At 41.4% G+C, this 132,804-nt stretch overlaps 12 protein-coding genes, 3 long non-coding RNA genes, 2 other non-coding genes and 1 pseudogene across 21 annotated transcripts in view; 10 read left to right on the top strand and 8 right to left on the bottom strand.

Annotated features, from left to right (window-relative positions):
• The first annotated feature begins 14,393 nt into the window (after positions 1-14,393).
• On the top strand, positions 14,394-19,740 carry LOC116609569. Its single transcript, XM_032370361.2, has 6 exons — positions 14,394-15,011; positions 15,457-15,700; positions 16,093-16,317; positions 17,095-17,469; positions 17,678-17,857; positions 18,620-19,740. The coding sequence occupies exons 1-6, from the start codon at positions 14,547-14,549 to the stop codon at positions 19,696-19,698; spliced, it is 2,568 nt and encodes an 855-aa protein (XP_032226252.2). The 5' UTR covers positions 14,394-14,546; the 3' UTR covers positions 19,699-19,740.
• Positions 19,741-20,182: 442 nt separating this feature from the next.
• Positions 20,183-20,403, top strand: LOC116614493. The gene has a single exon (XR_004294563.2). It is a non-coding gene; the product is annotated as a small nucleolar RNA U3 (small nucleolar RNA).
• A 16-nt stretch (positions 20,404-20,419) lies between these two features.
• On the top strand, positions 20,420-23,455 carry LOC116609568. Its single transcript, XM_048730142.1, has 3 exons — positions 20,420-21,224; positions 21,837-22,096; positions 22,597-23,455. Exons 1-3 carry the CDS (start codon positions 21,128-21,130, stop codon positions 23,041-23,043), a joined length of 804 nt encoding a protein of 267 aa, XP_048586099.1. The 5' UTR covers positions 20,420-21,127; the 3' UTR covers positions 23,044-23,455.
• Positions 23,274-35,641, bottom strand: LOC5502093 (4-hydroxybutyrate coenzyme A transferase). Its single transcript, XM_048730141.1, has 9 exons — positions 35,411-35,641; positions 35,158-35,262; positions 31,237-31,389; positions 27,347-27,586; positions 25,976-26,164; positions 25,299-25,514; positions 24,904-25,041; positions 23,875-24,003; positions 23,274-23,747 (listed from the first exon to the last, which is right to left on the bottom strand). The coding sequence occupies exons 1-9, from the start codon at positions 35,517-35,519 to the stop codon at positions 23,560-23,562; spliced, it is 1,467 nt and encodes a 488-aa protein (XP_048586098.1). The 5' UTR covers positions 35,520-35,641; the 3' UTR covers positions 23,274-23,559.
• On the bottom strand, positions 29,861-31,230 carry LOC125568271. Its single transcript, XR_007312219.1, has 2 exons — positions 30,669-31,230; positions 29,861-30,148 (listed from the first exon to the last, which is right to left on the bottom strand). It is a non-coding gene; the product is annotated as an uncharacterized LOC125568271 (long non-coding RNA).
• A 589-nt stretch (positions 35,642-36,230) lies between the features above and the next one.
• Positions 36,231-39,000, top strand: LOC116609573 (annotated as a pseudogene).
• On the top strand, positions 38,827-46,057 carry LOC116609575 (5-hydroxytryptamine receptor 7-like). Its single transcript, XM_048730583.1, has 4 exons — positions 38,827-38,968; positions 39,046-39,216; positions 40,696-40,812; positions 40,958-46,057. The coding sequence occupies exon 4, from the start codon at positions 44,136-44,138 to the stop codon at positions 45,804-45,806; it is 1,671 nt and encodes a 556-aa protein (XP_048586540.1). The 5' UTR covers positions 38,827-38,968; positions 39,046-39,216; positions 40,696-40,812; positions 40,958-44,135; the 3' UTR covers positions 45,807-46,057.
• Positions 46,058-47,494: 1,437 nt separating this feature from the next.
• On the top strand, positions 47,495-58,057 carry LOC5502092 (thymus-specific serine protease). The gene is made up of 10 exons (XM_001623270.3): positions 47,495-47,932; positions 48,169-48,298; positions 49,811-49,934; positions 50,515-50,592; positions 51,224-51,271; positions 51,778-52,044; positions 56,097-56,238; positions 56,645-56,827; positions 57,207-57,352; positions 57,695-58,057. Exons 1-10 carry the CDS (start codon positions 47,596-47,598, stop codon positions 57,746-57,748), a joined length of 1,509 nt encoding a protein of 502 aa, XP_001623320.2. The 5' UTR covers positions 47,495-47,595; the 3' UTR covers positions 57,749-58,057.
• On the bottom strand, positions 52,908-53,128 carry LOC116609582. The gene has a single exon (XR_004292990.2). It is a non-coding gene; the product is annotated as a small nucleolar RNA U3 (small nucleolar RNA).
• Positions 58,058-58,433: 376 nt separating the features above from the next.
• Positions 58,434-68,394, bottom strand: LOC5502098 (28S ribosomal protein S10, mitochondrial). Its single transcript, XM_032370371.2, has 5 exons — positions 68,222-68,394; positions 68,032-68,124; positions 67,366-67,493; positions 59,583-59,691; positions 58,434-59,104 (listed from the first exon to the last, which is right to left on the bottom strand). The coding sequence occupies exons 1-5, from the start codon at positions 68,315-68,317 to the stop codon at positions 58,907-58,909; spliced, it is 624 nt and encodes a 207-aa protein (XP_032226262.1). The 5' UTR covers positions 68,318-68,394; the 3' UTR covers positions 58,434-58,906.
• LOC116609578 lies at positions 63,842-67,359 on the bottom strand. The gene is made up of 2 exons (XR_007312356.1): positions 66,080-67,359; positions 63,842-65,832 (listed from the first exon to the last, which is right to left on the bottom strand). It is a non-coding gene; the product is annotated as an uncharacterized LOC116609578 (long non-coding RNA).
• A 78-nt stretch (positions 68,395-68,472) lies between the features above and the next one.
• On the top strand, positions 68,473-71,723 carry LOC5502091 (DPH4 homolog). Its single transcript, XM_032370373.2, has 4 exons — positions 68,473-68,668; positions 69,730-69,862; positions 70,144-70,212; positions 70,577-71,723. Exons 1-4 carry the CDS (start codon positions 68,534-68,536, stop codon positions 70,726-70,728), a joined length of 489 nt encoding a protein of 162 aa, XP_032226264.2. The 5' UTR covers positions 68,473-68,533; the 3' UTR covers positions 70,729-71,723.
• On the bottom strand, positions 71,671-85,120 carry LOC5502097 (fumarate hydratase, mitochondrial). Its single transcript, XM_048730731.1, has 9 exons — positions 84,931-85,120; positions 84,252-84,374; positions 83,732-83,842; positions 83,051-83,227; positions 82,518-82,673; positions 77,177-77,385; positions 76,915-77,102; positions 76,202-76,363; positions 71,671-72,121 (listed from the first exon to the last, which is right to left on the bottom strand). Exons 1-9 carry the CDS (start codon positions 85,036-85,038, stop codon positions 71,859-71,861), a joined length of 1,497 nt encoding a protein of 498 aa, XP_048586688.1. The 5' UTR covers positions 85,039-85,120; the 3' UTR covers positions 71,671-71,858.
• LOC125568425 lies at positions 78,343-81,989 on the top strand. The gene is made up of 2 exons (XR_007312357.1): positions 78,343-78,394; positions 81,936-81,989. It is a non-coding gene; the product is annotated as an uncharacterized LOC125568425 (long non-coding RNA).
• Positions 85,121-85,232: 112 nt separating the features above from the next.
• Positions 85,233-118,884, top strand: LOC5502096 (adenylate cyclase type 10-like). 2 transcript variants are annotated; one of them, XM_048730729.1, is made up of 36 exons: positions 85,233-85,369; positions 85,501-85,551; positions 86,417-86,548; positions 92,828-92,932; positions 93,001-93,039; positions 93,462-93,584; positions 94,754-94,989; positions 95,273-95,576; positions 95,974-96,059; positions 96,302-96,455; positions 96,999-97,030; positions 97,724-97,842; positions 98,878-98,954; positions 99,278-99,467; positions 99,617-99,657; positions 100,210-100,378; positions 100,817-101,009; positions 101,238-101,324; positions 101,703-101,904; positions 102,337-102,630; positions 102,750-103,066; positions 103,593-103,976; positions 105,179-105,455; positions 105,951-106,403; positions 106,874-107,048; positions 108,714-108,873; positions 109,216-109,391; positions 111,527-111,674; positions 112,735-112,826; positions 114,559-114,677; positions 115,745-115,841; positions 115,968-116,083; positions 117,124-117,241; positions 117,476-117,531; positions 117,619-117,743; positions 118,364-118,884. In XM_048730729.1, the coding sequence occupies exons 2-36, from the start codon at positions 85,530-85,532 to the stop codon at positions 118,682-118,684; spliced, it is 5,739 nt and encodes a 1,912-aa protein (XP_048586686.1). In that variant the 5' UTR covers positions 85,233-85,369; positions 85,501-85,529; the 3' UTR covers positions 118,685-118,884. The 2 variants fall into 2 exon arrangements, with proteins under 2 accessions (XP_048586686.1, XP_048586687.1); XM_048730730.1 differs by lacking the exons at positions 85,233-85,369; positions 85,501-85,551; positions 86,417-86,548; ... (4 more) ...; positions 95,273-95,576; positions 95,974-96,059 and adding an exon at positions 96,157-96,200.
• LOC116609577 (uromodulin) lies at positions 88,155-92,333 on the bottom strand. Its single transcript, XM_032370370.2, has 3 exons — positions 91,720-92,333; positions 89,808-89,919; positions 88,155-89,238 (listed from the first exon to the last, which is right to left on the bottom strand). The coding sequence occupies exons 1-3, from the start codon at positions 92,215-92,217 to the stop codon at positions 88,865-88,867; spliced, it is 984 nt and encodes a 327-aa protein (XP_032226261.2). The 5' UTR covers positions 92,218-92,333; the 3' UTR covers positions 88,155-88,864.
• An 899-nt stretch (positions 118,885-119,783) lies between the features above and the next one.
• LOC5508030 (spidroin-2) lies at positions 119,784-121,668 on the bottom strand. Its single transcript, XM_001628563.3, has 2 exons — positions 120,761-121,668; positions 119,784-120,069 (listed from the first exon to the last, which is right to left on the bottom strand). The coding sequence occupies exons 1-2, from the start codon at positions 121,666-121,668 to the stop codon at positions 119,784-119,786; spliced, it is 1,194 nt and encodes a 397-aa protein (XP_001628613.3).
• A 3,160-nt stretch (positions 121,669-124,828) lies between these two features.
• LOC5508014 (intracellular protein transport protein USO1) overlaps positions 124,829-132,804 on the top strand; it is a 55,074-nt gene continuing 47,098 nt past the window's right edge. For 2 of the 4 annotated variants that reach the window (XM_048729945.1, XM_048729948.1), the window contains exons 1-7: positions 124,831-125,176; positions 130,348-130,367; positions 130,481-130,497; positions 130,681-130,745; positions 131,557-132,392; positions 132,565-132,599; positions 132,704-132,740. In XM_048729945.1, the coding sequence (XP_048585902.1) occupies positions 125,155-125,176; positions 130,348-130,367; positions 130,481-130,497; positions 130,681-130,745; positions 131,557-132,392; positions 132,565-132,599; positions 132,704-132,740 (1,032 nt within the window). In that variant the 5' untranslated portion in view covers positions 124,831-125,154. Of the gene's footprint in view, positions 125,177-130,347; positions 130,368-130,480; positions 130,498-130,680; positions 130,746-131,556; positions 132,393-132,564; positions 132,600-132,703; positions 132,741-132,804 lie in introns of all 4 variants that reach the window. The other 2 variants (XM_048729947.1, XM_048729946.1) reach the window with 2 other exon arrangements.

The raw sequence follows: 132,804 nt of genomic DNA on the forward strand, positions 1-132,804 counted from the left end.
CAATAATAGGTAACAACTGCAATATTGTACTGTATGAAAAGAGTGCCCCTCCCCCTTCTAATGTTGACATCAGTAAATCTAGCAAGCTCATTTTGCTAGATGTATGATGTATACCAGGCTTGTATCCTCCAGGTCCATTTCCATACTCCGTGAAGACTTCTGAAACCATCTTGGATGCCATTACGGAATTGACCCGGAGACCCGGAGAAAAATTCACGAGGGGGAGGGCCAGTCAACACTCCTCTCCCCAAAGTCAGACGGTTGTTTGGATGGTCTGTTTTTTTTTTTTTTTTTTTTCTTATTTTTCCGAAAACTACGCAGGAGTGAGAGGGGTTAAGCACTACGAAAAAAAAAATTGAATAGAAAAAAAAAAAAAAAAAAGAAAAAGAAAAAAGGCCATTGGCATAGGATCGAACCCGACCTGAAAAACAAAACGGAAACCATACATACGGATTACCCAATCGGTATGGCAGCACAAGGCTTTTACGGAAGGCTGTAAAGAACCCGAAGGCCCCAAGCACCGATATTTCCGGCGAATATGCTGTACAACACTCTTGCAAGGTATTCCGACCCGCGCATTAATGGGGAGGACAATAACCAGGATCCCAGGCCTGTAATACGGTTACGCCACGCACAGCTCGCTGAGATAGAGGATGAAAAAAATACAGGTCTATTTGGGCGTCTTGAGTCCCTTGGGGGCTCGCTATGTCGGCGCGTGGCATCGTAACGCACGGGCGCATTGTCTTTTATCGTGTACAGGACATCAAACAAGCGAAGAAAGAAAAACGTTTTTTTTTTTTGGGAACCGTTTTTTTATATCATGCAAAAAGCGAAAATAAATAGAAATAAATAAAGTGCGATTTGGCGATTCTGTTTTTCTTTGTAGAGCTTATTAAGCTATTCACCGGCCTAAATATTCATAAAAGAAAATAAAAAATGCAATGAAGGACGTAAGGGGGAGAGGTTTGTAAAATCGCATAGAATATCGACAAAATCCGCAATACTGTCTACGCTGACTAAGTATAGCTGTATTTCACTTTAACCCTTTCACTCCTGGGTACTTTTGAGCAACATTGTAAGAAAAACAGACTGAAAACAGAAACCTCCCCCCCTATTTCAAGTCCAACACTACCAGTTAAGCTAAGCTACCGCTGACCCAAGACGGTATGCCTTGAAGTTTCCAACAATGTACTGCGGTGCCTTTTCTTTGTAGCGACGGCACTGCTACAGCCTGTTGCTTACAACAGTTTTGCTTGTAATTTGCTTAAAAATTACAGCTTTTTCACATCTGGAGAGTGCCTTAGGACATCATGAAGTTTTTTTGGGCATAATTAATGCTGTGCTTATGGATGTTTGCACGCTGAGGTTGATTCAATGGGATAATTCCTTGTCTGGGCTTCACCAAGTGAGGAAGGAATTTTCTGGTGAATGGCCTCATAACTCTCCAATGTGGGCCATCTTTGCTACCCAACCTTATTCAAAAATTGTTTTCAGGCTTATTCTGGGTTCCTTGGACCTGGAAATGTTTTGTTTGGCTTCGGGGCAAAGAGACTTAAAAAAAAAACTGTTATGATTCTGGGGGAGGAGATTGCCCGCCTGTCTGTCAAGGTGTTTCCAAGACTCCCATGATGCAGTGCAGGCATGCAAAATAGGCTAACAATGGTGACTCGCTTCTAATGGAGGTTCTAGCATTGATTATTGTGACTGATTGCTGTAAAATGGGACCTGACGGAGCGCAATAAAGGTATCCATTGGTGACTTGATCTGTGTTTGCTTGTCTCTATTTGTAGTTCGGAATTTTGTGTCTTTTTTGGTAAGGAATGTTTCTAAGTTTAAGCATTTTATTACGAATTGGTCAGCAATTAAGGTTGATATTTTGACAAAAGAGTCGATTCTATTACATTGCTAAGATGGGCTTTTGAAGGTCGTCTATGCCTTGGATGAATCTATGAGTATCCGGGTCTGGTGATGTTTAGTTTGCATTTTTGACGTTTTGGAGTTGGGCCTATATTTTACAGGCGTCTCAGGGTGTTATGGCAATGAAAGACTTAAAGGGACAGCGTCATGGTACTGCGCATGTCAGTGTTTATTGTAGGCTTTTAATCGCCTACAAATAGTTGAACTTTTTAAAAGCTGTCAATACCTTGTTAAAATAATATGCAATATTTTATTGAATGCAATATTTTATAGAAACTACGTTTATTGACAGTTTGTGGTCATTTTCTTTGAATTTAAGTCCCCCACATGTACCAAAAGCTCATAAGTCAGTATTAGAGTTTACTAAATTTCATTGTGTCAGGGTCAGAGAGCTATTGAAAGCACTTACCATGGCACTGCCCCTTTGAATAGCTGTAAAAAAAAAAAAAAGGGAAGAGAAAATAGCTGGATGGGGTCTCTGTTGGTTTTGTTTTAGTTTTAGTTTTCTTTTATTATAATTTTTTCTGGGGTGGGGGAAGGGGGAATTCAGCTTAAAATTGCCTGTGGTCAATTCAACCAACTAAGCAACTAGTACAAAAGATGTTGGTTTTGCAGTCTTTTATTCAATACTTTCAAGGTTATCATGCAATTCTGTAGTTTGACTGGAAATATATACTTTTTTTCTATTCATTTACAGTTCTATATGTACAGTGTGACCATAGTCATGATTACAATTATTTATAATAATTTTTACCCACTAACAGAAACCAACTTGACTGCAAAAAACTCACTGTAAAGCATAAGATATTAGGCATTTCTTTCATGTGGCTGTGAGGTTGACCTGTCAACATCTACAGGGGCCACACTCAACTCGGAATCATAGGGGTCCATAAAAGCAAGGTGTCGCAGAACCTTTTCCTGCCTTCCTTACTCTCCTTCACCAGGAACACCTGTGCAGCCGACACCCTTAGGTGGATGGGGTGCACAGGTGCTTTGGGTGTGGCCCTGAAGATGGCACAGTGACCACAAGATGTACCAGAATGAAATTGTATATACTGTAAAAACATGTGAGTAGAAAACAGTCAATAGCCATGGAGTTTTCAGTGTGTTGTACATGTTATACATGTTTTAGGATTTACCTAATTACTTACAGTATTTTTTTAAATAGAATTTTTTACTTGTATAATTTAGATGAGTAATACATACTTTTTATAGTATGTTGTAGAACTCGTCTCGTTCCTCCTAAATAACAATCAAAATTATGTTTGTTATTATCTTCGTGCAAAGGAACCTACAGTAGTTTTTTAATCAGATAATTGTTTTTCCTTCAACACTCCCCTGTTATTTCAACAGCTCTCCCTTGAGTTTGCTTGTCTTAGAAATAGACCTTGTTTGATAAACAAAGACATGTTACCCACTTATTCAATAATAGGTAACAACTGCAATATTGTACTGTATGAAAAGAGTGCCCCTCCCCCTTCTAATGTTGACATCAGTAAATCTAGCAAGCTCATTTTGCTAGATGTATGATGTATACCAGGCTTGTATCCTCCAGGTCCATTTCCATACTCCGTGAAGACTTCTGAAACCATCTTGGATGCCATTACGGAATTGACCCGGAGACCCGGAGAAAAATTCACGAGGGGGAGGGCCAGTCAACACTCCTCTCCCCAAAGTCAGACGGTTGTTTGGATGGTCTGTTTTTTTTTTTTTTTTTTTTTCTTATTTTTCCGAAAACTACGCAGGAGTGAGAGGGGTTAAGCACTACGAAAAAAAAAATTGAATAGAAAAAAAAAAAAAAAAAGAAAAAGAAAAAAGGCCATTGGCATAGGATCGAACCCGACCTGAAAAACAAAACGGAAACCATACATACGGATTACCCAATCGGTATGGCAGCACAAGGCTTTTACGGAAGGCTGTAAAGAACCCGAAGGCCCCAAGCACCGATATTTCCGGCGAATATGCTGTACAACACTCTTGCAAGGTATTCCGACCCGCGCATTAATGGGGAGGACAATAACCAGGATCCCAGGCCTGTAATACGGTTACGCCACGCACAGCTCGCTGAGATAGAGGATGAAAAAAATACAGGTCTATTTGGGCGTCTTGAGTCCCTTGGGGGCTCGCTATGTCGGCGCGTGGCATCGTAACGCACGGGCGCATTGTCTTTTATCGTGTACAGGACATCAAACAAGCGAAGAAAGAAAAACGTTTTTTTTTTTGGGAACCGTTTTTTTATATCATGCAAAAAGCGAAAATAAATAGAAATAAATAAAGTGCGATTTGGCGATTCTGTTTTTCTTTGTAGAGCTTATTAAGCTATTCACCGGCCTAAATATTCATAAAAGAAAATAAAAAATGCAATGAAGGACGTAAGGGGGAGAGGTTTGTAAAATCGCATAGAATATCGACAAAATCCGCAATACTGTCTACGCTGACTAAGTATAGCTGTATTTCACTTTAACCCTTTCACTCCTGGGTACTTTTGAGCAACATTGTAAGAAAAACAGACTGAAAACAGAAACCTCCCCCCCTATTTCAAGTCCAACACTACCAGTTAAGCTAAGCTACCGCTGACCCAAGACGGTATGCCTTGAAGTTTCCAACAATGTACTGCGGTGCCTTTTCTTTGTAGCGACGGCACTGCTACAGCCTGTTGCTTACAACAGTTTTGCTTGTAATTTGCTTAAAAATTACAGCTTTTTCACATCTGGAGAGTGCCTTAGGACATCATGAAGTTTTTTTGGGCATAATTAATGCTGTGCTTATGGATGTTTGCACGCTGAGGTTGATTCAATGGGATAATTCCTTGTCTGGGCTTCACCAAGTGAGGAAGGAATTTTCTGGTGAATGGCCTCATAACTCTCCAATGTGGGCCATCTTTGCTACCCAACCTTATTCAAAAATTGTTTTCAGGCTTATTCTGGGTTCCTTGGACCTGGAAATGTTTTGTTTGGCTTCGGGGCAAAGAGACTTAAAAAAAAAACTGTTATGATTCTGGGGGAGGAGATTGCCCGCCTGTCTGTCAAGGTGTTTCCAAGACTCCCATGATGCAGTGCAGGCATGCAAAATAGGCTAACAATGGTGACTCGCTTCTAATGGAGGTTCTAGCATTGATTATTGTGACTGATTGCTGTAAAATGGGACCTGACGGAGCGCAATAAAGGTATCCATTGGTGACTTGATCTGTGTTTGCTTGTCTCTATTTGTAGTTCGGAATTTTGTGTCTTTTTTGGTAAGGAATGTTTCTAAGTTTAAGCATTTTATTACGAATTGGTCAGCAATTAAGGTTGATATTTTGACAAAAGAGTCGATTCTATTACATTGCTAAGATGGGCTTTTGAAGGTCGTCTATGCCTTGGATGAATCTATGAGTATCCGGGTCTGGTGATGTTTAGTTTGCATTTTTGACGTTTTGGAGTTGGGCCTATATTTTACAGCGTCTCAGGGTGTTATGGCAATGAAAGACTTAAAGGGACAGCGTCATGGTACTGCGCATGTCAGTGTTTATTGTAGGCTTTTAATCGCCTACAAATAGTTGAACTTTTTAAAAGCTGTCAATACCTTGTTAAAATAATATGCAATATTTTATTGAATGCAATATTTTATAGAAACTACGTTTATTGACAGTTTGTGGTCATTTTCTTTGAATTTAAGTCCCCCACATGTACCAAAAGCTCATAAGTCAGTATTAGAGTTTACTAAATTTCATTGTATCAGGGTCAGAGAGCTATTGAAAGCACTTACCATGGCACTGCCCCTTTGAATAGCTGTAAAAAAAAAAAAAAAGGGAAGAGAAAATAGCTGGATGGGGTCTCTGTTGGTTTTGTTTTAGTTTTAGTTTTCTTTTATTATAATTTTTTCTGGGGTGGGGGAAGGGGGAATTCAGCTTAAAATTGCCTGTGGTCAATTCAACCAACTAAGCAACTAGTACAAAAGATGTTGGTTTTGCAGTCTTTTATTCAATACTTTCAAGGTTATCATGCAATTCTGTAGTTTGACTGGAAATATATACTTTTTTTCTATTCATTTACAGTTCTATATGTACAGTGTGACCATAGTCATGATTACAATTATTTATAATAATTTTTACCCACTAACAGAAACCAACTTGACTGCAAAAAACTCACTGTAAAGCATAAGATATTAGGCATTTCTTTCATGTGGCTGTGAGGTTGACCTGTCAACATCTACAGGGGCCACACTCAACTCGGAATCATAGGGGTCCATAAAAGCAAGGTGTCGCAGAACCTTTTCCTGCCTTCCTTACTCTCCTTCACCAGGAACACCTGTGCAGCCGACACCCTTAGGTGGATGGGGTGCACAGGTGCTTTGGGTGTGGCCCTGAAGATGGCACAGTGACCACAAGATGTACCAGAATGAAATTGTATATACTGTAAAAACATGTGAGTAGAAAACAGTCAATAGCCATGGAGTTTTCAGTGTGTTGTACATGTTATACATGTTTTAGGATTTACCTAATTACTTACAGTATTTTTTTAAATAGAATTTTTTACTTGTATAATTTAGATGAGTAATACATACTTTTTATAGTATGTTGTAGAACTCGTCTCGTTCCTCCTAAATAACAATCAAAATTATGTTTGTTATTATCTTCGTGCAAAGGAACCTACAGTAGTTTTTTAATCAGATAATTGTTTTTCCTTCAACACTCCCCTGTTATTTCAACAGCTCTCCCTTGAGTTTGCTTGTCTTAGAAATAGACCTTGTTTGATAAACAAAGACATGTTACCCACTTATTCAATAATAGGTAACAACTGCAATATTGTACTGTATGAAAAGAGTGCCCCTCCCCCTTCTAATGTTGACATCAGTAAATCTAGCAAGCTCATTTTGCTAGATGTATGATGTATACCAGGCTTGTATCCTCCAGGTCCATTTCCATACTCCGTGAAGACTTCTGAAACCATCTTGGATGCCATTACGGAATTGACCCGGAGACCCGGAGAAAAATTCACGAGGGGGAGGGCCAGTCAACACTCCTCTCCCCAAAGTCAGACGGTTGTTTGGATGGTCTGTTTTTTTTTTTTTTTTTCTTATTTTTCCGAAAACTACGCAGGAGTGAGAGGGGTTAAGCACTACGAAAAAAAAAATTGAATAGAAAAAAAAAAAAAAAAAGAAAAAGAAAAAAGGCCATTGGCATAGGATCGAACCCGACCTGAAAAACAAAACGGAAACCATACATACGGATTACCCAATCGGTATGGCAGCACAAGGCTTTTACGGAAGGCTGTAAAGAACCCGAAGGCCCCAAGCACCGATATTTCCGGCGAATATGCTGTACAACACTCTTGCAAGGTATTCCGACCCGCGCATTAATGGGGAGGACAATAACCAGGATCCCAGGCCTGTAATACGGTTACGCCACGCACAGCTCGCTGAGATAGAGGATGAAAAAAATACAGGTCTATTTGGGCGTCTTGAGTCCCTTGGGGGCTCGCTATGTCGGCGCGTGGCATCGTAACGCACGGGCGCATTGTCTTTTATCGTGTACAGGACATCAAACAAGCGAAGAAAGAAAAACGTTTTTTTTTTTGGGAACCGTTTTTTTATATCATGCAAAAAGCGAAAATAAATAGAAATAAATAAAGTGCGATTTGGCGATTCTGTTTTTCTTTGTAGAGCTTATTAAGCTATTCACCGGCCTAAATATTCATAAAAGAAAATAAAAAATGCAATGAAGGACGTAAGGGGGAGAGGTTTGTAAAATCGCATAGAATATCGACAAAATCCGCAATACTGTCTACGCTGACTAAGTATAGCTGTATTTCACTTTAACCCTTTCACTCCTGGGTACTTTTGAGCAACATTGTAAGAAAAACAGACTGAAAACAGAAACCTTCCCCCCCCCCCCCCGTATTTCAAGTCCAACACTACCAGTTAAGCTAAGCTACCGCTGACTGAAAATTGTTTTCAGGCTTATTCTGGGTTCCTTGGACCTGAAAATGTTTTGTTTGCCTTCGGGGCAAAGAGACTTATATAAAAATTGTTATGATTCTGGAGGAAGAGTTTGCCTGCCTGTCTGTCAAAATGTTTCCAAGACTCCCATGATGCAGTGCAGGCATGCAAAATAGGCTAAGAATGGTGACTCGCTTCTAATGGAGGTTCTAGCATTGATTATTGTGACTGATTGCTGTAAAATGGGACCTGTCGGAGCGCAATAAAGGTATCTATTTGTGACTTGATCTGTGTTTGCTTGTCTCTATTTGTAGTTCGGAATTTTGTGTCTTTTTTGGTAAGAAATGTTTCTAAGTTTAAGCATTTTATTACGAATTGGTCAGCAATTAAGATTGATATTTTGACAAAAGAGTCAATTCTATTACATTGCTTGGATGCGCTTTTGAAGGTCGTCTATGCCTTGGATGAATCTATGAGTATCCGGGTCTGGTGATGTTTAGTTTGCATTTTTGACGTTCTGGAGTTGGGCCTATATTTTACAGGCGTCTCAGGGCGTTATGTCAATGAAAGACTTAAAGGGACAGAGTCATGGTACTGCGCATGTCAGTGTTTATTGTAGGCTTTTAATCGCCTACAAATAGTTGAACTTTTTAAAAGCTGTCAATACCTTGTTAAAATAATATGCAATATTTTATTGAAAGCAATATTTTATAGAAACTATGTTTATTGACAGTTTGTGGTCATTTTCTTTGAATTTAAGTCCCCCACATGTACCAAAAGCTCATAAGTCAATATTAGAGTTTACTAAATTTTATTGTGACAGGGTCAGAGAGCTATTGAAAGCACTTACCATGGCACTGCCCCTTTAAATAGCTGTAAAAAAAAAAAAGAAAAGAAAATACCTGGAGGGGGTCTCTGTTGGTTTTGTTTTAGTTTTAGTTTTCTTTTATTATTATTTTTTTCTGGGGTGGGGGGTGGGGGAAAGAGGAATTCAGCTTAAAATTGCCCGTGGTCAATTCAACCAACTAAGCAACCAGTACAAAAGATGTTAGTTTTGCAGTCTTTTATTCAATACTTTCAATGTTATCATGCAATTCTGTAGTTTGACTGGAAATATATATATATTTTTTCTATTCATTTACAGTTCTATATGTACAGTGTGACCATAGTCATGATTACAATTATTTATATTAATTTTTACCTACTAGCAGAAACCAACTTGACTGCAAAACACTCACTGTAAAGCATTAGATATTAGGCATTTCTTTCATGTGGCTTTGAGGTTGACCTGTCAACATCTACAGGGCCCACACTCAACTCGGAATCATAGGGGTCCATAAAAGCAAGGTGTCGCAGAACCTTTTCCTGCCTTCCTTACCCTCCTTCATCAGGAACACCTGTGCGGCGACACCCTTAGGTGGATGGGGTGCACAGGTGCTTTGGGTGTGGCCCTGAAGATGGCACAGTGACCACAAGATGTACCAGAATGAAATTGTATATACTTTTAAAACATGTGAGTAGAAAACATTCAATAGCCATGGAGTTTTTAGTGTGTTGTACATGTTATACATGTTTTAGGATTTACCTAATTACTAACAGTATTTTTTTTTAAATATAATTTTTTACTTGTATAATTTAGATGAGTAATACATACTTTTCATAGTATGTTGTAGAACTCGTCTCGTTCCTCCTAAATAACAATCAAAATTATGTTTGTTTCTATCTTGGTGCAATGGAATCCACAGTAGTTTTTTAATCAGATAATTGTTTTTCCTTCAACACTCATCTGTTATTTCAACAGCTCTCCCTTGAGTTTGGTTGTCTCAGAAATAGACCTTGTTTGATAAACAAAGACATATTAATAGGGTGCTTTTTAACAGTAAATCCTTTGTTTTTTTCATTCCCATTCACATAAATACAACGCGAAGAATGAGGAAATATAGAAAGTATCCAAAGATAGCTCGGACTTACTTGACCTTTCCTATAAAGTATAAGAAAAGATAACTTAATTTAATGTTGAAGGTGGAGCGACTTTAATAAAATTTCAATAATAAAATACCTCATATATTTTGAAATGGTTAGAGCTAAAGAAATATATAACATCGCATCACTGCCTACCTCAATTTGCGCATACCCTTGAAGGAGGCCTTCGTGTTTTGTACCAAAACTCATCTAAAAATACATCATCCTCATAAAAATGCACGCTTACTAAATTTGCATAACTTTTTTCTTTGGAAAAAAGGAAGTAAAATTACAATTCAACACAAAACCCGACACAGTTTAATGAAATTTAACTTTAAAAATGTATGGAGGTCTTGCATTAAAACCGAGCGCGTTAAACAGCAGTCTCTGGTAAAAAAATACTGCGCAGTATACAACACGAAAAAATATAAAATAAACAATATCTCGAGGGTGTGTTCATTATTTATTGCCGAGGGGGGAGGGGGGGTCGTCAAAAAAGTTTCATCCCTTAAAAGTAGGAAACTTTTTTATTTATTGTTATTGAAATGAGTAATCAAAACGCAAGAAGCTGTTTCCTAGCGTTGCTAATTACATATTTAGGCTACATTTACTGCTGTTGAGCCGTGAAAGCTTTCCCACAAATGACAAATTCAACAATATTTATTACTCGGTAGCAGTTCATTTAAGCTTGACCTATAGGATCAATAAAAATTAAAAAAACTGAAATATATGCATTTGTTAAATATACTAGGATACAATACACCAAAAACTGGAAATCGACTATGCAGAGTCGATTTCCAGTTTTTGGTGTATTGTATACATTGTTCTGGTACTAAATCGCGACAGTTTGGGCTTTTTGATTTTATAAAATATACTAGGAATATAGTAAGGCAGGTTATTAGATAATGTCAATATGTAACAAGTCTGACACGGATACCTTTGCTTTGAACACCCCCGCGAGTACCAGATCTGGGAGGTCTATCAGATATGGACTAGTGATATGGCATGCAAAGATGCAGAGTCTGCCCTGAAGAAGTCTTCTTAAAGACGAAAATTTGGCAGAGTCGATTTCCAGTTTTTGGTGTATTGTATTCATTGTTCTGGTACGAGATCGCGACAGTTTGGGCTTTTTGACTCTATTCAAAAATGGATATAGGTATAGATACATACTCATCACTGTTTCAAAACGCCACAGGGCCACATTTGACTTATTACAGTAAGAAATACTATTTCTTGGTTGTTTTTTAATTAATGCATGATTTGTTTATATGTATCTATATTTCGTGTTATAAATGCAGTTTTGTGGATTTTTAAAGAGAAGGAGGGGGGTGGGGTCCAAAAAGTTTTTGGGTTTCTCCTGTGGGAGTCAACAAAATTTTGATGTTTGAAAAGGGGGGGGGGGGGTTGTACAGAAAACTCAAGTGGAGTGGTGCTGAATACCGACCCCATCCCCCCTCGGCCATAAATAATGCACACTCCCTAACTTCAGTCAATAGTCACTGAAGGCAGAAATATATCTAATTTCAATTTCTTCGTTGTGATTAATTCATTGTCTTTCCATTCGACATTACATCTGTTTTCTTTGCATCTGTTTCCTTTTGGCTTCTCATTAGGACTCCCAGATTTATCGTTACTGCTATGTAATTCGCTTTCCACTAGGATTTCATTTCCCTCTTGGTTTAATCTTGTTCTGTTTATTGAGGACTTTGTTTCTTTGTCATTAAGCTCCCTGGTGATATCATATTGGCAAATTGGCGAAGGAAATGTTGGGATAGTTGATTTATTCGCCTTCGAAAGAGAATCTCTCTCTTCGACACTGCCTTGTCGATTTTGTCGGTTGTTATCAATGAACAGAATACTTTCCCTTAGCTCGTTTAGAGGAGTACTCTTTCTTGTTTTTATCTTTGAGCAAACGGGCCGTCTTTCTTCTATCAATAGGCTACTACTAGGCAAAACCGTGATTGTTTTCGGGCCCTTGTGAGTTTTCGAGATTTTTTTCCTTTCTCCTTTAATTTCCAGAGCTGCTTTAAATTGCGTTGCAGGTGTTGCAAGGCGATGCTTTCTCAACATATTCACAATTTGTTCAAGGTTATGCGTCCCTGAAGATTCGTGAATTCTCCTGTTTGTAGCAGAACATGCAGCATGCCGCGATTCATAGCCCATTTGTGTTCCTTGTAACAATACAGAGCTGCCGCGAGTTGTCGTTTCCTTTGACCCTTTGCTATTAACCAATGTTCTATTTTGTAAACCGTACTTCACACGAAATTTAGCCGGCGGGAAAAAACACAGAGTATCATGTGTTGATATGTGTGGCAGAGACTTGGCATCTTCCTTTTTTCCATGGCCCCTATCCCGCACGATATCGTAGTGTAAATGCGAGTCAATCCCATTCATATATGTTTTAAGTTTTTGCTTTCCGAGGCGAAACATGTTCGCCGCCTCTTCCTTGTTCAGAGTGCTCGCTTGCTTTTAATACACAACGCAGCGAGGGATAAAAAGAACTACACATCCGACTCATCTGGAAAGAATACCAAATTAAAAGCTTTTGCCAAATTCAACATAGCCTACTCTGCCCGCGAAATCGCCACATATCAACGCAAAGTATTACCCTGACAACGTAGTGAAATGCACAGTTAAGGAAGCTCTGTCACTTTAAATTAGGTAAAATTCACACTTTTGTCATTACACGGAACTTTGCGAGACAGAAAAATACATTAAACAGACGGAAAGATTACACATGGAGTTAGCATTCGTCATCCCTAAATTGATGCAAATTTTACTGCAGTTTTGTTGACATTGACTCAGAGTGATTGGCAGACACCGGTCTGAGCTTTTCAGCTGCGGCGTAGCCGAGACAAAAATCAATTATTTTCCTTGGTGAATTACCGGTTAGAAATAAATTCTCTACGTGATTAGAAGATTAGGACGAAATCTATTGATCCTGGTTTTTGCGAAGGAATTCAGGCGTACATAGATGAGAAATCGCTTGTAACAAAAAAGAAAAAGATTAAAGCTTAAAAAAAGAACATACAACTTTTTTTATCCATAACAAACACTCTCTTTTAAATAAAATATCTTTATGAATTTTTATGGTTGAGAACATGCAAAACGTACCTCACCACTTACATAGCTCAAATGGGACTGACTGGGGGGGGGGGGGGGGGGTACGCAAGGTGAAAACTCATAGTCTTTGAAGAATCCTACTTTTTGGCCACTAAGAACCGCTGTGTACGCGCCTGTATATTGTAGATACCTAAACAGGGATATATAAAAGGGCCCAAGGGGAATAACTTTAATACCATCATAAAATACGCCTATTTTGAAATCGTAATACAGCATCGATGCCGCTTTAGTATGTGCTTGGATCTTTTTCAGCTGTTTTTTTTTATGATATCTTCTGAAAATCACCTCGTGCGTGATGCGTTTTCGTGAGTTTTCAATTCACATTTTATTGGGTTTCAAATTCTTAAATTAGATTAATGAGAGAAAATCTAATTGATGAGAGAAAAATAGTACCTTTCCATTGACGACTCTTCCCATGGTCCTTTGGGCAAACCACGATCCATTCCATGGTACACAGCGCTCGCTTTGCTCCACGGATAATTGAGGGGTCGTCCACACGAACACGGATTTAAAAGTATCCGGATTCGTTTCGCAGAAAACGCATAACTTGATTCGTGTACACGCTATCGTTTACGCATCGTGTTCGCCTGGATCCAGCCGTCCACACTAACATGGATATAAACGTTTGAAAACGATAAAATGTACAGGGTGACGTCATTTTTATGATATGTGCATGCTCAAAGCAGCGCGCGCCTGCTATATGACGCCCTTGTTTTTCATTTTGATACGGATTCGACCGTCCACACTAAAGTATACGGATTCATTTTGATTCACTTTCGTCAGCGTTTTTAAAAGTATCCGGATTCGCTGGATCCAGCGACGTGTTATTGTGGAAGGAAGGCCTAAACGTATCAAAAAGTATGCGGATTCAAACGAATCCGTGTTAGTGTGGACGGAAGGCCTAAACGTATCAAAAAGTATACGAATCCGTGTTAGTGTGGACGGAAGGCCTAAAGGTATCAAAAAGTATGCGGATTCAAACGAATCCGTTTTAGTGTGGACGGAAGGCCTAAACGTTTCAAAAAGTATACGAATCCGTGTTAGTGTGGACGGAAGGCCTAAACGTATCAAAAAGTATACGGATTCAAACGAATCCGTGTTAGTGTGGACGGAAGGCCTAAACGTATCAAAAAGTATACGGATCCGTGTTAGTGTGGACGGCCCCTGACAGAAGGTGGTGATATCTCCTTCCGATGGTAGACAGCGCGCGCTTTGCTCCACCGCTCATTGACATAATAAATACAAAAAAAAAAACAAATAGTCGTGTCGTGAACCAGAGGAATGAATACAATACACCAAAAACTGGAATTCGACTCTGCCTCTGTCTCATTGACAGAAGGTGGTGTTATCTCTTTCCCATGGTACACAGCGCGCGCTTTGCTTCACCTGTGTTTGTTCAGCAGACTCAAGTCTCGCATAAGACATCAGGTCAACTAAATAAAAGCATTGATTCTATTTATCCATTTTGTAAAATGTGTGCCCGAGGAATGGCGGCCTCTTTTCCAGAATTTCTCGGGAAATTTTAATCTTTCTGCCATCTTAGTACACGGTCTACAATGTTTATAAGATGCTTTCTTAAATATCAGGTAACAGATTGATCCAAACAAAAGTGCAGAGCCCCCAATATGTCAGGCCTGTTTCTAATGCGCCTCAAGCAGTGCTTTGCTTTAGGGACTTGTGTGTTTTTATTCATCTTTGGCATCCTCTTCGATCGTCACTTAAGACTTAGGCCGTCTCAAGGAATGTCCCTAGACTCAAACAAGCTGCAAGTCCCAGCCATTAGAACCAAAAAAGTCATTGCGAGAACTTTAAAAGAGGGCTCGTCCCGTAACAAAACAACATTGGAATTATTGCATAACAAGCGACTATCTGAATATGTGAAAGATGAAAAGATTGACTCGCTAGAGGCAAATCATCTGGCAAAAATTGGGATAACTTTGGAGAAAGCTTTGAAGAAAAGGTCTGACAACTATATACTTGGGATTATAAAGAACAAAGGAAAAGTAAATGGAGCTACCAATGAAAATTTGAAAAATCAGTCACGTCAAAGCGAGGGGAAGAAAAGGGTTTTTCAAATCCCTTACATAAAGGTAAGAGGCATTTTATAAATAGACAATTGTAATGAGAGGAAATTTTCAATCCATTTCCATTCGCTCGATGTGAGATATTCAAATAACCATAGCAGGGGCGTATCTAGAGAAAAACGCAGTGCGGGGGCCAGAGTAGTAATAAACTAACCACAGATCAAACAATTTTAAATCCTAAACTCTAAAATACACACATAAGATCAACCGTCTTCTTAACTACCAAAAGAAGATCAAATAATTTGGAAAGATCAAATAATGTAATAAACATACATGCAAATTTTTTACCGCATGGTTTTGTCTTTGTATAATCCCTCTTTATCCACGTGAGTTCCCAAATGAGTTTATAATTATGGAAAGTGATGTATAGTGCTCATGTCCCCATGGGGGAGGGGGTGGATTGATCATCGATGCTAGGTCTAACTATAACAACTATTGTTATTTCGTCCAGTTGTATGGAGTGCAATACGTCCTTGATAAGTCAACTGATTACACGCCAAATTCTCACAAGCCTCCCCAACATGTTTACCATGACTACGCGCATGCGCGCGTCGTGTGTGATGACCGGGGAGCAGAATGCCAGGGTCTCTTCCAGTGGTACCGGGGCAGTCATTTCATTCTGTTATCTACGGTGACGATGGTGCAGAGAGGAAGAGGTGTGCTATACATCAAGGCCGATAACGCTGCGAATTTAAGTAAGTCAAGCCTGTGCGGGCGCTAAGTCAGGATTTGCAGGGGGGGGGGGGGGGGGGGAGATGTGTGTGCAATCATATGCGAAAAAATCTATGACGAAGGCATCTTCTACATAAAGATGTCTGTTTGGAGCCATGGTCTCCTTTGTAGTTCACTTTCTCGCAGAGCTGTATTGGGAGAAATGAATCGGGGCTTTGGAAAATTTTCTTTTATAATGAGGGTTTAAGCTTTCTAGAACTACATCTTGGGAAACCAGAGTGAACCTTCGAATTGAAAATCCAGCTGCATGCAGTTGAGAATTATACTTTATTTACTCTTCTAGTTTTAAAATCATCTCTCGTTATCATTTAAGGTAAGCACGGCCACTTGTCAAGATATCGCTTACCTTTTGCAGCTTTTGTAACCGCTGACCGGGCGTGTGTTGTCCCAGTGAGCGCACGTTCCCTCCCCCCCTCCCTCAGCGTAGCAAATTCGTCGGGTTGCACTCTTCCCCGTCTGGACCCGTTCGACCCGAGCGTCACGGCATTCTTCCAGCGACGGCAGCCTCTACAGTGTGAGGGGGTGGCGTTTACTAGTTATCATGGAAACACGCTGAAGGTTGTACGCAAGGATGACAGAGGTATGGTGTGGTGTTTACTAGTTAGCATAGAAACACGCTGAAGGTTGTACGCAAGGATGACAGAGGTATGGTGTGGTGTTTACTAGTTAGCATAGAAACACGCTGAAGGTGGTACGCAAGGATGACAGAGGTATGGTGTGGTGTTTACTAGTTAGCATAGAAACACGCTGAAGGTGGTACGCAAGGATGATAGAGGTATGGTGTGGTGTTTACTAGTTACCATGGAAACACGCTGAAGGTGGTACGCAGGGATGATAGAGGTATGGTGTGGTGTTGTCGGTGCTGCAGTAGTTGTTGGTTGTGGTGGTGATGCAATGATTATGATGCTGACGATAATGGGTTTTGTTGTTGGTAATGATGCTGATGTTATTGATGATAGAAGATGGTGTTGTCGACGTTGGTTATGGCAATAATTCGTGAGGATAATGATGGCTTGTGATGGCGAGGATAATTTTGATGTTGTTGATGACGATGTTCATGATAAGGATGATGGTGTTGATGATAGTATTGATCATGTTGATGATAGTATTGATGATGTTGATTATAGTATTGATCATGTTGATGATAGTATTGATGATGTTGATAATAAGGATGATGATAATAGTGTAATGTTGTTGTTGCTTATAATGATTGTGAGACTCATTATGGGAGAAACACGGTGTTGGTCGCGATATCTGCCCGCATAGTATGGTCATAATGCTAAATAATTTTGATGATTTTTGTGGTGGTAAAAGTCCTTCACAGATAATTGCAGTATGTATATTTCTCCTCACCGAGGTGCCCCATTAAGACGCATTACGTACCGCGAGATCCACAGAGAGAACGCCACCGATAATGGCTATACTCTTGGCTTCTCCCATGAACTACCACTGAACTTAACCAACGGCATTCGCCTTACGCATGACTTCATCCAAGTAACCGCTGAATTTACAAACGGCGCAACGCAAGTCGACTATCACTGTCACGTGACGCCAAAACCCGAGGTCTCCAATATAAACCGCGGGTTTAGGGGGATACCGCTGAATATAATTATATTGGGACTTGATAGGAATTCTGCTGGCACGTTTCAGCGGCTGCTGCCTGATGCGTATGAAGTACTGAAAAAGGAGCTCAATGCGCATATGTTTGAGGGTTTCTCCTTACTAGGGGAGGGTGAGTAAGACGGTGCTTGAGGGTTTCTTCTTACTAGGGGAGGGTAAGTAGGTGCTTGGGGGTTTCTCCTTACTAGGGGAGGTTAAGTTGATATTTGAGAGTTTCTTCCTACTAGGGGAGGGTGCGTAAGTCGGCGAATGATGGTTTCTCCTTCCTAAGTAATATCATTATTCATCACGTAAGACATATTTTCTTTCTAAACTTTCAGGAACAACGCCCCAATTAACTGGCCTCTTGACAGGAAAAACAGTGGAGTCTAATTGTGCCAAGCATGAGGCTCGAAGAGGCGTCGATGGAGCACAAACTGTAGACGAATGGCCATTTATTTTTAAGACTTTAAAGGATAAAGGCTATGTTACTATGTTCAGCGAGGACGCTCCATCTATCGGTAAGAATAAAAAAGTGTCCTCTGTTAGCCGGCATTTTGTCACCCCAACAAGATACCAAGTGCGACAAAGCATCCATCGGCTACCTAAAATAAGCTTTTGAAATATTTTTGTCTGAATTTGGTAACTAAAATATAAAAGCTTGTTTTTAGATGGCTATTTGAAGGGTCCATCACATAGTTTGTTTTCAAATATGGAATAAAATGAAATGAGTGTCTGACAGGGGCAGTGCTAGAACAACAAATCTTTATGCATTTGCGGGGGGACAGGGATAGGATACAGAGCGTCATCCCCCTCCATAAGTTCTTTGTTAAGTCTTCGTAAAGTTTTTCGTCTGGTGTTACTAAGCTAACACATGGTGTCGTCTGGTGTTACTAGCTAACACATGGTGTCGTCTGGTGTTACTAGCTAACACATGGTGTCGTCTGGTGTTACTAGCTAACACATGGTGTCGTCTGGTGTTACTAGCTAACACATTGTGTCGTCTGTTATTACTAGCTAACACATTGTGTCGTTTGGTGCTACTAGCTAACACATTGGGTCATCTGGTGTTACTAGCTAACACATTGTGTCGTCTGGTGTTATTAGCTAACACATTGTGTCGTCCTGGTGTTACTGGCTATCACATGGTGTCGTCCGGTGTTACTAGCTAACACATTGGGTCATCTGGTGTTACTAGCTAACACAGTGTCGTCTGGTGTTACTAGCTTACACATTGTGTCGTCTGGTGTTACTATTTAACATATTGTGTCGTTTTTCTATAGGTGCATTTGCCATGCGTCTAAAAGGCTTTGCTAACCAACCCACCGATCATTACGGGCGCACGTTTTGGTCAGCAGTGCCATTCAAAGAGACAACCGGTCTTCATGATAACTGCATCAACTCACAACCACAACACCGACTTCAATTGGAATACCTGAAAAGCTTGTTTTACTCGTACCCAAGACAACCGAAATTTGGATTCACATTTCTTGGAAGCCTTTGCCACCAAGAATCTATCAACACAATTAGTTATGCTAATGAGGATGTAAGGGATCTCTTCTATTGGCTAAAGCGGGAAGGCCATTTGAACGACACGATGCTGGTTGTCATGGGTGACCACGGGGCCAGGTTTGGCGAGATTCGCGCCACTGTTCAGGGGAGACTGGAAGAGAGGCTTCCTTTTCTCTCTATTGTACTCCCGGAATGGTTCAAGGGAGAATTCTCTCAACTTTTCTCCGCATTGGAACTTAACCAAAAACGCTTGATAACACCATTAGATTTACACGCTACTTTTATGCATATTTTGAATTTCCCCCACGATCCTTCGCGATCTCAATTATCTGATGGCGTGAGTCTGTTCACGTGCATCTCTGAATCACGTGACTGCCAAGGGGCAGGGATCCCCGAACATTTCTGCCCGTGCCTCGAATGGGAACCGATTCGTAAACACCACGCGCATATTGTTATGGGTGCTCAGGCGGCCGCTTACAAAATTAACTCCTTCCTTGCTCTCGACAAGACAGCAAGTAAACTTTGTCATTTCACGAGGCTGAAAAACATTAAAAGCGCTGTCCAAGAGATACTCTTCGCTAAAGTGCTGACGTTTAAGGAAACAGAGAATGGGATAGGCCTAGGAATAGGAAGGCCTTTGTATGACAAAGCAGGTAGTCCAAGTGAGTGTAGATATATAATTCAATTCTCGACTCAGCCTGGCAGCGCGAGATTCGAGGTAATGGTTGTCATACAAGACAATAAAGCCAGCATAAGAGGCAGTATAAGCCGCATTAACAAGTACGGCTCACAACCGTCATGCATTGCACAGGCCTTACCACATCTTCGACCGTTCTGCGTATGCAAATAAGCCACAGTCAAATCTTCAATAAAAGATTACTCTTTTATCGCGTATTACGCGTAAGAATCTGTTTCCCCTTTTAGTCCACATAAATCAAGCCTGCGAAAACAGACGCCTCTAGCAGCTCGCGAAATAACTAGAGCCGCAATCCGGCGACAACGCGAAGGTAATGAGCCCCTTCGCTTCGGGTTGTTGCCGGTTTGCGGCTCCTTTGTAGTCAAGCTTGGAGCCTCTAGGTAAGATCGAATATGAGCCTCTGAAAATTGCCATAATAAATAAGCGCTTATTCGAGCAATTATTACGGAATGAAAGAAACACGGCACTCTCAAAGCTTTTGCGGATCTAAAAACATAAGGTTATAAAAACATTAATTTATTTTTACGTTATACTGACAATTCAGGAGTGCGCATGCGTGAATTGTTTCGTTTCTTGCAGACCCACATGGATTATTCGAGGTAAACGGATGTCCTCGTTTCCGTCCTCCAGAAATTTCAAGACCGTACTTACTAGGATCATTTCTATAGTACGCGTCCCGTCTTTGTAACCTTACAGAGACAACCACGATACCCACGGTGACGATGCAAAGCGTGATCCTCTGAGCGCGAAGCACGTCGAGGGCATTGCCTTGATTGGCAAGTCGCCACCGACGATTGATGACCGTTCTTCCCTGTCCATTAGTGGCTGGGTGGAGGAGGATCACGCATTCAGAGTGGGTATCTCGTTAAACAAACAAAGCAACATCACAATTTATGCTTTACGAGTCTTGTGGTAGTTTGTTTTCTCTCCCTTAAAGTAAATATAACTCATCAAACGAAGATTTGTAACGATATTTAAAAAAAACCTTTAAACTCAGATTATACACGGCGCATTCAACTGTTAACAAGGCAAGAGAACGCAGTGACGATAACATAGCTATAACATGGTCGATAAATTAAATATTCTAACAGACTATAAGTGATTCCTTGGTTTATAAATATTCTATCTTGCAACGGCTTTAGCCTCCTTTAACTTACTGATGACTCGTGCGTTCTAAACGGACAAAAATATAATCTAAAACCCAACACAAACCATCTGTATCGACAGCTAAACGATTATTTACTCGTGTCTGCTTGTCGACACGTGTGACTGTTTTGTTAACCAAATTCGATCCTAATCTCACACCATTGTCGAAGGTCACTGGACTGAAGAAAGTTTACGGGTCTGAAAGCATTATAGCGACATTAGGAAAATGGAGAGAATTGAGTTGGCCAATAGCATTCCTCCAAAGTTTTGGCGGTTGTTTTCAGTATTTTATGAACACATGTGGCCGTGTAGTATAACATAAATGCATAATACAACGAAATACGCAGTTAAATTCGCTATGATTCAGGAAGATACGAGACAAGCGAAAGCAAAAATTACTTGAACGTAGCACAGGTTTAAACACTTTTACAAAAAAATGTTTTCTATTCAGAGAAAAAAGGGGTGGAATGGAACTGCAGTTCTACATGGGAATGTCACAGTCTCGGAGAAGACAGAAGAGTATAACTACAAAGGTAATAACACAGATAGCATTCTACATCACTAAATGAGAGAAATAACGGGAGGGGGGGGGGGGGAGGGCTAATTTGCTGAATCGAACCTCTTCTTAAGTAGGACAGAGATGTATCGATGATGTTGGATGGAACGGTAATAACCGTTTTAAGGCAAAACAATAAAACACTATTGTGTCCGTTAAAATGCAATAGAACCATTTGTATCTACTGGCTTATCTTTTCTCTTTTTGACCGTTTTCTGTCACATTTCCCAAAAGCTCTACGTTTAGCCGTTTTTACACTTGATTGCCACAGCAAAGCCAATATCACTTACATCAGTCAATAAACACTAGTCTCCTTGTGCGAGGGAGACTAGTTAAACACGGGCTAAGATTATTGTTTTGCTAATTCTCGCTAATTCTCGTTATCCGTCGTGAGGGGGCTTGTAAAAAACATCAAGAAGACGCGCGAGACAAGAAGCTGCTTCGTCCCTTCACTAAGAGAAATCCTGCATTGCTTTGGTCTAAAGAAAAATGACTCGCTACATTACAAAAAGTAGAGTTGTTACCGTGAAAAGTACCTCCCCGCACACCACACCGACCCATTATGACTATGTTATGACGGCATTTCTAGTTCCAAACGCGGCGATCATCCTACTGAGCTTCCTGGCGTTCAGTCTCATCTTCCTCGCCATCTTCTTCCTGATCTTGAGGAGAATGCAGACCAAGCTGATGGAGAAGCTGCACACACGAGAACGGAACTACATCAGCTTGGGTCTGCGCTCACTGATCTCGCGAGAGGCGAGGGCGCTTATTAACGATGGACACGAGTGTGAGGAGGACGAGGAGGAATGGGTACTAAACACGACCAACGAGAAAATCAAACAGGCTCAGGTGAGTATATCGGTAACCTTTGTGACTGGCTTGTCGATTCCAGGCTCGCACACTGTTCGCCGTTTGTCGCCATTTCGGGTTTGGGTATGGTAAATCGCGCACGTGGTTTCGTCGCCACTTCGGGTAAAAAAAAAGTGTATCATCGAAAGATATGTTTCTCTGAGCTACTGAAGTAGGTTGCGTAGATAGCAATCCCTTCATTTACAGACCATAAAAGATACGAGAGCATCTTCAAGGGCGGTAGGAACAGTGTTTGTTTAGCTATGTTTAGCACGTTTCGGCAAGCTCGTCGGAGACAGTTCGCGCTCCCCGGGGTAGTAGCTCGGATTACGCAACATGACCTGTTGACGGGTTTTCTCATTAAAAACATGAAGAAAGCGTCGCAAACAAGGCACATTTTAGAAATTGAAGGGAAACTCGTTATTAATTATCAGGATTTAGCCTAACAAACTCTGTTCCTACCGCCCTTGCATATAAACATGTGATTTATGTTGTTTCAGGAGACTCCAAGTACCATTGCTCGTCTCCAGGTCTCCGCCGCCTACTCCGAGACAACCGGTCGCATTGCCGTCAATATTTGCCAGGCTACTCAGCTTGCTACTGTCCTCCAACAACACGGTTACAATACATTACAAGTGCACGTGAAAATGCAACCCCTTGCCACGAAGTTCCGTTACAAAACGCTCTCCAAACCGGCTTATCGCGCCATCTTCGACGAGCAATTCGCGTTTGATGGATTCAGAAAGAGGGACTTGAGGAAGTGCTGGTTTCGTTTTCGGTTGTATTCGTTCACCAAGTTCGGTAAGAAGAAGATCGTAGGACAAGTAAACGTCAGTGTCACGGACTTTGAGGAGAATGGCGTATGGGGAACCTTGTGGTTGGATGTGACGCCGAGTGATGAGATGTACAGGCTGATAGCTAGTGCAAACGAGCTTGGAAACTACTGACTTGTGGAGAAAAAAAATATCCAATGTCGGAGCTCTGCAACGCTTTTTTTTTTTTGTAAAGAAGAAAGAAGTCCCAGAACTTCAATTTCGCGAAATTAAATCCCCTGCAAACAACTGTTTGGCTTCGCTTGCTTAATAGCACAGGAATAGTAAAGCCTGCGGAAGCTCGGTGTTTTACTTGTACGGGTTTATACCATCTCTGAGTGTTAAATTAAAATCCTAGACAACAATACGTGCGATAGTATAATATAATATAAACTAGAATTATTCAAACATAGGACAGCGGCGCTAAGACAGGTCTATATTACAACAAATAGCAAAATTTACCTTAAAACCTATTACCATATCAAAATATATTCTATTACAAGATCTTTTAGCTCAATAAATTACGTTTTAATGTTTTCCTATTGGACCTCCGTGTAGATGGTGGTAGCGAATGCAATGGTCTGCCATTAAAAAGTCCGTCGGTCGCCTAGTCGGGAGAGGTCTGTCGCTTAGTCGGGTGAGATCCGCCGCCTAGTCGGGTGACGGCATGCATTTCAGTCGGTCAAAGGAGGCTTTTTCGAGCTCCTCGCGGTGTTTCGGATGCGAGATACGGATCAGTTCGTAGGCTCGCTGGCGCAGGTTTTTACCGAAGAGTTGCGCGATACCATACTCAGTCACAACGTAGTGCACATGCGCACGTGTCGTCACCACGCCAGCGCCTGAAATCAACCAATCATCATCAGGAACGCAAAGTGTCGTCTTTGCAAAATAGCAGCAATTTTGACACAGATGGAACTCAACAACAAAGGTTGTGTGAGAATGAAAAGAGGCTCAACTCATACGCACCTTGTTTGATGAATGGTACGATTTTTGATTCGCCTTTGCTTGTAGTTGAGTTCAGCGCAAGAATGGGTTTCCCCAGGCCATCATAGCCCAGGGCTGCACCTCGTAAGAAGTCTACTTGACCCCCCACACCTGAAATTGGCAAATAACATTTTTATATAAATTAACTCAGTCTTCCTAAGATGCATTGCACTATCGGTAAAAGGTCCCAAAAGAGTCCACATAAAATAGCATTTTTGCCACGAACCTCTACCATCAGGCGGTGAATACATCAGAATACATAAAGCCGCCAAGAATTTGGCTTTCGCTCGCGTTGAAAATATCCGCCATGGCAATGTATCATGGGTAGATACGAGAGAGTGGTCCTATTGACCTGCTTTATTAGCTGTAGGGTTTATAATCAAATTAAAGATTCTATTTTGTGAAGTGTTCGTACTTTCTATCTTTTGTAGGAATTTCTCTCTTAATAAATCTTTGTAAATTTCACATTTTACTACGAAATGGAATTCATCTTCTACATCTTTCTTACATGTTGGAAAAATCCTTTCTTCAACCTTTGTATAGGTTCTTGTGTGCCTTTCTCAATTTGCAAATTATGGTTACTTATTCTTAGTCGAGTTAGAGCAATCCTATGCTCTATGGCAGGGATACTTATTCTTAGTCTTAAAGTTCTTAGTTTATTGCGTTCGTTACTAATTTTACTATTGTCATTTAAGATTTCGCTGATCCAATTTTGAAATCTAATGTCTTTAAACCTTAGGTAAATATTGTAAAAAAGCTTTCTGTAATTATTAGTTCATTGTGTGGAAACCAGGCATACCCAAATCCACCCCCCCCACCCCCAAGGTCTGTGTTACCTTAGGTAAATATTGTTTAAAAAGCTTTCTATATATAATTTATTTAACCTTAGGTAAATATTTTTTAAAAAGCTTTCTGTATTTATTAGTTCATTGTGTGGAACCAAGGCATACCCAAAACCTCCCCCCCCCCTAAGGTCCCCCCCAAGGTCCCCCCCCCCAAGGTCTCTGTTACCTGAGTACATGCGAGTGCCAATGGAGTCAGACACAACTTGTCCGGTCAAGTCGACCTCTATGCAGGAGTTAATGGCCGTCATCTTGGGGTTTTGACTTGAGATGGCGACTAGATTTACAAAGCCGACATCAAGCATAACTGGGGAGATAAGACGTGTGATTTTTGCAAAATTAATTCACAAGTGAATTTGTACAGTAGACATGATAAGTATCACAAAATATAGGCCTCGTAAAATCAATATGCTTTTTCCCTTCCACTTTGCTACAGGTACACCCCTTCGGTGTCTTCCCCATGCCCGCCACCCCCCCCCCCCCCCCCTCCCAGCAGTGTAATCAGCACACAAAGACAGACAGACTGGACACACCTAACACCAAATGACCACCCAGTTCACTTACCTACAAAGGGGTTGTTATCAATAAACTCAAACACTTTTTTGGTGCCGATCACAAAGCTACCAACAATCCTTCCTGGCAAGATCTTCTTCTTGGCATTTGTAACAGCTCCACGCTCTACCAGGTCAACAACACCATCACTGAACATCTCTGAATGGATACCAAGGTCCTTGTGGTCCATTAGCTCAGCTAGGCAACAGTCTGGAATACTTCCAATTCCTTGAAAAAAGGGGAAAATATCAGTGTCAGTGTCACAAAAACCAGATGAGCAGGCATGGATAATATATGATCAAGTCTAGGATTTGGAGTTTTTTTCAATAAAAAGAGACTTCGTTTTGGTGGTCAGGGGCATGGGTGGGTTTAGGGCAAGAGCTGACTTTGCCCCCTTTTCATTTTCTCTTCGTTTTCTCACATCTACAGCATTGGATGAAAGTAATATGCCACCTCTTCATAAGGTTTTCTTACATCTACAGCATTGGATGAAAGTAATATGCAACTTTGAGTCCTCTTTACACTACCCCTTCTTAAGGGAGGTGTGTGTGACTAACTCTGCCATTCCATACCCCTAATGCCTCTGGACTTACCCATTCCATACCCCTAATGCCTCTGGACTTACCTATTCCATACCCCTAATGCCTCTGGACTCACCCATTCCATACCCCTAATGCCTCTGGACTTACCCATCTGCAAGGTGGCACCATCAGCCACCAAATTCTCTGCGATGTACTTCCCAATCTTCCTGTCTTGTTCACTGGGCACTCCAGTCTTGTGTTCAGGCAGAGGGAAGTCAGCGACACAGAGAACATCTAGATGTGACTGATGAATGCCTCCGGGACCTTGTGTTCGAGGGCACTGGGGGTTCACAAGCCCTGTGAAATTGACCAGAGATTAAGAACCAACAAGGCTTTTGTATTTTAAGTACCTTTTTTATGAGAACCTAAGATGTATGGCAGGGAAGAATAGGTTCTTATTTGAAAGATCACTTAAATGTTGATTGTCAAATAAAAACAGACGGGGTGATCATTGACAAAATCAATTTTAACTCTAAGGGAGGGCACTTTGGGGTGGTCAACAGAAATTCTTACCCCTAAGAGATAGCAAATTTGGTGTAGTCGAAGGTATTTTTAACCCTAACAGATTGCAGAATAATAAAAAAAACGTTTAACACCATCTTAGGAACAGCAACTAGTCAAATTTTATACACTAAAAGATAACAGACTCGAAAAAAAACGTTTAACATCCCCTTAGGAATAGCAGTTGGTAGAATTTTATACCCCAAGAGATGGCAAAATCAGAAAAATCCTCCCCAGGGGTTATTAGTTATGGGATTTAAACTAGCTGTGTTTGCGCTTGTATGCACCATGAATGGCTCTTTCAGATTCTTCTACTTCATAAAATGTTATCATTAATACAAGGGAGGAATTTTTTAAATCACATACAAAAAAATCAGATACCAAAATATTGCTGTTCATGAACTTTTTGAATGCCAACACAACCCTGAAACCAATTCTAGTTTTTTGTTTGTAAAATTTTTCTTGTTTTTTTTTTCTTTTGTAAAATTTTTCCAATTAAACATTGTGACATGTTTTGTATTTGTCAGCGTTATTCACTGCAACCTTAGTTGAGGCCACAAACCATGGGTCTAAAAAAGTTCCCTTAAACTCTATCGCAGTAGAATTTCATTTGTTCTCAATGACATCTACTAAGATGTTTCCTGTCTCGTTGGTTTCAACCACAGTTAGCCAGTTACTGAACCTAGGTTGGAAGCTCTAGTTTAACCACAGCATTAGCCTGATTTGTTAAAAGTTACCCTGATTTATAAGAACCTATTCAGCCTGACCTTGAAATTTCTAGTTTCTTATATGTAGGCATTTACTGTATCTAAAATAAAGGTAAGAACAAAAACTTAGGATCTGCTAGCCAAGCAACAGATAGCTCAAAGCTTTTTACATAATGGGTAGCACTCATTGCTGGCAGTAGCTGGCAGGAAGAACATGATAATGACAAAATCTCCTAAAATTGCCAGTGCAGTTCTACACAGAATCACTCACCAATAATATATTTTGCATTTTGTAAAGCTGCCCTTGTGACATCAACACTAGGGCCCAAAGTACAGAAGCCATGCTTGTCAGGGGGACTGACTTGAATCAGGGCAACATCTAGTTCAATCAGATTACGATGGAAAACAAGAGGAATCTCACTAAGAAAGATTGGAGTACAGTCAGCTCTGCCGTCATTGATAGCTTTCCTACAGTTGGCCCCAATAAAAAAAGAGTTGTCACGAAAGATCCCTGAAAATATAAAAATATTTTAAATTAGTTTTTGATGCAATCGAATAGTTTGAGGCCATTTAATATTCACAACAACTAAACAAACAAACAAATATATATATAACATGTGGACCTATGTATGATCATGACATATACATTTTTAGTCATTTCTTGCGTGAGGAATGTCAAAGTGAATTTAAAAAATAAATAATTTAGAACAATAAACAAGATGAACTATAAACAATTTTTTTTCCACTCATCAATCAAAGTTCAGAACATAGTGGCATTGAAATTAAACCCACATTGAAAATTTGCTCATTCTAACAATTTTCCTCTAATGTCCAAGGTTTTTTGGTAAAACAGCTTATATATTTTCCTCTAATGTCCAAGGTTTTTCGGTAAAATAGCTTATATATTTTCCTCTAATGTCCAAGGTTTTTTGGTAAAACAGCTTATATATTTTCCTATGTCCAAGGTTTTATGGTAAAACAGCTTATATCTTTTCCTCTAATGTCCAAGGTTTTATGGTAAAACAGCTTATATCTTTTCCTCTAATGTCCAAGGTTTTGTGGTCAAATTGCTTAAATATATTTTCCTCTAATGTCCAAGGTTTTGTGGTAAAATAGCTTAAAGGGGAACTGCAAGCTAAATACAACCAGGACTCATATTGAGATGTAAAAACAAAAAATACGCTTACTGTAGGTGTTTTCGCGCGGTTATGATTCGTTTTCGAGAAATTCGACGTTTCGCCGCCATCTTGGATGTTTTGCTCGTCAGCGCTCGCTTTTGTGATGTACTGTATGAACAAGATGCCGTTTTGTTCCCGCCTTATGCAAATATTTATTCTCATTGCAGGCGCGCCTCTTCGAGTTACACTCAGACTACCCCTTGTAAACTAGCTGCGAGCTGTAATCACCGAGGTTTCAGCATATCAAACTCAGATACAAAGTATGATGTTACTACATAGGACGAAGAACATCAATTAGGGGAACACTGTTTAAAACAAGATCGAAAAAGTGTGACAGAAGACCATGAAGTGAAACAAAACCCAATATGTGCGACTTCATGTACTCAAACGACTGTTCGATAAGCTTACAACATAGAACTTATCGTTTGATCCGCCACAAGTGCCTGGATTTAAGTACTTTTCCACATAACAGAAAAACTGTAAGTGATATTTTGAAATATTTTGAAATACTGTTGAAAATGTTAATAGAAGGCATTTAGCAAATTGGAAATAAATTCGATAAGAGTACGTGTTTACATGCAGCTTTTTTAGCGAGGAGCGAGGAAATAGTCGATGAAGTAGATTTTTTTAGATTATTTGTTGATTGTATTTATACTAATTGTGTGCTAGCTATAACTGCCGAACAGACCTTCTAATAAAATTGTGTAGATGAACTGCTAAAAGTTGTGTATTTGATTGCATACTCTCGTCTCAGTGAGTCTTTGCATTAAAAACTGTTGTAAAATGAGAGTCATTCTTCGGGATTGAACAGGCTTATATTTAAGGTAAAATTATAGTAAAAAGCAACCCCTTTTTTTCAGTGCATTTCAAGTAATCATGCAGTAGAGATCGTGCATGGTATGATGTTCACCATCTTGGTAAAATATGAACAACTATAACAAATTTGGAATCACCATAACAGCATCAAAACTCCCCTAGTAAGCCTCACTAGTCAGCCCCCAGGACATTTTGTTCTTCGGCTAGAAGAGGGGTCTTAAAAGAAAATAGAAAGAGGGGGTTTAGAATGATAGAAATAGGGGTTTTATTTCAAAATTTCTGTCTCTAGCTTTTGGCACTTGGTAATTTTAGCCCCTAGTTAGCAGAGCTTTTACTGTAATCATATAGAAGGTAGCACTAAACAATAAGCTAATAAATGTTCATATAAAATAAGACAAGACAACTCCTCCCTATTTCCGCCATTTATTGGTTCAACAAAAGAATGAATATAAAATTTCTGCTGAGCATTAGTGCATTTCCAAGGGAATTGCAGCCCCAATCCAACAACCACCTCCCCCTCATTGACACACTCCAGGCTACAGGCAAGGGGTACACAATACAAAATCATATAAAAACTTGTTCAGATATTGGCAATGTGTGGTGCCAACATGATTCTGTCCATAGAAAACTAAAAGGGTTGATCTTTTTGCCCAATCTATTAATGATTGATATTGATTGTGTTCAAATAAAAGTCTAACACTGACCCATAACCCTAGATTCAGATATTTGCAATTTGATTGAAACAAGTCAGTATACTCCACATAGTCAAAATAAATGTAGACTCACATATATAGCACAGCTGCACAACCTTTTATTGTGGTACAGGTGTGAAGCATGAAGTTATTCTTTTTAGGTTCTTCATCAGTGTAATCCTTGCATTCAAACATTCTCATATACTGGTAACATTTGATTGGACTTTTATCATCCAGAGGTGGGGAATGCAGTCATCAACCACATTCCAGAAAATGATAAGCAGCACATCACCTTGTGACTGCCACCAAAATGAACAAATAAAATGGACTGTTTGTACAATAGTATTTTAAGTCACTAGCTTGATTCTTCATTTTTAGAGCATCACTCTAATAAAAAAAATATTATAAGGTTCTTATAAAAAAAAGGAATGTATTTATTATAACTTACAGTACTTTCATATTATGAAAAGTCCAAATACCAGCAGACAATCAAGAGGCTATATTGAAACACTATAGTAGGCATCCATGAGTTCAAATAATTGTGTAAAAAGTAGCCAATAAAATGATGGTTGTACTTTATTGACTGAAAAACATTACAGCATCCTTGCAGTATAAATTTTAAATAATGTATAATGTATAGTTAACAATAAATGATATATGAACTATTTTAAAGAAAACGCCATTCATATTATAAAATACAGATTAAAACCATAGCCAGTCAAAGCTATTACAGTAACATTACTAAAGGTATTTCGCAGAATAAAGAAGAATGAAAACCTGAAGTTTCTAAATAAATTCTCATATTAGCCTAGCGTATAAAGGATGCAATTTCGGATGTCATGTTACATAATTGACTTCAAAGCAAAGTACTTGAAATGTAGAATGTAAGACAAGGAAAATGTTATACCTGAATCTTCTTATTCATTTTCAAGTAAAAGCTTATTTTACCCATTTTAAGGCTAATAACTTCATTAGCAGCACGACAAAGTTTTTACGCACATGTACACCGATTCCTCAGATCCATTGTGGTTTGGTTGTGATATGCTTGCTCTTGCATAGTTTCGAGCTTGAATGATTTAACGTGAGGTTGTTTGATGCAACGTGGAATGAGACGAAAACAAATGGCTGCCACAAAGTTTCAGCGGTAATGCCAAAGAGCAACATAGACCACGCCATCTTGTTCATACAGCACGTCACAAAAGCGACCGCTGACAGTTTATGCGCTGACGAGCAAAACATCCAAGATGGTGGCGAAACGTCGAATTTCTCGAAAACGAATTATAACCGCGCGAAAACACCTACAGTAAGCGTATTTTTTGTTTTTACATCTAAATACGAGTCCTGGTTGTATTTAGCTTGCAGTTCCCCTTTAAATCTTTTCCTCTAACATCCAAGGTTTTGTGGTGAAATAGCTTAAATCTTTTCATCTACTAATGTCCAAGCTTTTGTGTTATAAAATAACTTAATTTTCTAACCTTCATATTCCTCCTTGGTATGCTCTGCATTCCCTTCTATATGAATATGGATGACCTCAACATTTTGCAGGTTGGCCTTCTTGCCCCACTTGGCCATGGCTTCCACTAGAGGGATGGGTGTGGCGGCGGCACTGTGTACAAACACCTTCATGCCTGCACAAAAGAGAACAGTTAAAACTTGTACAGTTAATAAAGAGACATCAATATTACAGACAGCCTCAAAACCAAAAAGTGTGTCTGTTATATAGAGTTGTCAACTAATTTATAGAGGTTCCGCTGTACACAGAGGTACTGTAAACTGTTTGGTGGTTATGGAGATTCTGCTGTACTCAGAGGTACTTTTAACTGTTTGGTGGTTATAGAGGTTCTGCTGTTGTAAACTGTTTGGTGGTTATTGAGATTCTGCTGTACTCAGAGGTACTTTTAACTGTTTAGTGGTTATGGAGATTCTGCTCTACACAAAGGTACTGTAAACTTTTTAGCGGCACATTGCACACGACAAAAGTTAAGACCCTAAATTTGTAGAGTAATTTTGCTTCAATTAAATATTGCCTCAAAACATGCTTCAGAGATATTGCATCAAAACATGAATAAAAATATGAAAAAAGGCATTGATGGTGAACAGTTAATTCATAATTTTTCTTTAAGGTTTCGCAAGGTTGACAATATGGGGCCACCATTTAACATGTCTACCATGTCATGAGGGAGACAAAGTCCCCAATGAAGAGACTCAGGTTTTCACACTTTGGTCCTCAAAAAGTTAAGGATAGTAGAAAGGGTCGTCGACCGGCTCTCGTAGAATGCGTCTTGACGGGCTAATATTTAACGAAATATTGTGAATAATATATCGTTTTAAAGCTGAATACATGTAGAATACTACCATAAATCTAAATTTAGTGATTTGTTTATACGGTATGAAGCGCGCCCTGAAAACTGACAAAACAAGTGGTGTTTACATATAGAGTTATAGGACCACAGGGTTACCACGTAAGACCGGCTCAAACGCAGAATATCAATCAGCACATAACAAACACCAAAATCGAGTCTGCGAATTTTGATTGGTTGTTTTGTTCGAAAGGGAATGGTTTTCAAAGTCGTAAGACGTTCTGATACCCGATCTTCGTTACATAACAGTTCATAATTCGGCAAAAGAAAGGACTCTCGAAAATCGCAGACACGATATTAATCTCAAATTATCGACTAAAACAATGTTTCAAACATGAACTCTTTACAATAAATTGTGTTGTGCCAATAGCTTCTTAAAGCACGCAGATTGGAGCAAAACTCATAGCAGAGTTATTCGCCGCTAAAGCTAAGTAAACATAAGAGGATTAAGAGGCAACCTGTCACTACCCTCTTCACCATTAACACAAGTGCCGACAAGCTCCCTGCTCGTGGGATACGGCTCCCTATTTTTCATGGGGAGCTCGTAATATGAGCACTGAGAACTCTTTGTGCCTGCGTTGTAGCTCATCACAAATCGCAACCAGTAAGAAGCCATGGCAAAGACATGAAATGCGTCAAAGAGAGTAAGCTAAAAAGAAAGCGTGAAACCTCGAGTTAATAAGGGAAGGCAAGCCACTATGGCTAAGGCCACTAAACAAACGTGGTGCTACAACTCCCCAAGTTATCGACAATGCTCTTGCTTCTTTGGATCCACGAGATAAATGATATCACCCTGGCTTCCAGAGGCTGAATACCCGCTTTGCACAGTATGCTAGGGGGCGCTTCGTTTGAAAAACTCTCCGAGCCTCTGGTTTTCAGGGTAGAACGATATTCGCTTCATTTAAAAATCTTTCAATACGTCAACGATCCATTTTTGTCCAGATATGATGGTTGATAGCCACGGATTTCGGTTAGATTTCGCTTTAGGTTTTACCACGTTGAAGTTCGGAAAAGTCGATGGAGTCACAGTATCATAATAAATGCTTATAGGAATTATAGTTTAAGAAGTATGCGAGAGTGGCGCCAAAATTATAATAACACTGTGTTGTGTCACCTCAGATTTGAAACCTCCCGGATAACGAGCACCAAATTAGTTGTGGGATGCTGTGTCTTAAAAGGATTAAAGGAATTGTGACACCTTTCGTGTTAGGTCTATATTCGACAGAAAACGAGCTTTCCTTGTAACTCACGATTCTTTTGAGATAAAAAGAAAATTCTTTTTGGAAATTGTAGTTTATTTGTTACCAAATCAATTCGAAATTATAAAAAAAAATTGGGTCAGAGAGTGCTTCTGACCCTTTCCACTAACCTTAAGCTCATAGCACTAAGCTATCTTACATTACTTTAAAAAATGGTTAGGGTTTGACTTTCCCTAATTCCAACAACCGTAATGATTTGAATAAAAGCCCAGGGCGCTTACTTATTTTTTTCGGGTCTTTGGGGAAGGGGCTTATTGGAGATGGGGCTCTTATTGGGGAGCGGGCGCTTATTGGGGAGGGGGCGCTTATTGGGAGATGGGGCGCTTATTGGGGAGGGGGCGCTTATTGGGGAGGGGATGCTTATTGGGGAGGGGGCGCTTATTGGGGAGGGGGCGCTTATTGGGGAGGGGGCGCTTATTGGGGAGGGGGCGCTTATTGGGGAGGGGGCGCTTATTGGGGAGGGGGCGCTTATTGGGGAGGGGGCGCTTATTGGGGAGGGGGCGCTTATTGGGGAGGGGGTGCTTATTGGGGAGGGGGCGCTTATTGGGGAGGGGGTGCTTATTGGGGAGGGGGTGCTTATTGGGGAGGGGGCGCTTATTGGGGAGGGGGTGCTTATTAGGGAGGGGGCGCTTACTGGGGAGGGGGCGCTTACTGGGGAGGGGGCGCTTATTGGGGAGGGGGCGCTTATTGGGGAGGGGGTGCTTATTGGGGAGGGGGCGCTTATTGGGGAGGGGGCGCTTATTGGGGAGGGGGCGCTTATTGGGGAGGGGGCGCTTATTGGGGAGGGGGTGCTTATTGGGGAGGTGTCGCTTATTTGGGAGGGGGTGCTTATTGGGGAGGGGGCGCTTATTGGGGAGGGGGTGCTTATTGGGGAGGGGGTGCTTATTGGGGAGGGGGCGCTTATTGGGGAGGGGGCGCTTATTGGGGAGGGGGCCACCTATTTCACTTTGGTGGAAAATACCAGCATTTGAATCAATTGAGAACAAAAATTTGGACACATAGGTATAAAGATGTTGAAGTGATAATAATCAGACCTGTGTTGTAATTAAGATTTACATCATTCAAGTGGTGTTTTTGTAGGGATCTTATTAGTGTGAGGGAAGGGGGGGGTTATTTGGTAAGGGGCGCTTATCAGGGAAGGAACTTTTTTTAAAAGGAGGGTGCTTATTTGAATCATTACCGTAAGCAGCTTGAATGATACGGTAGGTGTTGTACAGGTCGTCCATATAGGAGCTATACATGTGCATGGACTGAGGTTGCATATTTTATAATTCAACCCAGTTATTCAGGAAATTGTATAAGTATAAGACAATCACTGTACAGGACCAAAAACATAACATAATTTAGGAGTTAGCCTCAAAGAAAGCCCTGTTTGGACGAGTTTTTATTTTCTTTGTAGTATTCTAGTTTTGTTTTCATTTTTAAATGTCTAGACTTAAAAAATGCTTAATTAACTTAATCAATGTTGTTTCCTTTTCAGTGGTCGCAGCGGGACAGACTATTAATTCATTGCTTGTCGAAGCTCAAGCAAAATAATCTCAAAGCATTAACGAAAGTCTAAGCTCTTCTGCATTTGCATCGCATGAGGAAATAAATTTCATGTTGGATTCCTGCTGGTACCGCGGATTAAAATTTCTATGTGTCATTTAGGGTTTAATAAATCTCTTGCAAATTATGGTTCCAATTTCATTGCATTTGTGCAATAATGGATGAATTATTGTCTGTTTATTGGTTGATATGTAGCGAGCACAGGGGATCTTTTCGGTTCTAAACTCGCCTGATTTTATAACTTGCACGGCTTCTTCGGGTGATTTCCATGCCGGAGTTCGACCTGGCAGCGGATGGAATGGCTCCGAGGAATACGTGTAGTAGGGACGGTTTGCTGTGAAATTTAAACAATATTTACTATAAAAAGACAGAAAAGGCACAAGAACCACAACTGGCAAGCATTTTGTAGCTTGAATAAATCAGAAACAAGCTTGAAATACGTAAAATAGGTGAAGATTTCATTGATCACTCTGTAAACTCACAACTCGCTTCCCCAGCCTCGCGATTTCGTACAGAAATCCACGAAGAAACTGCCGGTCGAACAAATCTTGGCTTGACAGCTCGACTCAGGGCTAGCCTCGTCGCTAGCATTTTGTGGATTTGTAAAATCGCTCTTCGTAAAGGAAGAGAGGTTTATTTCTAGACAAATCCGTGGTTCAAGATGGAAGACTTGATCATCCGGCTACGCTCCTACACCACCCGATGACAGGGATGACGTCACTGCTGTGACGTCACAAAATGCCTTTTCCTTTTTTGCGCACGAAATGAGTTTCCTTGCACTCCTGTCCAAATTCTCTCTGATATAATATTTTCTAAGATTTAGACGTTTTTGTTTTCTTGTCTTTTTTTTATTTTTAATGTTTCTACTTTTTGCCGTTACAAAAGTTAATTTTGACCTTTAAACTAGTTACCGTGGCAACAGATTTATGCTCTCTTATGCAATATATTATTCACAATGTGTAGGGTAGCGTGCGCACACGAAAGGGGGTACTAAGCCCCTGTTTGGCTCCATAGGCGATTTTAATTTTTTTTTTCTTAAAGTTCGATTATGATCAAACCGCCTAGAAAGCCGTAAATTTGCTAGATACTAAGCAAGATACCTTATCTAAGCACTGGTCTAGTCAGATTGCTGTAAATGATAGTGGAACCATGTAGAAAGTTTCATTAAATATTGTAGGTTTGTGTCCGCCATTGATTTGCCGTGTCCCTTTGACCTGGTTACCTTGCACCTGTCAAAATGGTGTCAAAATGTCAAACTAACCAGGACGTGACGTCACATACTCAATACGTTTTTGGAGCACATGGCTAATTTACTTACTCGAAAGAGATAAACATAAGATAACCACTATAACTTTTCGCTTTTATGGCATTTAAAATGACCGGATCTCGATGCGTTGTTCAGGATTGTGAAAAACATTATAAAGCAGGGAAAAGCCTTCATTTGAGCCCAAAATCGGGTCCAAAAAAGGCGGAGTGGGATACGCTTTGTACAACTCCACTCGAAGAATCCGTTGGGTCGTTTTGTTGTGTGCTCGGACCACTTCGAGAGAGAATGCTATCACTTTGGCGAGGGGTCCGGGTTAAAGCGCTATTTGATAAAGGGATCCGTACCAACAATTTGGAAACCAAATTGAAAACCATTGCTTCACCATCGGACCGGGAATGGCGTCAAAGAGCAAAGGTGAGTTTCATAAATATCTCTACATGCTATTTTTCCTTTTCACCAATAACTGCCATGGAAATTCCTTTCCCCGGCCTAAGTAATTCCTTAGATACAGTTCTTTGCATTTAACGGATATTTATCAAATAGTTTACATTCAATTCTTATTACAACTTTCCCTGTACTCATGTTTCACGCATATATTATTGCTAATCCCCAACATTTCCTTTCTAAAATTCAAGTAAGTACTTAACTTGTAGGCTAGCTCGCAGTCTTAGAGTGGTTTTCAAAATCCCGTAAAATACTATTTAGTTTATTTACTACTAATACACTGCAATGTCTTTGTTCTCTTTTGTTCTGGCTTGACTATAACATTTTCAAATTTTGTTTCACGGGATTTTGAAAACCACTCTATCTTTCTATTATTACGTGGTTACTGTTGAAGAAAGCGGAATTTTTCACTACATAATCTGTTTAATATCCCAATAGGCTCCTAAGGCAAATCGATGTTCCCAATGTAAGGTGCGTCAAAAAGAAAAAAAAAGTCTTCAGAGAAGTGTGAGAAAATTGAAACTTTCACTGCATTCAAACCAGGAGAGATGGGCTAGGTCATTTATGGACACTGTCCCAGATCTTGTCAGTTCAGGTTAGTTCAAAACTTCAATTATGAATGGAATGAAATGAGATAAACAAAAATTATAACAAATACTCACAACTCCAATGTTTTGTTGTTGTTTTTGTTGCAGAGACCCAATATGATATCAATGACATTGAACAGGACAATGATGAAGCAGAGATGGAGGTGGAAAGCTGCGATGAAGAGGATGGAAGCGAAGACGAGGAAGATGACAGAGGTGACCCAGAGTGGAGACCAGAGCTGATAGAGCAGTACCACAGAGCAGGAGATGATGAGACAGCAGCAAATAACCCAAGGTATCGTTTCATATTTATCAAAGCCTTATGATTGTGTAGTTCCAGAAAATTCTGGGGGGGGGGGGGGGGGGGGTACAAACGCCCAGGAATATTCCGGGGGGAGGGGGGTCAAAATGCTTACCCAAAATAGAAATCCAAGAGGGTAGGGGGAGGGGAGGGAGAAGGTAGGTGGGGTCATACCTACCCCCTCCATGCCAGGGGGGGGGGGGGGGTGGATATTTTCTGGAACTACACATTCTAAGAAAAGTGCTCTTTAATCAAAAGGTTGAATTGTGACTCAAAAGACATCAGGGAGCAGCCAAAGGGGATAGTCTTCTTGTGCCAGCTGCTGCTGTTGTTTCAAGTGTGCAGGAGGTGCCATTTCCCAAAGCCAGTGCTGGATATATCGCAGAAAGGGACAATGCTTTCCATTACTGCTGCTTGTCATCAGTGTGAATATGTCTTTTCCTGGGACAGCCAAACATACATCCTTGGCAAATTTCCTACTGGCAACCTCCTGCTGAGCTTTGCCATTCTTTGTGCCGGGGCATCCGTCAACAAGGTTCTGCTGGTACTCAAGCATATGGGAGTGTTAGTGTACCACTTCCCTACCTACTTCTACAATCAGCGACACCTCCTTATCCTTTGCGTCCATAAATTCTGGAAATCTTTCCAGACCAAGGTCATATGTGAGCTGTCTAACAAGGAAGTTGTTGTAGCAGGGGATGGTCGGCATGACAGCATGGGCCATTCAGCCAAGTACTGCACATACACCATCTTCTGCTGCACAGTTGGATATATCATCCACATTGTTCTTGTTCAGGTAGTCTATATTATATAACTCATAAAGTTTACAATTTATAAAGTTTATCTATGCTGTGGTTTATTAATCATTATATTTAATTATCGGGCAAATGAATCCTGGAGCAGTACTGCCATGGAGTTTGAAGGCCACCAGAGAGCTCTGACATTCCTCTTGGGGACTTCTATTATCATCAAGGCATTCGTCTCTGATCGACATACTAAAAAAGCAAAATGGACGAGAGAGGAGTGTCCTTAAGTTTGCAGAGACTTTGGCAAGCCTGTAATTGACCACTTCTTCGATCTATGGCATATAGGAAAAAGTGAGATACAAACTTAAACACAGCATGACACATACACAAAAAGGAGAAAAATGACAATACTCAAATAATTGTACACTCATTTAATCTTTTAGAGATCCAGAAAGTGCTTATAAAGCTGACAAAGGAGAAGGGTTGTGAGGCGATTGGGCGCTGGAGGAAGGCATGTGTAAACCACTTCTACTGGGCAGTAATGTCTACAACCGCAAAGATGGGGGATATTATTGTGGCTAAGTTCAAAGCATTCCAGTACTGTGTTTTGAATATCCACAATAATATCCCCAACAACTTGTTTAACAAGTGTGCACATGACAAACTCCACTCAGAGAAGTTATGGCTCACTAAAGGTGACTAGAATTATGGATCTATCAAGTGTTAGAAAAAAATATATATGTTTTCCTTGGTTTGTGTCTCTTATTTTCAGGTTCAACAGCATATGAAAAGCTTTGTGAGGCTCTGAATAACACCTTTTTGCTGAGAGAGATAAGGCAGGCCTCCCCGGTACAGCAAACGAGCTGCCTTGAAGGCTACATTCTGTTGTAAACCAATTTGCACCTAAGATGCTGTCATTCTCCTATCTTGGACTCCTTGCCAGGTAAACACATATAAAATTTAAATACTGTGCGAGAGAAAGGAGAATGGGCATTAGAATTAAACATGTTATCTAGGCGGCCGAAACACATTAATCTCAGGTTTTTCCATTAGATCGACCCTGGCAGCCATACACTTTAACTATAATTTACACCGTGCACCCCAAATTGATGATAGATTATTATAGATTATGCACTTGAAGTATACATTGAAGATGTAGGAAGGACTCGATGTTAAAAGAAGCTTGAAAATACAGGTCTAAATCTGGTCATAAGCGAACTTTAAAGAAGACCAATCGCGCTGCCATTTTATGCTCCCGGTCAATGGCACAAGCATCGGCTAATTCAAGCGAGTAACCAAGATATTTTCAAATCAAATTATCATCAATTACATATCAGACTTCATTCGTACATTTTTATTTTGAAGTTTCCTTGCAAATAAACCGCTGAATTTTCAATGATTAACAACAACAAAGGAGTGGGTGACTGACATTTTTAAAGTTAAGGTTAAAGGTTATTAGCATATTGACCGGCCTTAAGTACCCCCCCCCAAAAAAAAAAAAAAAAAAAACATATTATATCAAGAAAATTTAGCCAAAAATTGTCGTTATTCCCAGTCAGTTCCATATAAGGAGACTAATATAATCCTTATTTGGAAAACCTGCACGATTCTTGCCATTGTTAGGGCTGCCTTACCGCAGGTGCTTCGTAAACTTTGTGAATTGTATTCAGAAGAGAAAAACAGTGACTGTGACCATCTTTAGTCAATGGGAAAAGCCTTTGAAAAGAAACTAAAATTCCTCTGTACCAGATCCCTACGACAATGTTTTCTTCATATGCAAAAATAAAGAGGGGGGGGGGGCTAAACGGTCATAACACCGCATAGAGCTCAACGACGCGGTTAACTCAATGTCTGCATATTTTGATTGAGTGCAAGCACTTGGAATCAGATAAAAAATATGCCCCGGAGATTCTGAATTATAAAAAAAAAAATCATAGCGATTAATGATCCTTCTTACTTACTTAGGCCTCGTCATCCCTGGTGGGACATAAGGCCAGTATAGTTCGCCTCAATTCTTGGCGGTTGCGGTAGTACTGTGCCTGTCCCCAACTGAGGCCAAGATCTTTTAATTCAGAGGCGATGGTTCTTCGCCAGGTAGTCTTTGGCTTTCCGGGTTTCCGCCTTTCTGCTGGTGTCTAATGCAGGGCAATCTTTGGTATCCGCTGTTGGTCCATGAGGAGGACATGACCAAGCCATTTCAAGCGCCGATATCTGATCTGATTGACCACGCTGCTACTGGTCTTTTTTTAAAGCTCCCCATTTAATATGACATTTGGCCAGAATATACCGCAGATTCATCTTAGACAACGGTTATAGAACACGTTCAGCTTCTTAATTCGGTCGTAATCACTCTCCAGCACTCTGATACATACAGGAGGACTGACTTCACATTGCTGTTGTAAATCCGTATTTTGGTTTTCAGGCTGTATTGCTTTGACCTTCAGATGTTACGAAGTGCAGCAAAAGCGCCTTGAGTTTTGCCCAGACGTGCGGTGATGTATTTTTCAGCGGCATTGTCCGAGCTAACTATACTACCAAGGTAGGTGAAATCTTCAACTCTTTTGAGTGGTCTGGAATCGACGGTGATCGGAGGCGCAGTCGGTGTGCTATTTTTGAACATGATCTGTGTCTTTAAGGCCGCTCTTTTTTGCAAAGCTGGTTAGCCTCTCTGTCTTGGTTTGCAGATGCTGAGGGCTGAATGAGAGAACAGCTAGATCATCTGCAAATCCAGGTCTTCTAACTGGGACAACAGCGTCCATCTTAAGCCTCTTGGTTTATCCGATGTTGTATTGCGCATGATTCAGTCAATAGAAAGGGGGAAGAGCATAGGCGAGATGATGCAGACTTGGTCTCACACCAGATTGCACAGGGAAGATTAATGATCATATGAATATCTAATGTTCCATCAACTAAGAGACCCACCTAGAAAAATACAAAAAGGGTATCAGAATTCAAAGAATAATCATTCTATTATCGATATCCTACAAGAAAAGCTGCTGTAGACTCGTTAAATTTATTCCAAACTAGATAAAGCTACGGGAAATGATGTATTCGGTTTTTTATTCGGCTAAGCGCAGCAAAATATAATGTAATCAAGACATGGTCGTTCCTGAAGAAAGACAAACATTTGCCGTTTCTGTTTTTTTTTTGTCTGTTTTTTTTTTACATTTTATTGCCCAAATCAGGAATAAATGGGTTAAACAATAAGAGAGAGAAAAAGAATTGAAAAAAGGACCCTATCGACATGGCAGCACCGATATTTACAAGCACCGATATTTCCTGCGAATGCTTTGTAATGCTCTTGCAAGGTACACTCCTTTTTAAAAGAACGTCTAATTTTCAGTTGAGGCTGGGCCGTTCTTATTTTTCGGGCATTTCAAGGCTGAATATGTTCTTAACGATGTTCTTAAATTTTAGTGCATATTAGAATATTTAATACCTAATGAATTATTAGGAAGAGAGTTACACTAATGATCAGTAGCAATAATAAGGTTATTACTATGAGCACAATTTGATTCTGCCTACGGTTCTGCATTTTGGAACGCATCAGGACCAAAAAAAGATTTTTTTTTCTGATATCTGAGCCTCGGGACGTTCTTAGCATGTTCTTAAAATTTGGTGAAATTTCAGGCTCGACATTCTTATAATAAGAATTTTATTAAAAAAAGAGTGTATACCACCCGCGCATTCACGTTGGCCTTCGCCCTGAACATTGTTTGAATCTGGATTCTTCAAAACACCAAAGACGCTTTAATACGGTCAAAGAACACACAGAATGTAAACATAAACACAATACATTGTTACTTTCAGCAAGTTATCTTTTTATTTTCACTTACATTGTTTCTGCAATAGGCCCAAATATAGAGCTTGGGCTACCTGTGCTTTCGTTGGCAAACAAACTCTAGCACGTGAGAAAGGATAGGCATTTAACTTGGTTTAGTGAAACGTGAGTTAATTCGATCGACATCCGCACACTGTGTGCCTTTGGCCTAGCGAGGCAGTGAGCAAAGAACAAGCGTCAAATTTTGCTCACCTCATCCAACTTGGGCCGTTGGATGGTGTTTGAGCGCGAAAACGAGACTCTCTTGACAAAACGCAAGGCTTGTGCTCAAAGGGCGGCAAAACGGCCGAACTCACATGGCGAGGAAAATTCTCTCAAGAAAATGTTCAGAAACCATACCACTTAAGAAACCCTGTCACTGAAATAAAATTAACTTCATTTTAAAGTCTCGAAAGCATTTATTTTGGAATGTTTTTATTTTTAATATACCTGCCTGCACAATAACTTTTTCCATCAAAAGTAATAAATATGAATGAAAAAAGGAGGATATTTTTTCTAATAGCTTCGCCGGTTACGTACAAATACACAATAACTACTTGTTGTAAACAACTTATGTTTGACTGGTTGTGTGAATTTCTCAAATACAACCGCAACGTCATTTATACTTTACATAACATGTGCAAAAATCGATAGTTTTTCGCGATGTTCATTATGAAAGAATTGTTCATCAAAAACACCTAATGAATTTGAATACGAAACACCACTCTCAGAAATCATTACTATATTTTTTTGTTCAAATAAAAAGAACTGTTTTGGAGGCGGGAGAGTTGGTGCGCCTTTCTAATTGATTCTAATGACTACTAGAGTTCTTGAAAGCAGTCGGTTTTGAGATTCGGCTAAACGTCCTTGACTCTTAGGATTCCCGGTCAAATAAAAAAAATGAAATGATTATTTACTCAAAGAATACGGAGAATAATTAAGCTTTTAGAACAGGTGAAGTTTTCAGCGCGTTACAAGTAAACAGAAGAAACTTGCCAACTGCCTACAAAATGATATTACTATTTATGTTTTATTTGCACCATAGTCAACAATAAACAAAAAGCTATAAGAACTATTGGATTTTCATAATGTGCGATTGAGTAAAGCGTACCGAAAAAATGCATGACATTAGGCTGTATCATAATGAATTTTTCCAATTTCTGATCTAGAAAATGCTAAGTACATGCCAAGTTTGTTTGGCTTTCGCAACGCAGTATTTTATTCTCTTGATAAAATTTCGCGCATTAGATAAAATGAGCGCACGGGCGGCGAATGAGGTGGCAAGGACCACCTTAAAATCAAAGTAATGGCGAAATCTCTTTTCGTCTATTTTATTTCTAGATAAGATAAAAACAATTATGTTCGTTAAAGATATTGTTTTAAAACAGCGACGTGGACGGAAGTTATAGGAAGCGTTATTTAGAAGAACTTCCATCAAAGATCGCTAAATGTAAGAGCCCCCCGATAGCGTTAAATGGGTCTTGTGAAATGACAAAACAGCAGATAATAATTACACTTTTTCTCTTAGCTAGCAGGATTTACTTGTTTAAGGGGAAAAAAGGAGCTTTTATTTAGAACTGCATTTCTAAGCTGACGTATGGACGTGTCATCATTTAAGGAGCGTTCACGAGAAAGTGTGAAAACGAAATGAAGATTCCTTTTAGCAGGTGCTTTACACATCGCCGAAGGCAGTCATTCGGCAGTGACCAACCACCACGCAGTAAGTAAAAGCAATTTTGGAAATACGTAAACATCTAGCAAGTTTTTCTTCGATAGGAAAACAAGACAAGCAAGAGCTTTTAGACTTTCTGAACCTTTAAGAGCTTCTAAACATTGCTGCCTGCGGTCAACGATCAGGTTACACTGAGAGTTATCGAAGAGGTGACTACTGGAGATTTGAATGTTCCTTTAACGTGAGACATTTAACTACAATCAGTAGTGAAATGGGCTATTAGGTAAGACTGAGGGATGAAGAGCTCGTCTACGGAAGGAATGCCTATTTGACGGGATCCTTGGTTGTTAAATCTTTTATTACTTTGGAAATGCGATTTGGCGGACCGCCGGAGTGCGGCAACATCAGTGGGATGCCGGTCCTGTCTTTCAGTTCAACAGGCATCTCCTTACTTCTAACATGCATCTCAGCTCCTACCAATGTCTGCATATGTCTGGCGATCTACAAGGACCCCTACAAAAACCTCAAGACTGCGTTTAATTTGCTTATAGTTAACATAACGCTGGCTGATTTGCTTCAAGGCTTAATAGTCATGCCCCTTTCGGTGGCGTTTCACGCCCTGGAGGGTAGCAATACAATGTCAATTCCGCTGATAAGATCACTTCACGTTTTCACGTTTTTATCGTGTACGGCTTCTGTCCTGAGCATCGCAGCTTTGGCAATTGACAGATGTTTTAGTATAACGAATCCGTTGCAATACAGAGCTAAATTAACGTATCGACGATCCCTAAAAGTATCCTTAATGGTGTGGCTTTTCTCGATCGCGCTCACTTTTCTTTACTTCCAGGTTGATTTTATCGCTTACACATTTGTCTACGTGAACAGTGTTCTACTGTTAACTCTAGCGGTTTTGTTCTTGGTTCAGATACAAGTGTGGAGCAGCCTTCGGCGCCATCGAAAGAAACTAAAATTGATGACTTTGCCAAGCTATACTAATGGAGTGAACATTTGCGTCCGAAACGAAGATAAACTGCTACAAAAACGAGATACAAAAGTGACAAAAACCTTCCTCACATTGCTTGCATTTTTTCTTATCTTAAATGCGCCGGCGTTTATATTTGCATATCTGCTAAATTTCTGTGACAACTGCAGCTGCAACACTATCCACATTTTTAGAGATATCCATTTCCTATCGCTTTTATTTCCAAGTTCAATTAACCCATTTCTTTTCGGTTGGCGGCTCCCAAACTTTAAAAGAGCACTGCAAAAGGTTGTGCTGCGTCGCTCTTCAGTGCAAGAAGAGTCACCTAAAGATCTTTCAAGTGTGGGGTTTTTAACGTCTTTACTCATGAAGGAAAACTACGTCAGGCACGAAAGCGTTATATTTGGCACCTTCCCATACGTTGGACATGGAATTTGTAATTTTGCATCGTCAGTAACCGACGATGAGTATGTTGGTGCGGAAAGTGAAGCTAGTCCAGACAGAAATGAAATAAAAAGCAAGATTACCAATGGTGATCACCATAACGACAGTGGCAGCGACACTGAAAATAAAGGCGCAGTGAGAAGTAACACTGATGGTAACAAAAGCAGAAGATATAGCAACGGTAAAATAAGAAATAACAATTCCAACAGAGGTAGAAACAGATACATAGATAGCAAAAGATGTAGAAAAAGTTGCAGCTGTTACTGCAGTGCCAATGATAAGGGAAAAGTTGACAACTGTGGTCTCGACAGAACAAATGGGAAAAATATAAACGGTAATAGCAATAATCAGAACAACAGTATCGGAAGCCCAGAAAATGCTAACAACGAGGATGCTAACAGATGCACGCACAACCAGAACAATCCCAAGAGCAAAGATAACGCAATAAGAAGAAGTAACCGTGATATTTCAAATCTGTTGTCGCTTTCTATTGCGCAACTAGCGCAACAGAACCAGCCATTCAGCGCCGAGCAAAACCAACCAATCAACAGCCAAGAAGCACCATTGACGTCATCAAGCATAACAATGTATTACAGCATGACAACAGTATTGTAAAATCTTTCTTAATTGTCTTTCTTATTTAATTAGTGCAACTTCGCCCATAACTGGAACTGAGTTGAGACCCTGAGTTGGGCCGTTTCACGAATTTGCGTGGCATCCTTGCGCAAGAATGCCACAATCTAATGTTGACATAAACTGACTTGTGTTGCTTATACAAGGCTTACACTTGTTTTAGCCAGAATAGTGCACCTGTCAAAATATAAGTATTGAGATTTTAAAGAATTTGTGAAGCTTCCCTTCACGTCTGTTTCGAAAAAGTTAATGTTGACCCCCCTCCCCATATCTTGGGGAAAAGGGAAGAAAAAGGGAAAGGAAGCTGGGCCGGCTTTATCCATTCTTGTTCCTAGAGCTCTGGGAACGAGAATGGGCTATATCAATATCTTATGCTCTTTTGGCTTTAACACGAAACCGCGCTATAAAAGAACTTTAGAAGCACACTAGCATACACACATTGGCACCAGTCGGACCGCTAGCACAGTCTATTAACAGTGCAGTTCGGCAACCATGGACAGCTGTTTCGTCCTTATTAGGACTCGACAGCATGGCATAGCCAGTTTGCCTCAGTTAAACTTCATCGGCAAAAAAACTGCAGGGCGACTTCGACTCGAAAGAAGTGCTTTAAACCACAGCTTAGATCCATGTGGGATCTAGAGCTGCGACCGGGCTAGCGTGATGCCAATTGTGCGGATCACGCATGCGACCTTTGCTAGCCTAAAACTCCGTCGGATAGCCAAATCACTGCGAGTATGTAAACATAAATGTGGACTTTAGAAGCACACTAGCATACACACATTTGCACCAGTCGGGCCAAGACGGGACGCTAGCACAGTCTATTACCCGTGCAATTCGGCAACCATGGACAGCTGTTTCGTCCTTATTAGGGCTCGTCAGCATGGCATAGCCGGTTTGCCTCAGTTAAACTTCATCGGCACCCGGTCGCAGCTCTAGATCCCACATGGATCTAAGCTGTGGTTTAAAGCACTTCGTTCGAGTCGAAGTCGCCCTGCAGTTTTTTTTGCCGATGAAGTTTAACTGAGGCAAACCGGCTACGTCCCGAAATTCTTCATTAGCTCAACTCGAATCCCGAGGGACTATTGCACGCATGTTCTATACTGTTTTGCTGCTGTAAAGATATTGTGGGCTCGTAAACATGGCGGAGACAAGGACGACTCATGAATGGCCCGGAGAAATCGGGCCATATAAGTCTACTTTAAGTTTCTAAATATGTTTTATTTTCGCCTCTGAATTGTACGATATATAAGCAAATCGAAGAAATTTATTTTCCCGCTTCGAGTTCCGTTACCACCGGCCATCTTTACTTTGGATTTGAATTCAAAAGGTGTCGATTGTGGGCGGTCCTTACCCTTCATCGGGTAGCGCGGTTTCGTGTTTTATCCAGAATTGCAGTCATAGGCTGATTACTCTGGATTTACATTACACGGGGGTCTTATTCGGAATGTTATATAAGGCGTGCTGTGCTAAAACAGCAATGATTTTGTAGATGTCCTACCTGTTCTTTGCTCCTGTTTTCTTTTTTAACATTGTCAAAACAGAGAAAAAGCGAGGCAAAAAAAATAATGAAACAAATAATGAAACAAAAACAAACAAACAAAAAACAAGCCGAAATTGAAGTCACGCTATTGTCATGTGTCACTATTTCTAGGAACCCCGTGACTTCCGTTATGATAGCACATGGCCGTCACATGACAACAAGTACACACGTACGACATATTTTACTCATTGATCTTCAGCGCATTTGGAATCTGCCACTCGGACAAGCGCCATGAACTGCATTACAATCCTAGCCTTCTATTTAGGAATTATAGAAGCAAGCCTTCCTTTACAAACGACTACATTTTGGCAAATTCGTCGAGAAGCAGAGAAAAACAACGAACTGAAAAATATCCGTCATGGAAAGTTGTTGTCACCCTTACCAAACATTAACGAGGTAGAAGGATATGATTTTGAACAGTACATAGATCATTTCGAGTTTACCCCTCGGCCTAGGACGTACTTACAAAGATATTGGATGAACAGAGCTTTCTGGAAAGGTGCCGATGGCCCTGTGTTGTTGTACGTTGGCGGCGAGAGTGTTCTGTCTGGAGGCTACATTGCCGGTGGTGAGTAGACAAATCTCTAAATGGTAATTATATATATTATTGATTATTATTGATTACTGTATATTATCGATTACAAAGAGTTGATATTCTTTCTAAATCCTTTTTTTCTGTTGTTATTGCAATTGTATTTTTCAATCGTTCCTATATTTTCTATTATTGTGTGTATGAGGGGGGGGGGGGGGGGGGGTGCTAACGTGTTCTAACGTCATGTTAATTATTGATAATATCTCTGACAGGCCATATAGTGGATATTGCCAAAGAATATGGTGCCCTACTGTTTGCAGTGGAGCACCGCTACTATGGAAAGAGTAATTTCTTTGGCTGCCTGAAGACAAAGAACATGCGCTACTTGTCTAGCCAGTTGGCGTAAGTACTCATTCCCAGAGGGAACTCACTTATATTCACTATATGGGACATGCTGCTAGATGGATAAGGTTTTTGATAATTTCTGTCCCTGACAGGGTACATATAAGCTCTATTAAGCTATTTATCCTAACAGGGTATTTTAACCCATTAAATCCTGGCTATTTTTGAGCTGAATTTACAAAAAACAGACTGAAAACAGATACCTCCCCCCCTATTCTGAGTTTTATACAGCCCATCAAAGTCAAACACAGCTGCACCTAGTCAGCGGTATCCAAGCTTTCAAACAGTGCTTTGTGGTCCTCACTTTTAATCCCTCGTCGTTGTGCTGAAGCTAGCACAAGTTGATGGTTGCTTTTATTTTTCATAAAAAATACAGCTATGAGCATATTAGGAGAGTGTCTCAGGACATCATGAATTCTATTGGGGCATAATTGAGTGCTTTGCTTATGGATATTTGCAAGCAAAGGTGGATTCATGATGATTTTTTCTTGTTTGGCTTTGCCTGGATGAGAAAATAATTTTCTAATGAATCACCACAGCTCTCCTAAATGCTGTCTTTTCTGAAACCAAATTTATTCCAAAATTGTTTACACTGCTATTCTGGGTCTGTATGAGCTGGAATTGATTTGTTTGGCTTCGGGGTGTAAAGACTTATAAAAAAACCATCTGACTTTGGGGAGAGGAGTGTTGACTGGCCCTCCCCTCGTAAATTTTTCCCTGGATCTCCCAGAATGCTTTGCAATCCGTAAAGGCATCTTCATGGTTTTACAAGCCTTCAAGGAGGGGACATTGTGTTTTGAGGCCATAGAGATAAACCTGGAGGATTAGAATAAAGGTATCTATTTGTGTATTGAGCTGTGTTTGCTGATCTCTCTCCCTTGTGTGGTATTTTGAGCGTTTTATTGAGAGGGGTGATTCTGCTTCTCTTTCCTTGTTCGATTTGAAATTTGTCAAAAAAACCTGTGCTATTATTTGGCTTAAGAGTAGTTGCCAACACCTTGGTTGGATGCATATCTTCAAGACCATTTACCCCTTAGACCGATGCCTGAGTATCTTCATCTTGTTGTGTTTATTTTGCATTTATGAATTTTTTGGGTTGTGGGTACTTCCCAAAGCCGGTACAGGCCGGCTGAGGGGTCAATGTGTTAAACCTCTCTGTCCTGGACAGGCTATTGATCTTAAATCCTAAATAGGGTATACATATATCTCAAACACCCTTCTCCTGGACAGAGTTTCATTTGTATTATTTTCACATGAATGGTTGAAAATGTCAAAATGTTTTTTTTTTATCCCAAGAATTTCAGGGGTATTGGGGTTACCTGCGACTGTTGTGCTAGATTATGAATTTTTTTTGGCCTAAACAGTGTAATATATTTCTTTTTTATTTTGATGTACAGGGTCATGGTTAGAACTACAGGGCAATTTTTATTGCATTTTTTACTATTTTCTTGTGTTTTTATTCATGATACTTTTGAGTAAAAATAATAATTTCATCCCTCTTTTTTATGTTAGTCTTGCAGATCTTGCCCAATTCGTGGCTCATGCCAAAAATAAATTTGGCCTGACGGACAAAAACAAATGGATAACCTACGGGGGGTCATACCCAGGCTCCCTCTCTGCCTGGTTTAGAATCAAGGTAAGTACAGTTACAATTGTAAGTCGCTTAAACAGCCACCCCCTATTTTGAGTCCACTAGTTCATAAAGGCAAATCCAGAAGTTCCAATGGGGGCAGAAGCAAGGATTTTTTTATTGTTTTGTTTCTCCCCTTTTACACTTCTAATTGGCTCTCCCTCTTTGTTTCTTTCTGTTTCTTGATCTTTGGTAACTCCATAGGGAAATCGCTTTTAAATTCATTACTGTCAACTCTCCTGTATAAGGCTGGAGTCTCAAGATTTCGAACCCCTTCTCCTGCACTCCCGCGTTGAGCACCAGATCTCAAGCTTTTAGCGATTTTTATTGCTTCTTTTTCTTCTTGCTGAAAAAGCGATTTTACCTATTTTCTATTAAAATAATTGTAAAAAAAAATAATCCCCTTGTGTAGCACAATTTATTCAACACCCTCGTGAGATCTATAAGTGGATTTGTGTGCGAGAGGTTTCTTTATGGCAAACGCCTGTGAGGGTATACCCACCCCTCCCCCCAAAAATTATCAAGCCTTGAGATTGTCGAAGGTTAACAGGTATGTAAATTGGCCACTTTTTATTTCTTGTGTTAGTACCCACATCTGGTTATTGGTGCTGTAGCATCATCGGCGCCAGTCGAGGCACAAACTGACTTCAAAGACTACAACAATGTAAGTGTTTGATCTCAATTCTCTCTGTTAGCATGCCTACGTTTACATGTCTATTAATTACATCAATTGGCACAAAGCTCTATGAATTTCAGGGATGGTAAGGGTTATTTTTGGGATTTTCTGGAATAGCCTTTTTTATTTTGATTGGTGAAAAAGGCAGTGAAAACAGTGATCAAAGATTGCTGTCATTGCTGTGATTTGTAAGTGGCAAAATTTTCTCTGTGGAATCGTGATCTTTGCTATTTAAAATCCAGTAATGTTTTTTCCTATTCAATGTTTGCTAGTTTATTGTGAAATGTGATTGCTGATTTTTGAAACTATCAGTTATATCAGACCTTTCCCCTTACTGCCCCTGTGAATTTGGCTTGGTGTGAAAGCATGGCCTATCGATCCTTTAGTCTTTAGGAGAGGTGTCAGAATGCAGGTAGAGTGAACAGGTATGAAGAGGGAATTTCCTTAGTTTGCACCTGATGAGGAGAATTAAATATAATGTTTTGCATTTTAGGGTCAAGGGTACTTTTGCATTTGTAACATTTGTGTTACAATTACATCATATTTGCTCCAACTTATGGAAGACTTAAATCATATTGTAACTACTGAAATCTGAATTGCATGTTGCCATGTTATATAGGTTGTTGCATCTAGCCTAAGTAGTCCTTTGGTTGGTGGATCAAAACTGGTGAGTCCAAAATCTGCTATCTTCTAATTGTTTTACCATACAAACAGGCTAAAGCCCCCCTCTCCACACTCAGTGTGTATTTGTTATAATAAGGGGGGGGGGGGTGAATAGGGGTATGTAAATCTGCCGATCCGCTAAATTTTCAGGGCAAATCTGTGGATCCACAGATATTTTTAGATCCGCATAGTATGACAGATAAACAATAGCATCGATTGAAATTCATTTAAAATCTGAAATTGGACCGTCAAAGCATCCAAAATCCGAAATCCGCACCTAAATTGTCGACAGATCCGTGATCCGCCGTATTTCCAAAGTCCGCAAATCCGCTGAAATAATCATCAAAATCCCGTGAACCTATTCACCCCTCCCCCCCCCCAATAAGGAATAAAAGAAGGAGGGTAAGGATGGTTTGCCCCTTCCCTCAGCAATGGGGTTTTTAAAGCCGCTGAAATTGAACTTTTATGTATCAAAGTCCTTTATTTATTATTATTATTATTTTTTTCTAGTGTATGCATAATATTGAAGAGGCATTCAAATTTGTGGACCGTCTTCTTGACACCAAGAATTTTAAAACTCTTGAGAAGGATTTCATTGCTTGCAACGACATCTCTAAACTTAACGACACATGGATGTTTGCCTCCAACCTAGCTGGATTCTTCATGGGGCTTGTTCAGTACAATAACCAGGTACCTGGAATCAACATTGCCTATGTCTGCAAACAGATGAACAATGCAAGCCGGTCGCCTTATAAGAGTTTATCAATTCTTTACAAGGTAAATAATTACAAATGAGCATAATGATCTCATACCTAGGCTCTGGGAGTCGTATAACCCAAAATAGTCTTATGCCTAGTGAACACTAGCGACATAACAACATAACAACATAGGCGTGCGCACTCTTTTAAGCCCGACATAACGACATGAACATAATGACATAAAAGAAAAAACATGTTTTTTCCCCTTATGTTGTTATGTTCATGTCGTTATGTCGGGCTTATGTCAAAATGTCGAACCATTCACATTCACATAAGGGTGCACGGGCCTATGTCATTATGTTGTTATGTCACAAGTGTGCACCAGGCATTAGTGTGAAAATGCCAATTTTATTTTTATTTGTACATAATCTTAATCTCTCTAACATAACACATGAGAGCAACTACATAGTAATACAAAAAAAAACATTATTCCCACTGCATTTCCCTTAAAAAATAATTGAGCTTTTATTTTTTAAAAGAGGCTTTGTAAAACAAAATTGAGACCACCCCTCAAAAGGTTCCCTTTCCATCTCAACCATTTTTGGCTGTAATCTGTAAAGAGACTTATAAGTGACTTGCCTACTTGTTGGAAGTTTTGTTATAAATACTGACTCCGTTTTGTGTGACAAAGGCAGTTTCCTGCGAATGAAAAAGATTGCAGGTTGCAGAAACATGATACACAGAGCATAAAAACAAAAAAATGTATTGCAAATTGCAGAAAAGGGATGTTACACGTGATTTTTTTTGCAACAATTGCCTCGTTTCACAACACCTTTATGTTAATATTTACATGATAAGGAAGAAAAAACAAGCTATCCTATTTTATCTCGAGGCAGATAAATATAGTAAGTTGAGACATTGCCTTGATTATTAACCGGTATACCCACTCTGAATGCGTGATCCTCCCCCTCCCAGCCACTAATAGGCAGGGAGGAACGGTCATCAATCGTCGGTGGCGACTCGCCAATCAAGGCAATGCCCTCGACGTGCTTCGCGCCCAGAAGATCACGCTATGCATCGTCACCGTGGGTATCGTGGTTGTCTCTGTAAGGTTACAAAGACGGGACGCGTACTATAGAAATGATCCTAGTAAGTACGGTCTTGAATTCGTTCGGAGACTAAAACGATCACATCCGTTCAGCTCGAATATTCCATGTGGGGCGCAAAAAACACAATTCCCGCATGCGCACTTCTGAATGTCACTATTACGTAGCTAGAAATCAATTTTTATAAAATTAATTTTACAACCCCAAAATCGTTTGCAAAGTGGAACGGTATTGTATCTACTACCTATTTATACTTTTAGATGATTTTCTTGCCCGTGCTGTGAATTTACTACTAGAAAATTTTTTTTTTGAGAGCATGTGCATTATTTATTTTTTTATTTCAGAAAACTATTTTTGGGTATTGTGACAGATTTGTGAAGTAGATAAAAATGCGAGAAACTAACGGAAAGACGTGAGCCTGGCTTTATGCGCGGCAAACAACAATGAGAAAATGACGAAAAGCTCTCCTAGTTTAAAACATGTCAATCAAAAAGTTATTCTCGCTTTCCTATTAAGCCCCGTGCAAACTGCGCCAGTACCTGCCAGCATTGCTGAAAAATTCTTGCTCGACTGACCAAAAGACAAAGGAAATGTCAGAAAGTCCATTTCCTTGACATTTCCTTTGTCCTATAGTCAGCGAAAATTCTGGCGCAGTTTGCACGGGGCTTAAGCTATCCACAGGCTTCCCACCCGCGCCAGTGAAGGATTTATAAGGACATACGAATTCACCCAAATAAACATCTATGAGTTATATCTTCATGCTATATTCATGAAATAAGCTTAGTTGGGATGTAAATGGATCCATCTGTGGTGTTATTTCTCAATTTTACGAGTTTAGAGCGATATAAGCAAGTTTGACTCAGATTTTGAGTCGATACTCTAAGTATGTTAATGAGACAAGGTTGGCAACTTTATTCTGACTACCACAATTTCAGCGTGATTTTCTGCCGGATTTTAAGCAGTACGAAATCACTGACACTGGTAAAGGATGGGAGAGGGATGGAACTATTCCCTAATCGAGTTTTTAAGCAATCCGCCTAAAACCCTGCGAGAAATGATTTTTTTGAACGGCTATTTTAGCTTTCCGTCGATAATCGGGACATAGCAGCTGGTCAAATGGCATCCTTGGAATGTAATTTGCATAGACAGCTTAGCCCCACACCACCCTAGACCCGACTTGTTTATCTCAAAGTTTCCGCACTAACATCTAAATTGTGAGTTGTGTGAAACGTCACTTGTACAGCTGGGGAGTACATGCGGACTGTCGACGTTTGCGACCTGTCGATCTAGATAAGGGATGGAGAAGGGTAGTGTGGGGCTACGCTGTCTATGCAAATTACATTCCAAGGATGCCATTTGACCAGCTGCTATGTCCCGATCATCGACGGAAAGCTAAAATAGCCGTTCAAAAATCGCGCTGAAGCTGAAGTAGTCAGAATAAAGTTGCCAGCCTTTTCTCATAAACATACTTAGTATCGACTCAAAATCCGAGACAAAGTTATATCGCTCTAAACTCATAAAATTGAGCTTCTTGGGAAGAAAAAACACCACAGATGGGTCCATTTAAATCCCAACTAAGTTTATTTCATGAATAGAGCATGAAGATATAACTCATAGTTTTTTTTTTTTTTTTTTTTTTTTTTTTTGCGTGAATTAGAAATCCTTTACTGACGCGGGTGGGAAGCCTGTGAGCTAAATGTCTCATAACGTAGTCATAGCCATGGTAGCGCGCATCGTTTTTGTAAGCCTTTGATATATAGCGTTATGATATATTTGTATTCGTGCAGTTTGTAACAAATAAAGTTGTTATAAAGAACGACATAACAAACCAAGGTATCTCGTAGGATCCCGACCGTATAGCTGTTATCCCAAATCATGTTTTTAGCGATATTAAGTAATGATACCTTATTCGATTATATGCGAAAAAAATTTCTAGCTAAACTTCGGAACATAGTCCAGACACAAAATTTGGTACCATTGTAACCCTATTAATACCTCTTTCTTTGAAAATTAAAGAGTTCGTTTTTTTGTAGAACAATTGTGGCAGGGTATTCTGGAATTTGTTTTTGAACCCTGCCTGGCTATTCCCTGTATGTCACGTTGTTGTTATCAGTCGAACGCACCACCGATGCACACTCACTATGAACAGTCTTTTTTTTATATTTTATAAGAAACTTTTTTTATAAGAACGTCCAGCCTGAGATTTCAACAAATATGCCGAGGCTTTCCTGGATAGCCATGTACGCTGAGCAGAAGCATCACGTGTGTGCCACGTGCACGGTGGTGTCATGGGCGTGTATTCATAATAACAATCTTAAATGTCTTCTCTTTTGATCATTATTTAAATTCGTTTTTTTAAACAGTGTAAAGAACATTTTTCAAAAACAAGAACGGCCAAGCCTCCACTAAAAAGTAGTCGTTCTTATATAAAAACAAGAGAAAACAAGAGTGTACTGAGTCAGATGTTATCGTTTTTTAGCAACAAGAGTGTACTGAGTCAGATGTTATCGTTTTTTAGCAAGAAGAGTGTACTGAGTCATCAGATGTTATCGTTTTTTAGCAACAAGAGTGTACTGAGTCAGATGTTATCGTTTTTAGCAACAAGAGTGTACTGAGTCAGATGTTATCGTTTTTTAGCAACAAGAGTGTACTGAGTCAGATGTTATCGTTTTTAGCAACAAGAGTGTACTGAGTCAGATGTTATCGTTTTTTAGCAACAAGAGTGTACTGAGTCAGATGTTATCGTTTTTTAGCAACAAGAGTGTACTGAGTCAGATGTTATCGTTTTTTAGCAACAAGAGTGTACTGAGTCAGATGTTATCGTTTTTTAGCAACAAGAGTGTACTGAGTCAGATGTTATCGTTTTTAGCAACAAGAGTGTACTGAGTCAGATGTTATCGTTTTTTAGCAACAAGAGTGTACTGAGTCAGATGTTATCGTTTTTTAGCAACAAGAGTGTACTGAGTCAGATGTTATCGTTTTTTAGCAACAAGAGTGTGCTGAGTCAGATGTTATCGTTTTTTAGCAACAAATCCAGAATACGGCGTCCTGTTCGGACTTCAGTTATGAAAATTTTATGAAAACCGTCAAGACACAGAAGCGCGACCCAGATGGCTTCGATATGATTCGTCAGTGGTACTACCAGTCCTGTACGCAATTCGGATATTGTAAGTACCTGTCCAGTGTCTAGCCTGCGAAACAGGCGAAAAGCGCCCCAGAAAAGCTCCCGAAAAAGCCGAACGTATAGCGCTCGGCCAAAAATAGGGAGATTGGGGCGCAACTAAGTAAAACTCCGCTACTCAGCTCAGCTTCTTCGTCGTTTTCGTTTACGCGACTAGCCCCAGATGAGCAGGCTATCCAGCGAGCAGCTAAAGGCAATAAAGGATAGGACGTTTCGAAAACCATCTGGATCTTTTCTGTAAGGTCATTACTTATCCTCGTTTTTATGCAAATGTAGCGCGGAAAGCCTGGCGTTTCTTTTTGTTGGGATTCTGTGGTGTTTCTGGTTTCCTTGTGGTCGATGGTTTCCCAGGAACTGGCTGATATTCAATTTTTACCTGTGTTCTCTTTCAGTCCAGACATGTGAACCTGGTACTCACTGTGTATTTTCCAAGCGCCTTGGTATTATCAATGATATGGACTTGTGCCAGGAAGTTTTTGAGATTGCACCAGGTCAGCTCAAGGCAAGGATCAACTTCACTAATGAGTACTATGGCGGGAAGAGACCTAGGGGCTCCAAAATCGTCTTTGTTAATGGTATGTGTATATTGAGGTAGGTTTGGGGGGGGGGGGGGGTAATGATGCTTAGAAATATAAAGGGGCTCTTATCCAACCTCTTTTTAAAATTTTGGATCTGCCCTTAGATGATAAATTGTAGTACGGGTGACCTTGTGTGTTAGCCCATGGTTGCCACTGTGATCCAGGTTAAAATCCTAATTCACGCTTTAATTTAAATTTTGTGTCCTAGAAGTGAGTTGAAGTTATTTCTCTTATGTTTCTGAAGAACACTGACATTTGAAGAATAAATAGAGAGAACCAGTTAATTAAAATTAAAAAAAAACAGGGAGACTTGCTATGAGTGGTATTTTGTACCTTATTTCTACCTATTTCATTGCGTGATCTATACCTATTACAGGTTCTATCGATCCATGGCACTCGCTAAGTGTAGTGACTAACCAAACATCCTCTGAGGTGGCTGTCTTCATCCCTGGCACCTCCCATTGTGCTAACATGGGAGCCAATCAACCTAACGATCCCCCTGCACTGGTCGAGGCTCGCAGGGTAAGGATCAGTACATTGCATGATATAATTATAATATACTGATCCTACTTATAGCAGTGCCAATTGGCCTTGAAATACTAGAGCACGATACAAAGACAGAAACTGGGGGAGGGGGGCCCAGATACGTCCCTGCTTATTTTCTTAATTTAAGAATAATAAGGAGGGCCTGGGGCCTATTGGCCAAACCAAAAAGGTAGTGTTGCAGTTATATATGTAGCACAAAGCATCTTTGTAGACATTATTACTGTACCACCAGACATAGGCATATATACCATCTCAGTGCTTCTGTCTGGTCCTTTGTCGGACTCTTACTCACTGTTGATTCTGTATTTCATTTTGCAGAGGGTGACAGCAATAGTAGGGGAATGGCTAAAAGAAGCACAAGCTGCTACTTGACAAATTTGGACAATAAATTTTCTTTGACAATGCCATCCATCTACATCATGAGCTGCAGTTATCAATATTCTTCTAGCCAACCTGTGAATTGGATCTTTCACAGAAGTTTTACTGAAACCTGCTAGATGTTAATAACTCCCCAGGTCTATTACAGAGGGGTGTTATAATGTATCTATTGGCTCTTACATAAAACTCTGAAGACAGCTAAAGCTGTATTTTGCTGGAAAAAGACTGTAGGATGAGAGGGGAACTCATATATTTACCAAATTTGCAAGTTAAGTTACTAGTAATAAAGCAAATTTCAGGGTTTGTTGTCAAATTGCTTTCTTGCGCCTAAATTCTGTTCACTAAAACAGCTTTTCTATCAAATTTTAAAATAATACCACTAAACAATCTCTTCCCCAATTTCATCTTCTAGTACTAATAAGTTAATTTGCTAAGCTATCTATTACTGTATCTGAATTCACAGGTGGCTGAGCTGGCCTAAAATTATAGGGTTAACGACAAGTGTGGCAACAAATAGCCTGAAGAAAATCTTTGATTATCGTCTTTATATTGCTCTCCAAGGCTTTTTCTGTAAAATCATGAAGAAATGGCTGCCTTAAGGCAATAACTGTCCAATTGATATATGGATATATGAAGGTACAGTACTGCCAAGAAAACTTGGTGAGGTACAGATTCTTGCTTGGAATGTAAGAATAATTTTATTAACATAAATAACATCTCTTGAAAACAGCAAAAGTAGCTCATAATAGTTATGGTCCTTAGAAGTTCAATAAAAGACATATCCTAATCTATAAACAGTTCTTCCCATTTTACATATTTTTTTTATACAGAGGCATCAAAGCCAAATGTTAATGTACCTTATTGTTTCTTAAACCAGTGCAATGGTGGCACCACATTCTTCCCTTCCATTGCTGTTCTGTTCCATTATACTGTAGTTGTGTGCCAATTCCTGCTCACAGTTGTAAATTCGTTCTTCTTGTTTGTGGCTGAAGTCACAACCCATGGCCGTATTTCTGTTGAGTTATTTTTAAAAGTTCCATGGTAAACAGCCTTCTTTTCCATTGTTGTTGTTCGGTTCCATTATCATCCTGTGGAAGTTCCTACTGTAGATTGTCATTTCTATGACTTCTGCTTCCATTGCTGTAGCTGTTTTCATGTCGAGGTTTGTGTTTCTGTAGCTGTGTTCTGTTGTTGTGATTTAAGGAAATCCAGAGCAGCTTGTGGTGGTTGCAAGTATTCAGGCATGGGCTCTAGTGCAGTCTGTTCCACGCTCATGCTCACACCTTCCGGGAGGTTGCGCTGGATGTACTCCAAGAACACATCTGCTGTGTTGCAAGTTAGGTTTTTCAGCTGTGGAGCAAAAACATAAATAATTATGGCAGAATAAACCATTCAGCATAATGGTACCACACTGCTTCCTATAATATGAATTAAAGCAATCACATCAGTTTACTTCCGGAACCGTCAACCGACAAGAGACAAAAGAATCTATTAAAATCTGCATTATCAGGCCATCTGCTCTAAATTAAAAGTCACATGCTTGAAGAAACACTGCTTTAAAAATTTTGAAATATTTCTTCTATGTAATGGAAGCAAATCATCTTTAAGCTTAAACTGTGGACACAGCAAGGGACGACTAGACAGGGCGAAACCTGAAGCATTCACCCAAGAGCACTGATTTTGTATTGTGCTCTGTTCTTTTTATTAATTAGTGGCAATTCATGTTTGTGGTAAACAAACCTGGAGCATTCGGCCATGGGTTCTGATTGTGTATTGTGCTCTGTTCTTTTTATTAATTAGTAGCAATTCATGATTGTGGTAAACAAACCTGGAGCATTCGGCCATGGGTTCTGATCTCGTATTGTGCTCTGTGTTTCTTGTAAATGTGTGGCGACTTGAGAAGAGTGTATCTCTCTTTTCTTGTTGGTAAAACAATTCTGCACACAGAAAATACAAGCTTCTTTTCAACATCAATGAGCCTCAGATGAACGTAAGTAAACAAAAGGGGTACTTGTTTCCAAAAGTAAGTATCTTATTATTGATTAAGTATGGTCCAACGTACTAAAGACCCAAGAGACTTCTGAAACAATACACTAGCAAGGTGTCACACCATAAATATTTATAATAAAAAAAACAGCATCAATATTCAACAAAAAATTATGACAATTCTGTGCACCATTTTTGGCTGTGAGCTGATCAGAGCTCTAATATACTGTATTTTCTCCTAATTATTATAGGTGTCTGTTCAGAGATTACTCTACTGGCTTTGCTTTAAAATTATTTGTTTATGTGGCAATAAGCCTGATTAAGTAATGATTATAAAAATGTCCCAGGCAATATGCACATATGCCATACCTTCCAGATATGTATATGTTAATTAAATTAGCAGCACGTGTGACAAAATGTGTGTAGCTCTTTGTATGCCATACCTTCCAGAGATGTCTATGTTAGGTAAGTTACACGGCAAAAAAAGTCGAGTTTGCACCTAGCGCAGACATGTGGAATATCCGGGGCAAACGTGGAATATTCCATTTGTCTGCGCGCGTCTTCCCCGAGAGAATATTCCGTGTCTTACACCTGTCTTACACGGGTAGAAGGGAGCAATAACGTACCATTTCCGCACGTCTTCCTACCTATGATTATTAGGCGCTTACTAAAGTATTCGCCGTGTCTTCCGCTAGTATCCGCTAGCGTAAGCGCGTGTCTTCCGCAGTGCAGACAAGGTGATTATATGTGCATACCTAAATAATCCTTAGGTTTTCCTATAGGTGATTATCTGTGCTTACTAAAGTATTCGCCGTGTCTTCCGCTAGTATTCGTTAGCGTAAGCGCGTCTTCCGCAGTACAGACAAGGTGATTATATGGGCATATCTAAATAATCCCCTGGTTTTCCTATAGGTGATTATTTGCGCTTACTAAAGTATTCGCCGTGTCTTCCGCTACTATTCGCTAGCGTAAGTGCGTGTCTTGCGCAGTACAGACAAGGTGATCATATGTGCATATCTAAATATTCCCCTGGTTTTCCTATAGGTGATTATTTGCGCTTACTCAAGTATCCGCTTCGTCTTCCGCTACTATTCGCTAGCGTAAGCGCGTGTCTTCCGCAGTACAGACAAGGTGATCATATGTGCATATCTAAATATTCCCTAGGTTTTCCTATAGGTGATTATTTGCGCTTACTTGAGTGTTCACCGCGTCTTTCGCTAGTATTCGCTGGCGCAAACTCGTGTCTGTCGGGCAAATGTGGTGATAATTTGTGTTAGAGAGAGTAAAACTTTGGACATAATATCCACGTTAAAAATAGTTTATTAGCATTTTTTTTTTACATGTAAGTCAGTAAAATGTAAAATACAAGTGCATAATGTCTTCAGAATAACAAATCCCATAACAATCCCAGGTGACGCGAGTTCGATGGTTTATAATTTGTTTTATGAAATTCAAACCAAGACTTGTTGAGCTAATATTTGTAATCCATCTAATCCTAAAAAGCCAGAAACCACAGTTACAACAATATAGCTGTTTGAAATACCAAGCCAGCTAATGCCGAATTTGGCATTTCGTTGAAAGCACCAGTTTCGATAAAACATATACTTTTTAGTATATATCTATAGAAGAGTGTTCTAAAATACAAGTTCGACGGCGCTTGCACGTAATTTTGATCTATCAAAATATTTTTAGTACATCGATATCAACGCTTTCAAAAAAAGGCATATACATTTGGCAATTTGCCTGTTATAATCTCGAAACAGCTATTTTTAGTCCATGGTATTTGGCTTTTCAGGGTTCGAAAGAATTGTAAAACCTGTGTTAAAACAAGTTCGTATCAGCGCGGTTATAATAGTATATTTGTTATTTCGCGTCTGTTACAGAGGGGTGTGTTAATACACGAACACGCGAAAGCACACTTACAAACAGGAAGAAAGCTCTGCTAGCAGGGTTGAGGGCCTAGACACTCAAAGCTATCCAGGCGCTTGTGGAGCACCTACTAAGTTAAACACTTACAGACTTATCTATTGTGATTGGTTCTGATTAATAATCACCACAAACATCATACTGTAGTCCTTGTAGTCCCTTTTCCTGCAGAAAAAAAAGAGAGGAAAAATTAATAGAGATTACTTACATTTATTTACTATTTGTATTTAAAAACAAAGAAAAACAAAACAAGAGCAACACATTAGACAGCAAAAGTGATAAAAGTTCATTGTTATCCAGCCTAGTTTTTATATACAATGCTCAGGAATACTCTACACAGCAAAATTGATAAGTTTATAAACTGTATGGACAGCACAACTAATGTAATCCTCAGAGCTAATAATCTCTTTACTGAGTGATGAACCAATAGCGTGTCAGCTGCTAATAAATAGCTTGGTATCGCACTAAGCTCGAACGAAATATAAATCATAACAGAATAAGTTCTTTGTTTGCTTCGCTGTTATCCAAAGAAATTAAAGTTTATTGGCTTATCTCCTTATAAATAAATAGCTTGGCTAAATGGTATTGTAAGTTTAATAATTTAGTTTGTTAGGACATTGTTTCAACCTTATCGAAGCTTTACTTTCCCCTCTGAATATCCTGACCCACAAAATATATTCTTAACTCACCACTAACTTTATAATATGCATTCCACTGTATCTGCGTCTTGAAGAAGATAGGAATTCAAGGTAGAGGCAAAACACAAAGTTATAACACGCGTAACGCTGAGGCGGTTAACCGTCGACCAACTAAGACCGCCAAAATTTTGATATGAAATAATCCGCTGGCCCCTGTACCGCTTTTGTTATCAGTAAAAATATTTGCGAATACACGCGGAAGACTTGGGAATATTCCAGATCTTACACTGTAGAATATTCGAGCAGACGCGGTGTCCAGCTCATGTCTTACCACCGGGGAAGACTTGCGGAAAACACGAGTTTACACCCGTGGATTATTAGGGATAGACATGCGAATACGAACAAAAGGGGGGTTACCAAAGGGGGGTTATGAAGACATGCGAATATGCGCGTAAGACATGGGGAATATTCCAGATCTTACACCTTACACTGTAGAATATTCGAGTAGACGCGGAGTCGACTTCATGTCTTACCGGGGGGGGGGGGGGGGGGGGGGGGGGGGGGGGGGGGGGGGGGGGGGGGGGGGGGGGGGAGGTGAATAGGGGTATCCGAATCCGCCGATCCGCTCTTTTTTTTTTTTCGAAAATCCGCCGATCCGCACAAAATTTTGCTTCAATCCGAATCCGCAACGCGAGATATAGATAATAAGAAAATCATAAATTCCCCTCTTATGGCCTTACTTAAGCGAATACGGTCTTGAACTATGTGATGACATCGAGTAGATGGTTCAAGAAAGACCAAGAGCTTAGGTTTGGCATGTAGAGTTTTTCTTGATGAATAACTCTAAACACAGTTTTTCTAATGATTATCACAATGAATTAAAACATACGGGCCAGGTAACAAGCATTTTGAATTGGTAATAAAATTCGAAAATCGATTTGGATTTCATAGGAAACGCACCTGCTTAGTGTAGCAGTCGGTTACTAAGTCGAATTTTGTCTACCAAAGCGGCTCTGGGCTCCGACTAAAAAGTATGAGGACTTGTCTAGCTCCATGCCACCAGACCCACCAACAACGGCAATTTCCTCTTCATCCGAACTACTATCGAACACTTGTTTCTCATCTCCCTCAGAATCAGCAGCAGCACTGAAATCGTCAGAGCTCCCGTCTGTGCTTACGTCCCTTATGTCTGCGCTAACAGTAGAAATCTTCTTGGCAGAGATTGCCAATTGTCTTTGGTAGATCATTTCAGGCATTGTTCCAGCCCGTGCCATCGTAGTTTCTTGGCGATTGGATCTCTGCCTGACCGCTGCACCGTACGTCAAGGCATAGCTGCGCATCGTTTCTACATCTTTTGTGGCGAGTTTTACTTTCGGCAAGGGTTGTATTGATGGGAGGGTGGATAAGGGGATATCGTGTTCTGGGTTAGGATACCACGAGTTTTTTTCACTCGTGAAGTAGTAGAAGGAAAGCGAGGAGAGTCGTTTGGTAGTTTCCTTAATAGTATCTCCAAATTCTGGGCAGTATTTTTTTTTTCGAAAGAAGTGGGTGCTTTATATGAGTCGTTGCATGTAAAAGGTCATACAATTCAGAAGGCTGGTGTCGGAAAACGAGAGCCTGGACAAAAGAGCAGCCATTCTTGAAAGTCCCCACTCCATGATGTCGATTGACTGTACTGTTAACAGCCGAAACCATGCCTTGAGGACCATTCAAGGTCTTTTTGGAGAGCCCATCTTCCTGGCGCACTGCCCTCTCGTATCCAGCAAGGACTTGTTTACACTCCCTAACCTTTTGTGTAGCTTCTTCTAGAGTTAGCTCTGACTTTCTGACCTTTCTTGTGGACGGCGAACGCCTCGTAGATGTTCCCTACTCCACTCAGAAACTTTGCAGTTTGAGATATAGGAGTGATAAGCTTGATAGAGTTGGACTGGGCGTCACAGACATAGACTACATTGTCGAATTCAGAGCAGATTCCCATCGGCTGCTTGAACTTACACTCCAAAGCTAGCCCATCTTGGCACCCCTCGCACTTGCTTGACGAACATGTCCTTGCAGGACTCTGCGGTTTTGCCAGCCTTTGTTGAATACCCGATTGCACAAGGTAAGCTGCACTTGTTATCAAGGCTGGTCACGGAAGATACAACAGCCTCATGCACCAAGTTTTCTTTCAGGAATTCAGGAGTGGGCTTCGGATTTCTTTTGACAAAGTTGATATCTATGTTATTGATTAAACCGACATCTTCTTTTAGCGTTTCATCAAATTGTATAGCTGGCTTCAGTGCCGTACCATCGTTTGCTAGACAGCAAGGATAGGCAACAATATTATCCGCCTTTAGAACTGGAAGACACTTGAATTGACTCATTAGTGCTAGCTGGCCGAGTGAAAGTGGCTTCCATACCCCTGGCTCGTTCGTATAGCCAGCTTGGTGTTTTAGGCATGTCTTTTATGACGGCCCTCCAAGATTGATTCGCTTTTCACTACCGGGATCTAGCTGGCTTGCTCTACCTTCCTTGCAGTTCATGGGTCCTCTAATAAAGCAAGCAACTTTTCTTCCACCGAGATAAGTTTTTGAGTTAAAAAAACTCTATGACGTCCTTGTCATATTCATGAAGGGGGTCATAGTAGATTTCTGTGACGTCATTTCGATTTTCCCTCTGCGGATAAAGTCATTTAGCTTTACGCAAACTGGATCCGCCATCTCGATACCATAAATCATAGACGAACTGTCGTCCTGGTCAATGTCGCTATCCACCTTAATCCTCGGCTCCTCCTCATTACTGTCATTCCCTGTATCACTACCCTCGCCTTCCGTAAACTCGCTGGAATTTAGACTGTCAATGGATGATGCGCTTTGGAAATCACAGTCACTGTAATCGACGTCACTTTCGCTAAGACTTCTATATATCAATAAACCAAAATTACTATAAAACAAAACAAACCTTTATTTGGTTATAACGCTTAGTTACACTGTGCTTTTTGTAAAGCTAATAAATAGTTTTCGGCATCTTACATAGGCAGTATGAGTTATTTAACCAGAAATCTCGTCCTTGATTTAACATTTATTTATTTATCTATCCAACGAAAATGTATTTTTTGTTATGTTCATGTAAACTTCTATAATGAAATAGAGAAAAAGAAAGAGTAAGTCTGATTTTCTGGTAATCCCGCCTAGTATAGGACAGAAAGGGATGATATTCCGCTTGGGATAGGAGGATCGAAGGACACTTTATCTTGTCCAAGAAATTTCTCGTTTAGTAGCCTTTAATAGTCCGGAAGCATATTAAAAAGACAAACTGGAACCTAAAATCGTGCCTGAAAATTAAAAATAGATCCTTCGTAAGCCTTACATACCCCTCCTGAATTTGGAAATTCTTCCTTTATGTTTGCAGTCATAGTCAAGCTGTCTTGTCACTCTACAGATACCGCATTTTATATGGTATGGCCAAGCTGTGATCTTTCCTTTTTGTTTGATAGGCGTTTTAACAGATGACTCGACTTTTTTTTGCAGCCATCAAGTTTGCCAAAATCTGAAAAACAAACGATCAAATTATTTTAGCGTTGCTCCTATCTATCCCAGAACTACATATAGAATGAGTTTTATTGCAATACTGCGATACGATTACATGGCCGTACATAAAAATTGACACTCATCGTTGAGAATTATTATGTTTTGCCTATGTTGGATTTTTCTGTGTCCGGTTTACAAGAAAAGAAAACAAATTGACAGGGATACTTCGACAGGCATTATACTTGGGACAAAAAAATAGCAATTACCATTGTAAAGCGCAGCAACCTGCGTATCCGTCAATAGTCTCGCTTTTGGGGTCTTTTGTCGGCTTGGCGATTTGGAACAAGTACTTGGTTGCGCAGCGTCAGTAGACGTGACTTACGACAGTGCCTCCAGGATCGCTGATGACAATCACTGGTGCTTTTTTGGCAAACACAAGTTTGGAAGGATAAACGAGCACTTGATAGCAAAAAAAACAATAAATAAATAAATAAATAAATAAATAAATAAATAAATAAATAAATAAATAAATAAATAAATAAATAAATAAATAAATAAATAAATAAATAAATAAATAAATAAGCAAGCAGTATTAGTAGTACGGGCAACAAAGAAAACAAAAAGAGCGGGAAACTTACACTTACCGAACATGTTCACGTAGCTTGATAAGGCTTTTGCATTTCTCTGCATCAACCGAACATCTGAATTTATACTTTTGTAGAAAATCATCCCCTTTAGACCCTTCTCGGTAAAAGAATGCCACACACTCGATTGGCTTTGAATAATTCATCAAGAACACGACCAGAGGCTAACCAATAAATGTGACTGGTGAGCCACATGCTATGCTAATTCCAGACCCGCTGACGTCATATCCACCATAATATGCTCAAGCTCATGGAAGACGTGTCCACACAGCGCAGACCCTGTAGGCATTGTGCGACATGTAAAATCGCCCGTAAGCCCTTCTTAGGGACTTCTTATGTGATTTTTTTAAATCAACAATTGGCAAAATCCGCAGTCACGATTATCAAAATCCGACGTCGTATTTTTAATAGATCCGTAATCCGGTACCTTTTAAGAATCCGTCAATCCGCTCTATTTTTTTCTTAAATCCGTAATCCGCGGACCAATTTAGGCCCGATCCGCCGATCCGAAAACATATTCACCCCCCCCCCCCCTTACCATCGGGGAAGACTTGTGTAAAACACAAGTTTACACCCGTGGATTATTTGGGAAAGACATGAGGTAAACACTTATTATGCACCTTGTCTTCCATATGGTGTAAATTAGATGCATACTCGCATCTTCCACGTGTCTTCACACGGTGTATATTAGGGCATTACTTGTTGTAATTTAGTCTTGAGTATTTTCGGAGAATACTTAGGGAAGACACAGGAATATTTACCCCTAGGGGGAAGACGCAAGGAAGACAGAGGAATATTTTGAATCTTACTTAAATCTGCCCTAGGGAGTATATCTGAGAATAATCGACTTTTTTTGCCGTGTTTGCAGCGCATGTGACAAAATGTGTGTTGCTCTTTGTATGCTATACCTTCCAGAGATGTCTATGTTAAGTAAGTTAGCAGCTCTTGTGACAAAATGTGTGTAGCTCTTCAACACTGCCTCATCACTACCCTTGACCTTGACACTAATCAAGGAATAGAGCCTCTCATCCTCTGTCTGGAAAAAATAAACGGAGTTTAACCAAGCACTGTCAACAACTTCTTGTTGAAAAAGAATTTAGACATTAAAAGAATTGACTATCGATCAGTATAAGACCATTTACTTGGGGCAGCTATTATATTAGTTTATAGGGGTGCAAGGTAAAATTCAGATTCTAGGGGTCAAAGATTACCTAAGGCATAGAATATGGAATAAGAACCCCACCCCTACCCCCCCCCAAAAAAGCACTTTCCCACTACCACTGAAATTGTAAGGATGAATGAATGCAATGCTTTTATAGCCTCAATGAGTTATTTAAGCAATAATGCATGCTGGACTGTTTTTTTTTTTTTTTTTAGTTAATGATTGATGATAGAATACTCAAACAATTGTTCTACAAAAGAACTTCATTTTCATTTCTAAAAAAAACGAGGTATTAATACAATGAAATGTAATTATGTGGCGGGCTATTTCAGGGTTTAGCTAAATAAGTTACTGTGACTTGTAAAGTAAGATTTAAGCTTAATAAAACCAAGACTATTGTCTACTAAAATACCGTAGATTCAGCTTGTGAAGAAAATAAACGCGTTGTAGCCTGCCTTGGGAAGCAAACCTTTGCCACAGAAGAACACGTCAATGATGCGAATAACTGGGGAAAGCGAAAAAAGCGAAAGCAGTTCACCTGATATGAGTCGCATATTGTATATTAGACGTTTCTTGTATCATACTTTTAGCCTCAAACTTACGTGTTTTCTAGTCACGTCTTGACATTGTTGATAAAAAGAACACTTAGACACCCTGACTAGACGGTACAATAGAGTTCCGGTTGATTTTAAAGCCATTTTTGGCAATAAAACCGGACAAACTCCGGGCTACTTTGCGTAACCGAAGGCGGAAAAGGACCTTGCGAAATATTACACGCTCACTGATTGGTGGAAAAAATAATAGGAATTAAAATTGACCAATCAAGATGTTTGTAAGACTCAAAAGTGGCTACCAGGTCTCCACGTGCATGTTGTCAGATAATGGCGGACGAAGTGGAAATGTTTTTTTTCTGAATGAGTGCATTAAGATTATTTTGTTTTTTATCGATGAATACAGAAAGCGAGAGGAACTACTATGATGTGTTAGGAGTAGATTCAAGCTCATCAAGTGAAGAAATCAGAAAGGCCTACCAGAGGCTCGCCTTAAAGGTTTGTTACCCTGCTAACAGAGCTTTCTTCCTGTTTGTTTCTACAAACGAGAACGCGAAAGAAAGGACTCGCCACACGGATAAGTGAGGCGATAGAAACAAACAGGAAAAAAGCTTTGCTAGCAGAACTATTATTTTTTGTGGAAGAAAAGCATAGGAAGTTATGTAGAAAAGCTCCGAAGCTACTTCTTAAAGATTCCTGCAACCACCCAATCCCCCTAAATCAAATCCTGGCTTAGTACCTGTATCTCAATGACAAAAACCACAGCATCTAGATTTTGGGAGATTTTTTTATGATCAATAAAACTATGTAGTGTTGGAAGTCTAGCACTTCTAGCACTGCTGAATTCCCAACATTTCGACCACAGATCAGCTATCTGCCAGTTTAGAACACATATTATTTCTATGGGGAAAAAAGCTATGGGCGAACTGGTTTTGCTATGGACAAACTGGTCTCTTGGAAGTTGCAGGAATGTTTATTATGGGATTTGGCTACAAAAAAGTCTGACTTATAGATTGATGACATGCACACCATAGTGATCGACAGTGCTGAAAAACGCAAGACTAGTTCCAGTACCGCGCGGTTAAACCAGTCTTTTTGTTTTAAAATGGCGGCTTTTTACCGGCGAACCGTCACATTTTTGGCGAATGCTAAGAAAACTAGTGCAAAGCTAAGGCTATAATTTTCTTTATGACTCCCTCATTATCAAACAAATCTGTCATCTTTTGTACAGTATGGTTTTAATGCTGTACAGTTTTTCAAAACAGCGACTGAAGTCAGCCTTTCGTACCTTTACTCGAATGATTCAACACTATGATTGTGTTTGTTTTTCACCAGAGCACGTGCATGCACATACGTTATTCAGCACTGTCAGAGTGCCTTTTTTATCTAATAAGCTTGTGCTTCATAATTTTGTCTACCAATAGCATGTCTATTGAGAACCAAAAGTGGACTTTCCGCAGTTGTGTGTGTGTGGGGGGGGGGGGGGGGGGGGGCAAATGCGCTCCCTCACCCCCCTTGGTATGGGCCTGTAATATCAAAACAAATCTTTTTTATTAAAGTTTCATCCAGATAAGTTGGATGCAGCTCAAACAGAGAAATCTCAAGCTGTCAAAGAGTTTCATGCTATCAGTGAAGCCTGGAATGTACTCAGCAATAGCGAGCTCAAGAGTAAATATGACAAGGGAATCACAGGTGAGTAATGTTCCAAGGGAGGACGGGGGGGATGATTTAGAGGTAACAAGCTCAAGAGTAAATATGACAAGGGGTCAGAAACAATCAAGCAAAAAAAATACCCACAATGTTTTCTACACTCAAGAGAATACCAAGCAAAAATATTGCACCCTCCCTCTGTACATGAAATGACAGACCTTGACGCTGATACTGTATTTCTACTCCCAGGGTTATACTTCACATGGGAAAATGACAGTGCACTAAATTTAAAGTGGTTAAGTATGTTGTTGTTAAATTTTTAGAGATAAATTTGCAGCAGAAATGGCCAGTTAATGGGTCAGTTGATCTGGATGACATGGAAGAGAATGATGGTAAATAAAATCACTACCAACATTGTATGTTATCATCATCACTATTTTCACTACCAACATGATCACCAATACCATCATCACTATCATCATCAACATCACTTGCTCTCAACCCCTCTCTTTACTTATATTACTAGTTCCTAGTGTCCTGATGACCAAGTTATTGTACCCACCACTGCCATTAGTATCATCAACACCTTGGTAATCATAAACTGCTGAACAAATTTGATGACCATCACCTTTAGGTCAACGCTGACATAGCCTCCGCTACCATCATCATCACCACAAACAATAACAAAATTATTTTTTGATGATTTCACTGCTATGTGCACACAAAAAAAAACATTTTTTGTCAATATCATTTTAGATGGCAGCTATTCCAGTCCATGTCGTTGTGGGGGCGAGTACGTCATAACAAATGCACACCTGCAAAGTGGGCAGAGCATGGTCTGCTGCACGACCTGCACCCTATCAATAAGAGTTCTCTACGCTGTTGTAAGTGAGGAAGAAGACTCCTGACACTGGCAGTCATAGGAATAATTTAGGCAATGAATATATTATCTCCCTGCAAGCAAGTGAATGCCAGCCAAGTGAAATACAAATAACAGAGGGGCCTCTTCTAGCAGGGAAATACATATCAGTATCCTGGGCAGAATTAAAGTGCAATACATCTCATGAAAATGTTTAAAATATGGTAGAGGGCAAGCATCAATGATTAAAAGAGTAGGTCTTGTCTCGTAAATTCTCACTCACAAAAACTATGCCACTCTAAGTGATAGAAATCATGGATTTAAAGTGGCAAAAATGAGAAATAAATATAGTGAAATTATGTGCCTCTCAAATGTGTGAAATTTTTAAGCTGTGAGATTTTTTTTATGTAGTAAGGTCTCATTTCTTTGTGAACCAGCTATTTCTATGGGTCTTCAACTTACTTGAAACACGCCCTAGACCCACCTATACTGTCCTGAGCGACTGTCACAGTGTTTCTTCTTCCATGCAACTGCTACTTTTGACAGGTTATAGATAGGGGATTATTTAATTAGCCATTTAATAAGTTAACATAAAGAACTCCAACTGACATGACAGAAAAACCTGGAAAATAAGCAATCCTAGATAGAGAAAGAAGACACAATTTCTTACAATGGCCATTTTCAAAACACAAATAACATGATACCGAAATGCACATACCAAGATTTCCAAATTTCAAATGACCAAATTTCAATGACACTTTTTTGCTACTACTCATAGGTTCTTAGAGAAATTTTAGATGTGAAATGAGCTTATTTAAAGTGTCATGTCATGTTTTTCCATCATGGCACTCTAATTAGCTAAAAATAACAATAGTGTGCATAAAGAATTCCAAGCCATGGTAATCTGGAACTTATTTCTGAAAGTGCTGTGAATGCATTATGTTAGTATGAGAAATACTCTATGAATATAAAGTACTAGAAAGATCCAAAATGATGTATTAAAGTTATGTTTTATTATTTATTAAAATTTACTCTTACACTCCACTGACCAACATGTTTACATTCTAACTACTTGGTAGCTCTCTGTACAAAGTGCTTTCACTTGGCATGGCACTGTACATGGTCATGTTTAAAGACAAGTAACTGCTTTAAATGCTCTCTTTTCGCCATTTCTCTGCCTTACTTGGGACCTAGCATATCCTCCGGCCGCACCCACTCATCAAACTGCTCACTAGTGAGGAGGCCAAGGCTGATAGCTGCTTCCTTTAAGGTTGTGCCCTCCTTGTGTGCTTTCTTTGCAATCTTAGCTGCATTATCATAGCCCACATGTGGATTGAGAGCTGTTACCAACATGAGGGACTCATGCAAGAGAGCACTGATGCGATCTCGGTTGGCGATGATGCCATTTACACAGTTATCCGTGAATGCAACACATGCGTCACCTGATGGGGAAAAGGTTGACATATTAATTGGCATTAATATGTGTAATTCTGTACCTCTACTATTTTGTAGCCAGCCTTAGTACAAAGTGACCACTAAATAGTATGGCTTCTACTACTTTTTGTAATGTATGCTTCCTTTATATAATGGTTGATTTCAAAGAAACCTCTTTCACTCCCTTTAATGGCTCACCCATCATCCCTTCAGTCCCTCTAGTGGCTCACCCATCATCCCTATAGTGCCTCACCCATCATCCCTACAGTCCCTCTAGTGGCTCACCCATCATCCCTTCAGTCTCTATAGTGGCTCACCCATCATCCCTTCAGTCTCTATAGTGGCTCACCCATCATCCCTTCAGTCCCTCTAGTGGCTCACCCATCATCCCTTCAGTCTCTATAGTGGCTCACCCATCATCCCTTCGGTCCCTCTAGTGGCTCACCCATCATCCCTTCAGTCCCTTTAGTGGCTCACCCATCATCCCTTCAGTCCCTCTAGTGGCTCACCCATCATCCCTTTAGTCCCTCTAGTGGCTCACCCATCATCCCTTCAGTCCCTCTAGTGGCTCAACCATCATCCCCTCAGTTCCTCTAGTGGCTCACCCATCATCCCTTCGGTCCCTCTAGTGGCTCACCCATCATCCCTTCAGTCCCTCTAGTGGCTCACCAATCATCCCTTCAGTCCCTCTAATGGCTCAAACATCATCCCTTCAGTCCCTCTAGTGCCTCAACCATCATCCTTTCAGTCCCTCTAATGGCTCACCCATAATCCCTTCAGTCCCTCTAGTGGCTCACCCATCATCCCTTCAGTCCCTCTAGTGGCTCACACATCATCCCTTCAGTCTCTCTAGTGGCTCACCCATCATCCCTTCGGTCCCTCTAGTGGCTCACCCATCATCCCTACAGTCCCTCTAGTGGCTCACCCATCATCCCTTTAGTCCCTCTAGTGGCTCACCCATCATCCCCTCAGTTCCTCTAGTGGCTCACCCATCATCCTTTCGGTCCCTCTAGTGGCTCACCCATCATCCCTTCAGTCCCTCTAGTGGCTCACCAATCATCCCTTCAGTCCCTCTAATGGCTCACCCATCATCCCTTCAGTCCCTCTAATGGCTCACCCATCATCCCTTCAGTCCATCTAGTGGCTCTCCCATCATCCCCTCAGTCCCTCTAGTGGCTCACCCATCATCCCTTCAGTCCCTCTAATGGCTCACCTATCATCCCTTCAGTCCCTCTAGTGGCTCACACATCATCCCTTCAGTCCCTCTAGTGGCTCACCCATCATCCCTTCAGTCCCTCTAGTGGCTCACCCATCATCCCTTCAGTCCCTCTAGTGGCTCACCCATCATCCCTTCAGTCTCTATAGTGGCTCACCCATCATCCCTTCAGTCTCTATAGTGGCTCACCCATAATCCCTTCAGTCCCTCTAGTGGCTCACCCATCATCCCTTCAGTCCCTCTAATGGCTCACCCATCATCCCTTCAGTCTCTCTAGTGGCTCACCCATCATCCCTTCAGTTCCTCTACTGGCTCACCCATCATCCCCTTAGTCCCTCTAGTGGCTCACCCATCATCCCTTCAGTCCCTCTAGTGGCTCAACCATCATCCCTTCAGTTCCTCTAGTGGCTCACCCATCATCCCCTCAGTCCCTCTAATGGCTTATCCATCATCCCTTCAGTCCCTCTAGTGGCTCACCCATCATCCCTTCAGTCCCTCTAGTGGCTCACCCATCATACCTTCAGTCCCTCTAGTGGCTCACCCATCATCCTTTCAGTCCCTCTAGTGGCTCATCCATCATCCCTTCAGTCTCTATAGTGGCTCACCCATCATCCCTTCAGTCTCTATAGTGGCTCACCCATCATCCCTTCAGTCCCTCTAGTGGCTCACCCATCATCCCTTCAGTCCCTCTAGTGGCTCACCCTTCATCCCTTCAGTCCCTCTAGTGGCTCACCCATCATCCCTTCAGTCCCTCTAGTGGCTCACCCATCATCCCTTCAGTCTCTATAGTGGCTCACCCATCATCCCTTCAGTCCCTCTAGTGGCTCACCCATCACCCTTCAGTCTCTATAGTGGCTTACCCATCAACCCTTCGGTCCCTCTAGTGGCTCACCCATCATCCCTTCAGTCCCTCTAGTGGCTCACCAATCATCCCTTCAGTCCCTCTAATGGCTCACTCATCATCCCTTCAGTCCCTCTAATGGCTCACCCATCATCCCTTCAGTCCATCTAGTGGCTCTCCCATCATCCCCTCATTCCACCTAGTGCCTCACCCATCATCCCTTCAGTCCCTCTAGTGGCTCACCCATCATCCCTTCAGTTCCTCTAGTGGCTCACCCATCATCCCTTCAGTCCCTCTAGTGGCTCACACATCATCCCTTCAGTCCCTCTAGTGGCTCACCCATCATCCCTTCAGTTCCTCTAGTGGCTCACCCATCATCCCTTTAGTCCCTCTAGTGGCTCACCCATCATCCCTTCAGTCCCTCTAGTGGCTCAACCATCATCCCTTCAGTCCGTCTAATGGCTCATCCATCATACCTTCAGTCCCTCTAGTGACTCACCCATCATACCTTCAGTCCCTCTAGTGGCTCACCCATCATCCTTTCAGTCCCTCTAGTGGCTCATCCATCATCCCTTCAGTCTATAGTGGCTCAACCATCATCCCTTCAGTCTCTATAGTGGCTCACCCATCATCCCCTCAGTCCCTCTAGTGGCTCACCCATCATCCCTTAAGTCCCTCTAATGGCTCACCTATCATCCCTTCAGTCTCTATAGTGGCTCACCCATCATCCCTTCAGTCCCTCTAGTGGCTCACCCATCATCCCTTCAGTCTCTATAGTGGCTCACCCATCATCCCTTCGGCCCCTCTAATGGCTCACCCATAATCCCTTCAGTCCCTCTAGTGGCTCACCCATCATCCTTTCAGTCCCTCTAGTGGCTCACACATCATCCCTTCAGTCCCTCTAGTGGCTCACCCATCATCCCTTCAGTCCCTCTAGTGGCTCACCCATCATCCCTTCAGTCCCTCTAGTGGCTCACCCATCATCCCTTAAGTCTCTATAGTGGCTCACCCATCATCCCTTTAGTCCCTCTAGTGGCTCACCCATCATCCCTTCAGTCCCTCTAGTGGCTCAACCATCATCCCTTCAGTCCGTCTAATGGCTCATCCATCATCCCTTCAGTCCCTCTAGTGACTCACCCATCATACCTTCAGTCCCTCTAGTGGCTCACCCATCATCCTTTCAGTCCCTCTAGTGGCTCATCCATCATCCCTCCAGTCTATAGTGGCTCAACCATCATCCCTTCAGTCTCTATAGTGGCTCACCCATCATCCCCTCAGTCCCTCTAGTGGCTCACCCATCATCCCTTCAGTCCCTCTAATGGCTCACCTATCATCCCTTCAGTCCCTCTAGTGGCTCACACATCATCCCTTCAGTCCCTCTAGTGGCTCACCCATCATCCCTTCAGTCCCTCTAGTGGCTCACCCATCATCCCTTCAGTCCCTCTAGTGGCTCACCCATCATCCCTTCAGTCTCTATAGTGGCTCACCCATCATCCCTTCAGTCTCTATAGTGGCTCACCCATAATCCCTTCAGTCCCTCTAGTGGCTCACCCATCATCCCTTCAGTCCCTCTAATGGCTCACCCATCATCCCTTCAGTCCCTCTAGTGGCTCACACATCATCCCTTCAGTCCCTCTAGTGGCTCACCCATCATCCCTTCAGTCCCTCTAGTGGCTCACCCATCATCCCTTCAGTCTCTATAGTGGCTCACCCATCATCCCTTCGGTCCCTCTAGTGGCTCACCCATCATCCCTTCGGTCCCTCTAGTGGCTCACCCATCATCCCTTCAGTCTCTATAGTGGCTCACCCATCATCCCTTCAGTCCCTCTAGTGGCTCACCCATCATCCCTTCACTCCCTCTAATGGCTCACTCATCATCTTTTCAGTCCCTCTAATGGCTCACCCATCATCCCTTCAGTCTCTATAGTGGCTCAACCATCATCCCTTCAGTCCCTCTAAAGGCTCACCCTTCATCCCTTTGGTCACTCTAATGGCTCACCCATCATCCCTTCAGTCCCTCTAGTAGCTCACCTATTAGTCTTGTGGACTGGAGTACATTTCTAACTATCATGGGCTTGAACACGTTCAGCTCAAAGTGACCATTGCTCCCACCGACAGAGACAGCGGTCTGGTTGCCAATCACTTGGGCGGCTACCATGGTGATTGCCTCACACTGGGTTGGATTGACTTTCCCTTTGTATAAACATGTTAGACATTGATCAGAGCTATCATTATCACCACTATCATAGCATGCTTGCAGGCTTTTTATGTTTTATGGAAAACATTCCACCCCTCCCTCTTACTATCTCGCTTGCCCGTGAGACTGTACTTATCCAAAAATCCAACAAAAGATGATAGCAGCTGGTTAGCCAATGGGTCAGGTTTCGTGATAAACACCATTTACTGTCTGCAAGCAGACTAAATTTTTCAATCATTGCCATTTTATCAGCAACATCATTTTTGTCAGGTTACAGTATCATCATCACAATCATTTTATTCCTTTTTAAAGTTTACAGGTTTTACCAAATTCAATTTCATGCAAAGTTGTACCATCACCCCTCTGTTAATGAGGGATAATTTTCTGAAACCACAAATAATGAAGAAAAAAACTCAAGAAAATGTTGAACAGAAAAAACCCTTTGAACCTCACCTATGTACCATATCAGTGGCATTAGGGTCAGGGTCTCAGCTAATCTTGCCACCCAATGAATGGTTGATGAGTGTTTTATGGTGGTAATTTTTACCTGGCATAATACTACTCCCTGGTTCATTTTCTGGGAGCTGGAGCTCTCCCAGGCCACATCTTGGACCTGATCCCAGGAACCTCACATCATTTGCAATCTTCATAAGGCTGCATGCAATGACATTCAGAGCTCCATGCAGTTCAACCATGGCATCATGTGCTGCTAGACCTTCAAACTTGTTAGGATTACTGAAAAGACATGGAAAAATTTTATAGTACTGTCACCCAAAAAGGAGAGGTCTGACAGGGTTTATTATCCCTACCTGGTGAAGGGAAGCTTAGTGTACTCTGCAATTTTGGCTGAGACTTTTTCAGCAAATCCAATACGGGTATTGAGTCCTGTTCCTACTGCAGTCCCTCCAATAGCCAGCTCATACACCCTCGGCATGCACACTTGCACTCGAGCAATGCCATTTTCAATCTGCTTCACATAACCACTAAACTCTTGGCCTAGGGTAAGAGGCGTGGCATCCTACAGGGAAATACACCAGCTCATATAGAATAGGAAAATACTGTAAGGTGTACTGTACACATACATACTCTTACACAAATACATTTCACTACCTGGTTGCACACAAAGTGAACCAGGGCAGTGTCAACTCCTTGAATTCAAGTGTCTTTGTTCATATTTTATAAGTCTTATAACACTTTCCCATTTAAAAATGTACTTTCCCATTTAAATGTGTACTTTTGCGAGAGCATTGTTTTCACGTCCTCAAAACGCGGGTCAACCAATCAGAGACCGTCACTTCAATAGCCTTAATTCAACGCGTCTGGAGAACGCCAGTCAGCCAATGAAATGATCTTGAAATTTGAGCCTTCGTGATTCCGCGTTCTTCCACGCGACTTGACCAATCACACGGAATCATTCTTATCCCGCAAAAAGGGCAATACAAATAGCCTTCTGTCAACAGATGCAGATTGCCGGTGATAACGATAATTAACGCGGACTAGGGGTCAGAAGAGATCAAATGGAGAAGATGACTTTAGAAAATAAAAGGAGTAGCCTTACATCTTCAAAACTACGTATAGTACTCGAACTTTAACAAGTCATTAAACAAGCTATTTCTAAAACCAACACCAAGGGCACTCGAATTGGCTTACCCTAGTAATGACCTTTTTCTTCTTTGCACAGCTCTCCCAGAATCTCTTTTCGCTATACCAAATATGTCATGTCTTTCTGTGAACAATTCACCAAGTGGATATTTTTAGTGTTCCCAGGTCGGACTAATCATACTTGATCTCAATGAACCAAAGACTTGTGATGGCGCGAAACGAAATTGGCGCCCTTTTAGTCCCGTTGGCTCGAACACGGCTGTGTCCAGCCCAAATTTGTCTGCCATCCAAATCAAATATTGTTCTTTTTGCCATCGGTTTCATCCAAGAATGACCCATTCGTATTGTTCTCATTATAAAAAGATGCAGGAGAGAAATCTTCTAGCTCACGCTGCACATGATGCCGTGTAACACGAGATCTCAGGGTATGGAATGAATTGATAAACAATTTACTGTTTCAACAGATTCGGATTATACAGCAAATCAAAGTGCGTTTTCGAACGCAGAACGTGCAATCTGTAATATAGGTGAACTCGAAAAATACCATCGTGTTTCGAAGCAATCACATACGGAAAACCCCTTTAATAAAGCAAACCTCTAACTACTGAAACATCTCACCGAAACGTGAAAGAGGAAGATAGTATACAACATCATCATTTATTGCAAGGAGAACGAATAAAAGCCAATCACATTCCCAATCAGTGCGTTTGCAGACGCAACGAGTGTCTAGGATCGATTTACAAAGCTACATAGGCATGGAAAGCCGGTAAAAATTTTAGTGTACTATGTATCTAAAGTGACTAGCCTTTAAACAATATATCGGCGTTTTCTTACTTTGTAAGTCAAGCACGCAAAATGTTTTGTTCATTTCACAGAGATCGGACATAGCCATGCGTTATACTTCTCGATAGACACTCAAGAGTAGGCTTTGAAAACAAACCGGAAACTGTGCGTTTTAAAGACGCAGGCTAGTCAATAGTGTGAAAGAATCTAATTTTCGGTACGAGAAACACATTATGACGTTTGTAATTGGTTGTTAGAAGACGAGGTTGATACAACTTTCTTATTCAAACATCAAAAGCAAGCTGTTATAAGTTGATTTACGTCTAGTTATGTGCTTTAGGAAAGCACCCGACTCCGGGACAGATGGAGCACCAAAGGTTGAGCTCTCTGTTGGTGGTCATATGATATGATTAAAAAACTGCCATCTTGTAAGCTAGGAGATAAGGCCCGAACAAACCGGAAAGTGTGCGTTTTAAAGACGCAGGCTAGTCAATAGTGTAGAAGAATCTAATTTTCGGTACAAGAAACACATGGCGCTTGTAATTGCTTGTAAGAACATGATATAATTTTTCTTGTTCAAACATCAAAGCAAGCTGTTATTAGTTGATTTATAGTTGATTTACGTCTTTAAAGCTAGTTATGTGCTTTTGGTTTGCTTAATTTTGGGTATAAGTTCATAATATTTCCTACATTCATGTCACCTTCCTGGGTTTACATTCAAAGTAGTGGACTACAATTTATTTCATTGAGCATTTTTGTCTATAGTTTGGTGAGCTTGAGTATAAGCAGGGTATAAATAACAATGTCAAGTAATTTATCCCTTAGGATAAAACCAATCGCATGTCTATTAGTGCGTTCGAAAATGCAACGGTCTAGATATTCATGCAAGCACGAGATCAAGAGGCAGATATAGGCATGGAAAGCCAGTGAAAATATTATATCCTCCCAAACTTTAAACACCGCCAGATTACTATTTTCCAAAAGTAGTTGTTTATCCGAGAACTAGACATTTTGTTGCCAATAAACAGTGAACAATACGCTCTGAGAATAAAGCCGATGTTCTGGGATGTTGGCGCGTTCTAGAGACCCCTTTTAGGGGTAGCGATGAGTAAGTTCGAGATTTGCCGAGGCGCCGAGACCGCGTTTTAGAATCCGAGCCCGAGACTTTAAGTCAAATTTCGGAATCCGTGTCCGAGCTTTTACTAGCTTGTGTTCGGACATCAGATAACTTGCTCGAGGTATGTCATAAACATTAGTTGAAAAAGAATAGCTAGAGCGGAAAGGCTTAAGACTCGAGACTCGAAAAAGAGGGAAACCCTTAGCAGTAACAACATAAAACAGATCGCGTTTAACAGAGACTCCGAGAACGTGGTACAAAAAGAGGCTCCAAGATCCTAAAATGTCGTGGGGAAAAACGAGACTTCGAGACTTCCGTAAAAACGCCGAGATTCCGAGACTTTGCGAAATTTTTGCGAGATTTTCGAAATTTTAAGGTACCCATCGTTACCCCTTACGTATATTACAGATTGCACGTTCTTTTTGCAATTGGTTCCCTCCAAGAATGACCCATTCGTATTGTTCTCATTATAAAAAGATCTTCTAGCTCACGCTGCACATGATGCCGTGTAACACAAGATCTCAGGGTATGGAATGAATTGATAAACAATTTGCCGTTGTTGCAATTAAATATTGACAGATTCTGATTATACAGCAAATCAAAACGTAGCAAGTGCGTTTTCGAACGCAGAAACGTACAATCTGTAATATAGGTGAACTCGAAAAATACCATCATGTTTCGAAGCAACCACAACTTGAGTAAATAGCCGCGGGTATATGTGCTGGGGCTCCCACGTGCTAACTTTGTCAAGTTGAAAAAATGTAACACCAAGCTGTAATATCCGACTGTCCCTATGCATGAATCTACGATACTGTAGGATGATAATAGGCCAAATTCTTTTAAACAGATTATCTGTTCAAATCTTTTGATTTTTCTCTAGAATTATATTGATGCGCTCTTTTGCTCGACTGGTGCTTGGAATGCTTGTGTGCAAAGAGCAAAGCTCCCTAGCTCGGGCCTTATCTCCTAGCTTACAAGATAGCAGTTTGTTAATCATATCATATGACCACCAACAGAGAGCTCAACCTTTGGTGCTCCATCTGTCCCGGAGTCGGGTGCTTTCCCAAAGCACATAACTAGACGTAAATCAACTTATAACAGCTTGCTTTTGATGTTTGAATAAGAAAGTTTTATCAACCTCGTCTTCTAGCAACCAATTACAAACGCCATAATGTGTTTCTCGTACCGAAAATTAGATTCTTTCACACTATTGACTAGCCTGCGTCTTTAAAACGCACAGTTTCCGGTTTGTTTTCAAAGCCTACTCTTGAGTGTCTATTGAGAAGAAAATATAACGCATGGCTATGTCCAATCTCTGTGAAATGAAGAAAACATTTTGCTTGCTTGACTTACAAAGTAAGAAAACGCCGATATATTGTTTAAAGGCTAGTCACTTTAGATACATAGTACACTAAAATTTTTACCGGCTTTCCATGCCTATGTATCTTTGTAAATCGATCCTAGACACTCGTTGCGTCTGCAAACGCACTGATTGGGAATGTGATTGGCTTTTATTCGTTCTCCTTGTAATAAATGATGATGTTGTATACTATCTTCCTCTTTCACGTTTCGGTGAGATGTTTCAGTAGTTAGAGGTTTGCTTTATTAAAGGGGTTTTTCGTATGTGGTTGCTTCGAAACACGGTGGTATTTTTCGAGTTCACCTATATTACAGATTGCACGTTCTACGTTCGAAAACGCACTTTGATTTGCTGTATAATCCGAATCTGTTGAAACAGTAAATTGTTTATCAATTCATTCCATACCCTGAGATCTCGTGTTACACGGCATCATGTGCAGCGTGAGCTAGAAGATTTCTCTCCTGCATCTTTTTATAATGAGAACAATACGAATGGGTCATTCTTGGATGAAACCGATGGCAAAAAGAACAATATTTGATTTGGATGGCAGACAAATTTGGGCTGGACACAGCCGTGTTCGAGCCAACGGGACTAAAAGGGCGCCAATTTCGTTTCGCGCCATCACAAGTCTTTGGTTCATTGAGATCAAGTATGATTAGTCCGACCTGGGAACACTAAAAATACCCACTTGGTGAATTGTTCACAGAAAGACATGACATATTTGGTATAGCGAAAAGAGATTCTGGGAGAGCTGTGCAAAGAAGAAAAAGGTCATTACTAGGGTAAGCCAATTCGAGTGTCCTTGGTGTTGGTTTTAGAAATAGCTTGTTTAATGACTTGTTAAAGTTCGGGTACTATACGTAGTTTTGAAGGCTACTCCTTTTATTTTCTAAAGTCATCTTCTCCATTTGATCTCTTCTGACCCCTAGTCCGCGTTAATTATCGTTATCACCGGCAATCTGCATCTGTTGACAGAAGGCTATTTGTATTGCCCTTTTTGCGGGATAAGAATGATTCAGTGTGATTGGTCAGGTCGCGTGGAAGAACGCGGAATCACGAAGGCTCAAATTTCAAGATCATTTCATTGGCTGACTGGCGTTTTCCAGACGCGTTGAATTAAGGCTATTGAAGTGACGGTCTCTGATTGGTTGACCCGCGGTTTGAGGATGTGAAAACAACGCTCTCGCAAAAGTACACATTTAAATGGGAAAGTACATTTTTAAATGGGAAAGTGTTTTATATGAATAGGGGGTGGGAAACTATCAGCCCAACCTCTGGTTGTGGATACCTGGGTGTGTGTCCGTCCAATCTTGATGATGTCTTTGAACTCTTTGGCCTTGGCATCTAGAGCACCATGAAGTTTTTTCAGCCCTGGCAACAGTCGCTCGTGAACTTCAATTGCACAAGCCACATGCATGGCAGTTGGGAATGTGTCATTGGAACTCTAACAGAAACGATACAAAAAGATAAGGAAAATGGACATTTGTAGCAAAACTGAACATACATGTGACCCCTCTATGGAATGGAATGCATGTAGTAGGGGAATGTGTCATTGAACTCCTGAGAAAATGACACAGGTAGATAAGCTCTTTATTTGGTAGAAAAAAGCCTAAATAGAATACCCCTTTTCTACATCTCTTGGCGTCTCAATATAAAGAAAACATTGGTACATGGAGGAGTTGGGGAACATTTTCATCAATGTGCAATTCCAAATGCAAAAAAAAAATGAAAAATGAAATGAAAATGAGACAATCAATAAAAAAACTTGGTTAATTGGCTTTTTTTTTTTAATTAGACGTGCAACTTTCCTGGGCACTATACCTGACTCTTGTTGACATGGTCGTTTGGATGAACAGGTTTCTTGGAGCCCATCTCACCTCCCATCAGCTCTATGGCTCTGTTGCTGATCACCTCATTGACATTCATGTTGGATTGAGTCCCTGAGCCTGTCTGCCATACGACCAGCGGGAAATGATCCTTCAGCTTGCCACTTATCACCTACAAACAAGAGTAAGATAATAATAATGATAATGAAAACAGTAACAGTATTGGTATTGGTAACAGTAACAAAGCGATAATGGTATTTATAATTTCTAAAAGGTTATATAGATTTATGTCAGCAACCACTTTATGATGTTGGTGGTGATGATAAAATAATAATAAATTAATTAAGAGGTAAGAGGTAATAAGAGGTAAGAAAATAATAATAGTTATGCTAAGGGTAACACTAATGGCAGATAACTAGATTTCTGCAAATGAGGAGGCAAAAGGTAACTTGATGGATGCAGCATGTTGATATTATCATGTTTTTTATTATTTTTTTTTTGTCTAGTTTCCTTTTTCCCAAGTACACTCTAGCATTTTAAACTTTCCGCATACTTCCATACTCCTAAACAGGGTGTGAAAATTGTATGTTTTTTTTTGTCCTAAATAGGGTATGTTTTTGATGGCGGATCCCCTGTACCCAAACAAGGTATAGGACATAATTCTGGTAATCCTCACCTCATCTGCTGCTCTCATGATGTTGTCAGCCACAGGCCCATCCAAACCAAACTCTTTGTTCACCTCGGCAGCCGCCTTCTTTAGATACCCAAAAGCTCTGATCACTGGGAACTATCAGCAAATATACATAAAAGCTAGAGGCTAAAATCAGTATCACACCCAGGCCCATACCCAGGGGGGGTGCAGTTGTGCGAACTCACCCCCCACAATGGCCGAAGGTCCAATTTCGGTTCTCAATAGACGTGCTATTTGTAGACAAATCTATAAAGCATATGCTAGATCACTCTGGTATGTAGCCTAGTCCAACAATAAACGTCCGGGTGAGATACTGCAAAGGCATAAAAAAATCCCTTTTTGTTTTTTTCAGGAGTTCAGATTGTTATCAGAGAACTCACTCCCCCCCCCCCCCCCCCCCTCCAGAAAATTAGGTGACAGAGTGAGAACAGTTACTGCTACTCAAATTTGCATCAAATTTGAGCTATAGGCTCAATCCACTGATGTAACTGAGGTTTTCTCTTACCGGCATTTTCTCACTCTCATCTCCAATAGGGAAGTTGTGCTTTGATCTTGCTGTCTGAGCTCCATAGTACTTCTCAGAGGGAACCTCAATCTCCCCAAAGCTGTCGGTCTCAATACGTGTAGCCTACAAAATAATCATGTGAGATACTGAGTATCCAAGCATGGACATCCTATACCATTCTTGTGATTCAAACTCTACCGAAGTGTTGGTTCTTAAATAAAATAAACCATATAATCTCATTACTTTCAACCCCCTCCCCCTCCTCCCTGAAAATGCTTGTGGCCAAAAATAACAAAAGCTAGTTCCTGGAGAACGAACAAAATAGATTTTGCACGAGATTTCTTTTCACAGGTATTATAATAATTAGCAAATTTAATGTTTAACCCCAAAACATGACTTGATGCTTTTGCATGCATTGCCATGATTTCAAAATCGACTAATCTTTTGAGCAGAAATGACAGCCATCAAGAAGCTCTCCTTTCGTTTTTTTAGTGTCCATTAACAGATACAGTATGGTACAATTTTTTTACAAAAGCATGAAAATAAAATAAAAAATATATACAAAAATAACCCAAACTGACCACGTGTACAAAACTGAACACATTCAAGAAATCCAAACAAGCGCCTTGAGAAAAACCCATGCCACTTGAAAATTTCCTGCGTAGTCCGCGAAACCTACCATTGCACGAACAAGGCTGAGGCTTGCTCGGTTGGTGTAGATAGCTGGTCCTGTTAGTCTAGTTAAGGGTCGGGCAGTCCGTAATACAGCACAAAGTCTGTACGCCATGCTATGTACAAACGATAATTTATGCTCCCTAGTGCGACCGACAAAATCCAAGATGGCGGATCAGAGAGTGGTCAGCGTAAACACCACGGGCTCATCATAACTTGTTAATATTCACATCTCTTTTTTCTGTTTTTGTTGTTGTTTTGTTTTCCTTTTCTTTTAGATTCCCCAAAGCCTCATATTCAATTTCCAGGGGGGAGGAGGGACTCACTGCCAAGAAAATGTTGCAAAGACAACAGAAGATGATGGGAATGTTACTGAAATCAACCCGTGGTCCAGTTCAGCTCAAGTTTGTTCGAGTGCGCGCGTCCACTCGCGCGATGTCGCCATGGTAATTGATTGTGGCGTAACAAAACGTGCTTGATGGTTTCAAAAGACCTGACGAAGAACGCGCTAAAGGTTCTGAATGAAAATGTAAGATAAATTGGAAAAGCTCTAATAGAGATGTTTCTTGTTTGGTAGACGCAGGGAGTTGCTGCCAGCCATCAAGCATGTCTTTACGCGAGGAGGAAGGTATAGAAAAAACATACGGGGTCGGAAAAAAGTTCGTATAAGTTTTAGCGTATAAGAAATTCCGGGAGACTTTGCATCTGACAAAGAGACAGACCGTGGCAGCAACACAAGCAATAGCAGTTTTTTTAATAGATTGTGTTCATTCAATAGTGAAAGACGAATGCCATTAAGAGATCTCGGAATAAATCAATTTTTGTTCGCCTTTTTGGGGGAGGGTGACCATTTTTGTGCTTTAGATTAGTGGAGGGTCAAAATTTTTGAACCAGATAAATATTTACTTAGCAAGCAAGTAAAACTTGTCAAGTTAAAATTGCCCTTGTTAACTTGACAAGAAAAAGTGTCCGTGTAAGGGGAAAGATTGACAAGTTTTCACATGACAGTTTCACTTTTCCAAAAGCTGCCGTGTTTGCTTTTACTTCGGTCATTTCTTATTAAGGGATCTTCAAACGCTAGGGTTCTTCCATATGTTACCTATGACTGCGCACCCCCCCCCCCCCCCCCCCCCCCCCCCACTCAGCCAATCCTGGGTACGCGCCTGGTGTACTAGTCAAGTTTTACTTGACGAGTTTTTCCGATGAATGTAGTTCGTAGGCCCGCTTTTCTCGTGCTTGTGGACTATTAAAATAGTGCTATTATACTGCTGTTGCTGCAACGGTCTGTCTTTTTGTCAATGGCACCATTTTGTAATGGCAAGTTTTTTTTGTATCGCCGCTGTTTGAAGGTATTACCGGCTTATCGCACGGAAAACTTGTCAAGTAAAAGTTGCTCGCGTAGACGTCTATACGAACGAATAGAATTGTCAATTAAAACTTGTCAAGTGCATAAATTGCCCGGCCGACGACTACAACACAACCTTCTTTTGCAGAAGCCCGCGATACGATTGCCCTGCGTCAGCTCCTGACTCATGTTCCGGACACGGTAATCACGTGTGACCACAGCCATTCCATGCCAAACGTCTCCCACATGCTAGGCGTATGCATGTTTGCTGACATTTCAGGTACTAGGCGACAAAGGGGTGAAGTATTTCCCGGAACCAGAATTTCGTGACAAACAGGGAATCGTTAGGAGATTGTTGTTGTGTCTAAGGGACGTATAAGGGAGTGGGGCACTGGGGGACGTATCAGGGGGTGGGGCACTGGGGGACGTATCAGGGGGTGGGGCACTGAGGGACGCATCAGGGGGTGGGGCACTGGGGGACGTATCAGGGGGTGGGGCACTGGGGGGACGTATCAGGGGGTGGGGCACTGGGGGACGACGTATCAGGGGGTGGCGCACTGGGGGACGACGTATCAAGGGGTGGGGCACTGGGGGACTTATCAAGGGGTGGGGCACTGGGGAACGTATCAGGGGGTGGGGCACTGGGGGACGACGTATCAGGGGGTGGGGCACTGGGGGGACGTATCAGGGGGTGGGGCACTGGGGGACGACGTATCAGGGGGTGGGGCACTGGGGGACGACGTATCAGGGGGTGGGGCACTGGGGGACGTATTAGGGGGTGGGGCACTGGGGGACGTATCAGGGGTTTCTGTATTGTACCCCCACAATCTTAGGTGGACTTACGGCTCTGTCTCATGTTGGTCGAGAGCATAACACTAAATTATATTTTCATGTGCTCTGTTCACTACGCTATGTCCTTCCTCTAATCAGCTAATAATCGTTTAATATAAGCTGGGTCTTATCTATGCCCGAGGGTCCAGCGACAATAATAGGGTACAAAACGGATCTGTTCCGCAGCCCGTTATTTGCTGGCTGGGAAGATATGTTAGACCCCTCTGGTTGCTGGTAAAAAATCGTCGCAAACGGTGCTGCTGGCAAATTTGTGGAGTCGAACTAGTTGTGCTGGGAATATTTTTAAGGCGCTGGAGCGGATCGGTTATATGGGCAATTATTCATATGCTAAAATGCCCAGCCACAGCGGCGTAGCCAGGGGGTGGCCCATGGGGCCTGGCTCCCCCTTTTAGCCGCCAAAAATACAGTAAATACATGAGACATTATCTAAAATACAGGAGAAAATGCCTTGAAAGGGCCTTTTGGGCCCCCTCCTGTTAAAAAGTCCACTGCTGGCTGGGCAAAAAAAAAGGAATATTATCTCCTGGGAAAAAGGAACAGATAATTTTTTCCCAGCAACTTTTAAAATTGATATTATCGGCATCAGAACATAATATTCAAACGACGAAATATGCCATTTTAACGCGTTTTGGGAAGGCGCGGGGAGCTCGTTGTATGCCCTTGACAATAGAACTTAAAGGATGTCTTGTATCCATGACTCCAAATGTATCATAACGTGTATACTGCACACTATAGTGTGGTATAAACCAAGATGGTGATTGGCGAATGACGTTGTAACCTTGCTTTCTGTGAATGTTTTGCGTTCGTCTTGAGTGAGAATGAACTTGTGATAGATTATAAGAAAGTGCCACTAAATACCAGGAACCACATTCCGGGGATGGATTTCTCGACGTTTTCTGCGAAGTCAACACAACTTGTTATAGGAGCAGGACGCAAATGAACTCGAAAAGATAAAAACTTATCCTTTAATTACCAACTTGGAACTTGGAGGAGCTTAAACGAGGAACGACCGGTGACAATTGAGACAAAAGGGACACTGGTACAACACTTTATTGCATGCTTTTTTTTTCATTACAGCTAACCATAATAAGTAATATGAATACATTAGCATCGAGCAAATCGTGCTCACAATATCATCTAGCGTTCTTGTGACCGTGCACGTGGTATTGTCAACTACATTAAGCCCTTTGTTCAAATCATCTACTGACTGCTTTCTTTATTTATATGCTTTACATTTCTTGTAGACATCCTTACAATCAAACTTGTCATACCCCCAAAACAATAGCTGGTGTCTTAAGAAGACAATTTCCTCCCCAACAAATTTTCCTTAGAGACCCATTATTAATGGGAGCTCGAGTTAGTCCCGGCTTTGAGCAACAAAATCCAAGTAACAATGTCTGAAAAATTGTTTGAAGTTCAAGGAAATCATAAAAAATATATGGATAGTAATATTTACCAGATACTTTACATACAATTTGGAGTTGAAAAGAATGCGATTAACCCAAAACATGCACGTTATCAAAACCGTCCAATAAAGAAAGAGAAGTTAAACGAAGTTAGAAACGAAAAGTTGAGCCGGCAAAGACCTTTGCCTCAGCGCACCTCGGCGCAACATTTCCGAATAACCCCGAATGAGAGTCGGCTAGCAGGCCACAAAAAATGTTTCTTAGGATTAGAGATACAACGCACGGCTCAGAAAATTATCCAAGCCATATGGATGAGCCCCCTGTGGTTGGTAAGTGCTTTACACGCCGCAATACCTTAAATCGCAAATCGGTGGTGGTGCTAGTCTATACACATAATATAACCCTCCACAGTTTTGTATTCCTACGCTGACTGACCAGGCGCAGCAGTTACCATTAAAGGTAAAACAAACTTGACGAGTCATGACGCCTTGAGTTGCCGATGGATGGGCGCCGTTCAGCCATCCTGGGGCTGCCGTGTTGCATCTATTCATTGGAACACATGATGTTGGCATTCGAGTCCCGGCAGATCCCATGAACCGGTACCACTTGGTTGTAATTATTGCGTGGTCACATTTTAGGTTTGGGTTACCAAAGTTCATATGTCGATCTGCTTCCGTTAACTGTGTGTATGAGTAGCACCAGCTTGGCATAACTAGAAAACAAAATGAGCAACTTGGTATTGTGTTTGCAGAGGCAGCAGTGTTCTTTTTGAGGGATGCTCTTTAAGTTTGGAGTTTCGGGTGTTTTTAAAAATTGGATGTTGGTATAGCTTTTTCGCATTCTTATTGTACGACCGCTGTTAAAAAAAAAGCAATTCAATCCCTCTCATTAATGAAGAGTCAAAATCTCCAGGAAATCCCAGAAAGGTTAGAATGCACTAGTCATTTTTTAGGGGGGGGGGGGGGGGGAGCGGCCAAGGCGGGACTTCTAGGAGGGGCATTATCACAGAGAGGGCGCCAAAATAGAATATATAAAGTATGTGCCGTAGGAGGGACATTATCACAGAGAGGGTGCCAAAATAGAATATATAAAGTATGTGCCGTAGGAGGGACATTATCACAGAGAGGGCGCCGAAATAGAATATACAAAGTATGTGCCGTAGGAGGGACATTATCACAGAGAGGGCGCCAAAATAGAATATATAAAGTATGTGCCGGGGGAATTGTTCCCATGCATTTTGTTCGATGGAAAAACACGAGGCTCAAATATATTTCAGCTTACTTTCACAGAAGCGTCCGGTGTACCCAGGTTGGCAAGCGCACGTGAAGTCGCCTGTCTCGTAGCTTGGAATACAGGTGCCGCTGTTCTTACAAGTAATCCGTTCGCATTCCGTCTAAAAACAAAACAAAATATTGTTGCTGACGATAGAACAAAATACGAGGATATAGCTAGTACCCTGGGTACCAGAGCCTCAAGACTCCTCTATTCACTGTTTGCTATGCTTTAATGTAAGTCGAAATAGGTGTATAACTGCCTTGTTATGATACAAGAGGGTACCCTCTCGAAACAGGAATATGAGCCACTTTAGGTCCAAATGAAAACTCATACATTTGTAGAGAGTTGACAATCAGTTGTAGAGAGTTGACAATCAGTTGTAGAGAGTTGACAATCAAGCGTCGCATCATGTTCTTGTTAAATGTGTTGTTATTTTGTAAAAATAATATTTCCTCTTTAGTTAAAAAATAACGCTCAACTCTAAGTCCACAATTTTTTGGGTCAAAACGCGCAAAAATAAAATGTCGCGCAATTAATGCAGCTTTCCATAGTTTGAAAATTTTTATATTTTTGGTATTTTGATATACACCGAAACATCCGTAAGAACATTTTCAGCTTTAAAATGCTCCAAAAATAAAATCAGCCCAGTGGCATCAATTAAAAATAAGACGTTCTTAAAAAAAAAGAAAAAAAAGGGTGTATATATTTATTTTTAAAAACCATATTCAAGGTAAAAAGTTAAATTTACAAGGTCGCGATAAAAGGATAAGCCAAAGAACTAGAGTAAAAAACAAAAAGGTTCAAGGCTAATAATGTGTTGCGTACAGATAAAGATAGCTTGTTATCAATACACTCCTTAAAGTTACAGCGGTTGCTGCAGTTAATAAACTTGGTGATTTTGAATAATCGATACCGTATTGTTAACAAGCCCAAATTATCTATTTTGACAAAAATGAGTTAGTTACGCACGCGGCAAGATGTGACTTATTAACAAAATCGGTCTTTTTGATGTATTTTAGGATACCATGCTCGATAAAAACTGGAACAAGAAAGCAATAGATAAGATCGGTAAACACTAAAATGCATATAACCACATTTTTGTTCTGTTTATTTCATGCCGTACTATAATCTTATGTGCTTGTCTTATAATTTGTGACAAAGGCATGATAAATATTTAACTAGCGAAGTAAGATGATGTGTATGACCAATAAATTTTAAGAGGCAGGTGTCCTGGCTCGGTGCACTGTAATATCGTGTAGGACCGTCCTACATAAATGTTTTCGAAAAAAAAGAGTAAGAGCCGTTATATAATTTTTTTTACTATACTGTAGAGTATATTATAATATATTTAATTATTGCCGTTTATAACTTTTCCCGGTAGCTTTTCATAACTAGATAAAAATTGACGAAATTTTCTCCGGGACGCTAACCCCATTATAATTATGCTAAATTGGCTAATTTTGCCTTTGGATTAAGTGAATATAATTAAAAAATATATATATTGCGGAAGAAGTGAAAACGACACCCCAAAAAGAGAAAATACAACACAACCCAGCATTTTACAGTTTTTCATTTTTTTCACTTCATACCAATTTTCATACATAATTTGATGGAGTTTTCAAGCTGTCGGCACCAGATACAAAATGCAAGATTCGACTTCTAAAATGGTTCTGCATATTCCAGGCTTTTTATAGTTAAAACTAGGAATGCGTTTTCGCTATTGTACGTTTTCCCTCGCCGTGTCACGAATGGCACTTGGGCAGAAAGACTTCCGCAGGTCTTGCGCGGTTGTTAACAATTTACTGAAGTGAACAAATCTGACGCTACTTTGAATATGATGTTACCAAAAATGTGAAACCCAAAGTAAGCGGTGTTCTCTGCTTTTTAAATTTGACATAACTATAATTCCTATACTTACGTAGAGACTGTAGTGGTGATGGGTGGAGCTGTTCTTGTATTTGCTGAGGTCCACGAAGCGATCCCCGGTAAGGACTTCACAGTCAAATTTTCCACTCTCGTCTGCTAGGATCTTCATGTTGAAGGATAGCCCTTTAAAGTTGCGAAGGCAATGTAAAGCGCACTCGGATGCATTTACCACAGAATACACCTCTTTTGGAATATCCAGATATTTCTGCGCGTTGAATCTGAATCGAGCGTACGAAAGATTACCAATGGTGAGATTTCTCTGTAACGCTATAAATTTGGGCCCTGCTTGGCTTTCGGCCCAGCAGAATAGAATTCCGCTAATATAGACAATTACCAGCAAAAAGCTGCAGCATATATTCGAGAAATGCATTTGAGATTTGATTTTGTTGTAGTGAGCACCAGGCAGCTGAAAACAAAGATCGCCAATTAGTAGTTGTGGCTGTTTCGTTAACTTGCATACTGAAACATTAAGCTCCTTAGCAACGAGCATTTAGAATTTAGCATTCGAGGGGCGGGTGGTTGCTTTGAGTGAGAGGGGGATAATCCTTGGTTATGACTAGTGCTCACTAGTGACATAACGACATAGGCGCATGCCTCTTTTAATTCCGACATAACGACATGGACACAGACATAAAAGAAAAATCCTGTTTTTTTCCCTTATGTCGAAATTTCCATGTCATTATGTCGGACTCATGTCTTTATGTCGAACCATTCACACATGAACATATGAACATAACAGTGCGCGTGCCTATGTCATTATGTCGTTATGTCGCTATGTCGTTATGCCACTAGTGTGCACCAGGCATTAGTAAAGTTATCGGGATTCATCCATCTTTATTTTGAATTATAGAATAAAGGCAAACCAGTTATTATTCAGGATTTTCTGGGTTTTATTGAATGATATTCATTTGTCACAGATATGTTGCTTTTGACCTTGTGTTATACTGTCTGTTTTGCGTCTCTCCAGCATTTCCATTGTGTTTACTAATATCTTGGCTCAGGACTTGCTAATCAGACGTGTTACTATATATATGTGTGTGTGTATTGTATATATAATTTGTAATCTTGGTACATCCTCATGGCTGGTTATCTTGTCAAAGGGTTCACTAATCTGTGTGAGACGTATGGGCAGATGGGGACTGATTCATGCGGCACTGAAAGGTTGACTGCAACCCTCAACATCTACATCGGCAAGATCGTGGAAGGTGAGTAGTATCACTGATCATCTTTGAAATCCGTATGTCGAAGAGAAATGTTCTATTCTGTTTTCCAGATATTCTTATGAACGGAGGAGATGTACTGAAATTTGCAGGTAAAAAAATAAAGAAAGTTATAACAATAGTGAAATAACAAAGGACAAATTAAATAGCAGTAGCAGCGTAGCTCTTTATTATTACCCTGTACTATCACCACAAGGTCCGGGTTCGAGGGGAGTTTGTTGGTTCTCTCTCTTTTTATTACCCTGTACTATCACAACAAGGTCCGGGTTCGAGGGGAGTTTGTTGGTTCTCTCTCTTTGTGTGATCCGATTGAGCACTGGGGGCACATTCTTTCTTTTTCCCCGAAAAAAAAGAAACAGTAGGGGCGCGGCTTTGTATTTTCTTAATTTTCTGATGTTTTTGTATCGTGTACTCCCCCTTCCTCCACCCATATTTCGAGACTTGCTACAGCTCTGACCCATGTACCGTATCGGGCGTTTAATCATAGACAAAACGTGCTTGTATTACCCATCAGGCGATGCGCTCCTGGCCATGTGGAAATGCGAAAATGATGATCCCAAAGATTTGGGTCTTCTCATGAATAAAGCAATCATCTGCAGCCTTGCTATACAGGAAGAGTGTGACAACTACATGACAGGTACCCTAGTAAACAGTCTAAAACCTTAGCAACCAAGTTTCCTAGCCACTCAGTCTTACCTAGCAAGCAGACAAATCTAATTAAGTAACGTATAGCAGTTACATATTATAAAGGTAACGTAGCAACAGGTGTGTAGCCGCATGTGGTTGAACCCGATAACATCGCCACGGGCGATATTCGCGTTATTCACCAGTGGACAATCACGGTTATCCTTAGAAGGGAGGGGGGAGGGTTCTAGACTTTCCCCATGTCGCCCGGCTTCCATTTGTATGGCTTTCTGCCATCAATTTTAAGAGGCCTTGTTAGTCACACCATTGTTATTGCTTCAATGAATATTTGTAGATAAACTAAGTGAAGAAATTTCAAAATAACCGTCTAGATAGCTTTACCAAAGCAGCCGATTGAAATGGATGCTTTCTGCTTCTCGATATTTTGCTTAGAAGACAAACCTAGGAAACCCTGGTATTCTATTACATAATAGCAAATTGATATATTCAATCATAGAGTAGCAAATCGATGTGTGTGACTCTCTTCTCTCTTAGTTGATGCGTGCGGCTCTGTTCTCTCTTAATTGATGTATGTGGCTCTGTTCTCTCCTAACTGATGTGCGTGGCTCTGTTCTCTCTTAATTGATGTATGTGGCTCTGTTCTCTCCTAACTGATGTGTGTGGCTCTGTTCTCTCCTAACTGATGTGTGTGGCTCTGTTCTCTCCTAACTGATGTATGTGGCTCTGTTCTCTCCTAACTGATGTGTGTGTCTCTGTTCTCTCTTAAGCTCGGCGCACATGGTGAGAAAAAATTTCACGCGTGCACTTTGCTTACTTCCCCGCGAGGCCAAACACTCAGTGTGCGGACATCGATCGAACAAATAATTACGTCTCGCGAGCATCTGAGACAAAATTCCCACCTTCTTGAACTGTGAGCTGTGGGCTTGCGAGGCGTTGGCATGGGCAAGTGCACGCGTGAAATTTTCCTCACCGTGTGCGCCGGGCATTAATTGATTTGTGTAGCTCTTTTATCTCTTAATTGATGTTTGCGTCTCTGTTCTCTCTTAATTGATGTGTGTAGCTTTGTTCTCTTTTAATTGATGTATGCGTCTCTGTTTTCTCTTTATTGATGTGTGGCTCTGTTCACTCTTAATTAATGCATTGCTCTGTTCTCTGTTCCAGACGTCGGTGTTCTTCTGCGTGTGAAGATCGCTCTGTCTGTCGGGAAAATGCACATCACATATATCGGGGTGCAGGACTGCAAGCACTTTGACTTGACAGGGCCTGCCGTAGAGGATGTGAACGGCGCGGAGAAATGGGCCACACCAGGCTCCATCATCCTGACCCGCCTAGCATGGGTGAACTGCGACCAAGCCATGTTCACACACGAGGTTATGGAGGATGGGCATCACTTCAAGGTGAGAGCATGATGTTATTGGGCGCACTGTATAATAGTGAACGGGTCTTCTGTTTTACTTCTATTGTTTAGATCAAAACTCCAGTGTGTATTGTTATTCGGTTAGATAGATCTATTTCTTTCTCGCGCTGTTTAGGCCAACAGTGTTCGCATCCTAGAGACTGAGTTCCGTGGGCCTTCCCTTTCCTCGGCCCTTCTCATCGTGGACTTTTTCTTGGCATATTCGTCCCACACCTTACAACTGACATCAACACTAAATGTATATATTATCTTTCGCTATTTAGGTCAACGGTGTTCGTGTACAGGAAACTGAGGTGGGTGAAGAGGAGCCTTCCTTCTCCTCCGTACTCCTCATGTCCATGGCTGGAGTCCTGTCAACTCAGAGTGTCGCCCTCTCCACTCCAGTTGTCGGCAAGCGCGTGTTCGGGCCGCATGTGGGTGGACACTTAAAGAAGCATCACCCGTACATGAAACTGACACGGATCTACATGAAGAAGAAAGGAGACAAGGCTGCACACAAAGCCGAGCAAGAAAAATGCACAACGACCACAGGAAAGCTGATGCGAACTAGAAGTATTCATGATCCAGGTACAGTAGGCGTCCTGCACTGAGAAATAACGTTGCGTTTTGGGTGGCAGACTCGCGTATGTTCTGGTTTCTAAATTTCCGTCCAGCGGCCTAGCCAGGGCTTTTAACAGGAGGGGGCACAAAAGGGACTTTCAAGCCATTTTCTCGTGTATTTTAGAATATGTCTCATACATTTACTGTATTTTTTTGCCGATAGAAGGCCCCCCCCCTGGACCACCCCCTGGCTACCCCCTTGCCGTCCAATTTTAATGTGGGCAAGCTGAATTGAATTACTGCCCTTGTTGCGATGAGCTGCTGAGGAATGGATTTTTTGTGTGCCAATTTCAGAGGGTGTTTGATGAGATCATGATACAGGGATTTTTGTCTGAGGATTAAAGCTTTTGATATTTCATCACAGATCATCGGACGGACGTTTACAACAAATTGGACGACGAGGCCATCGAGGATCTGCGCGCTTATGTTTCCAAGCCCGTTCTCTCGAAGGTGAGGGCTGTCTTTTATCTTATGTTTCCAAGCCCGTTCTCTCGAAGGTGAGGGCTGTATTTTATCTTATTTTTCCAAGCCCGTTTTCTAGAAGGTGAGGGCTGTCTTTTATCTTATGTTTCCAAGCCCGTTCTCTCGAAGGTGAGGGCTGTCTTTTATCTTGTTATGAAGTTATAGCGATTAGGCTTTCTATGGAGGTAATTACGTGGTTTATGATGTCTTTATGCTATCCGGGATACCAGATCGACCATGGCCAAGACCTGGAATGGTTGTCCGAGATGCGACAGGTTTCCGTTCTCTTCATCAACATGGTCCTCCCTAAGAAAGGAGATCAAAGTGCGTGGGCACAGCAAAAAGCCTTTGAGATAATTTACGATAATGTCAAGAGATTACGAGGTACGTAAGGTATAAATCAACACAAGGTAGAAAGGTATGGTAAACGTCTCTGTGAAACTGAGTAGTTGCGCTGACGTTTCGAGCGTAGCCCTCCGTAGGAGCAAAAGAGGTACGCATGCTTCCATTCGTGGGCACAGCAAAAACCTCTGAGATCATTCACGATAATGTCAAGAGATTACGAGGAACGTATTCTTCCATGTTAACGTTAAGACAAGCTAACCTTGATAAATGGACCTTCTTTCTAGCCCTAATAATTTCTTGGTAACGCGAATGACCTTAGGACAGACATTGCCATTGATAACTCCTTCTAAACCTTTCCTGGTGATATGGACTACATGTACCCTTTAATCCTTATATAATTAAAATTTCAAACATTCGAGCGTTTAATTGGCAAAATCAGGAATTCTTAACCCTTTTACTTACTAAATGACTTAAACCCTTCTGTGACTCTGACTCTACTCTGACATAAAAACACTAACTGCTTCCCCGATCCTTGGAGGGTCGATATTGTCCTATTCCTTGAATACCTTTATCACATTTCAGGTAATCTGAACAAGGTTTTTTCATTTGACAAGGTAAGTTATTAGAAAGTTCTTGCTTTATGATAAAGGTGTATTCTACTCAGTGCTTTTTTATAGGGTTGTACTTTCCTCTTGTTGGTATATATTTTACTCATGTGCTATTTTTCAGAGCTGTAACTTCTAATTGATGTTCATTTTAATGAAGGACGGTCTATGTCATATGCTATTTTTAGGGCTGTACTTTCCTTTTGGTGGTCATTACAATGAGGGACGTTCTATGTCATGTGCTATATTCTAGGACTGTACTTTCCTTGTGGTGGTCATTATAATAAGGCTTCATCTATGTCATGTGCTATTTTTAGGGCTGTACTTTTCTTGTGGTGGTCATTATAATAAGGCTCTATCTATGACATATGCTATTTGTAGGACTGTACTTTTCTTGTGGTGGTCATTATAATAAGGCTCTATCTATGTCATGTGCTATTTGTAGGACTGTACTTTTCTTGTGGTGGTCATTATAATAAGGCTTCATCTATGTCATGTGCTATTTGTAGGACTGTACTTTTCTTGTGGTGGTCATTATAATAAGGCTCTATCTATGTCATGTGCTATTTGTAGGACTGTACTTTTCTTGTGGTGGTCATTATAATAAGGCTCTATCTATGTCATGTGCTATTTGTAGGACTGTACTTTTCTTGTGGTGGTCATTATAATAAGGTTCTCTCTATGTCATGTGCTATATTCTAGGGCTGTACTTTCCTTGTGGTGTTCGGTTTACCCGGTGACAAACACGAGGACGACCCAACACGCGCGCTGATGGCCGGGCACAGAATCATCGACGCCTTACACACAGTGCTAGAGATCACGTGAGTATCCTTGACACAGTGCTAGAGATCACGTGAGTATCCTTGACAGATCACGTAAATAGTCATAGGTCACGTGAATTACCCATGACATAGTGCTAGAGATCACGTGAGTATCCTTGACACAGTGTTATAGATCACGTGAGTATCCTTGACACAGTGCTAGAGATCACGTGAGTATCCTTGACACAGTGCTAGAGATCACGTGAGTATCCTTGACAGATCACGTAAATAGTCATAGGTCACGTGAATTACCCATGACACAGTGCTAGAGATCACGTGAGTATCCTTGACAGATCACGTAAATAGTCATAGGTCACGTGAATTACCCATGACACAGTGCTAGAGATCACGTGAGTATCCTTGACAGATCACGTAAATAGCCATAGGTCACGTGAATTACCCATGACACAGTGCTAGAGATCACGTGAGTATCCTTGACAGATCAATACGTAAATAGTCATAGGTCACGTGAATTACCCATGACACAGTGCTAGAGATCACGTGAGTATTCTTGACAGATCACGTAAATAGCATAGGTCACGTGAATTACCCATGACACATGCTTGAGATCACGTGAGTATTCTTGATATGTCACGTGAACTGTATTACTAAGTCACGCACGTGAGTATCCTTGCGGGTCACGTGAATAGGATTCATAGGTCACGTGAATTAGCAAAAAGGAACTAAAGCAATTTTTACAAGCTCAGTCTTTTACTCCTTATACCCCTATTTCAATAAAGTTTGTCAGTGCAAATGGCAAATGGAGATTGGCAAATGGCAGTTCTACGACCGACATAACCATGCGTCTCGAATAATATGGATAAATCAAAAACAATTATCCATTAAAGGTTACCAATGCTTGGATCTGACATTTCTGGACTAACCTTTAATTTTACATATAATTACCCATAAGCCATTTACCATTTTCCATTTGCACTGACAAACTTTTGTGAAAAAAGTGTATATCTCGTTCTCTGTTGCCACATCACAGCTCTAACGAACTAGGATGCTACCCGGCTGTTTTTTTTTTATCAGTCACGAAGCGATTGGTGTGACTACCGGACGAGCCTTCTGCGGTGTTGTGGGTCACAGGGACAGACACGAGTACACAGGTGGGGAAATCACACATCGTGCTATGATATATGATCAGAAACCAAAAGCATATTTCAAAGAAAATTAGACATGTTATAGACAGGAAAACGTAGTGAAGAGAGAACCTACGGGCAACTCGAAAGCGCTAAAACCATATTTGGGAAACAACTCTTGTGAGTTACGCGAATCAAAATGTCGCGCGCGAAATGATTTTCCCCGCCTAAATTCGAATTGCTCGCGGATGATCGCGGATGATGATGCTGTCCTTGTTTCTGCTCACATGTCAAAAGTCTTTGGGATAATGAGATCCTAACTCAAAATTATTGATATATATTTTTTGCAGTTATCGGGCGTCGCGTCAACATGGCAGCTCGTCTAATGGTGAACTATCCGGGGATTCTCTCGTGCGATAACGAGACATTCACGGCCGCAAAGTCCAAACTAAAGAAGGACGACTTCCTCCTCCTACCTGCTAAGCCCCTCAAGGGAATCGCGGAGCCCGGACCGGTACGCGAGTACAACAGGAATCACGAGTAAGTTAAAGAGCCCTGACCAGCTACACCTTTGTTATTGTTCTCATTCAGAAATGAAAAAAAAAATTATTTTGAAGAAATTTCGTAATAAACTAATATCACTGTTTGTTAAATTTGGTTCTAACTTTATTTCGTTCGTTTCAAACTAGTCGAGAGATTGAAGACAACGAAACGGAATACCCCATTCTAGGTATGAATTAAGTATACCTTGTATGTATATGCTTATAACATTATAAGCTTGTAACGATATTCACCTTCTTCAGTCTTATTAAAGACGAAAATTTAGTCGATAACCAGTTTTTGGTGTATTGTATGTTTTCTTCTGGTTCAGGAACACGACAATTTGGCCTCTTTTTCTAGGTTGTTGTGTATTTTGAAATAGCATAACTTCTTCAGACAAAGCATGGCTACAAATCAGTTAAATATAACTGGAGAGCTGATTATCAGGAAATAGTTCTAACGCGAATAACCAACATAATAGATGTCAGCATCATGCCCCAGGCCTTCTCACCTGGTGATTTGGATCTGGCTTCCTGTGGTGAGCAAGAACCTCTCCAAGGCCCCTCTTGCCTAACGGCCAACACCACAGGAATCCCTAGGCTTGATAGTCTTTACACCCCCAACCCTCCCACCACACAAAAAAGCCCTCATCACAAGCTTTCTGGTAGTCTTCTCTTCTCACAAAGCCTTTTTCAGGCGTGGTGCGTGGCGCAATTGTTTATTCTAAATCCATCGTGTCCAGGTCGCGAAAGAGAGTGCGAAGAGATGCGGACATTCCTCCACACCGTGAAGTGTGACGACACGAGCCTGGCGGGCAACAGGAGACTCGTGATCGTGGAAGGCGAGGGGGGGATCGGTAAGACGAGGTTGCTGGAGGAATTCATGGATGTAGCGGAGGAAGAGGAGTTTAGGTGAGCGATGCAATAGGGTCGGCATGCTAGACCGCTCTCATTCGGGTTTATTTTGGGGATGTTGTTAATTGTGAATCTTTTTAAAAGTGATTAATTGTTTCTGATAAATTTGAAAACACTTCAAAAGACGCATGCGCCAAGGAAAAAACATGGTGGAGAAACCGCAATCGAGAGTTCCATTTGTCTGATTTGTCATTGATGTTAATTTGTTTTGAGAGCAGTCAAAGAAAATCTGTATGCTAAACGCATGCAGGGCCTCATTCAAGCACCTCGAACATAGTTACGCTACATACGTTTGCTACAGCTAGTGTCGTTATCTAGCAAAATAGTTATCCCTGAACATTGCCTCTTGTGACATCACTCAACACAGTTTATCGTTGAAAATTACCGATGCACGTTGTCCCGTGTTCCACTTAAATTATGTCTATTGTATTCCAGGGTTGATTACGTGGAGGCAGACATGGCGCATGCGCATACCCCGTATTACGTGGTACAGATGCTGATCACCATCTTACTGGAGCTTGAGCCCACGCGCACGCCCGCCGAGAGGGAACACGTGATCAAGGACCACATCACGAATACTGCCCTCTTAGAAGACATCTCCTTGCTGAACGACCTCCTGGGGACCCACGTGAGTACAACCCATCCCCCCCACACACACCCGCTACTTGCTTATCTGCCAGGTCGCAGCCTTAGAGCTCTTAGCGTAGCGTATGGTTTGCGTTTTCAACCGTTTTAAACACTGTTCTCATGTTTGAAGTTTTGATAACGGTAAGTTTTTCCACCACTTCTACTCGAAATTCATCTACTTCTAGATACGTGTATGCATCTGAGATAACTAGTTTTGATTCCTCCCCAGTTCGCGCCCCACATCAAGTTTGCCCACATGCTATCCGCCAAGGTCACGGAGCACTTCCATCGACTCTTGTTCGGTATTGTGCACCAGGTAGGTAATATAACAAAATATACTACAATGAAAAGGTAATAGAAAACCTTAGAATTGCCAGTGTTAGAAAGGACGACAAATCGCAGTGTGCCCCACCCATCGTTTGATTATACTCCCCACACACAAAAAATACACTCGACTAAAAATGAGAAGAAAATTTTGTCTGGAAGAGAGGATTCAGTTATCCTTCCTATTTACTATCTGAGAGAGCCGGACGTCATTATCTTTCTACATTGACATATGTTCTTAGTATGATCTGTATAAAAGGAAAGGGGAAAGGAAAGGGGGAAGAGGCAGGTGACCCTTTGCCCACCCCACCCCCTCCCCCGGTTAAACCGTCTAACTACTGTCCTGATGAACCTCTTCCTACCATAACAGATTGCCGTCGAGCAGCCGTGCCTGTTCGCTGTGGATAATGGACAGTTCATAGATCACGAATCCTGGGAGTTCCTCGAGGATCTTCAGCAGGATTCACACGCTGTCGTGCTACTAGCTTTACGTCCGTTCTCATCTGCCAACCCTCCCTGTGAAGCTGCCGTTAGAATGATTAATCACCAGAAAACCAAGAAATTTCAATTAAGTGAGCATTGAACAGGATAATCAAGTCAGGTTTTTAGTATAGGGACGAAAAAAGGGCATTAATTGTAGTTAGTGTCCACAGGGGGGCTGCTTTGAGAGGTGACATGGTATAGTTGAATTATTTTCCCTCTTTGGGAGGGGCTATTTTTAAAATCGGACACCTTACACCCTACTAGTAAGTCCCCTTATGAGATAGTTCACGCTTTATGCCCTTCTTCGAGATGGCCTGCTTTTATACTAATGGACACCTTTCCATCTTTCTAGTATAGGTCCCTTTACTGTATCAGGATTTCATTGTATCATTATGTCATTCCCCTTCCCCTAAAAATATCCGCTCACAAAAGAGAGTTTACTGTATTTTTCCTCCGTGTTTTACCGATCAGAGGATCCACTGACGAGAGAGCTGGTCATATCATTTTGTGTTTTATTTCAGAGGGCATCGACAGCTCTCACATGACAGATCTCGCCTTCCAATTCATGGAAGTGACGTACATTCCTAACGCGCTCCACAAGATCCTGACTGAGAAGAGTCACGGGGTGGCTTCCTGGTGCGAACAGTTGATCAAGGACATGCTAGCGAGCAGGATCATAGATATCGTGGACGAGGACAAGGCATTCGCGAGCCATGAGTCGGCGAGCTTCGTGAGCGATTACAGGCAGCTACCCCCCATAGAGACACGCCCACAGACCTCCGTCTTCTTGGCGGACAAGCCCGACGCACGACCAGGTAATTCTAAGTTAAGCAAAACTCTAACTCAAAACTATTCTCTCATTTACGGGAATCCGAAACATTTATAAGAAAATATTCACTTATGGCAACTAATAAAATGATTTATAACGCTGTAGGAACTCCAACCGGGAAATCAAGAAGACGAAGTCTTTTTGGCAGAGTGTTGGACGCAAGACCGTCCGAAACCCGACGTCATTCCATCCCAACCGTGCTCTTAGGGGACTCACCTTCCCTGGTGGCCTCTGACACCGAATCTCTGAGGAGTAGCATTGTCTCTGAGCTTGAAGGCATGATCAGTCTTCCTCAGGAAATTGAAATCGCTCCTATGAATTACAATTTCGAGCGTAAAGACTTCGTGAAGGCGTCGAGTGGTGTGATGCCTAAGGATACGCATAAAGCCTGCATTGTACGGCCAGATGTGGACATCACTAAGGTAACATGGGCTGAAATTATAAGCTTTACAAGCTCTAACACCTTACGGCTTGGTTATTGCTTTCAAATTAGAATAGAAATTGAGTGAAATATGCATCTCATAACAAAATTTACCAAATGCATATCGCAAAAGCTTTCCTTAAACAGCCTAAGGAAATGTATACTCTGTTATACTAAGTATTTTGCTATGGTGTTTGACAGCCAATAGCAATAGATGGATGCATTCGTCTGTATACGGAATTATGGATTGGGTAGCTTTTATCTACGATTTTTGCTAAGTAAAAATTTTGAAGATCCAAACAATGTGTGGAGTTGCCCGCTGTAGATAGTTTTGAAGAAATCCCAAATCCGGTCTTTATTTCAGTTTCATTGTATTTGTACATTTTTGTGAAGTGCCCTTTATAAAGAGAATGTTCGTTTGATGAAGTTCCGTTAAATGAGTGAAAACAGTACTTTCAAACGCACAAAATCAAAACTATTGTTTACGCAAATTTAGAGCAATTCCATGGTATTTTTACATGATCCAGGTCCTGGTCCCGGAGTCTGTGAAAGACATGGTGTTGGCACGCGTGGACCGCATGTCTCCTGAGGAGCAAATCACGCTTAAGTGCGTATCTATTCTTGGTTCAGTCTTCTCACGTGACCTCATAGTCGCCGTGGTCCCAAAATCCGGCGGGAAGATGAAAATAGACCTGGTTTTGTACAATCTTGCGCGCGAGAACATTCTCGAATGCGCAAGTCTCGCTGCGCACCATCAGCTTGCTCATAACCATCACGGTTTCTATGACTACAATGATCCCGCGCATGCGCAGCAACACGGGAACCATCACCACCATCATCATCACCATAACGTGGCCACGTCACTTCACGCACCAGTCTTGTGCGGGTGTTACGCAGACGAGGGGAACAAGGCGAGTAATCACCACATACATGACACGCAGACGACGAAAACAAGGCGAGTAATGGTTTAACACCACACACATGATACGCAGACGAGGGAAATAAGGCGTGTAACACTACACACATGATACGCAGACGAGGAAAACAAGGCGAGTAATGGTTTAACACCACACACATGATACGCAGACGAGGGAAATAAGGCGTGTAACACCACACACATGATACGCAAACGAGGGAAACAAGGCGAGTAATGGTGTAACACTACATAAATGATACGCAAACGAGGGAAACAAGGCGAGTAATCACCACATACATGATACGTAGACAAGGGAAACAAGGCGAGTAACACAAAATACATTATTATGATGCTATGACAACTAAATCACCTTTCTATGGTCCACAGATCCTTAACCTTTCGCGCGGTCGTTACTATGATAACTCGTTTGTTGCTATAACAACTAAATCATTTATCTACGATGCTCAGATCCTTAACCTTTCGCGCGGTCGTTACTATGATAACTCGTTTGTTGCTATGCCAACTAAATCATTTATCTACGATACTCAGATCCTTAACCTTTCGCGCTGTCGTTACTATGATAACTCGTTTGTTGCTATGACAACTAAATCATTTATCTATGGTCCTCAGATCCTTAACCTTTCGCGCGGTCGTTACTATGATAACTCGTTTGTTGCTATGCCAACTAAATCATTTATCTACGATACTCAGATCCTTAACCTTTCGCGCTGTCGTTACTATGATAACTCGTTTGTTGCTATGACAACTAAATCATTTATCTATGGTCCTCAGATCCTTAACCTTTCGCGCGTTCGTTACTATGAAAACTCGTTTGTTGCTATAACAACTAAATCATTTTTTTCCGATCCTCAGATCTTTAACCTTTCGCGCGGTCGTTACTATAATTACTCGTTTGTTGCTATGACAACTAAATCATTTATCTATGGTCCTCAGATCCTTAACCTTTCGCGCGGTCGGTACTATGATAACTCGTTTGTTGCTATAACAACTAAATCATTTATCTACGATCCTCAGATCCTTAACCTTTCGCGCTGTCGTTACTATGATAACTCGTTTGTTGCTATGACAACTAAATCATTTATCTATGGTCCTCAGATCCTTAACCTTTCGCGCTGTCGTTACTATGATAACTCGTTTGTTGCTATGACAACTAAATAATTTATCTACGACCCTCAGATCCTTAACCTTTCGCGCATGATGACACCCAGCGGCCCCAAGAAGCACTGCATGTATTTCAAGTTCATCAATAACTACGTACAGGAGACCACCTACGCCGTGTGGCTTGAAGACCAGCGCAAACAGCTGCATGAGAGGGCGGCCATGTTCCTGGAGTCACAAGCGCACAAGTGCAAGGCGTGCGGGGGAGGGGGGTTCATTCCGGGCGGCCTGACGCCGGAAGAGAGCCCGCAAGCAGAGCCCAACGTTGAGGCAAACAATCAACACAGGGCGTCCGGTAGGTGGCAGTTTGGAAGAAACTTGCTGCTAGTTTATCTTAAAGCTTATCTTAGCTTAGCTTGTCTTATAGCTTATCTTAGCTTAGCTTGTCTTATAGCTTATCTTATAGCTTATCTTAGCTTAGCTTATCTTATAGCTTTACTTATTTAAAAAAAGCTAAATCAGCGTCAAATAAGTGACCCCACCCTTAAGAAAGAGAGAGGGGAGGGGAGGACTAAGCACACTGCTTTTAGCACCATAGTTACCCTTTTATCAGTTTCCTTCATTGTTGTCCTCGGATACATTTTTTTCTCTGGAGTCCCAAGGGAACTGGAAAAGTAAGTCATTGAAATCTGATAACGGATTCTAAAGCTTAAAGATCCAACATTCTTCCATCCTCAAAAGTGCCGCAGAAGATATTTTAGAATGTGCCCTTTTTCTAGAGCATGTTAGAGAGCAATGAATCTGACTGAGATGACAGAAAAAATGAACAGTTAAGTTTTGATGTTCTTAGGTACCGCTCGACGCTCTAATTCAATTTTGTCATCGTCAAAGCGCCGAAAAACCACCGAGATGAGAGAAAATGTCAAAAGCCAAGGTGGTTTCTCATCAAGAGCTCACGAGCGCTCAAGCATCATCGACTCGAGCGCTCTCGCCAAGTTCGCGGAGTCTACTCGGGAAAACTTGGCAGTTTCGAACGACGCATGGATCGAGACCGATAAAGAACCTCAGAAAACGAAGCGAGGGATAGTCAAGACATCGTCGAGTGCGACCGCTTCCGACGGCGTTGCGAATGCAATCGTGAGCTCCTCGGGGTATGTATTAAACACTGTACTAGGGCAAGCCGTCGATGATCGCCGGGAGAGTTTGATCCAGCGATTAAAAATGAAACTGAGGGCTGTCAGGAATATGTCGGATGCTACCAAGGAATTGACGGAGGCGCAGATACGAAACACTTTAGAATCAGGTACTACTGTGAATATTTCTTGATAACGCCTTGTTCTGTTTCCCTTAGAGACCCAAAGAGCAAAATTTTCCGTTGAAGAGGACAATAAAAAGGAAAATTGAAATGATAGAGTAAGAATGCTAAAAGCTATTCTTTTGTTTTGCTTCTCTGGGGATGGTGTAAGGGGAGGAAGGCTTTGCATACTTTGGGCCTAAGGGGGGACACCAATCCGAAGGGGGAGCGCTAACCGGAAGCTTGCCTCTAAAATGAGCATAGTCCTTGAATAGAAGATCCCATTGCCTCACACGTTTCATAGCCAATCCTATTCCACATTTCCCCGATATAATTGCTTGTGTGGGCTTAAAACATCAAATCGCACCATACTTTTTTCTCTACAGTCTCAGAGCCACAATAACTCAAAAATAGTTTCAAAATGTTGGGTGTCCTCAAATATAAACTGCTAAACTCTTCATAAATGTTTCTTTCCGTAGCCGCAGAGACAACAAAAAGGTTGATAAGATCAGAAGGCGAAGAGAAGTTTGCCGACATGACGGAGTTCGAAACCGTGGATCTCCAGAACTGCAAGTGCGCTGAGATTCTAGCATCCATCTTCCCACAGCTCGTGCAGCACTGGCGAGCAGCAAACAACAAAATCAAGACCATGAGGTGAGCTATCTCAAACACTTGGGGCTTGATATAGACTATTTCCCTTGAGTTCTTGTGTCGCTATATGCCTCCTTGAGCGCCAGTCAGACACACTTTATCGTTATCGTTTTCGTCCCACATGGAAAGATCATGGAAGGTAACCTATCAAACCACCCCTCCCCCTTCTCTCTAAAGGTACCTGATAATACTTACCACCCCTCCCACTTCACTCTGTAGGTACCTGATAATACTAACCACCCCTCCCCCTTCTCTCTAAAGGTACCTGATAATACTTACCACCCCTCCCCCCTTCTCTTTATAGGTACCTGATAATACTAACCACCCCTCCCCCTTCTCTCTAAAGGTACCTGATAATACTAACCACCCCTCCCCCTTCTCTTTATAGGTACCTGATAATACTTACCACCCCTCCCCCTTCTCTCTATAGGTACCTGATAATACTAACCACCCCTCCCCCTTCTCTCTATTTGTACCTGGTAATACTTAACACCCCTCCCCCCTTCTCTCTATAGGTACCTGATAATACTAACCACTCCTCCCCCTTCACTCTGTAGGTACCTAATAATACTAACCACCCCTCCCCCTTCTCTTTATAGGTACCTGATAATACTTACCACCCCTCCCACTTTACTCTGTAGGTACCTAATAATACTAACCACCCCTCCCCCCTTCTCTCTATAGGTACCTGATAATACTTACCAACCCTCCCCCTTCAATCTGTAGGTACCTAATAATACTAACCACCCCTCCCCCCTTCACTCTGTAGGTACCTAATAATACTTACCACCCCTCCCCCTTCATTCTGTAGGTACCTAATAATACTAACCACCCCTCCCCCTTTCTCTCTATAGGTACCTAATAATACTCACCACCCCTCCCCCTTCACTCTGTAGGTACCTAATAATACATACCACCCCTCCCCCTTCATTCTGTAGGTACCTAATAATACTAACCACCCCTCCCCCTTTCTCTCTATAGGTACCTAATAATACTTACCACCCCTCCCCCTTCATTCTGTAGGTACCTAATAATACTAACCACCCCTCCCCCTTTCTCTCTATAGGTACCTAATAATACTAACCACCCCTCCCCCTTTCTCTCTATAGGTACCTAATAATACTCACCACCCCTTCCCCCTTCATTCTGTATTTACCTAATAATACTAACCACCCCTCCCCCTTTCTCTCTATAGGTACATAATAATACTCACCACCCCTCCCCCTTTGTCTCTATAGGTACCTAATAATACTCACCACCCCTCCCCCCTTCACTCTGTAGGTACCTAATAATACTCACCACCCCTTCCCCTTTCTCTCTATAGGTACCTAATAATACTCACCACCCCTTCCCCCTTCATTCTGTATTTACCTAATAATACTAACCACCCCTCCCCCTTTCTCTCTATAGGTACATAATAATACTAACCACCCCTCCCCCTTTCTCTCTATAGGTACCTTATAATACTCACCATCCCTCCCCCCTTCACTCTGTAGGTACCTAATAATACTCACCACCCCTTCCCCTTTCTCTCTATAGGTACCTAATAATATTTACCACCCCTCCCCCCTTCACTCTATAGGTACCTAATAATACTCACCACCCCTTCCCCTTTCTCTCTATAGGTACCTAATAATACTCACCACCCCTCCCCCCTTCACTCTGTAGGTACCTGACCGAGTCTGGCGCCGCCTCACTTGCAACTTCCGCCAACATGCAAGCGCTCTCCTATCTGTACGAAGTACGAGAGATCTTTGCTGAGACCAAAAAAGATGAGAACACGGCCACGAAAGAGGAAATGGCGCGAGTAGAAAACCTTATAGGACAGGTTAGTGCTAGCCACGAAACCACAGGGATCCCGCGGGATTTGGAGACTTCCAGGACAATATGGGATTATATTCTGGTTGTAATGGGGTATGGTCGTTGTCGAGAAAGAGTTGACAAATAGAATTTCTATTTAAGTGCGTTTTGTACGAACAAGTCGCGGCTCTCATTTCGGTTTAAACACAGCATTATTACCTGTAAGGTGTATGGGATGAAGCAGTTATGAATTCTCATTACTCATTTAAGAAACGGAAATTCCCTCTCTTATGCCATCACTGTAGTGCACAGCTAGATAAAGAAACCTAATTTTTTTTAATCTTTTTAAATTAAAATTTTCTTTCTGCAGGCATTGTTTCACATGAATCGTCTGGACGAAGCACTGCCACACTTCATCGAGTCCCTTCATCTCCTTGGCAAGCGCCAACCGACATCCACTTTTGGCGTGTACCTACGGATCCGCCGAGAGTCCATCAGACACAAGCTTCACGTGCTTTTTCCTGGCTACTTTATTGGTGGAGCCGGGTAAGAGAGTTCCTTAAAGCACGTGTAACTCTTAGTTGGGTACTCAATCGGTGGGGTGAAGTAAGGGAGGCCCGTTAAGGACGTGTAACTCTTAGTTGGGTACTTAATCGGTGGGGTGAAATAAGAGAGGTCCTTTAAGGGCGTGTAACTCTTAGTTGGGTACTCAATCGGTGGAGTGAAGTAAGGGAGGTCCTTTAAGGATGTGTAACTCTTAGTTGGGTACTCGATCGGTGGGGTGAGGTAAGTGAGGTCCTAAGGGCGTGTAACTCTTAGTTGGGTACTTAATCGGTGGGGTGAAATAAGAGAGGTCCTTTAAGGACGTGTTACTCTTAGTTGGGTACTCAATCGGTGGGGTGAAGTAAGGGAGGTTCTCGAAGGACGTATAACTTTTAGTTGGGTACTCGATCGGTGGGGTGAGGTAAGTGAGGTCCTTTAAGGGCGTGTAACTCTTAGTTTGGTACTCGATCGGTAGGGTGAAGTAAGGGAGGTCCTTTAAGGATGTGTAACTCTTAGTTGGGTACTCGATCGGTGGGGTGAGGTAAGTTAGGTCCTTTAAGGGCGTGTAACTCTTAGTTGGGTACTTAATCGGTGGGGTGAAATAAGAGAGGTCCTTTAAGGACGTATAACTCTTAGTTGGGTACTCAATCGGTGGGGTGACGTTAGGGAGGTTCTCGAAGGGCTCTATAACTCATAGTTAGGTACTCGATCGGTGGGGTAAAGTAAGGGAGGTCCTTTAAGGACGTGTAACTCTTAGTTTGGTACTCGATCGGTAGGGTGAAGTAAGGGAGGTCCTTTAAGGATGTGTAACTCTTAGTTGGGTACTCGATCGGTGGGGTGAGGTAAGTGAGGTCCTAAGGGCGTGTAACTCTTAGTTGGGTACTTAATCGGTGGGGTGAAATAAGAGAGGTCCTTTAAGGACGTATAACTCTTAGTTGGGTACTCAATCGGTGGGGTGAAGTAAGGGAGGTTCTCGAAGGACGTATAACTTTTAGTTGGGTACTCGATCGGTGGGGTGAGGTAAGTGAGGTCCTTTAAGGGCGTGTAACTCTTAGTTTGGTACTCGATCGGTAGGGTGAAGTAAGGGAGGTCCTTTAAGGATGTGTAACTCTTAGTTGGGTACTCGATCGGTGGGGTGAGGTAAGTGAGGTCCTTTAAGGGCGTGTAACTCTTAGTTGGGTACTTAATCGGTGGGGTGAAATAAGAGAGGTCCTTTAAGGACGTATAACTCTTAGTTTGGTACTCGATCGGTAGGGTGAAGTAAAGGAGGTCCTTTAAGGATGTGTAACTCTTAGTTGGGTACTCGATCGGTGGGGTGAGGTAAGTGAGGTCCTTTAAGGGCGTGTAACTCTTAGTTGGGTACTTAATCGGTGGGGTGAAATAAGAGAGGTCCTTTAAGGACGTATAACTCTTAGTTGGGTACTCAATCGGTGGGGTGACGTTAGGGAGGTTCTCGAAGGGCTCTATAACTCATAGTTAGGTACTCGATCGGTGGGGTAAAGTAAGGGAGGTCCTTTAAGGACGTGTAACTCTTAGTTTGGTACTCGATCGGTGGGGTGAAGTAAGGGAAGTCCTTCAAGGACGTGTAACTCTTAGTTGGGTACTCAATCGGTGGGGTAAAGTAAGGGAGGTCCTTTAAGGACGTGTAACTCTTAGCTGGGTACTCAATCGGTGGGGTGAAGTAAGGGAGGTTCTTTAAGGGCGTATAACTCTTCGTTTGGTACTCGATCGGTGGGGTAAAGTAAGGGAGGTCCTGTAAGGACATGTAACTCTTAGTTGGGTACTCGATCGGTGGGGTGAAATAAGAGAGGTCCTTTAAGGACGTATAACTCTTAGTTGGGTACTCGATCGGTGGGGTGAAATAAGAGAGTTCCTTAAAGCACGTACTCTTAGCTGGGTACTCGATCGGTGGGGTGAAATAAGAGAGTTAATTGAAGGACGTGTAACTTATAGTTGGGTACTTGGTCGGTGGGGTGGAATAAGCAGGTTCCTTAAAGCACGTACTCTTAGCTGGGTACTCGATCGATGAAGTGAGTTCTTTAAAGAACGTATAACTCTTTGTTGACTACTTCATTGGTGGAGCGGGGTTTGGGAGTTTCTCAAAGTGTTTATAACTCCTTTTTCCGTGTCCTGTTTAGGGAATGCTCTCAGCGGTTCATCGAGCAGGCGCGGTGCCTCGGCCACTTGTCCCACCTGTACCATGCTCTCCACAAAAATGACCGCTCCCTTATGGCCGCCCTGCAAGGACTGAACGCGGCGGAGGAAGCCGAGGAGAACCTTCACGAGGTAACAAGATAGTGATGATAGTGATATATGGTGGTATGGTATATGGTGAGGATTGTGATATATGGTGATATTGTGTTGATGGTGGTATGGCGATATGGTGTTGATGGTGGTATGGTGGTGATAGTGATATGGTAACGATGGTGGTATGGTGATATGGTAAAGATGGTGGTATGGTGTTGATGGTGGTGGTATGTTGATAAGGTAACGATGGTGGTATGGTGACTATGGTGGTATGGTGATGATGGTTGTGGTATGGTGTTGATGGTGGTGGTGTGGTGACTATGGTAGTATGGCGTTGATGTTGGTAGTATAGTGTTGATGGTGGTAGTATAGTGTTGATGGTGGTGGTATGGTGTTGATGTTGGTAGTATGGTGATGTTGATAGTATGGTGTTGATGTTGATGGTATGGTGTTGATGGTGGTAGTATGGTGTTGATGGTGGTATGGTGTTGATGGTGGTGGTATTGGTATGGTGACTATGGTAGTATGGTGTTGATGTTGGTAGTATAGTGTTGATGGTGGTAGTATGGTGTTGATGTTGGTAGTTTAGTGTTGATGGTGGTAGTATGGTGTTGATGTTGGTGGTATGGTGATGTTGATAGTATGGTGTTGATGGTGGTAGTATGGTGGTGATGGTGGTAGTATGGTGATGTTGATAGTATGGTGTTGATGGCGGTGGTATGGTGACTATGGTGGTAGTATGGTGTTGATGGTAGTGGTATGGTGACTATGGTAGTATGGTGTTGATGGTGGTAGTATGGTGTTGATGGTGGTAGTATAGTGTTGATGGTGGTAGTATGGTGTTGATGGTGGTAGTATGGTGTTGATGATGGTGGTATGGTGTTGATGGTGGTGGTATGGTGTTGATGTTGGTAGTATGGTGATGTTGATAGTATGGTGTTGATGGTGGTATGGTAATAATGAGGATGGTGATAATGAGGATTGCGTAGATTGTGATGATTGTGGCGATGGTGATGACTTTGATAAGGGTGATGAAATAAGGAGATAAGCTGTAGAGATAAAATACTAAACGAAACTTATTTTCCAATCTACTTCCCAGCTGCTTGTCGCGTACGCCGCAGTCATCGAATGCACGCATCTAGTTGGATGGACAGACTGGGGTGTATTCTACGAGACGGTCGGACTGGAAAAGTATTTCAGAAGAATTGCTGATTCTAATTCAAACACCCCCTTACCCTATTGATAATGTCTCTCAACTTTGTCTCGCGCTTTGCGCTTGCAAAATTCACACGTGAGAACCAGTGGCAGTAACGATTAGTGCATGCAAAATCTTTTGGGGTAAAAATTGTAGGGTATAGAGACAACCGATTCATGTGGGATTCTTCCGTCTTTTTTCAGAAGCCCCAAGAAAAAAGTCCAAAGATTGATTTACCAAAAAAGTCCAAGTATTGCTTTATCAAAAAAGTCCAAGTATTACTTTACCAAAAAAGTCCAAGTATTGCTTTACCAAAACAGTCCAAGTATTGCTTTACCAAAAAAGTCCAAGTATTGCTTTACCAAAACAGTCCAAGTATTGCTTTACCAAAAAAGTCCAAGTATTGCTTTACCAAAACGGTCCAAGTATTTCTTTACCAAAAAAGTCCAAGTATTGCTTTACCAAAAAAGTCCAAGTATTGCTTTACCAAAACAGTCCAAGTATTGCTTTACCAAAAAAGTCCAAGTATTGCTTTACCAAAACAGTCCAAGTATTGCTTTACCGAAAAAGTCCAAGTATTGCTTTACCAAAACGGTCCAAGTATTTCTTTACCAAAAAAGTCCAAGTATTGCTTTACCAAAACAGTCCAAGTATTGCTTTACCAAAAAAGTCCAAGTATTGCTTTACCAAAACAGTCCAAGTATTGCTTTACCAAAAAAGTCCAAGTATTGCTTTACCAAAACAGTCCAAGTATTGCTTTACCAAAAAAGTCCAAGTATTGCTTTACCAAAACGGTCCAAGTATTTCTTTACCAAAAAAGTCCAAGTATTGCTTTACCAAAACAGTCCAAGTATTGCTTTACCAAAAAAGTCCAAGTATTGCTTTACCAAAACAGTCCAAGCATTGCTTTACCAAAAAAGTCCAGGTATTGCTTTACCAAAAAAGTCCAAGTATTGCTTTACCAAAAAAGTCCAAGTATTGCTTTACCAAAAAAGTCCAAGTATTGCTTTACCAAAAAAGTCCAAGTATTGCTTTACCGAAAAAGTCCAAGTATTGCTTTACCAAAAAAAGTCCAAGTATTGCTTTACCAAAAAAGTCCAAGTATTGCTTTACCAAAAAAGTCCAAGTATTGCTTTACCGAAAAAGTCCAAGTATTGCTTTACCAAAAAAGTCCAAGTATTGCTTTACCAAAACGGTCCAAGTATTGCTTTACCAAAAAAGTCCAAGTATTGCTTTACCAAAAAAGTCCAAGTATTGCTTTACCAAAAAAGTCCAAGTATTGCTTTACCAAAAAAGTCCAAGTATTGCTTTACCAAAAAAGTCCAAGTATTGCTTTACCAAAACGGTCCAAGTATTGCTTTACCAAAAAAGTCCAAGTATTGCTTTACCAAAAAAGTCCAAGTATTGTTTTACCAAAAAAAGTCCAAGTATTGCTTTACCAAAAAAGTCCAAGTATTGCTTTACCAAAACAGCCAGCATTGCTGGCCAAGTCACGATGGCGTTTGTACACCATGTTGGGTTATGATGCAGTCGTTTTCTCACATTTACTTTATCTTATGGCCAGCCGTGATGCGGTGCCATAATAGAGATCTTGACGCTGTTCGCACGTTGCTAGGCGCAGTGTTAAGTAAATCTGACTATTGTCCACAACTAGATTGTGCCCTTCCCCCTTTAACTGGCAGTCGAGGCCCAGTGGAGCTTAGCATAATAAATGAGTTATTGTTCCAGATGTAAAGATCCTCGTCTGTACTTGAATGCTGAAGACCTGGTTACTGTTGGTCATCTTTACTACGTCAGTCTGTCCTTCAGACTCTCAATAGGCAACATCGAGGGAGCCATCAAGTCAGGTAGTACCCATAAACTTCTCTTTATCACTTCTCAAGAATCTTAACGTATTAATCCTGGCTTCGGTGAAATTATAGTGCTTTTCGACGCGATATATTGCTGTCTCGAACCATGATGAGTTTTTTTAATCACTACTACGAAAACCCTACTATTACAGACGCCTTGTTATAACGGACACCCTACTATTACGGACACCCCACTATTACGGACACCTTGTTATAACGGACACCCTACTATTACAGACACCTTGTTATAACGGACACCCTACTATTACATACACCTTGTTATAACGGACACCCTACTATTACGGACACCTTGTTATAACGGACACCCTACTATTACAGACACCTTGTTATGACGGACACCCTACTATTACGGACATACCACTATTACGGACACCTTGTTATAACGGACACCCCACTATTATGGACATCCCGCTATTACGGACACCTTGTTATAACGGACACCCCACTATTACGGACATCCCACTATTACGGACACCTTGTTTTAGCGGACACCCCACTATTAAGGACACCCCGTTATTACGGACACCCTGTTATTACAGATACCCCGCTATTACGGACACCCCACTATTACGGACATCCCACTATTACGGACATCTTGTTATTACGGACACCCCACTATTACGGACATCCCACTATTACGGACACCTTGTTATAACGGACACCCCACTATTACGGACATCCCACTTTTTTGGACACCCCACTATTGCTGACATCCCACTATTATGGACACCTCACTATTATGGACACCTCACTATTATGGACACCTCATTATTATGTACACCTCACTATTATGTACACCTCACTATTATGGACACCTCACTATTATGGACAACTCACTATTACGGACACCCCACTATTATGGACACCTCACTATTATAGACATGTCACTATTATGGACACCTCGCTATTATGGACACCCCACTATTATGGACACATAAACAACACACCTCAACACAACACATACTCAGCTAACCAAAGGGTTGCCTAAAGAAATCGAGCCCGCCTGGCGGCTATTAACTCGTTTCTTAAATCTTTCTTTTCAGCCCAACTGGCGCTGACCATTTCCAATCGAGTGAATGATGTGCACATGAAGATAGCGTGTCTGCCGCTGTATGTACAGGCACACATCCTCAGCGGAAAGTGAGTCATTCCAATATATACTACAAACACAAATCGCTCGCACGAAAAAAAAGGATGGACAAAAGACGTTTTTGTTGTTGTGATTATCATTATAATTTAACTTTATAATGGTAATTATATATTTAGACTGGATGACTGTCACGAGCTGCTCAAGGAACTAAATTACACGTCCATCGAGGAGGAAGACTCGCACGGAAGAGCGCTTTACATGTGCTGCAGCCTCGATATGATGCTAGAGGGAGGTACGAGTGTATCCATGACAACCGAAATGACACCTTGCACATGTCTATCATTACACATGGTGGTCAGTGTGTGTTATACATGGTGGTCAGTGTGTGATTGTACATGGTGGTCAGTGTATTATTGCACATGGTGGTCAGTGTATTATTGCAAATGGTGGTCAGTGTATGATTGCACATAATGGTCAGTGTGTGATTGCACATGGTGGTCTGTGTGTGGTAGCACATGGTGGTCAGTGTGTGATTGCACATGGTGGTCAGTGTATGATTGCACATGGTGGTCAGTGTATTATTACACATGGTGGTCTGTGTTTGGTTGCACATGGTGGTCAGTGTATTATTACACATTGTGGTCAGTGTATGATTGCACATGGTGGTCAGTGTGTGATTGCACATGGTGGTCAGTGTATTATTGCAAATGGTGGTCAGTGTATGATTGCACATAATGGTCAGTGTGTGATTGCACATGGTGGTCTGTGTGTGGTAGCACATGGTGGTCAGTGTGTGATTGCACATGGTGGTCAGTGTATAATTGCACATGGTGGTCAGTGTATTATTACACATGGTGGTCTGTGTTTGGTTGCACATGGTGGTCAGTGTATTATTACACATTGTGGTCAGTGTATGATTGCACATGGTGGTCAGTGTGTGATTGCACATGGTGGTCAGTGTGTGATTGCACATGGTGGTCAGTGTGTGATTGCACATGGTGGTCTGTGTGTGATTGCATATATAGTGGTCTGTGTGTGATTGCACATGGTGGTCAGTGTGTGATTGCACATGGTGGTCTGTGTGTGTGGTTGCACATGGTGGTCAGTGTATTATTACACATGGTGGTCAGTGTGTGTGGTTGCACATGGTGTTCAGTGTATGATTGCACATGCTGGTCAGTGTGTGATTGATGTGTCATTGTAGCAGTTAAAAGAAATATACTCAAAGTTCTCAGTGTTTTGAACTACTGTGATGTGTTTTATCCTCTTTAAATAGATGATTATTATTATCATTTATGATTGCTTATGATTGCTGATTGTTTTCTTCCTCAGGTCAGCGATTCGAACAGATCGACAGGATTTCCCAATTCACTGTGAAAGCGTCAACAGATCCCGCCTTCTCTGGCGATACAGTACCTAAACTCTACCTCAACGCTTCTTTCGCACTGTGGTAAATCTGCTTTACAATCACAATGTGAGATCAGGCAACCTCTCCCCTCCCCCCAAAAAAAATTAATATTGTTTTCCATTTACCAGACTTTACATATTGGGTCTGTGGTTAGAGTTTGTAAAAAATAGTCAGATATAAATATGATCTAATGATGAGAGTCATTCTCGCCATCCATAACCCAGCGCAAGCCCAACATCACAGTTTAACTAAACATTTTGTCATATTGTGTTTTAGGCACGCAAGACGGGAAGAGTGGGACTTGGCGGATAAATACATTCTTGCTGCACTCAGTAAGTCAATGTCGGATTTGGCTGTTATTGTTAGCTGTGTATAATTGGCTGTTGTTGCTAGGTGTTTATAAATGACTTTTGCCCCAGTGTTTAACCAGGACACCTGCGAGGCCTTTATGTCTGTCCATGGCCTCGTCAAGATCATCGAATGTCAGCTGCTTCAGCTCCGTGCCACTCCCAAGAACCGTACCCTCAGACACGACATGAAAAAGGTAACAGGATATTTTGGATCCAAGACGCTGGTAAGCGGATGCCATCTCGAGCAAAATCAGCTTTAGCGCGGAATCGAAGTTGCTCGAGTCAGCGACCTTTTGCCAGCGTCGTAGATCTTAAACACAATAGTTGTAGGATGACTGCTCAGTTGGGCCTTTCCTTGGCTTATCCAATCAAAACAGCAAATTATGCCTGGTTGGATATTAGGTATCAATGTTCATAGGCGAATAAGGGACGGGACCATTAGGAATGCATTGTTGTCTGGTTTGGGCTGCATGCAATTGTTTCCAGGCTCATCGTGTATGATTCTTTTTGTCCTTTACCCACCACCTACGTCACTTTTCTAATGACCCGTCCCTAAATGAATGAATTATGTTGAAAATAAGCTCCTGACGCAAAACGCTGCTGACGATCTATCGTACTATAGGGGGCAACCATTCAAATTGTGACTAGGGCTTTTGGAAAAAAAATCATACATTCGGGTCTAAAAATAAACGATTCCTACATTGCTAAGAAATAAGCCAAAAATATGCAAACACCAGTTATCAACCCCCCCCCCCCCCCATCCCCCAATTGAACGAAAGCTTAGTGGTAGACCCTAACAGAACTCGTTCCACAGGAACTAAAAAAGCTGAAAAAGGCTTGCCATCAATTCCCGGTTCTGCATCCCCGCTGCACCCATCTTCGGGCCTACCACGCCCTGCTCTCCGGCAAGACGAGCAAGTCGCGGTCACTGCTGCGGTCATGTATCGCAGAGGCGCGATCTATGGGTCTGCTCCTGGAGGTCGAGTGGGCGGGGTCTCACCTGGCTTACTGGTACCGCAAGAGTCACGAGGATCTGGAAAAGTACGACGGCACCATTAAGTACCTTCTACCCCCCGCAAAGAGCACAGCGGATGAGATCATTGCTCTCGCAGAGAATATCGTCAGGGTGATGTGAATTGCCTATTACGAGAGGGTACTGTATTGTTGAACTAGATACGGGCCGGATCTTTTCTCGTAATGACATAATAACAATTGTTTCGTTCAAAGAAACCAAAAAACTTCACTTTCGATAACTACGATTGAATGTTCAAAGGAAACACTGTAATATACACAAATTAAAACTAGTTAATATGAAAATAGTGTAGTAGAAATGAATTTCCTTTGCGGCTGTTCTGTCTTTTTCTTATTATCTCTCTCCGCATTTTTACCACAATAACCTCATACCATAAGCCTACCCTTGGGTGCTTTTATTATAAAAACATTTTTGCACATAGGATTCTAGTAAAATTGTTAACACACGAGTTTTGAATAACAAATTGTTTTTATAGATGCAGTTGCCCATTTATCTGTTGTGAAATTCCCTCTAACCAACGGCCACTATATCAAGTGCCATGATACTACAATTCCCGCCAAAACTGTTGACCCATTTCGCCAAATCGGTACCACTTTCGTGCGTATGGGTGCATACCGGTTAAACACTTGTCAAGCACATCCATTTCTCCCCCCCCCCCCCCCCACCTCCCCAAACCAATGTTGCTGACTTAGACATGGAACTCAGCTATCACATACTAAGAATAGGCGCTCAACAGTGGCACGGGGCATGGGAGGGGGAGCATTTATTTCTGTAGCACACGTGATTGCCAGACATGGGATTTTGGGAAGGTGTAGCTTAATCGGTGAATTGGTCAACTACTTTTGGCGCAGATTGTAGCTTCTGATGAAAATGCTTTAATCACGTTTAGATAGTAAACTCCATGCACACCAGGTGACCGTATCTTGCACCATTTTTTACTCTTTGCTTTATTGCTTCTTTCTCTACTCTCCCCATTCGAATTTGCCTCTGCTTTACGCTATTAGATCATATCGCAGGCCCATTCTCTCTTAGATAGCCCTTCCTAGCTCGCAGTGGTACTCAATTGTCCCCTCAATCAGAGCGAACTTTCCAGGCGAGTGGGTTGCTTCTTCCTTACCCCCGAACCCCCCCGGCTACGGGCCATCGTCTACGCTCCCAGGACTAGTAAAAACTATATTATTCCCTCCCCCCTTTTTAAATCTTAATGGGTACCCTCCGCTGACAACTCCTCAATGCTTGCTGTAGCACCCCCTCCGCCGCTCTCTCCCCACTCTATCGCCGAAGGGACGGTGGCAGAGACCTTGACATTCGTTGCCTCTCCCGCGAAAAACAGTCGACCGCTGACCGGACTAGCTAGATGGTGCCGTAGGCCGTGCGCAAGCGCAGTCGGACTGCTGTAGCCACCTCTGACGTAGGGGTGTTTGGACCAATGATAGTACACGTAGTTGACCAGGTTGTCAGAGGCTGGTCGGGGGTCCTCAGGGGTCCTTGAATGGTGAACTAGCACTAGACTCTACCTCCGAATAAACTTGTTCAAATTGTATCCGGTGCAGGGTCTATAACTATTTTACATTGCACAGGGAAGTAAGAATATAGGTTCTGTTTACGACCTCCCCGAGCTGCACGCAGAAAGAGACTGTACGTAACAAGATACTTTATAAACTATGTTTACAGTAGGAAATTTTGATCGAAAATTGATTAGAAAGTATAAGATGAAATGTAGGGAGCTGACGGATTTCAATTTTACAAAACCAATGGAACTGCATACCCTTTTATAGCAACGTTTCAAAAGATCACCTGTCATGTCCAAATCTGATGTCATAGCAATAAAACACAAATAAACACAATCCCCAATAGATTCATAAATTTAAATACATGCGGGAAGATAGGGAGGGGTGGGGGAGTGTGCAGCGGATTTCTTTTAAACAAATAGCTAAATCTTGGATATTCTGAATATAATATCCATTTCTGCACACCCCATAGAGCAAAACCTGGCAACGTGCCTGAAAAGTAAACATCAAAGTGATGGAGTTATATAGAAATGGTAGTTGTCGAAAGAGGTGGAGATCGCGATGCATAAACCCTATCGAGGAAAACGAGAGAAGAAGAATGGTCAGAAGCAGAGAGGAAACAGAGAAAAACATTTCAAAATCTGCAGAAAAAAGAGAAAGCTCTCACCCAAAAATGGTATCCAGTTGCCCCAGGAATCTGGCACACACTTCTTCACTAGACAGGTGAATATTCGATGCCGCCTTGTCAGCGGTCATAAAACCCACAACCACGTGACACTGTTCATCATGTTGGGTGGAGTCAGCCATGTTATAATGGCACTGGTTCCCTTGTTGGGTGGGGCCAGCCATGTTACAGGGGAACTGGTTCCCTTGTTGGGTGGGGCCAGCCATGTTACAGGGGCAATGGTTCCCTTGTTGGGTGGGGCCAGCCATGTTACAGGGGCACTGGTTTCCTTGTTGGGTGGGGCCAGCCATGTTACAGGGGCACTGGTTTCCTTGTTGGGTTGGGCCAGCCATGACACAGGGGCACTGCTTCCCTTGTTGGGTGGGGCCAGCCATGTTACAGGGGAACTGGTTCCCTTGTTGGGTGGGGCCAGCCATGTTACAGGGGCACTGCTTCCCTTGTTGGGTGGGTTCAGCCATGTTACAGGGGCACTGCTTCCCTTGTTGGGTGGGGCCAGGCATGACACAGGGGCACTTGTTCCCTTGTTGGGTGGGGTCAGCCATGTTACAGGGGCACTGGTTCCCTTGTTGGGTGGGGCCAGCCATGTTACAGGGGAACTGGTTCCCTTGTTGGATGGGGCCAGCCATGTTACAGGGGCACTGGTTCCTTTGTTGGGTGGGGCCAGCCATGTTACAGGGGCACTGCTTCCCTTGTTGGGTGGGGCCAGGCATGACACAGGGGCACTGCTTCCCTTGTTGGGTGGGGCCAGCCATGTTACAGGGGCACTGGTTCCCTTGTTGGGTGGGGCCAGCCATGTTACAGGGGCACTGGTTCCCTTGTTGGGTGGGGCCAGTCATGATACAGGGGCACTGCTTCCCTTGTTGGGTGTGATTCCTGGAATACATCCACATTTGGGGGATGAAACCATCCAAATCCACTACAAATGTCTGCTGCCAAAATCGTGTTCTGAATCCACAGATGTTTCTTACAAGGAAATTCACAGGTTTCTTCAGGAAATTCAAAATTTAATGAAAGACTGGAGCCATGACATATTTGGACAAAAATGTGACATAGCTTTTAGGTTCCGTGGGGGGGATTGGGAGGGGCTGGTGGGCTGCAGCCCCACCACTTTTTGTGACCGAAACATGTCAAATACTATGATTTATTACTTTTTCGTTTCTCAATATTACATTTTCTTCAATTTCAGCCCCCCACTTTTCAACATGCTCCATGGTCCCTGGCTTTCTCTGGAAAAAGGCCTTTTATCTGTTACCTTCTAGCTTTGTTTCCTTGCTATGTTGTTTAGTATGGTTCTATCTCCATGAATGAATTCAGCTCCCAAATCAACAGGTGCAAACCCAGGAAAGGGCAAGGCCTGCATAACCTGGCCACCTTTTATACACATATATACAATGCTAGTCATATTTTTAGCCAAATGATGTTAGGGGGAGGCTAAAATATATATTCAATAATGCAAAACCACTGCAACGGTGACAGAACCAGATGGCTTCATACCTGAATTAGGTGAAATGAAAGTTATTTATATATGATGTAAATAATGACTTAAACTGGCATCCAAACTTAAAGCATGACAATTTTTTCACATTTGCGATTTGATTAAACATGTCTTTGATGCAACCATGCTTGTTTTATAAAGAATCTGTCATTCTGGGTGCTTTTTTTTCTCATTTGTTTTTTCCTGTAAAAATATCCCCCCCCCCCCCCCACAAAAAAGGATTTCGAGGCCAGCAAATACGGCCCTGCAAAGACCAGTCCCAGCTGTCAAATTCATTTGTTGGACGCATGCTTATTTACAAGTGATTGAGGCCAGATGAACAAAAGTCAGATGTTGGCTAGAAATCACTGCGTCACAATAAAATGCTTTGGGTAATTTAATTTTGAATAATAATTTTGAAGTTTTCTTGCATGCGAATGATACGTTGTATTAAAACAATGCAAACAATAAAAAAGTAGTGGCTAATCGAACCGAGAGTGTAGTTTCGCGCGCTCGTTTCACAACAAGACAAATTAAAGGTTGGCAAAGTTGTTTCAACATGACATGGAACAAAACAACTACTACAGTGTGCTTTGTAATGCAATTATCCAAAACGATACCACCGCTTTGTTGCATCATTCGAAATGGAAAGCTCAATCTAAACATGGATCATTAAAGCGGTTACATATCTTATGCCGCACATTAAAACTTCACAAACCTGGTCTGCTATTTACTTTGTTGGCTGATTTTGATAAGATGGATATGTGAAATGTTAATACTAACATACTAACATGTTAATAGTCCTATCGAAATACATGCTCTGAGAATTTCAATCCTCTTTTATCTTATAATCAAGTCTGCTTTTTAAGCAATAAGGTCAATATTTCACCCATGCAAGCTAAAAAGTTATATGGTATATTTAAAGGGTAAAAACTCCCTCTCCTCTGCTCCTAGAAAAAAATTGTGTGTCACAGAATTCCTAGCGTGACATGTGCGTTGCGTGCGTGACACAAAATACGTCATCAAAAGTAATTAGCTCTAATTGCACATGCGCAGTGGACTTCCTCAAGGAAGAAGGGGAGAAAATGGCAAGCGAAAAAGGTAAGCAATGATAGAATCTAAATGAAGTAGTATTTGGTCTTGATGTTTATGTATCTTCAAAAAAAATAGAAGGGTTGGGGAGGGGTGGTGGACTCTCTAGCCAAGAATCAGGAAATCTTATTACGAGGCAAGGAATATCTAAAAGGTTGCGCGCGCGTGGATATTTTCATTTTTTGAAATATGTTTTATACAGCAAGCTATTTAAATGTTAAAAAATTATGCACAAAATGCTAGCACAAGAAGAAGTGGCATTATGGAGTTATGGAAATGGTCACTTTGTGACTTTATATGTGATTTTATTGTAAACATTTTTTAGAGGTTGCATTTGCTAAAATGTTAGCGTAGAAATATTTGCGCATCACCACTTCAGTTTCGAACGCTCTTATACGTGGCAAAAATATATAACTTTCCTTGATTCTGTAGATTTCTACAGTAGCGTCTTATCGTTAACGTAACGCTAAGATGGATTTTAGTTCGGAACATTCTACGTCGCAACATCATCAATCGCGAGAGAAGATTACTTTTGAAAATTCCTTGGCCGGCAGCTTCTCCTGTTTATATAAAAAAAAATGTGACATGCAAACAAACGTTAAGTTATACGCAGTGAAACAATCATTATACCCTCGATAAAAGGCAAAAAATATAATAATATTTATAATACAAAAAGAATTAATAATAAAAAAAAATATTAAAAAAATAATAAAGATATAATAATATTTATAATACAATGAGTTTCCACGATAGAGGCATGAACCCATTTTGCGCGAAATGTATAGCTGAAAGCTTTATCAATTAATTTTGATTTTTTTATCTGATTACAAACTCAATCAATAAACGCACTAGTCAAACCGCAAAAAAGGGGGAACAAGCGCCGTGCTGCATCAATCTTTCCCCTTCTCCCGTCACTCCCTTGAAACGCAACTTCAAATGTTTGTGACTGGGTGAGTATACTATAGTCAGCATCTCACTGACTCAAAGATGGTCAAACTAACTACATTTTTTTTATATTCCCTACACCCTCACCCCCCCCCCCCCCCCCTCCAACACACACAAATATTTTAAACCGAGAATGAAAAGTCCCGTAAAAAAGTGAAGCCATAAAAAAGCACTGTAGTGAAACAAAGTGAGAAAAAAAACGAGGAAAAAAATGAAGAAAAAAGTCATCGAACCTCATCAACATCAAATCAAATGAAAAAAAAAGTAGGCCATACCTCCAGACATGTGCTGAAACACCGTATGGCAGCTAAAGCTTTCCGGTTAGGCTGGAGATTTCGGCACCAGCACCGCTATCTAGCGAACTGCTTGTCATTAAAAAAAATACTTTTTAATGAAACGCAGTAAGCGGGAATCCGGCAAGCCATCACTTGTGAATTTCGAGAGACCAGTTAGGGTTGTGTTTATATTTAGATCACATTCAAAAGCAGTCTAATTGAATATCGCGGGGGAGACGGTAGGGGTACTGCAAAATCAGGGTTGAGGGGGGTGGTGATGGTAGGTTTTGCTTCGTCTTTATCCTGCTGCCAGTGCCCCGCGAAATGGATCCACCCGTATCGATTTAGAGGAAGTCTTCGTAGATATCTTGTCAATAGGTAAATCCAGGATTTAAGGTAGATATCGACGTCTTTAAGCGTACCTCGCCCCAGGCGGCCTCTTAAGTCAGCTCCTCCTCCTGAGTCTTCAGTCATTGGCTTTTATAAGCGATTGGTCAGCGGTTATTTTAGTCACGCAATTAGGTTTTTCTGTACGTCATCAATCATAAGTAACTTGCACGCGCATTAGCCGGAAGTCATAAGCCGTAGAAATGTCGGGCATGGACGAGAAAGGTGAGTCATTAAATGTAAAAAAGGTTGATAGCGGTTCGAGTTACTTTTTCGGTTCTGTTCTCACATCACTTGGTACGCCATGGCAACGACGTACCAGGTCATGGAATATATCACGTGGCCAATTCTAACAATGATCTGATTGCTTCTAAACAAATATAAGTAAATGTGTTTTTTATTATTATTTTTTTTAAATTCTAGCAGTAATATGATGGATTCTCAGTTATTATTCATGTTTTCACTAAAAAAAAATCTAGTAGTAATATGATTGGACACAAGTTATTTTTCATGATTATCATATGAAGTGTTCTATAAGCAGTACTATCGGATTATTATTATTATTATTTATGTATAACATCACTTGACCAATTCTAGCAGTAATATGATTTGTTCATTTATCATTCATAGATATCAGGTAAAGTATTCTAACTGTAATGTTTGGGATTCCTGTTTGTATGACCGCAAGGTTTTCTGGGTAACAGCAATAAACAACGAGAGTCCGCCATTACTGTTTATTCGTTTTGATCCTAAGGTTTTTCTCAAATACATTACATTTTTTGGCGACGAGGATTTCGGAAATGGCAACCTACGGCAAAATAGACGAATTCGACAGAGATTCTGATTCATGGGAACAGTATATCGAGCGTCTAAACTTCTATTTTGAAGCAAATGGAGTAACTACGTCTGACGATGACTTGAAAATACGCCGTGCAATCCTCCTCAGTTCGGTAGGGAAACAAACCTACAAATTAATGTCTGATCTGCTGGCCCCAGCGAAACCTGGAGAGAAATCTTATGCTGACTTGTGCACCTTGGTAAAGAGCCATTTCAACCCAAAACCGAGTGAAAGCGTGCAACGGCACAAGTTCAATAACCGTTTCAGATTGAGCGGGGAGAACGTGTCTGACTTTGTAGCGGCTCTACGAAACATGGCAGAATACTGCAATTTTGGTGGCAGTCTGGAAAATATGCTGCGTGATCGTCTGGTGTCTGGAATTAACAATGAAAGAATCCAAAGGCGTTTGCTATCAGAAGAGAACTTAACTTTCAAAAAAGCTTACGACATTGCTTCGTCTATGGAAACGACCGCACAGCACATGGCCGATCTTCAATCTGCTCCTTCTACGTTAAGTTCAACGTCTGCATCTGTAAAAAAGGTCAGTTCTTCGCCCTTACCGCGTTCTAAAAGCGAAAATAAAGAGTGTTATCGTTGTGGAAAAAATCACCACCCGTCAAAATGTCGTTTCAAGGAGGCCACGTGCCATTATTGTAAAAAGAAAGGACATATTGTTGCCAAATGTCTCAAAAAAGCAAAAAAGTCGTCCGAGACAACCAAGCCAAATTCAAACCACCATCCAAAACAAGGGAAACCAGCAATTCATGTCCTGGATACTGATAAAGAAATAGAAGATGAAGATATATATCCATTGTTTGCTGTCAGTCAAGGCAACCGCCAAAATCCGTATTTAGTAGATGTTGAATTAAATGGTCTTAAAGTTCAAATGGAACTGGACACTGGTGCATCACTTTCAGTAATCGGAGAGGACATTTTTGATCAATTGAAGAACATTGAGGGTTCATCTCTCAATCTGCAAGATACCAAGCTAACCTTGAAAACATACACCGGGGAGACAATTCCAGTTTTAGGAAAGCTTGTAGTGGAAGTCAAGTACAAGGACTTCTTTGAACACTTGCCAGTTATAGTTGTACAAGGCAAGGTGCCCAGTCTCTTTGGACGAGATTGGTTACAACATGTTAAGTTGTCATGGCCAGAGATTTTCCTAGTTCAAGTTGTATCCCCTGATGTGTCTGACCTGCTAAAGAAACATGAAAATTTATTCAAGGCAGGACTAGGGACAATTCAAGGAGTGAAAGCAAAGATATACGTTGATCCTCAAGCCAAACCCAAGTACTTCAAACCTCGCACGTTAGAATATGCACGACGTCAGAAGGTAGAGAGAGAATTGGACCGTTTGTTAGAAGAAGGAACAATTCGTCCAGTTCAATTTTCGGAATGGGCAACACCCATTGTGCCCATTGTCAAATCTGATGAGTCTATACGCATTTGTGGAGACTTCAAAGTTACTTTGAACCAAGTTAGCAAACTTGACAATTACCCAATTCCTAAAACAGAGGATCTGCTAGCTCAACTTGGAGGTGGAGTGCAGTTTACAAAACTAGATCTGAGTCAAGCTTATCAACAACTTGAGTTAGATGAAGAATCAAAGAAGTACACCACTATCACCACTCATAAAGGCCTATTTGAGTACAATAGACTGTGCTACGGCATTGCCTCAGCCCCTGGGATTTTCCAACGCACAATGGAAAATTTACTGCAGGGTATTCCGAATGTTGTAGTACGAATAGATGATATTCTCATTGCCGGGAAGACATCAGCAGATCATCTCAAAAGTCTAACAGAAGTCCTGTCACGTCTGGACAAAGCTGGCGTCCGTCTTAAACGTTCGAAGTGCATTTTTCAATCACCTGAAGTCACTTACCTGGGACACCGCATAGACAAAGATGGTATCCACCCCCTTGACGAGAAAATCAAAGCAATTCAAGAGTCACCGAGACCTTCTAATCTGAAAGAACTGCAAGCTTTTTTAGGCATGCTTAACTATTACGCTTGTTACATACCTAACATCACTACAATACTATCTCCTTTACATCAGCTGTTAGTCAAAGACACACCTTGGAACTGGAGTGAAGCACATGAAAAATCGTGGAACCAAGCCAAGTCCACACTTCACTCTTCACAACTTCTAGTGCATTACAGCTTGGAAAGAGAGTTAACCCTTGCTTGTGACGCATCACCATATGGTCTTGGTTGTGTTATTTCACATGTGATGGATGATGGGACTGAACGTCCTATTTCATATGCCTCACGTACTCTGTCCCCAGCCGAAAAGAACTATTCACAGCTCGACAAAGAGGCAGCAGCCATCATGTTCGGGGTGAGGAAGTTCCACTCATACTTATATGGACGGAGTTTTACCATCTACACTGATCACAAACCCCTGCTGGGTCTGCTACAGTCAACTAAACAAATACCGACCTCAGCCTCTCCACGCATATTGAGGTGGGCGGTATTCCTGTCAGGCTACTCATACACTTTAGTATATCGAGAAGGCCAGAAAAATGGTAATGCCGATGGCCTGAGCCGGCTGCCATTGCCACATGAAACCAGAAATGTTCCAGTGCCTGGCGACATTATGTTTGTAATGAATCATCTTGAAGTCAACACACCCGTTAAAGTCAAGGACATTGAGCGTTGGACCTCAAAAGATCCTATTCTTAGTGCAGTACGACACCAAGTAATGTCCGGTTGGCTCAATTCAAATGATCGCATTGAGTTCAAGCCCTACTCTGATAGAAAGCACCAACTTAGCTGTCAGGATGGCTGTCTACTCTGGGGCTCTCGCGTAGTCATTCCTCCTCAAGGAAGAGTCAAGCTTCTCCAGGAACTACATGATGGACATCCTGGAATGGTTCGCATGAAAATGTTAGCCCGAAGCTATTTCTGGTGGCCTGGCCTGGACGCGGATATTGAGCAAAAGGTGAAAGATTGCACAAGCTGCCAAAGTAATGCTAAGGCACCTTCTACTGCACCCCTACATCCGTGGGAGTGGCCGTCTAGACCTTGGTCTCGCATACATATTGACTATGCAGGACCTTTCGAAGGACACATGTTCCTGGTGATCGGTGATGCCTATAGTAAGTGGATTGAGGTATTCAAGACAAACTCCAGTACTGCTGCAGTAACCATCCAGAAGTTAAGAGAATGTTTCTCAGTACATGGACTGCCTGATATCATTGTATCTGATAATGCAACTGCCTTCATAGGTGAAGAATTTGCCCTTTTTATGTCTGAGAATGGCATAAAACACATCACTTCAGCACCTAAACACCCAGCATCCAATGGATTTGCTGAAAGATATGTTCGCACTTTCAAGGAAACAATGAAGAAGATGGGAGGGGAAAAGGAAAACTTAGACACGAAGTTAAGCAGATTTCTACTAAGCTATCGTACCACACCTCATGCAACCACTGGTAAAACACCTGGTGAGCTATTAATGAACCGGAAGCTGAAGACGCGCTTGGACCTGGTAAACCCCCTTAGTCAGGACACAATTCGCACTCGTGTAGAAGATAAACAGCTCGCACAGAAGAAACAACACGACAATCTAGGGCCACTCAGAGAATTTCAAGTGAATGACCCAGTATTTGTCAAGAATTTTTCATATGGTCCAAAGTGGTTATGTGGAACAATTATTCAACAGTCAGGACCGGTTTCGTATGTCGTTCAACTCAGTTCAGGTGGAGTGTTTTGACGACATGTTGACCATCTTCGCCTGAGGACAAGCACACCCACAGTCGCCAATGATCTTCAGAGTTCAACAGAATTGGCCCAAGTTCCAATGCAAACAACTGTACCCAAGCAGATTCCAGAGGAATTTAAGGAACCTGAGATCACAGTTCCAGAACCTTCATTGGAACCGAAGAAGACAGAGCTTCCAGCTTCTGAACCTGCAAGTACTCTGCGAAGAAGTACTCGACTCAAAACCACACCTACTCACCTCAAAGACTATGTATGTTAATTTTAAGCAGCATATCACACACTGTGTACATTTTTCCGGACCTGATGGATTGACAACTTGTCAAGAACTTGTCATGGACATTGTTGTTGTTTTTTACTTATTGACATGTTGTGTGTATAAATTTGATAGTTTTACTGGCCTCAGCAAGCAAGTATCTTTTAGTTGTAAACTTGGGTGGGGCAGTATGTAATGTTTGGGATTCCTGTTTGTATGACCGCAAGGTTTTCTGGGTAACAGCAATAAACAACGAGAGTCCGCCATTACTGTTTATTCGTTTTGATCCTAAGGTTTTTCTCAAATACATTACACTAACAGTCTAAAAACAATATGATTGTTTCATAGCATTTATCGGTGTTTATTACCTCAAATATTTTAGCAGCATGTATATTTTCAGTTTTATGCTGTTTGAAAGCCATGCTGCATATTTACAAACTGCAAGCGGGGTTTGCATAATTTCCCCTTTGTGATAAACCATTGGCGCCATACATAAAACTCCGATTTATTATTTCATTAAAGAAATGTTTGCTGCTGTTGCCTCTGAAGTAATTTGTTTATTTTTTTTTTCTATTTCAGAAGTCATAGTTAAGGAAATGGTAAGTTTTCTTAATTCGTTGTGTTCTGATGTGCTGTGCTTTGGTCTGATTTGTGTTTCCATGTGAGAAAATATACACGTTCACTAACCTATCTTCGCTTGTTATGTCCACAGGACGAGGTTTTTGAAAAGTAAGTATTTTTATACATTCATACAGCATACTAATACTTAATCCAGAAAAATAAGATTGACTACATTATCACACACTATCTACGCGAAAATTGAGTGAGCACTTCAAGTATGAGACTAGCACGCTATTCCTTCGGTCCCGCCAAGACCTTGACTGGATTTAACTAACTCGCGTGATTTTTTAGGGAAACTGACTTTGAAGTTGAAAATAAGGAGCAGCAGGAAAAATGGAAAGAAATGGACGATGGTGGTACCATGTTCCCTGCTAGCAGAGGCCTCTTTTCTCTGTATTTCGCTGGGCTGGAGTTCAGGGGGAAAAGATACCTCTGCCATGGGTCGAACCTGTTTCTGTTGCGCATGCGTGAGCGTTTATAAGCGACCGACGTGCCAAAACCCGTACCATCGCGCGAAAGCTGTCAATATGCTAATATGCTTTGCATGGGTTTAGTCGGAAATCATGAATCAAACTCCGGTTAGTTCTCCTCTTCGAAAAAAGAAAACAACTGTTCAATTTCAACCACCTAAAACGTCACTAAAATGATTGAACAACAAACGCAGCAAAGACGAGTTTTGTCTTGTTTGTGGGATTAATTTCAAGACATCTGGACAGGCGAGTTTCTTCAATGTAAATATCGCACAGTTGGATTCGAAGAAAATGTTACAAAACTTTTTGGTAAACTTAGATCAGCTATTCCCAGAAGAATATACAAAACCTGTAAACGGAAGATTGACTCGTTAGTGAAAAGAGAGAAAATTGTGAATGAAGATAAGGCATTGAATAGCTTCTTTTATAATTCGTCGCGTGACATTTCTACGGAGGACGCCGTTTCGAATGCGGGCTTATTATCCCGCAGCGGATGTACGTTTCATGCATGCGCTGGTCATTGTGGGCTCAAATAGTGGCCAGTAATTAATGAACGGAGCATGCGCTCTGGATCTCGTCCACGATCGTGGACGGCGGTTTGATCAAACGAACTTGCGACCCATGGCAGAGGTATCTTTTCCTCGCGAACTCCAGCCCAGAGAAATACAGAGAAAAGAGGCCTCTGCTAGCAGGGAAGGTACCATGGAGTACCTCGTGCCCGACAACGATGCAGCAATAGGAGTCCATGCGCCCGATAACCAGGCTGATATGGAAACCACAACACCCGAAGAGAATGGCGAGCTCACCGTTGCAGCTCATAAAGACGAGTCTGAGCTAACAACTGCCGCAGCTCATAAAGACGAGTCTGAGCTAACAACTGTTGGAGCTCATAAAGACGAGTCTGAGCTAACAACTGTTGGAGCTCATAAAGACGAGTCTGAGCTAACAACTGTTGGAGCTCATAAAGACGAGTCTGAGCTAACAACTGTTGGAGCTCATAAAGACGAGTCTGAGCTAACAACTGTTGGAGCTCATAAAGACGAGTCTGAGCTAACAACTGTTGGAGCTCATAAAGACGAGTCTGAGCTAACAACTGTTGGAGCTCATAAAGACGAGTCTGAGCTAACAACTGTTGGAGCTCATAAAGACGAGTCTGAGCTAACAACTGTTGGAGCTCATAAAGACGAGTCTGAGCGTACTGTTGGAGCTCATAAAGACGAGTCTGAGCTAACAACTGTTGGAGCTCATAAAGACGAGTCTGAGCTAACAACTGTTGGAGCTCATAAAGACGAGTCTGAGCTAACAACTGTTGCAGCTCCAAAAGACGAGTCTGAGCTAACAACTGTTGGAGCTCATGAAGACGAGTCTGAGCTAACAACTGTTGGAGCTCATAAAGACGAGTCTGAGCTAACAACTGTTGGAGCTCATAAAGACGAGTCTGAGCGTACTGTTGCTGCAGCTAAAGATGACTGTGACTTCAGTGTTGCAGCATCCGAGCTGACCGCCGCCGTCCACGAAAAAGAGGATATGCAGGTTAGCATTTGAGCATTATATCAGGCCTTTAGAAGATGACTGCAGTACTCTCACATGGACCTTGCATCTCCCCTCCCCCCTCAGGAAGCGGTGTCTTTCAATTCTATAAAGAAGCAACAATTTCCATCCTCGTGTAAGCGCGTTCAATTGATTGCTATTTTCCTGTATTCAGGGTGTCGTTGAATCCCTCAAAGCAGAGTTATCCCGGTAAGCGAACATGATCTGCAAATTCTACTCCATATTTTACTTAAACTCGCTGGATCCGAGCAATCTAGATAGCTATAGTTGCATTCTGTCTTTTATCTTCACAGACTTGAGGAGAAGAATGCCCAGCTCATCAACGCCAACGTAAGTTCATTTATAAAGGCTACTTTTATTCCTGTTGTCTCAGTAGCGGATCTAAGGGGAGGGT

The sequence above is a fragment of the Nematostella vectensis genome, chromosome 7 (assembly GCF_932526225.1).
Source record: "Nematostella vectensis chromosome 7, jaNemVect1.1, whole genome shotgun sequence".
Classification (NCBI taxonomy): Eukaryota; Metazoa; Cnidaria; class Anthozoa; order Actiniaria; family Edwardsiidae; genus Nematostella; species Nematostella vectensis.

What these genes read in the sequence shown, in the direction of transcription:
- LOC116609569 (XM_032370361.2), top strand. Translation starts at nt 14,547, where the DNA reads ATGTCAGGCCTGTTTCTAATGCGCCTCAAGCAGTGCTTTGCTTTAGGG. An exon ending in TTCAAATCCCTTACATAAAG is followed by an intron (nt 15,012 to 15,456) that starts GTAAGAGGCATT and finishes TATTTCGTCCAG; the next exon opens with TTGTATGGAGTGCAATACGT. An exon ending in TGTACGCAAGGATGACAGAG is followed by an intron (nt 16,318 to 17,094) that starts GTATGGTGTGGT and finishes CTCCTCACCGAG; the next exon opens with GTGCCCCATTAAGACGCATT.
- LOC116609568 (XM_048730142.1), top strand. Translation starts at nt 21,128, where the DNA reads ATGTTTTCTATTCAGAGAAAAAAGGGGTGGAATGGAACTGCAGTTCTA. An exon ending in AGAAGAGTATAACTACAAAG is followed by an intron (nt 21,225 to 21,836) that starts GTAATAACACAG and finishes CGGCATTTCTAG; the next exon opens with TTCCAAACGCGGCGATCATC. An exon ending in AGAAAATCAAACAGGCTCAG is followed by an intron (nt 22,097 to 22,596) that starts GTGAGTATATCG and finishes ATGTTGTTTCAG; the next exon opens with GAGACTCCAAGTACCATTGC.
- LOC5502093 (XM_048730141.1), bottom strand. Translation starts at nt 35,519, where the DNA reads ATGCTAGCGACGAGGCTAGCCCTGAGTCGAGCTGTCAAGCCAAGATTT. An exon ending in TACCAAGGAGGAATATGAAG is followed by an intron (nt 27,587 to 31,236) that starts GTTAGAAAATTA and finishes TTATATTTTCAG; the next exon opens with GGATCTTTCGTGACAACTCT. An exon ending in AAATGCAAAATATATTATTG is followed by an intron (nt 26,165 to 27,346) that starts GTGAGTGATTCT and finishes TCAATTTCACAG; the next exon opens with GGCTTGTGAACCCCCAGTGC.
- LOC116609575 (XM_048730583.1), top strand. Translation starts at nt 44,136, where the DNA reads ATGCGATTTGGCGGACCGCCGGAGTGCGGCAACATCAGTGGGATGCCG.
- LOC5502092 (XM_001623270.3), top strand. Translation starts at nt 47,596, where the DNA reads ATGAACTGCATTACAATCCTAGCCTTCTATTTAGGAATTATAGAAGCA. An exon ending in ACTTCAAAGACTACAACAAT is followed by an intron (nt 50,593 to 51,223) that starts GTAAGTGTTTGA and finishes CATGTTATATAG; the next exon opens with GTTGTTGCATCTAGCCTAAG. An exon ending in GTTTATCAATTCTTTACAAG is followed by an intron (nt 52,045 to 56,096) that starts GTAAATAATTAC and finishes ATCGTTTTTTAG; the next exon opens with CAACAAATCCAGAATACGGC.
- LOC5502098 (XM_032370371.2), bottom strand. Translation starts at nt 68,317, where the DNA reads ATGGCTTTAAAATCAACCGGAACTCTATTGTACCGTCTAGTCAGGGTG. An exon ending in CTTCACAAGCTGAATCTACG is followed by an intron (nt 67,494 to 68,031) that starts GTATTTTAGTAG and finishes TATTTTTTCCAG; the next exon opens with ACAGAGGATGAGAGGCTCTA. An exon ending in CCCATGGCCGAATGCTCCAG is followed by an intron (nt 59,105 to 59,582) that starts GTTTGTTTACCA and finishes TTTGCTCCACAG; the next exon opens with CTGAAAAACCTAACTTGCAA.
- LOC5502091 (XM_032370373.2), top strand. Translation starts at nt 68,534, where the DNA reads ATGAGTGCATTAAGATTATTTTGTTTTTTATCGATGAATACAGAAAGC. An exon ending in ACCAGAGGCTCGCCTTAAAG is followed by an intron (nt 68,669 to 69,729) that starts GTTTGTTACCCT and finishes TTTTTATTAAAG; the next exon opens with TTTCATCCAGATAAGTTGGA. An exon ending in ATATGACAAGGGAATCACAG is followed by an intron (nt 69,863 to 70,143) that starts GTGAGTAATGTT and finishes TTAAATTTTTAG; the next exon opens with AGATAAATTTGCAGCAGAAA.
- LOC5502097 (XM_048730731.1), bottom strand. Translation starts at nt 85,038, where the DNA reads ATGGCGTACAGACTTTGTGCTGTATTACGGACTGCCCGACCCTTAACT. An exon ending in ACCATGTCAACAAGAGTCAG is followed by an intron (nt 82,674 to 83,050) that starts GTATAGTGCCCA and finishes CGTTTCTGTTAG; the next exon opens with AGTTCCAATGACACATTCCC. An exon ending in TTGGACGGACACACACCCAG is followed by an intron (nt 77,386 to 82,517) that starts GTATCCACAACC and finishes ATTTCCCTGTAG; the next exon opens with GATGCCACGCCTCTTACCCT.
- LOC5502096 (XM_048730729.1), top strand. Translation starts at nt 85,530, where the DNA reads ATGTCTTTACGCGAGGAGGAAG. An exon ending in AGGATGGGCATCACTTCAAG is followed by an intron (nt 94,990 to 95,272) that starts GTGAGAGCATGA and finishes TTCGCTATTTAG; the next exon opens with GTCAACGGTGTTCGTGTACA. An exon ending in CAATCAACACAGGGCGTCCG is followed by an intron (nt 105,456 to 105,950) that starts GTAGGTGGCAGT and finishes TGATGTTCTTAG; the next exon opens with GTACCGCTCGACGCTCTAAT.
- LOC116609577 (XM_032370370.2), bottom strand. Translation starts at nt 92,217, where the DNA reads ATGCTCGTTGCTAAGGAGCTTAATGTTTCAGTATGCAAGTTAACGAAA. An exon ending in ATCACCACTACAGTCTCTAC is followed by an intron (nt 89,920 to 91,719) that starts GTAAGTATAGGA and finishes TTTTGTTTTTAG; the next exon opens with ACGGAATGCGAACGGATTAC. An exon ending in CACCGGACGCTTCTGTGAAA is followed by an intron (nt 89,239 to 89,807) that starts GTAAGCTGAAAT and finishes TTTGTTTTCTAG; the next exon opens with TTATGCCAAGCTGGTGCTAC.
- LOC5508030 (XM_001628563.3), bottom strand. Translation starts at nt 121,668, where the DNA reads ATGTGGATGTATTCCAGGAATCACACCCAACAAGGGAAGCAGTGCCCC. An exon ending in CAACTGGATACCATTTTTGG is followed by an intron (nt 120,070 to 120,760) that starts GTGAGAGCTTTC and finishes TCACCATTCAAG; the next exon opens with GACCCCTGAGGACCCCCGAC.